Source organism: Loxodonta africana, chromosome 15 (assembly GCF_030014295.1).
Source record: "Loxodonta africana isolate mLoxAfr1 chromosome 15, mLoxAfr1.hap2, whole genome shotgun sequence".
In the NCBI taxonomy this organism is placed as follows: Eukaryota; Metazoa; Chordata; class Mammalia; order Proboscidea; family Elephantidae; genus Loxodonta; species Loxodonta africana.
In genome coordinates, this window is record NC_087356.1 from 10,307,507 (window position 1) to 10,451,685 (window position 144,179).

At 40.1% G+C, this 144,179-nt stretch overlaps 1 protein-coding gene across 2 annotated transcripts; it reads left to right on the forward strand.

The window, feature by feature from the left end:
* Positions 1-44,807: 44,807 nt before the first annotated feature.
* MRPS9 (mitochondrial ribosomal protein S9) lies at positions 44,808-110,145 on the forward strand. 2 transcript variants are annotated; one of them, XM_003413609.4, is made up of 11 exons: positions 44,809-44,985; positions 52,745-52,924; positions 75,814-75,876; positions 75,962-75,992; positions 87,233-87,312; positions 96,626-96,711; positions 97,543-97,618; positions 100,595-100,763; positions 101,599-101,707; positions 105,809-105,978; positions 108,975-110,124. In XM_003413609.4, exons 1-11 carry the CDS (start codon positions 44,851-44,853, stop codon positions 109,064-109,066), a joined length of 1,191 nt encoding a protein of 396 aa, XP_003413657.2. In that variant the 5' UTR covers positions 44,809-44,850; the 3' UTR covers positions 109,067-110,124. The 2 variants fall into 2 exon arrangements, with proteins under 2 accessions (XP_064124646.1, XP_003413657.2); XM_064268576.1 differs by lacking the exon at positions 105,809-105,978 and having other exon boundaries at positions 44,808-44,985; positions 108,975-110,145.
* The last annotated feature ends 34,034 nt before the right edge of the window (positions 110,146-144,179 follow it).

The window sequence follows — 144,179 nt, forward strand, 5'->3', positions numbered from 1 at the left end:
AACTCCATAACTGAAAATAAAAGCCAAGAAAAACGTAACGACTCAACAAACATAAAGTCAAATACTATGAAAATGAGGATCTCACAATTTACAAAGAAAAACGTCTCAGCACAAAAAAGTAAGTGGAAAAATGAAATTGTCAACAACACACATAAAAAGGCATCAAAATGACAACACTAAAGCTTATTTATCTGTAATTATGCTGAATGTAAATGGACTAAATGCATGAATAAAGAGACAGAGAGTCTCACACTGGATAAAGAAACACGATCCGTCTATATGCTGCCTACAAGAGACACACCTTAGACTTAGAGACACAAACAAACTAAAACTCAAAGGATGGAAAAAAATATATCAAGCAAACAACAAGCAAAACAGAGCAGGAGTAACAATATTAATTTCTGACAAAATAGACTTTAAACTTAAATCCACCACAAAAGATAAAGAAGGACACTACATAATGATAAAAGGGACAATTGATCAGGAAGATATAACCATATTAAATATTTATGCACCCAATGACAGGGCTGCAAGATACATAAATCAAGTATTAACAGAACTGAAAAGTGAGGTAGACACCTCCACAATTATAGTAGGAGACTTCAACACACCACTTTCGGAGAAGGACAGGACATCCAGTAAGAAGCTCAATAGAGACACAGAAGACCTAATTACAGCAATCAACCAACTTGACCTCATTGACTTATACAGAACTCTCCACCCAACTGCTACAAACTATACTTTTTTTTCTAGCGCACATGGAACATTCTCTAGAATAGACCACATATTAGGTCATAAAACAAACCTTTGCAGAATCCAAAGCATTGAAATATTACAAAGCATCTTCTCAGACCACAAGGCCATGAAAGTAGAAATCAGTAACAGAAAAACTAGGGAAAAGAAATCAAATACTTGGAAACTGAACAATACCCTCCTGAAAAAAGACTGGGTTATAGAAGACATTAAGGAGGGAATAAGGAAATTCATAGAATGCAAAGAGAATTAAAATACTTCCTATCAAAACCTCTGGGACAGAGCAAAAGCAGTGCTCAGAGGCCAATTTATATCGATAAATGCACACATACAAAAAGAAGAAAGAGCCAAAAGCAGAGAACTGTCCCTACAACTTAAACAAATAGAAAGTGAGCAACAAAAGAATCCATCAGGCACCAGAAGAAAACAAATAATAAAAATTAGAGCTGAACTAAATGAATTAGAGAACAGAAAAACAATTGAAAGAATTAACAAAGCCAAAAGCTGGTTCTTTGAAAAAAGTAACAAAATTGATAAACCATTGGCTAGACTGACTAAAGAAATACAGGAAAGGAAACCAATAACCCGAATAAGAAACGAGAAGGGCCACATCACAACAGACCCAACTGAAATTAAAAGGATCATATCAGATTATTACGAAAAATTGTACTCTAACAAATTTGCAAACCTAGAAGAAATGGATGAATTCCTGGAAAAACACTACGTACCTAAACTAACACAATCAGAAGTAGAACAACTAAATAGACCCATAACAAAAAAAGAGATTGAAATGGTAATCAAAAAACTCCCAACAAAAAAAAAGCCCTGGCCCGGATGGCTATACTGCAGAGTTCTACCAAACTTTCAGAGAAGAGACAGCACCACTACTACTAGAGGTATTTCAAAGCATAGAAAATGACGGAATACTACCTAACTCATTCTATGAAGCCACCATCTCCCTGATACCAAAACCAGGTAAAGACATCACAAAAAAAGAGAATGACAGACCTCTATCCCTCATGAACATAGATGCAAAAATCCTCAACAAAATTCTAGCCAACAGAATTCAACAACATATCAAAAAAATAATTCACCACGACCAAGTGGGATTTATACCAGGTGTGCAAGGCTGGTTTAATATTAGAAAAACCATTAATGTAATCCACCATATAAATAAAACAAAAGACAAAAACCACATGATCTTATCAATTGATGCAGAAAAGGCATTTGACAAAGTCCAACACCCATTTATGACAAAAACTCTCACCAAAATAGGAATTGAAGAAAAATTCCTCAACATAATAAAGGGCATCCATGCAAAGCCAACAGCCAACATCACTCTAAATGGAGTGAGCCTGAAAGCATTTCCCTTGAGAACGGGAACCAGACAAGGATGCCCTTTATCACCACTCTTATTCAACATTGTGCTAGAAGTCCTAGCCAGAGCAATTAGGCTAGACAAAGAAATAAAGGGCATCCGGATTGGCAAAGAGGAAGTAAAATTATCTCTATTTGCAGATGACATGATCTTATACACAGAAAACCCTAAGGAATCCTCCAGAAAACTACTGAAACTAACAGAAGAGTTTGGCAGAGTCTCAGGTTATAAGATAAACATACAAAACTCACTTGGATTCCTCTACATCAACAAAAAGAACATCGAAGAGGAAATAACCAAATCAATACCATTCACAGTAGCCCCCAAGAAGATAAAATACTTAGGAATAAATCTTAGCAAGGATGTAAAAGACCTATACAAAGAAAACTACAAAGCTCTACTACAAGAAATTCAAAAGGACATACTTAAGTGGAAAAACATACCTTGCTCATGGATAGGAAGACTTAACATAGTAAAAATGTCTATTCTACCAAAAGCCATCTATACATACAATGCACTTCCGATCCAAATTCCAATGTCATTTTTTAATGTGATGGAGAAACAAATCACCAACTTCATAGGGAAGGGAAAGAAGCCTCGGATAAGCAAAGGATTACTGAAAAAGAAGAAGAAAGTGGGAGGCCTCACTCTACCTGATTTCAGAACCTATTATACAGCCACAGTAGTCAAAACAGCCTGGTACTGGTACAACAACAGACACATAGACCAATGGAACAGAACTGAGAACCCAGATATAAATCCATCCACATATGAGCAGCTAATATTTGACAAAGGCCCAGTGTCAGTTAATTGGGGAAAAGATAGTCTTTTTAACAAATGGTGCTGGCATAACTGGATATCCATTTGCAAAAAAAATGAAGCAGGACCCATACCTCACACCATGCACAAAAACTAACTCCAAGTGGATCAAAGACCTAAACATAAAGACTAAAACAATAAAGACGGTGGAAGAAAAAATAGGGACAACCTTAGGAGCCCTAATACAAGGCATAAACAGAATACAAAGCATTACCAAAAATGACGAAGAGAAACCAGATAACTGGGACCTCCTAAAAATCAAACAGCTATGCTCGTCTAAAGACTTCACCAAAAGAGTAAAAAGACCACCTACAGACTGGGAAAGAATTTTCAGCTATGACATCTCTGACCAGCGCCTGATCTCTAAAATCTACATGATTCTGTCAAAACTCAACCACAAAAAGACAAACAACCCAATCAAGAAGTGGGCAAAGGATATGAACACACACTTCACTAAAGAAGATATTCAGGCAGCTAACAGATACATGAGAAAATGCTCTCGATCATTAGCCATTAGAGAAATGCAAATTAAAACTACAGTGAGATTCCATCTCACTCCAACAAGGCTGGCATTAATCCAAGAAACACAAAATAATAAATGTTGGAGAGGCTCTGGAGAGATTGGAAATCTTATACACTGCTGGTGGGAATGTAAAATGGTACAACCACTTTGGAAATCTATCTGGCGTTATCTTAAACAGTTAGAAATAGAACTACCATACAACACAGAAATCCCACTCCTCGGAATATACCCTAGAGAAATAAGAGCCTTCACACAAACAGATATATGCACATCCATGTTTATTGCAGCTCTGTTTACAATAGCAAAAAGCTGGAAGCAACCAAGGTGTCCATCAACGGATGAATGGTTAAATAAATTGTGGTATATCCACACAATGGAATACTACGCATCGTTAAAGAACAGTGACGAATCTGTGAAACATTTCATAACATGGAGGAACCTGGAAGGCATTATGCTGAGCGAAATCAGTCAGAGGCAAAAGGACAAATATTGTATAAGACCACTATGATAAGATCTTGAGAAATAGTATAAACTGAGAAGAACACATACTTTTGTGGTTACGAGAGGGGGAGGGAGGGAGAGTGGGAGAGGGTTTTTTACTGATTAATTAGTAGATAAGAACTGCTTTAGGTGAAGGGATGGACAATACTCAATACATGGAAGGTCAGTTCAACTGGACTGGACCAAAAGCAAAGAAGTTTCCGGGATAAACTGAATGCTTCAAAGGTCAGCGGAGCAAGGGTGGGGGTTTGGGGACCATGGTTTAAGGGGACTTCTATGTCAATTGGCAAAATAATTCTATTATGAAAACATTCTGCATCCCACTTAGAAATGTGGCATCTGGGGTCTTAAATGCTAACAAGCGGCCATCTAAGATGCATCAATTGGTCTCAACCCACCTGGATCAAAGGAGAATGAAGAACACCAAGGTCACACACGATAACTAAGAGCCCAAGAGACAGAAAGGGCCACATGAACCAGAGACCTACATCATCCTGAGACCAGAAGAACCAGTTGGTGCCCGGCCACAATCGATGACTGCCCTGACAGGGAGCACAACAGAGAACCCTTGAGGGAGCAGGAGATCAGTGGGATGCAGATCCCAAATTCTCACAAAAAGACCATACTTAATGGTCTGACTGAGACTAGAGGAATCCCGGCGGTCATGGTCCCCAAACCTTCTGTTGGCCCAGGACAGGAACCATTCCCGAAGACAACTCATCAGACATGAAAGGGACTGGACAGTGCGTAGGAGAGAGATGCTGATGAAGAGTGAGCTAATTATATCAGGTGGACACTTGAGACTGTGTTGGCATCTCCTGTCTGGAGGGGGTATGGGAGGATAGAGAGAGTTGGAAGCTGGCAAAATTGTCTCGAAAGGAGAGACTGGAAGGGCTGACTCATCAGGGGGAGAGCAAGTGGGAGTATGGAGTAAGGTGTATATAAACTTGTATGTGACAGTCTGACTTGATTTGTAAATGTTCACTTGAAGCTCAATAAAAGTTAATAAATAAATAAATAAATAAATAAACAGTCCTAGATAGTTAGGCTAATTTAAATTTTGCCCTGAAATGTTTGTTATCCTTATTGCTTTGCATTGAACTAATACAAATGAAAATTAGATTAAGTACATTTCATTATATTTGGAACTTGTATAAAAAGTCACTTACTGTGGCTACAAGGTCAGGAAAAGCTCAACTATCTCCTTTAGGTCTCAGGGTAAATCCCATTTCAGGGATATATAGTCATGTAACTGTTCTAAAACAAAACCCTTTGTTGTCAAGTGTATTCCAATTCATAGTAACCCTATAAGACGGAGTAGAACTGCTGTATAGGGTCTCCAAGGAGCAGCTGGTGGTTTCGAACTGCCGGCCTTTTGGATAGAAGCCAAACTCTTAACCACTGTGCCACCAGGGCTCCAGCTGTTTTAAAGTCACATAGAATAGTTACTGTTGATATGTTTATACTGAACACATGTTGTTCTGTTGTGCTGTTGAGTTGATTTTGACTCATGGCAATCCATAGGGACTTATTTGGTTGTAATCTTTACAGGAACAGATTGCCAGGCCTTTCCTTCCATGAAGCCAGCCGGTGGGTTCGAATTCCCAGACCTTTGGTTACCAAAACCAAAAAACCAAACCCAGTGCCGTCGAGTCGATTTCGACTCATAGCGACCCTATAGGACAGAGTAGAACTGCCCCATAGAGTTTCCAAGGAGCGCCTGGTGGATTCGAACTGCCGACCCTTTGGTTAGCAGCCATAGCACTTAACCACTACACCACCAGGGTTTCCCTTTGGTTACTAGCCAGGTGCAAACCATTTGTGCCACCCAGGGACTTTCTCAAATATCTTCTTAAACTCTTTAAGTACAATGAATTTGTGGCAATAGAGGAATTTGAAAGAGCATGGCTGGGAGGTGGTAATCATGCTACTTACACCTCCCCCACCCACAGTGTATGTTAGAAAAATGTGGACAAATAGATGGCCTCTGTGCTCAGTCCCTATCATCCATGGAATTGTCATGTGCGCTGTCATTGTGTCTATGTGTCTACTACTGTGAGATGGTCTTTGTAACAGCTTGGGTTGTTAGAGAAAGTCTGTTTCAGTTCTTCAGACCTCAGATGAAACAGTTTTAGAATGCGGTACTTGTAAAAGGAAACAAAAGGCCTACCTGCTTGATAGTGTGAGCCAAAAAGAAAAGATATAAGTGGCATTACTTGCCCATCTTTCTATTCTCACTCCTCTGGCACAAAGTAGCAGTGTCTTATTATCTAGACATTCTTCCTCGGGATGATCATAAACTGTCAAAGATGTGATGCTAATGACCTCTCCTGCAGACCAGCTTGGCTACTGCTAATTCCTTATTTTCTGTAGCTTGGCTTGCTCTTTTGGGAGAGTTGACAAGGAGGCACTTAGATCTTCAAGCACTGTGGTAGATTACTAAAAGCGGTTACAAATTATTTGTAGCTCCTCTTATCAAGAGGTAGGGTTGCTTTCCCCACCCCTTGAATCTGGGATGCCTTGTGACCTGCTTTGAATGATAGAATGCAGCAGAAGTGACATTGTCTGAGTACCAAGCCTAAGTCTTAGGAGACACTGTAGCTTCTTCTCTTGCTTCTGGGAGCCCATCTCTAACCGTATGAACAAGCCCAGGTTGGCCTCGGAACATCACTTAAAGAGAGGCCCTAACCATCACAGCTGTCTCAGCTTTCCCAGCTAAGGCCCCAGACATGTGAGCAAGCCTTGCCAAGAGGAGCCAAGTTGGGGACAGACAAGGATGACTCTGCTGAGCTCAGCCCAAATTGTAAGTTTGAGGTAGCTTGTTATTCAGCAATAGGTAACGATTATAACCACTCTCTGAACAAGCGTGGTAAATCCCATACTGGCCTTCTTATAGAGCTTCACTATCGTCTTTCCTTTCTGTTGAAGCAAGACTGCTTCTAATAGACCCTAATCTGCCAATGGTGATTATATCAGTGACTGCTTTATCTACCTTAAGCGACAAGCCTAATTGGGAAAATCAAGAGGCTTCCCCGTATAGGGTATGCTGACCAACACAGAATCAACTCTAGTCCATTGTACATATTAAACCAAAAGATATTCATTAGACTGAACTTTAAATATAGAGTGATAGTTGTTTCTCTTTCCAAAGATGAGAAAAACCATAACAACATGGGTTTTACTCCTTACATCCAAATCCCTATGGTTAGATAATAACAAAAGCTTTTGAAAGAATCTCCTATATATTTACAGAAAAAGCCACTGATCTCACAAAAATATAGTATGTCAAGGAGAAACAAGGCATGGTGGAAAAAACACCGTGTGGGCAGAAACTCAACTTCTCCCCTTAGTCATCAACCACTGTGGAGTAGTCTTGAGTCACTTTATCATTCTGGGTCTTAGTTCCTACATTTGCGTGATGGATGTTTGGATGAATGATGAACTTTGGGAAAGAAATCTTCATATCAAAAGATATAGACGTAAAGTTTCAGCTTGCCAGGCTGAATTGACCCCCTACAGCCCGCCCAGAGCTTGCAGACTGTGGAGGGAAAATTCGTTGTCCTGATTATTCAGTGAGGGAATGGCATTGGTAGACTACGGGAGATATGGTTACCATATACTGTTCTCCATCTGCCCTTCCACTTTCATTCTTCTTCATTTTCTGCCCTGCTTTGTGCAGGACTATATCTGCTGGGCTCCTTTTCTGGCTCCTTCTGCTTGGCTTTGGTCAGTAGGAGGCACCAGTTGGTGATTGACAGTCAGGGAGCAAGCGGGGCTGAGGTACGGCTTCAATGCCATGGTTTTCTCCGTGACTACAGCTCCTGCCACACTGACTATGGCTCCTCCTCGATGGTAGGATTTTGCTGGAACCTAGTGGATTCCTGAATTCCACAACCCCATATAAAAGAGTCAGGAGAGCCTGGTAAAGGAATTTGTGAAAAAGTTTTCTATAAGAAGAATTACACTGTATCACCCCCAATCCAAAAGAAGAAATAGCGGTGTGCTTCCCCTTTCATCTCAAGTCAAGAAAGGAGCTGCAATAGACCTTCTTTCCCTATAGTAACAGGGACTAAGTGAACAGGTACAACTTCCACTTGGGAAATCTAGAAAATGACAAATTGGTTGGCTAGCTGTTCTGGAAGCAAAGTGAAGGAGGATTGTTGGTGCACAGTAACCCCCCTGAATTCCCAAAGTTTGTTTAGGGATAAATTGTGGTGCTTCCCATGCACCCAATGGAAGTGATGCATGGACAGAGAGCCAGTATGGAGTTTGTTGAAGTTTTAGGTCCTATCCAGGGATACCTCCTGGAGGAGCAATGAGACACAGGCACACAGGAGCTGGGGGCAAAACACTGGATTATTAGAGGCTGTGGAGGGAGTAACTGATCAGCCGGAAGAGAAAGGCATTCTCCTGCAACGAAGGAACTGCAGACAAAAGATCACCAGTGATGAGAATCTCCAAAGAATCAACAGAAGTGTCCTATGAAATCAAGACTAAATTTTAAAACTTTCTCAGGACTAGAGATCACAAATTTCTCTTATGAAAGTACTAGGAAGATTTTTTCCCTCTCCTTAGCTCTCCTGTTTTCTGCTCCGCTCTGCTTTCACTTTTTCTAGAGTCAGAGCCATGGTAAGCAACATGGGGAGAAGAACAAAGAAGGGGAGAAAAAGGATCATATGCCACTTCCTTTTTTTTTAACTTCCTACCTGTAGAAGATACCAAATGGACATGGGGAGACGTTATAAATTAAATCAAGTTTGGAGATTTCATTATTACAGATAAGATGATACATTAAAAAAAAAATACATAAGAGGGGTTTAATCCTCAACTTGCAAATAAACCTCCATTTTCAGAGGGGTAGAATTAGCGTGGGTAACAGCTAGCTATCATTTTTGCATGGTATTCTACAAGAAAAATGGTGTGCAAACTGTTGTGACTAAACTTTTTCTTTTGCTACCCTAAAAAGTCAAGTTAAAAAGGATCAAAGAATCACCTGACTGAAAGATAGCTTGGTAGTCTCTAAAATGTTCCTAGAAGTTATTCTTTTCACATGTTACATGAATGCCATATGTCAGAGAAGCAGGCATTAGGGGGAAAGAGAAGATCCTATCTAAAACGTTCGATCTGTTTCACTAGCAGCAATAGTCTTGGGGTTGTATTGATAATATAACTTACGAGACACAATAGGCTTCACTCCATGCCAAATTTACTTACCTTTAAAAAAGGGTAAAAGGGAATCACAGACATAAATGTAAAACCTAAGACTACAACACTTTTAGAAAAACAAAACAGAAGAGAAAATCTTTTGGAATTAGGGCTAGGTGAAGAGTTTTTAGATTGCTACCAAAAAACAGGATCCATAAAAGTAAAAACTGATTAAAAATGGATTTGTGAAGTTTTCTCAACGGAATTAAAAACTTCTGCTCTGTGAAAGATCTAGTTAAGAGGATGAATAGACAAGTTACAAAATAGGATGAAATATTTGAAAAGCACATATCCAACGAAGGACTTGTATCTAGAACTATCTAAATACTAGTCTAGAACTGTCTAGACTTGAATCTCAAAACTCATTTAAAAAAATGATCCTATTAGAAAATAGGAAGAAGACATGAATGGACATTTTGCTGAAGAGGATATACAGATGGCAAATAATCACTGGAAAGTTGTTTAACATCATTTAGCATTAGGGAAATGCAAATTAAAACCAGAACGGCTATTTCACTATGAAGCTACAGTGCTCAAAACAGTGTAGTATCGATTAAAGAATAGACAAATTGCTCAGTGGAACAGAATAGAGAGCTCAGAAATAGACACACAAAAATATGTCAATTGATCTGTGACAAAGGAGGAAAAGCAACTCAATAAAGGATAGTCTTTTCAACAGACGGTGCTGGAATAACTGGATGTCCATAAGCAAAAAAAAAAAAAGAAGAAGAAGAAGAAACTAAACATAGAGCTCACATCTTTCACAAAAAAATAATGCAAAAATAGACCACAGACCTAAATGTAAGACCCAAAACTAAACAACTTCTAGATAACATAGGCGAATTCTAGGTGGCCTTCTGTTTGTTAATGCCTTTTTAGATACAACACCAAAAACATGATCCATAAAATAAAAATAGATAAGTTGGACTTCATTAAAATTAAAATATCTGCATTGTTCACAATAGCAAAAAGATGGAAACTATCTAGATGCCTATCAACAGATGAATAGATAAGCAAACTGTGGTACATACTCACAATGGAATACTCCACAACAATAAATCACAATGATGAACCTGCAAAGCATCTCACAACATGGATGAATCTGGAGGGCATTATGCTCAGTGAAATAAGTCAATCACGAAAGGACAAACACTGTATGAGACCACTACTATAAAAACTCATGAAAAGGTTTACACACAAAAAGAAACAATCTTTGATGGTTACGAGGGGGGGGGTGGGGATGGAAAAACACTAAAAAGGCAATAGGTAAATGATACCTTTGGTGAAGGGTAAGACAGTATACAATACCGGGGAAGCCAGCACAACTAGTCCAAGGCAAGGTCATGGAAGCTCCATAGACACATCCAAACTCTCTGAGGGACTGAATTGCTGGGCTGAGGGCTGTGGGGACAATAGTCTTGGGGAACACCTAGCTCAACTGGCGTAACATAGTTTATAAAGAAAACGTTTTACATTCTACCTTAAAAGCTACTTAGCAACCATCTAAGATAGTCCACTGGTCTCACCCTGTCTGGAGCAAGGGAGAATGAAGAAAATCAAAGACAGAAAGGAAAGATGAGTACAAATGACTGATGGACCACAAGTACTACAGCCTCCACCAGACCGAGTCCAGCAAAATTAGATGGTGCCTGGCCACCACTACCGACTGTTCTGATAGGGATCACAATAGAGGGTTCTAGATAGAGCTGGAGAAAAATGTAGAGCAAAATTCTAACTGAAAAAAAAAAAAAGACCAAACTTACTGGTTTGACAGACTGGAGAAACCCTGAGAGTATGGCCCCTGGACACCCTTTTTAGCTCAGTAATGATGTCACTCCTGAGGTTTACCTTTTAGCCAAAAATTGACAGGCCCATAAAACAGAACAAGACTAAAGGGGCACACCAGCCCAGGGCAAGGACAAGAAGGCAAGAGGGATCAGGAAAGCTGGTAATAGTGAACCCAAGGTTGAAAGGGGAGAGCGTTGACATGTCATGGGGTTGGTAACCAATGTCACAAAACATTATTTGTACTAATTGTTTAATGAGAAGCTAGTTCTGTGAACCTCCATCTAAGGTACACACACACACACACAAAAAAAAGGACAGAAAAAAAAATTAAAATATCTGCTCTGCAAAAGACATTGTTAAGAGCATTAAAAGACAAGCCACATGCCGGGAGGAAATATTTGCAAAACACATATCTGATAAAGAACTCATATAGAAATTATACAAAGAACTCTTGAAATTCAACAACAAGAAAACAAACAACCCAATAACAAAATGAGCAAAAGATCTGAACAGACACTTCTCCAAAGAATGTACACAGATGACAAGTAAGCATATAAAAAGATGTTCAACATCATATGTCATTAGAGAATTTCAATTTAAAACAACGAGACACCAGTACACACCTATCAGAATGGTTAAAATTCAAAACACTGACAACGCCAAATGCGGGCGAGGGTGTGGAGCAACTGGAGTTCTCATTCATTGCGGGTGGGAATGCTAAATGGTATGACCACTTTGGAAAACCGTTTGGCAGTTTCTTTTAAAGTTAAACATAGGCTTACCATAAGATCCAATAATCGCTCCTCTAGGTGTTTACCACCCCTTTTTTTTTTTAACCTGGTGTTACCCAAGTATTCGAAAACGTGTGCCCCCATGAAAATCTGCACACAAATGTTCATTGTAGCTTTATTCATAATTGCAAAAAAATGGAAGCATAACAAAATTTTCTCCAATAGGTGAATGGATAAACAAACTGCGGTAGAAAAAAAAATTTTTTTTTTTTTGTTTATATCCATACAAATGGAGTGTTATTTAGTGATAAAAAGAAATAAGCTATCAAGCCATAAAAAGACATGAAGCAGACTGGAGAAACCCTCAGAATATGGCCCCTGGACACCCTTTTAACTCAGTACTGAAGTCACTCCTGAGGTTCACCATTCAGCCAAAGATTAGAGAGGCCTATAAAACTAACAATAACACCCATAGTTCAACCATGTACATGAGACTAAATGGGCACACCACCCCAGGGGCAAGGATAAGAAGGCAGGAGGGGACAGAAAAGCAGAATGAATGGAAATGTGGAATCTGAGGTTGAGAAGGGGAGAGCGTTCACACGTTACGGGGTTGGCAACCAATGTCAGGAAACAATATGTGTATTAATTATTTACTGAGAAACTAATATGCTCTATAAACTTTCACCTAAAGCACAATTTAAATAATGATAATAATAAAGACATGAAGGAAACGTAAATGCACATTGCTAAATGAAAGTAGCCAGTCTGAATAGGTTATATAATGTATTATTTCTATACCACATTCTGGAAAAGGCAAAACTATAGAGACAGTAAAAAGATCAGTGGTTTCCAGGGTTTGATAGCAAAGGGAGAGGGACGAGTAGTTAGAGCACAGGGCATTTTAAGGTCAGTAAAATCACTCTGCATGATACTGTAATGGTGGGCACATGACATTATGCTTTTGTCAAAATCTGTAGGACTCTACAAATTCAAGAGTGAACCGTAATGTAAACTATGTCTCTGTTGCCATTGTTAGGTGCCGTCAAGTTGGTTCTGACTCATAGCGACCCCATGCACAACAGAACGAAAGACTGCCCAGTTCTGCACCATCCTTACAATCGTTGGTTATGCTTGAGCCCATTGTTGCAGTCACTGTGTTAATCCATCTCGTTGAGTGTTCTCCTCTTTTCCGCTGACCCTGTACTTTACCAAGCATGATGTCCTTCTCCAGAGACCGATCCCTCCTGAGAACATATCCAAAGTATGTAAGATGCAGTCTCACCATCCTTGCTTCTAAGAAGCATTCTGGTAGTGCTTCTTCAAAGACAGATTTGTTCGTTCTTTTGGCAGTCCATGGTATATTCAATATTCTTCGCCAACACCACAGTTCAAAGGCATCAATTCTTCTTCGGTTTTCCTTATTCATTGTCCAGCTTTCACATGCATATGATGCGAATGAAAATACTATGTCTTAGGTCAGGCGCACCTTAGTCTTCAGGGTGACATCTTTGCTTCTCAACACTTTAAAGAGGTCTTTTTGGGGCAGATTTGCCCAATGCAATGTGTCTTTTGATTTCCTGACTGCTGCTTCCATGGCTGTTGATTGTGGATCCAAGTAAAATGAAATCCTTGACAGCTTCAATCTTTTCTCCACTTATCATGATGTGGCTTATTGGTCCAGTTGTGAGAATTTTTGTTTTCTTTATGTTGAGGTGTAATCCATACTGAAGGCTGTGGTCTTTGATCTTCCTCATTAAGTCCTCTTCACTTTCAGCAAGCAAGGTTGTGTCATCTGCATACCACAGATTGTTAATGAGTCTTCCTGCAATGCTGACGCCCTGTTTTTCTTCATATAGTCCAGCTTCTCATATTATTTGCTGAGCATACAGATTGAATAGGTGTGGTGAAAGAATACAACCCTTACGCACACCCTTCCTGACTTTAAACCGCTCAGTATTCCCTTGTTCTGTCTGAACAACTGCCTCTCGATCTATGTACAGGTTCCTCATGAGCACGATTAAGTGTTCTGGAATCCCCATTCTTTGCAATGTTATCCATAATTTGTTATGATCCACACAGTTGAATGCCTTTGCACCTTAGTCTTCAATAAAACACAGGTAAATATCCTTCTGGTATTTTCCGCTTTCAGCCAGGATCCAGCCGACAGCAATGATATGCCTGGTTCCACGTCCTCTTCTGAACTGGCCTGCACTTCTGGCAGTTCCGGGTCGATATACTGCTGCAGCTGCTTTTGAATGATCTTCAGCAAAATCTTGCTTGCATGTGATATTAATGATATTGTTCTATAATTTCTGCAGTCAGTTGGACCATCTTTCTTGGGAACTGGCATAAATTGGATCTCTTCCTGTCAGTTGACTGGGAAGCTGTCTTCTATATTTCTTGGCATAGAAGAGTGAGCGCTTCCAGTGCTGCATCCATTTGTTGAAACATCTCAATTGATATTCCGTAATTCCTGGAACTTTGTTTTTTGTAGCTTGGACTTCTTCCTTCTGTACCATCGCTTCTTGATCATATGCTACCTCCTGGAATGGTTGAATGTCGACAAAATATTTTTGGTACAATGACTGTGTATTCCTTCCATCTTCTTTTGATCCTTCCTGCATTGTTCAATATTTTGCCCAAAGAACCCTTCACTATTGCAACTCGAGGCTTGAATTTTTCTTCAGTTCTTTCAGCTGAGAAATGCTGAGTGTGTTCTTTCTTTTTGGTTTTCTAACTTCAGGTCTTCGCATATTTCACTATAATACTTGTCTTCTCGAGCCGCCTTTGAAATCTTCTGTTCAGCTCTTTTACTTTCTCATTTCTTCCTTTCCCTTTAGCTGCTCTACATTCAAGAACAACTCTCAAAGTCTCTTCTGACTTCCATTTTGGTTTTTCTTTCTTTCCTGTCTTTTTAATGACTTCTTGCTTTCTTCATGTATGATGTCATTCCACAGCTCATTCTGGCCTTAGTCATAAGTGTTTGATGTGTCAAATCTATTCTTGAGGTGGTCTCTAAATTCATGTGGGATATACTCAAGATCATGTTTGGACTCTTGTGGACTTGTTTTAATTTTCTTCAGTTTCAGTTTGAACTTCCATATGAGTAATTGATGGTCTGTTCCACAGTCAGCCCCTGGCCTTGCTCTGACTGATGATATTGAGCTTTTCCATTGTCTCTTTCCATAGATGTAGTCAATTTCATTCCGGTGTATTCCACCTGTAAGGTCCATGTGCATAGCTGTCATTTACGTTGGTGAAAAGAGGTACTTGCAGTGAAGAAGTTGTTGATCTTGCAAAATTCTATCATGGGATCTCCAGCATCATTTCTATCACCAAGGCCATATTTTCAACTACCGATCCTTCTTTGTTTCTAACTTTTGCATTCCAACCACCAGTAATTATCAATTCATCCTGATTGAATGATCAATCAATTTTAGACTGCGGAAGCTGGTAAAAGTCTTCAATTTCTTCATCTTTGGCCTTAGTGGTTGGTGCAAAAATTTGAATAATAGTCATGTTAATTGGTCTTCTTTGTAGGAGTATGTATATTATCCTATCACTGACAGTATTGTACTTCAGGAAAGATCTTGAAATGTTCTTTTTCACGATGAACATGACGACATTCCTCCTCAATTTGTCATTCCCGGCATAGTAGACCACATGTTTGTCTGATTCAAAATATCCAATACCAGTCCATTTCAGCTGATTAATGCATAGGATATTGCTGTTTACACTCAGTTGCATTTTTGCTGACTTCCTATTTTCCTGGATTCATACTTCATACATTCCATGTTCCAATTATTAATGGATGTTTACAGCTGTTTCTTCTCATTTTGAGTCATGCTACATCAGCAAATAAAGGACCCAAAAGCTCGACTCTATCCACGTCATTAAGGTTGACTCTACTTTGAGGAGACAGCTCTTTCCCAGCAATATTTTGAGTGACTTCCAACCTGAGGCACTCATCTTCTGGCACTATATCAGACAATGTTCCACTGCTATTCGTAGGGTTTTCACAGGCTAATTTTTTCAGAAGTAGACTGCCAGGTCCTTCTTCCTAGCCAGTCTTAGTCTGGAAGCTTGGCTGGAACCTGTCCACCATGGGTGACCCTACTGGTATTTGAAATACCTGTGGCATAGCTTCCAGCATCACAGCAATACTCAAGCCACCACAGTATGACAAAGTGTGATAGTATTGGTATATAAAATTTTATCTTTGTCTTTGAGGTGCTTAAATTATACTATGCTGTATTTAGACATTTATTTTATTGTCTACTCTGTGAACTCTTTCAACTTGAGGTCTTTTGTGTTTCTTTAATTCTTGGAAATTCTCATTTTTTTCAAACGTTTCATTCCCTCCTCAACGACATAAGGGTAGATATTAGTAATAAGTAATTGTTTTTACAAAAGAAGAAACCATGTGGAAATACTGAATATGAAAACTATAACTGATGAAATAAAGAACTGAGCGGATGATATGAATATCAGAATGAATTCTGCCAAAAATTTTCATACACTGAAAGATCAGATCAAGAAATCCTCCCTAAAGCATGAGGAAGTAATAAAGGATCAGTGTCCATTTAATAGAAGTCCCATAGGAGGGGGGAAAAAACCCAGTTCTCCCTGAAACCTACTGCTAGCTCTTCCACACTGAGCAGCACAGCATTGGCAAGGAAGGTTCAGTTGATAACTATGCCTGTGGGCCCTACACCCTTGACAAGGAAATCACTGACCTGGTCTTGGACAGAATGTGCAAGGTAGATGACTAGTGCATGAATCTTCTTGGTTTGCCACAGCTTTGATAGCAGGACCAGTTCTGGATTCATGTCCCTGATGATGGATGGTCTCTCTGTTGATTTTAGCAAGAAAACCAAGTTAGAATTCTCCATTCATTCTTATCATTGGTTTCTACAAGTGTACTTAAGCCCTACAATGCTGTTCTTCCACCTGCATCACCCTGGAGCACTCTGATTGTGCTTCATGGTCCACAGCGAGACCATCTGTTATCTGTCATGGAAACCATGCTCTTAAGCACTCAATCTACATAAACATAGCGACCTTATTAGCTCGGATTGTGTCCTCCATCATTATTTCCCAAAGGTTTGATGATGCCTTAAATGTTGATCTGACAGAACTCCAAACCAACCTGGGTCCTATGCCTGTATTCATCTTTACCTTGCCTCATATGTCTTAAGAAAACCTATTTTGAACAGTTTCCTGCAGCAGAGTTTATAACGCTTTCTTTGATCCAGATCAAGAAATAAAGAATTCTAATTCTCTCCTTGGGAGACACATGGCCTACTGCCTGTTGTCCATGAGGATGTTAATGGTGTCATTCCATCAACAGAGCCAAGTGCAGCACCCAGTTTGTAGATCAGTGTCCTACCAGCTTCAAAAAACCAACCAAACCCGTGGCAATTTAGTCAATTCCTACTTACAGTGACCCTGTAGGATAGAGTAGAACGGCCCCATAGGGTTTCCAAGGAGCAGCTGGTGAATTTGAACTGCTGACATTTTGTTTACCAGCCAAAGCCTTAACCAGTGCGCCACCTGGGCTCCACTAACTTCAAAGTGAGCATTCATTACCAGCTTCACACAGTAGTCCCTGTTGGAGATTCAGTCAAGATCCAGAGAACTGGTGCATGCTGAGCAACTCCATAGCCTCCTCTGAGGCCTGGGCTTGCCTGGATCACAAGTTTGACATGACATAACCCTAGCATGTGTTTATTTATGATAAACGGGTGATTCATTGGAGGAGGAAGAGTTTTCAGAGGCATATGAGAACACAGTTTCTCTAGAGAAAGATTTTGAGCAGGTTGGTGAGGATCCTGTTGAGAAAGAGAGTAAAGAAGAAGGAAAAATTACTAGATACCTGTTTCTTTCAGTTCTCCAGCATATCACACCACACTAACTGGTGGACAAGAAAGCTGAATGGCTAGACTGCCTTCACTCCCAACTGTGATAATGTCAGAATTTTTCAAGTGTTCCTGCAAAACTCCCATCAGGTCTCTGAAATTAAAGGATTTAAGAAAAAATATATATGGCATGCTTTTTTTTATGGTAATAAGCATGAATCCACTGAGGTGCACAGACGTTCTCCTCACATTGAATAACAGATTTGCAGTGAGTAGCAGTCATTCCTTTGTTTACAGCAATATTTCCTTGAGTTTATGCCATGCAACATTAGTCCCAAGAGAGCATCCATGGGAAATGATTTTGTAACAATCGAGTTAGAAGATCGTGCAGGCGTTATCGTAATTCACATTAGCATAAAAAAGCTCTGAAGAATCCTGAAGTAAAGACACATCTTTTATTGTAGTTACACACACACACAATCTTTGCTATACATGTTGTTGTTAGTTGTTAGCTGCTGTCCAGTCGATTTCGACTCATTGCAACCCCGTGTGTGCAGAGGACAAGTGGTCCATAGGGTTTTCAAGGCTGTGACCTTCTGGAAGCAGATCGCCTGGCCTGTCTTCCAAGATGCCTCTGGATGGGTTCGAACCACCAACCTTTTCGCTGGTAGTCCAGCGCTTAAACCATTTGCCCTACCGAGTGACTCCTTTGCTGTGCATAACCAACTCTAATTGCCTTTTAGGGAGGGTAGAGCTTGCCACCTGCTGAGAATCTGTAGCTCAAGATATTAAGGGTACAATGTGTTACCTGGCTCTAGCCTAAGTGAGGCAAGTGCAGGTTTGTTTCTTTGCTCACATACCCTCTGCATTTCTCGGATTACTTTAAAAAGATCTGCCCAAATGCTCATTTTATATACTTTAAATTTTTGTCTGCTGCTGTAGTGGAAAGTCACATCATATTCACATAATATAACATATCCACATAAATACAACTATTAGTTTTTTTAAAAAGATAGAAAAATACTAATTAAAATGGCACAAGAAAGTCTGTCTGCCATTTTTCTCGATGACTACATGTCCCAAAGCAAATGTGAGATAAGAGATCTGAACTGGCCGTTTCCTCGGTTGTTCTCAGTTCCTGAAGGACTGTAACACTGAATGTGATTCTAATGTCTAAAAATACATAATTATCATAAAACATTGCTTGGTAATCCCAATAACGGCTCCCTGAAAATGTCCACATTTTAATCCTTGAAGCCTATGAATATGTTGCCTTGCGTGGTAAAAGGGATGTTGCAGATATAATTAATTTAAGAATCTTGAGATGGAGAGATTATCCTGGATTATTTGGGTGGGTCAAACGTAATCACAAGAGTTCTTCTACAAGGGAGGCAGGAAGGAGGAAGGCGGAGGCGGTGTGGTGACAGAAGCAGAAATCGAAGTGATGTGGCCACAAGCTAAGTCATGCTGGCAGCCTCTAGAAACCTCTAGAAGCAAGAAGCAGATTCTCCCCTGGAGTTTTTGGAAGGAATTATCCCTTCTGACACCTTAATTTTAGGGCTAAAGTATCACTTTGGACTTCTGACCTCCAGAATTATGAGAATAAATTTGCATTGTTTTAAGGCACAGGATTTGTCATGATTTGGCATAGCAGTAATAGGAAGCTAATACACAAGGCCTCTAAATACAAGCCAAAGAAGTTGGCTATGCTCCTATGCTGGAGGAAAACTTGATTATGATGGTCTTATGTGGGTATCCAAAAATGCCTCATTCCTAAGCAGCTGCTGTCAGTGCCCCATCTATACCCCTTTAGCACTGACTATTTCCTTGTATGGTACCCCTTCACTATTCTGTTCTTTTAGCAGCCACCTGACTAGAACTGAGTATGATTGTATACTGTTGTTGGGTGTCTAGCAGATTTCAACATATAGCGGCCCCATGTGACAGAGTAAAACTGCCACAAAGGGTTTTCTAGTATATAGTCTTTACAGGGAAATCCTGATGGTGGAGTGGTTAAGAGCTATGACTGGAGAAGATTGCCAGATCTTTATCCCATGAGCTGCTGGAGGGATTCAAACCATCAACCTTCCGGTTAGCAGCTAAGCTCTTCACCATTCCACCACCAGGGGTCCTTGATTGTATACTAAGCATGCCTAAATAAACAGATAAATAAATACATATATATAACATGTGTGGGTAGAAGAGACAGCTGATCTGTTTATTCACCAAGGGCCACTAGAATACCAGAAAGTGTCACTAGGGCTTCCATTTGTTGAGTACCTAATTGTTTTTCTGGAAGAAACTGTGAAAATGTATTAGAAGTGGAGTATGAGACAAAGGACTAAGATTAGAATGAAGAAGGGATAGCCCCACCTCTGGATGAATGCCCAGCAAGGGCAGGGAACTCAGAGGTAGGGACAACCAACACCTTGGTAACTTGTTTCACCTCCGGACATTGGTAACTTGTTAGTGCATAGCAACTTTCTGGGGGGAGAAAAACTATGTAATGCCACTCAAATTTCTTGTAGATGCAGCTCAAAGGAATTTCCAAGATCCGCAATCAATACCCATGGAACCAGCAGTCGAGAAATTAAACGACTCATTACAATGGGAAAATCTGCTGCACACAATCTCTTTAAAGTCTTAAAAACAAAGATGTCACTTTAAGGACTAAGGTGCACCTGACCCAAGCCATGTTGTTTTCAATTGCCTTATACGCACGCGAAAGCTGGGCAATGAATAAGAAGACCCAAGAATTGGTGCCTTTGAACAATGGTGTTGGTGAAGAATATTGAATATACCATGGACTGCCAGAAGAACAAACAAATGCATCTTGGAAAAAGTACAGTCAGAATGCTCCTTAGAAGTAGGGATGGCAGACTTCATCTCATATACTTTGGACATGTTATCGGGAAAGACTAGTCCTTGGAGAAGGACATCGTGCTTGGTAAAGTAGAGGATCAGTGAAAAAGAGAAAGACCCTCAACAAGGTGGATTCACGAAGTGGCTACAACAATGGGCTCAAGCATAACAACTATCATGAGGATGGCACAGGACCAAACAGGGTTTCATTCTGTTGTACACAGGATTACTATAAATTGGAAGCTATTCAATGGCACATAACAAAAACGACAACAAAGGACTTTGTCCCAAGTTCCTCAAAAGAGAACACAGAAACTAATAAGCGGAATGTTGCTAAAAACTGAGAATCCAAGGCTTTGCTGATACATCTGAGGGGAAAAGAGTCCCCCGAACATCCTGTCAAAAACCTGAATGCACAGAGAAACACTAAAAATTAGTGTAATAGAATATATTTCTTGTGAGTAGATATGACTTGAATCAGGCAGGGTCAACCCAGAAAGTATCTGAAAGGTGCTCCAAAGGAGGGATAATGAAAATGGGTTGTATAAGTCATTGTCATGCTAATTTCTAGGAGCCCTGGTGGTGCAGTGGCTTAAAAGCTGAGTTGGTTGGGAGTTCGAAGGCACCAGCTGCTCCTTAGAAACCCTATGGGGCAGTTACACTCTGTCCTATAGTATAGGGTCACTGTAAGTCGGAATTGAGTCGATGGCAATGAGTTTGTTCTTTGTGGTTAACAGAGTGTGGTGACTAAAATCCATTTTTGTTTCCTGAAAAGGATTTTTTAAGATTTATAAAGGTAATTAGGTGCCTAGGTTTATCCATAATTTATGTCAGGAGAATTACATTTGTTCAAATACAAGGGATATATTGGTGTGTTCTATCATTAAGAGATGTTCTATCATTAAGAGATAGCCATTACTCTCACATGAATGCCTATCTAGATAGATAAAGGACAAAAATTAAAGTAGTATTAGTTACAGACAGTATTTGATATTAACTTATTTAATAGTAGCTTTAGGAGCCCTGGTGGCACAGTGGTTAATGCACTCGGCTGCTGGCTGAAAGGTCAGCAGTTCAAACCCCAGCACTGTGCGAGAGAAAGATGTAACAGTCTGCTTCTCTAAAAATTACAGCTTTGGAAGCTCTATGGGGCAGTTCTACCCTGTCCAGTAGGGTCACTATGAGTCGGAATCAACCAAAGGCAACGAGTTAGGCTTTTGGTTTATATTAATATGCTCCCCTTAGGATCAGCTAATGGGTAGTGGGTGGAATGGAGAGTTAAGCATTAGCAAGTCCTCTTCTGAGACCTAAGAATCCTTGGCTTCCTGATAGTCAGTGTTTGGGTTGCAGAGGGCTTTCAACGGAAACGTGCATCTGATGAATGCTAATCACGTGGTTACCAATCTTCTTTAGCCGATCCATTTGCAGCTGTTACCCGAGTTATTTTATAAATGTCTGAAACAGCTGTCAATAGTCTGAGGGGGAAGCTCTTCAATCAATGAATTGACAGAAATGCAATGCTTAGACTTCCTGAGCAGAAGGCAAGAAAACATAATACATATCTATTTAGCGATGTCACCAGCAACGAGAAGGAACGATTGATACTACGGTTGTATTTTAAAGTGTTGAAGAATATTTTCATGCTCATAGGCACAGAAAAGGCATGAGAACAGCTCACTGCTTGGGTCGGAGAACCACAAAGTCAAAGGGAGTGTTTGAGTGTCCTAAGGAAACGAGCAGTAGCAATCTTATTTCCATTCAATAAGAATGCTTCTAGTGGTTTATGGCAACACAGTAAATCATATTTTAATTAAAATTTCAGTACTTGTTGATGTTATTTGTTTATTGTCTCAATAAAACATTTTTTAACAGATGACATCTGGACATTTTGCTTAATTTCTCTCTCTTTTTTTCCCTATAAAATTCCTTAGTAAATCTAATTCTTGAGAAAGGCATCAGACTGTCAGCTCCGCAAATGAAGCCTTTCCTTCAGCCGCAGAATCAGTGTGTTCAGAAAACTGCCTTCGGGCTGCTGTCGGTCTCAGTTCCGCACTAGGGAGACTACCTCTTCAAAGAAGGCTTGAGGTCACTTTAAACCTTGATCTAGCATTTTCTTCTTGGCTAAAGTTGCAGCCTCAGTTGACAAAACGAGCATCTGTTGTAGCAGAGCCTTCTTTTGGATCCTCGTGTGTCAGAAACTAGATTGAACTTGCTCTGTCTTTCCATCTGCAAATGATCCCCAAATGGTTCTTGAAATACCATGACTTACTTGAAGGTAACCCAATATTTTTCTTTCAAGACTGGAAGAACACCCAGTCTGCTGTAACTATTCATATAACCATGTCCCTGCATTGAGTTATAATTTGTCACACGCCAGTAACCAAAGAACATAATAAGGGTGTGTAAGTTTGGGAAAGTCTGCCCGGTTAAGTCATGCCTGCAGAATGTACATGTACTCATCTCTGCAAATTTGATACTGTGTTTCTGATGACCAACTACATGAAACATTTTGCTATTGTTGCTGTTCCCTCCTAGATGGAAACAGCAGTAATCATTGCACCATATTCCTGGGCAGTTTTCAAACACACACAAAATAATTTTTTGACTTTCAAATGAAGATTAAAATAGGAAGTCCTCTTTGTTGACTTTAAGATTTCTTTAAGCATGGCTGAATAACTCCCCTCCCCCCATCCCCACAATTTATGTTTCGTTCCTTATTTCTTTTTCTCCCTTAACTAACCTACTTCTAAGAGACCACCATGCTTGGGTTTCCCAGACACAGCTTGACAGGCAAAGACTTGTGTGTAAGTGACTTATTCAGGAAATGCTACCAGGGGAAAGCAGTAAGAGAAAAGGGGAAGCAGGGTAGGGAAGGGGAAGAAGCCAAGCAAGGAAGTGATCTCAGGCAAAGTTCCCTGAGAGCAGATTAAGCACGCTTTGGCAGAGGAATTCTGGAATAGAAGTTTTGCCTCAATTTATCCCAGCTGGGAACTAGAGAGCTGGAATTCCACTGGCCATACCAGTCAGCAATTGTAAGGGCTGTCCTGAGGGAGCGTAAACTCCCAGGCACTTGCTGCGTTCTGTGCTTATACAGAAAGTGGTGCCGGGAGACCTTGAGCAGACCTTCCAAGAAAGACACAGGTGTGGACAGTCAGAGACAAAAAACATACAGAAGCCAGGGAAGCGGTACATAGGAATAAAAGAGATCTGGCTGAATCTGGAACAGCTCCCAACAGTGTCCCATAGAGGTAGGAATGTCAGACAATATGCCTGGGCTTGTAGAATGATGACAGGTGCTCATGACAAAATCATGAGGTCTGTTCTAGAAGAACATAATACTTGTTTGAGCAGTCATGTTTTGTATAGCATGTTTACTGCAGTGAGAAAAAAAAAGGATAATGAGCAGATCATCAAGCTTAGCTGAACATTAGAGTCACCTGGGGAGCTTTTAAAAACTCCAATACTCAGGTCACACCTCAGACCATTGAATCAGAATCTCTGGGAGTAGGATCCAGACTTCAGTTGTAGTTGTTGTTACATGCCATTGAGTCAATTCTGACTCATAGCAACCTTAGCACAACAGAATGAAACACTGCCCGGTCCTGCGCCATCCTCACAACTGTTGCTATGCTTGAGCCCATAGTTGCAGCCACTGTGTCATTCCATCCTGTTCAGGGCCTTCCTCTTTCTCACTGACCCTCCATTTTTCCAAGCCTGATGTCCTTCCCCAAGGACTGATCCCTCCTGATAATGTGTCCAAAGCATGTGAGACGTAGGCTCGCCATCTTTGCTTTTAAAGAGCATTCTGGCTGCGCTTCTTCAAAGACAGTCTTCTTCGTTCTTTTAGCAGTCCATGGTATGTTCAATATTCTTCACCAGCACCACAATTCAAAGGCATCAGTTCTTCTTGGGTCTTCCTCATTCATTGTCCAGCTTTTGCATACTCATGAGGCGATTGAAAACAACATGGCTTCGGTCAGGCGGACCTTAGTCCTCAAGGTGACATCTTTGCTTTTCAACAATTTATAAAGAGGTCTTTTGCAGTCGATTTGCCCAATGTCATGCATCTTTTGATTTCTTGACTGCTGCTTCCATGGGTGCTTATTGTGGATCCAAGTAAAATGAAATCCATGACAATTTCAGTCTTTTCTCTGTTTACCATGATGTTACTTGTTGGTCCAGTTGTGAAGGTTTTTGTTTTCTTTGTGTTGAGGTGTAATTCATACTGAAGGCTGTGGTCTTTGATCTTCATCAGTAAGTGCTTCAAGTCTTCTTCACTTTCAGCAAGCAAGGGTATGTCATCTGCATAACGCAGGATGTTAATGAGTCTTCCATCAATCCTAATGTTCTTCTACATACAGTCCAGTTTCTCGGATTACTTCCTCAGCATACAGACTGAATAGGTATGAAAGGATACAACCCTGACGCACAACTTTCCTGACTTTAAACCATGCAGTATTTCTTTGTTCTGTTCAAACGGCTGCCTCTTGATCCATGTACAGATTCCTCATGAGCACAATTAAGTGTCCCAGAATTCCCATTCTCTGCAATTTTATCCATAATTTGTTACAATCCACACAGTTGAATGCCTTTGCATAGTCAATAAAACACAGGTAAATATAGTTCTGGTATTTTCTGCTTTCAGCCAGGATCCATCTGACATCAGCGATGATATCTCTGGCTCCATGTCTCTTCTAAATCTGGCTTGAATTTCTGGCCGTTCCCTGTTGATATACTACTGCAGCCGATTTTCAATGATCTTCAGTAAAATTTTGCTTGTGCGTGATATTTTTATTGTTTGACAATTTCTGTGTTCAGTTGGATCACCTTTGTTGGAAATAGACATAAATATGGATCTCTTCCAGTCAGATGGCCAGGTAGCTGTCTTCCAAATTTCTTGGCATAGATGAGTGAGCACTTCCAGTGCTGCACCTGTTTGTTGAAACATCTCAGATGATATCCCGTCAATTCCTGGAGCCTTGTTTTTCGCAAATGCCTTCAGTGCAGCTTGGACTTCTTCCTTCTGCACTGTTGGTTCCCGATCATGTTACCTCTTGAAATGGTTGAACGTCAACCAATTCTTTTTGGTATAGTTATTCTGTGTAGTCCTTCTATCTTCTTTTGATGCTTTCTGCATCATTTAATATTTTCCCCGTAGAATCCTATTGCAACTGAAGGCTTGAATTTTTTTCCTCAGTTCTTTCAGCTTGAGAAACCCCGAGTGCGTCATTCCCTTTCGGTTTTCTATCTCCAGGTCTTTGCACATGTCATCATAATACTTTACTTTGTCTTTTCGAGCTGCCCTTTGAAATCTTCTGTTCAGCTCTTTTACTTCATCAGTTTTTCCTTTTGCTTTAGCTACTTGACATTCAAGAGCAAGTTTCAGAGTCTCTTCTGACATTCAGTTAGGTCTTTTATTTCTTTCCTGTCTTTTTAATGACCTCTTGCTTTCTTCACATATGATGTCCTGGATGTTGTTCCACAACTTGTCTGGTCTTTGGTCATTAGTGTTCAGTGAGTCAAATCTATTCTGGAAATGGTCTCTAAATTCAAGTAGCATATACTCAAGGTTGTACTTTGGCTCTAATCTACTTGTTCTAATATTCTTCAGTTTCAGCTTGAGCTTGCATATGAGTAATTGATGATCTGATCTGAAGTTAGTCCCTGGACTTGTTCTATCTGATGATTTTGAGTTTTTCCATTGTCTCTTTACACAGGTGTACTCAATTTGATTCCTGTGTATTCCATCTGGCTAGGTCCATGTGTATAGTCACCATTTATGTTGGTGAAAAAAGATATTTGCAGTGAAGAAGTCATTGGTCTTGCAAAATTCAATCATGCAATCTTCGGGATCGTTTCTATCACCAAAGCCATATTTTCCAACTACTGATCCTTCTTGTTTCCAACTTTTGCTTTCCAATCACCAGTAATTATCAGTGCATCCTGATTGCATGTTTGATCAATTTTAGACCGCAGAAGTTGGTAAAAATCTACAATTTCTTCATCTTTGGCCTTAGTGGTTGGTGCATAAATTTGAATAATAGTCATATTAACTGGTCTTCCTTGTAGGTATATGGATTTTTCCTATCACTGACAGCATTGTACTTCAGGATAGATCTTGAAATGTTCTTTTTGAGAATGAATGCAATGCCATTCCTCTTCAAGTTGTTGTTCCCGGCATAATAGACCATATGAATGTCCAATCCAAAATGACCAATACCAGCCCACTTCAGCTCACTAACACCTAGGATATTGACATCAGTATATATATATATATATATATATATATATATATATATATATATATATATGGAAACCCTGATGAAGTAGTAGTTAAGGGCTATGCCTGCTAACCAAAAGGTCAGCAGTTTGAATCCACCAGACATTCCTTGCAAACTCTATGGGGAAGTTCTAGCCTACCCTATAGGGTCACTATGGGTAGGAATTGACTCAACAGCAATGGGTTTGGTTTTGGATATATATATATATATACATATACACATATTTAAGCTCCCCAGATAATTCCGACATGTAGCCAATGTTAAGAACCTTTGGCATACAGCATGGTCTCAATATTTATGGCACTTACAAAACAAGGGAGTTGTCTTTCTTAATGAAGTGACTTTTGCTCGTGATGTTTAACAAAATTTTCTGCTCCTCAACACCAAACCAAAACCAAACCGTTTGCTGTCCATTCGATTCCAACTCATAGCGACCCTATAATATATTAATGGAAAAAATGTCCTGATTTTGCAAAAACATCAGTCTTTTTTAAATTAATACATACTTTTTAATTATTTAAAAATTAACTGGTACACATCTAGCTCAAGTGGCATAACATAGCTTATAAAGAAAATGTCCTACATTCCACTTTGTTGAGTAGCATCTGTGGTCTTAAAAGCCTGTGAGTGGCCCTCTAGGATACTCCAATGGTCTCACCCCTTCGGGAACAAGGAAGGATGATGAAAACTGAAGATACAAAGGAAAGATTAGTCCAAAGGACTAACGGGCCACATCTTCTGTGGCCTCCACCAGACTGGGTCCAGTAAAACCAGATGGTGCCCAGCTACCACTGCTGACTGCTCTGACAGAGATCATGATAGAGGGACCCAGACAGAGCTGGAGAAAAATGTAGAACAAAATTCTGACTCAAAAAGAAAGACCAGACTTGCTGGCCTGACAGAGATTAGAGAAACCCTAAGAGTATGGACCCCAGACACCCTCTCAGTTCAGTATTGAGGTCACTCCTGGGGTTCACCCTTCAGCCAAAGATTGAACAGACCCACGGAACAAAACAAGACTAAAGGGGCACACCAGCCCTGGGGCAGGGACTGGAAGACAAGAGTGAACAGGAAAGCTCGTAATAGGGAACCCAGGGTTGAGAAGGGAGAGTGTTGACATGTCTTGTGGTTGTAAACCAATGTCATACAACATGTGTGTATTAACTGTTTGATGGGAAACTGGTTTGTTCTGTAAACCTTCATCTAAAGTACAATAAAAAAATAAATAAATAGAAATTAACTGGTGCAGGAAAAAGCTATAAAAAATTTTTAGAAATCAACATGAGAAACGTTATTGTTTTAAAACTAAAAAATATAGAGGACTAGTTCAAGAAATAATAAGGTGTTCTTTATCCTATTTAAAAATAAAATAAAGAGATCACTACCAAGGTAAGAGAGAAAAGGTTTATGTGGAGAGGATAATAAGTCAATCGAGGGAAATGGCAAGAAAATGATGAAAGAGATACCTTAGCCAATTGTTTTTCTAAATATTTATTTACTCAATCTTACTCTGAATTTGGAGACTAAGCTAGATCCCCCTGGCCAAGGGAGCATTTCATAAAATCTGGATATCAATATTTAATGCTGAAATTCTTTCAAAAACCATTAAAGGAGTTTTTTCTCATATTATTCAGGGTAATTTTGATTTTCTCTGTGTGTATATAAAGAAACTAAGAACATCTAAATAATTTAAAGGGTAATTCTATTTTCACAACCAATCTAGGTAACACTTTAATTTTTCTTTGAAGTATTTTATCTTCATAGCATTAATAGGTGGTTTTTTATGTTAAAAATGACATGTTTTCATTGTCAACGTGTGCTTTTAGCACTTAAAATATGCAAGCCAGTGTGCCTAAACTTGACATGGTTTCTGGTATTCTTAAAATCTAATGTGGTTGTTGTGAGAATCAAGTGAGTTAAAATATGTTTAAATGCTTTGAAAAGCACAAATTATTGACTAAACATAAGGGATGAATTTTGTTCTAAGTATGGTTATAAATCTAATTTCAAAAAGTCTTAACAAGTAGAAATGTAAACTAAAACACAGAGTTGTGTCTTACCTGCTATAAATTTACTTTAATTCTTGAAGGTGCTGAACTTTGGGTAATTCAATTAAATAATCATTACAATAATTCCTTATAGAAATACACAGATCCTAGGTCTGCACAAAAAACAAAGTGGAGGTTTCTACAAATATATGAACAAAATATGAAACACAAATGAATGTTGTAGGAAAGGAAAAAACCAGTTTTTCTTTATGAGGAATAAAAAATAGGCAGAAAAAAATCCCTATTATGAAAATGGTAGCAAGAAAGAAAGGCATTTACTAAATAACTGGCAGTTCTCGTTATCTTTCACCCCAAATCACCGACACAGAGCCACATCAAGGACATGCTGTTTGGAAACTGTCACAATAATCATAATTATCTGATTAATCATTGTCACATTTGCTTTGCATCAAGAGCTAAGATGCTGCTTTCTACTATTAAAAGAAAGGCATCTTACTGCAAATGTAAAAACCTTCAAGTGTGGTCTTAAGCTGAAGTACAATAGGAACAAAACATGCGTGAACCCTGTACTCGAGTTTGAAAGGACCTCGAGTTCAACTCATCTAACCAACTACTAGAGGTGTAAGCCCCCTATGCAATATCCCTGTGTGATGGTTAAGATTGTGCATCAACTTGGCTGGGCCATGATTCTCAGTGTTTATTATGTGATCACTCCCAAGATTGAATCTGCTGTGAGTAGCCAATCAGTTGAAAGGGAGTTACCTTGGGAGATGTGGCCTGCATCTGAATATAAGCAGACATTTTGGCTTTTCTGCTCACTCTGGATCCTGTGGCTGTCTCCTGTTTGTCTGACCTCCAGTCCTTGGGACTTGAGCTATCAGCTTATCTGCCGATTATGGGATTTGTCAATCTTCAAAGCCCGTGAGCAAGAGCCCTGCGCTCTGGCCTCAGGTTCACCAGCCCCTGTGGCTACATGAATCGAGAGAAGCCTCTATCCTGACCCACAGGTGTGGGGTGTTCCAACCTGTACAATCTCGTGAGCCATTTCCTTGATATAAATCTCTCTATATATATAAAAAGAAGTTTTTTTTAATATGTATATTTATACACTTTACTGGTTTTGCTTCTCTAGAGAACCCAGTCTAAGACATCCTGTTAAGTGGTTGTTGAAAAAACTGTGGATTAGCTTGCTCAACATCCATTCCAACTTCCTTCCTTCAATGAATATTTATGTTTCAGGTTTTGGGTACTATCTGGAAAAATGTTGGAAACAGAGTAGTGAGGAAACAGTCAAAAATTACTTTCTACCTAGTATAAACTGAGAAGAACACATACTTTTGTGGTTACGAGGGGTGGAGGGAGGAAGGGTGGGAGAGGGTTTTTTACTGATTAATTAGTAGATAACAACTGCTTTAGGTGAAGGGAAGGACAGTACTCAATACATGGAAGGTCAGCTCAACTGGACTGGACCAAAAGCAAAGAAGTTTCCGGGATAAACTGAATGCTTCAAAGGTCAGCGGAGCAAGGGTGGGGGTTTGGGGACCATGGTTTAAGGGGACTTCTAAGTCAATTGGCAAAGCAATTCTATTATGAAAACATTCTGCATCCCACTTTGAAATGTGGCGTCTGGGGTCTTAAATGCTAACAAGCGGCCATCTAAGATGCATCAATTGGTCTCAACCCACCTGGATCAAAGAAAATGGAGAACACCAAGGTCACACACGATAACTAAGAGCCCAAGAGACAGAAAGAGCCACATGAACCAGACACCTACATCATCCTGAGACCAGAAGAACTAGTTGGTGCCCGGCCACAATCAATGACTGCCCTGACAGGGAGCACAACAGAGAACCCCTGAGGGAGCAGGAGATCAGTGGGATGCAGACCCCAAATTCTCATAAAAAGACCAGACTTAATGGTCTGACTGAGACTAGAGGAATCCTGGCGGTCATGGTCCCCAAACCTTCTGTTGGCCCAGGACAGGAACCATTCCCGAAGACAACTCATCAGACATGAAAGGGACTGGACAGTGTGTAGGAGAGAGATGCTGATGAAGAGTGAGCTAATTATATCCGGTGGACACTTGAGACTGTGTTGGCATCTCCTGTCTGGAGGGGGGATGGGAGGATAGAGAGAGTTGGAAGCTGACAAAATTGTCACAAAAGGAGAGACTGGAAGGGCTGACTCATTAGGGGGAGAGCAAGTGGGAGTATGGAGTAAGGTGTATATAAACTTATATGTGACAGTCTGACTTGATTTGTAAACGTTCACTTGAAGCTCAATAAAAGTTAATAAAAAAAAAAATTACTTTCTACCTGCACTCCTAAGACTAGAAAGTTAAAAGTCTTTCCCAGACTCTCTTGCAGCTAGAGTTCCAGATATGATTTTGTTTTTTGCCAGTCAGAGGCACTCATGTAAGACTTGAGTTTGTAACTGAATTAGCAGGAATAGATTGGCAGAGCATGAAGCATACACTTGGCTGGTGCAAATCATGGCAGAGATGGTGTGGTCCTGTGCTTGGCACCTTCCTATAGCAGTCTTAGCAGCTTTCCTGTTCATGCCAGAGGAAGTCTAATTTCAAGAGCTGGAAGTTGTTACTACAAGTTCATCCACAGCCTGACCCACCTGCACTTTCAATGATTTGTAAGCTACTTAATATCTGGTAATAAATCTCTTTCTATTGAAACCAGTTGGAGTGGTTTCTTATGCTGGTAACTGAACACAAACTGAAACAATGTCATTAACCCAATGCTTGTACTTAATTGTTGAACAGGAATCCCAACAGGTGTGAATCTACAATATTGATTAATTGCATACAAGAGACAAAGGAGGATAAAAACTAAAATCCCATTGCTTTTCTCATATTCTCTCTTTCAAACAATAGGCCAGATGTGTTAAAAAAAAAAAAAAAAAAGAAGGAAGGAAGAAGACAGGAAAGTCATGCTAATTCTTACTATGGGTTTTATCTTCCCTGCTACAAACTGTACAAGTTTGTTGCATTACTAAGTTGAAATCTTGATTCTGATGACATAAAAAGGCACATTGCCTTGATCAGTTACGAAGTTATTTGACAAGTGCATGCACTGAGGTGAGCAACCTGTATCCAAAGACTGATGGAAATACAATTCAGATCACAAGAAATTATGAATTTACCATATTATTCTAAAAGTCAAAGGTCGTTAGGAACGTAACTCTAATAGCTTGGTTTGAAAAATGCTGTACTTATTTCAGGAATCTGTAATTCCCAAGATAAAAGTTTCCTTTGAATTTAAAGTCACAAAGTAACATCTTGCAAATGTTTACAATAAAAAAAAAAAATTATCGTGCATTTAGGTGAAAGTTTACACAGCAAATTAGTTTCCCATTTGATAGCTTGTACACAAAGTGTGCCACGACATTGGTTTCATTCCCCACAATGTGTCAGCACTCCCTCCATTTCTGTCCTGGGTTCCCCATTTCCTTTCATCTTGAATTGCTACCCCTTCCTACTTTTGGACAAATGTTGTCCTTTTGATCTCATATAATAGATTGTTCTCAGGATCATGTTCCTCTCAGGGGTTGTTGTTTATTTTATGGGTCTGTCTATGGTTTGGCTAAGGGGTGGTCTCTGGTGATGGCTTCAATTCCAGTTCAGAAGTGTGTCTTAGGGCCATAGTCTCGGGGGTTCCTCCAGTCTCTATCAGATCACTAAGTCTGGTCATTTTCATGATTTTGATTTTTTTTTTCTGCAGCTTTTCTCCCACTTTGTCCAGGACCTTCTCGCTTGTGATCCCAATCAGAGCAGTCAGTAGTGGTAGCTGGGCACCATTTAGTTCTTCTGGTTTCAGGTCACGTAAGCTGTGGTTCGTATTGTCTCTTAGTTCTTTGAACTAATTGCTGCTCTGGGTCTTCGGTTTTCTTAATTCTCTTTTGCTCTGGAATGGTAAGAGACTGATAGCTGTATCTTAGATGACCACTTGCAAGCTTTAAGACCCCAGATGCCACTCACCAAAGTAGGATGCATAACCTTGTCTTTGTGATTTATGTTGTGCCAATTGACATAGATGTCCTCCATCTATTTTTTTTAATCAGCATAATTTATTGCATACTCTAATATCATACACTAGTGGGCTTGACAGTCCACAAAGGAGTATTTGGTATAGGGAACCCAGGAGGTAGGGAGTGAGATGAACGCAGGTTGTTGAGGGACATTTTTCATGCCATTGCCTACTGGTGATCCGTTCTTGATCAGATAAGCCACCTTGGGCAGGGAAGACCTGAGGCAGGCCAAGAACCCGCAGTTCTCCTTTGTCCAGCCCACTTGAGCTTTCCAGTCCTTCCTTCTGCTTTCTCATTCATGGTCCTGTGGGCTGAGGAAAGTGTAGGGAGTTAAGAAGCTTGGTAGCTAGCTGCTAGGCTTATGGGCTCTGAAGCTGAGCATAGGGTCTCCAGTCTACTTCTGGGCGGGGAAAGACCTCCAAAGTCTTAAGCCTTATTCTTAAGCCTTCATTCTAGTATCTTCAGACAGGGTGGGATGAGGGACAAGGCTTTGCCCTTGGGGTTTTGCCCTTCCTTTGTGGCATCCAGGAGCTGCTGCATGTAACAGGCCCGAAGAGGGCCCAGCGAAGAGCTTCCTTCATGATACACTTGGTTCCATAGCAGTGCAGATCACAGGAATGGGAGTATGTGCCAGAGAGAGTTGCCTTTACTTTCAGGCAGCCAATAAAGTCCTGCGGGTTCTTCTTATACAAGTCAAAGGTCACACGGGCCACATCGATCTTCTTGGCAGGCTTATGGGAGAAGGAGAATTGGTACCTAGCTCCCTGCTCTGATGGGAACTGCCATTTCTGCCCATTCTGGAGCACCAAGAACACTGTGTCCTCTACTAACTCCTTCACCTTCAAATCTAGGAACTTTGTCCTGTGAGGTGTTTGGTTATATCTAAGGCCCTGTGACCCTTGTGTGCTCTATTGTCTATATTGATATATAAGTATCTCCCACAGTTATATATGTAGAAATATCCACCACCAGGCCTATATCTGCAGATAGGAGTGCAGATATACCCTCCCTTACCTCTCATCATATCTACCTAGCTATGCATCCATTTGTAAATTAATATTTGTTAATACTTTGCTGCGGGATTATCTATGCTATTGCATTCCTCTCAGTGTCCTCCTGTGCCTTGGTCATGTTGTACTGACTTCACCCATATTGTGTATTGCCTTTCCCTTCACCAAAATTAACACATGTCTTCTACCTATTGCGGGATAAAGATGCGGCAGTCTGCTTCTGGAAAGATTACAGCCTTGGAAACCCCATTATGGCAGTTCTACTCTGTCCTATAGGGTTACTATGAGTCGGGATTGACTTAACAGCAGTGGGTTTGGTTTGGGGTTTTCTTCTATTTGCTTATTCCCTCCTCCGCTTCCCATAGTCACCAAAGAAAGTTTTCTTTTTCCCCCAGTGTACAAACCTAGGTGTTTACAATTTAATCACAGCAAACTGTATTCATAAGCAGATGAGATAGTTTAATCGCACACTGGTTGTGATATACTGGCTAATGACACCAAGCAGAGCTAAAATTGGACACAACTTTAGATATTGGATATGGTTCTCAATTTTGGAAAACACTTGGAAAATGGACCAGGAATGTTTCTTTAGTGGCAATAAGAAAAATGGCATGCAAATGCTTAAGAATCATCTGAGGATATTGAGGAATTCTTCTTAATAGCATGATTTGATATATTGAGGTAGAAGAGTCTACTTTGTAGCTATTATAAGATAGGGTAGGTTCATCGCTTTCAGAGATGGTTCAAAAGTAAGTGGTTCCACATAAGAGTAAGGAAATGAATTAGATGGTTTGTTTATTTTGATTTGCAGCTCTATAAAATGTTTAGGAAATAAAACCATCTTGATCACTTGGCAGGAAGCAATGTTTTCTTTCTTGAACTTCCAAATCACTTTGTAATTCTTTCTAGAATTATGATATTTGTATAAATATCTTTTCTCCCATACAAGCTTATAAGCTCCTGAAAGGCAGGTACCATCTTAATATCCAGATGGTTCTTATCACAGAGCATTGCAAATCATGTACCAATAAAAATTGGTTAACAAAATAAAAATATTCATTTTTGTGCAGATTCAGTTCCTAACTCCTGTAGTACCAAAATTTCCATTTTCCAGCTGGTTAGCAAAGTCAGCACAGACGTTGAGCAAGACTGCCCATGTCTCTAGACCATGAAATCTCCAGGTGTGTGATGGTTGAAGTTGTATTCAAACTCCTCAGTAGTTTCACAGTTTTTAATAATGCAATCGCCTCCATGATGAGATCTGTTGTGAACAACTGATTAGCTGAAAGAGAGTTTCCTTGGGGGTGTTGCCTGATTCAATATAGGTGGACTTTCTGGCAAGGCTTTTAGGCTTTTGCTCACCGTGGATCCTGCAGCTGGCTCCTTGTCAGTTCTCGGGACTTGAGCTAGCAACATATCTCCTGTCTTACCTGCCTATCTTGGGATTTGTTGGCCTTCACAGCCTGTGAGCCAGAGGCCTCCTATCTGACCTTCTGATCTCAGATTTGCCAGCAACTGCAGCTATGTGAGCGAGGAGAAGCCTCCAGCCTGACCCCCACACTTGGGACTTTCCAGCCTCTACAACCTCATGAGCCATTTCCTTTACATAAATCTCTCTCTATATATATTTATATGCTGCACTGGTTTTGCTTCTCTAGAGATCCCAGCCTAAGACAAATTCCCTGGTTTGCCTATCTGGAAGGATCCTTTGGGTCCTGGAGCCTCTGCATTCCTAGCCTTCTTCGAGTAGCCAAAACCTGAAATAGTCTGGGGTTCATAGTCATCTCAGGAAGCGTTGATCAAGTGCCTCTGTGTAACTCTCATGGTAGGTACCAAAGAAAGCAGGGATGTAACATACATGTGGACATTGAGCCTGGTATAAATAAGACATCAAGAATAGTGGGAACTATGGTAAATAGACTGGTGTGTGACCAATCTAAATGTATCCACTTTTAAGTTTAGCATATGCCCACAACACTGTGGAGGCCAAAGAAAACACATCTGAAGGGCAGTCAGTTTTTGACCCCTGAAAAGCAATCTAGACAAATAGACATGTGCTTACTAGGAGATGGGATAGTTGATAACCATGAGACCAGTGAACAGTATCAACTGGTTTTGGGTGCTGAAGCAAGAGGACAATGAACTGGGTCCTGAAGAGAAAGATAACAGTGAGCAGATGGCATGGAAAATGTCGCAAAAAGGCAAGAGTGACAGCTCTGAAGACACACCTTGCTTAATCTGCAATTCTGCCCAGGACTGGGCATTATATAGAACAGTGGTTGAGTGTGGACACTCTGGTGCTACATTGCCCCGCTCTATCCCTTCCTAGTTAGTCTCAGTTCTCTAGGGGAGCAAAACCAGTGAAACATATACATAAATACATAGAGATTTATTTCAAGGAAAAGGCTCACTCAACTTTGGACGCTGGCAAGTCCCAAATCTGTGAGTCAGGCAGCAGGCTGGAGGCTTCTCCTGACTCACGTGGTTGCAGTGGATGATGAACCCAAAATCTGCAGGCCAGGTGACTGGTAGGAGTTCTCTGCTGGCTCACAGGGTTGCAGGGGTTGACAAATGCAAAATCTGCAGGCCAGGTGACTGGTAGGAGTTCTCTGCTGGCTCACAGGGTTGCAGGGGTTGACAAATGCAAAATCTGCAGGTCAAGTGAAAGGCTGGAGGTCCCTGCTTGTTTACATCCCAAGAACTGGAGTCAGATACCGAGAAGACTGCAGGATTGGAAAGAGTGAGCTTTGCCAGAACATTCTTTTATATCATGATGCAGGCCACATCCCCAAGGAAACTGCTCTGCCAACTGATGGGCTGCTCACATCAGATCACAAAATGGGCAGTGATACAGAGTATCTGCCAAACCACTGATAATTATAGCCTAACCAAGTTGATACATAGCATCAACCATAACAGTAGTCTCGAGACTTTGTATCTCTGTGCCTCAGCTTCCTTATGACTAATATGAGGATAATATTACGTCTCTCATGGGGTGTTGTTAGGATTAAATGAGATAAAGCTTTTAAGGTACTTAAAACAATGCTCGATTAATGCCATACTGGGCTGTATTATGCTTTTAATTTTTTATTTTATATATGTGTGTGTATTTATATATATTTATGTAACTGATATGGAAGTCCTTGGGTGGAGCAAACGGTTAAGTGCTTGACTACGAGGCAAAAGGTTGGTGGTTTGAACCCGCCTAGAGGTGCGCCGAAAAAAAGCCCTGGCGCCCTGCTTCCAAAGGTCACATCCATGGAAACGTTGCGGAGCAGTTATGCTCCGCACGCATGGGGTCGACATGAGTCAGAATTGACTTGACGGCAACTAACAACAACAACAATTCACATAATTCTCTTTTATATTTCTTAGAGTTGGCTCCCATGGTCCATCTGAATCCACACACTTTCTCTGATACACTAGAGATATGTTGCCCCTACCTTTGCTTCTTCAAAAGGTTAAGAATGAAAATGATACTTCAAACGTTTCTCATTTTTTTTGAGTTTGGATCACAATCTTCAACTCATTTATATTTACAGGCTGCACCAACATCTTAGGAGGAATGCATTTTATACGCTGCTTCCCTGCTGTGTAAAGTAGCGCTTCCTCTATTTGTCCTAAAATAGCCTCTTTTATGCCTCAAGGAGTTTCCCTTTGGAATTTGATTGCTGTGTTTCTTTTCACCTTGCCCTTTGTGATTTTATTGATTTAAATTTTTTAATTGATTTTAAAGAATATTTTATTGATTTAAGTATTCAGCTATATTGCTTCTTAGCATTCTTTGAAAAAAAAACTTAAAATCCTCATCTTTTGAATATAGTCATTTAGTTACCTTTATCTAGATCGTCTTCACCTCCACCCAACTCTCATCTCAGCAGAGTCATGTATTGAAGCCAGATCCATTCCCAGGACTTGGGTGAAAGAAATACCCATAGTCCCATGGCACATTTTCTACACATTAGTACTCTAAATAGGGGCACTACTCACCTCTCATCACCCTAGCAGAATAACTACTTCTATCACCCTGATGCACATTAAATGTGTGTGTGTGTGTGTATAAAACCCATTGCTGAAAAGTTGATTCTGACTCATAGTGACCGTATTGGACAGAGTGGCACTGCTCCACGGGGTTTCCAAAGAGTGGCTGATGGATTCAAACCGCCAACCTTTTGGTTAGCAGTCAAGCCCTAACCACTGCGCCCCCAGGGCTCGCTCTCTCTTATACATAAACACACACACACATACATATTTGTTGTTGTTAGGTGCCATTGAGTTGGTTACGAATCATAGCGACTCTATAGGACCGAGTAGAACTGCCCCATAGGGTTTCCAAGGAGTGGTTGGTGGATTTGAACTGCCGACCTTCAGGTTAGCATCTGAGCTCTTAACCACTACACCACCAGGGCTTCATACACACATACATGCATATGTATATGTATACCCACTGCCACTGAGTCGATTCCAACTCATAGGGATCTTACAGGACAGAATAGAACTGCCCCATAGAGTTTCCAAGGAGTGCTTGGTGGATTCGAATTGCCAAACTTTTGGTTAGCAGCCGTAGCTCTTAACCACTACGCCACCAGCATTTCCATGTGCGCACACACACACACAAAGTAATTACAGACATGACCAAGGAGACACGGGCCCTCTGCACGTTGCCCTGAACTTGTGCATATTTGAAGTCATTTTCAACTCACAGCAAACAGTGCAGTTAATCCCCCTTTATGTTCCATGTAAATTTGTTTTATTTTTGACAACTAAGCCTGCAGAAATGATGCTTGATGCATCACAACAGCTTTGACTGACAGCTCCCTAAGTGCTGTCTTTTTTATAGCAAACGTGATTGACAGCTGGTAGGCAAAGAGCATGTGTAGATGGATTTGGTCTATATTGAACACTGCGAGAAAAAAAAAAAAAACAACTCAAATATTTGTTCTATATGCTCTTTATTAAAATTCTATTAATATGGTAAAATATAAGTATCTTGGGAGAACAGATTTCCTTTGTAGGCTGAGACAAATTCAGTTTGTAAATTGCTATAGAAGCTTGATGTAAAGTAATTACAGCTAAAATTACCTCTATTATAAAATGTTTTAAAATTTTTAGTGAAAGTTATATTACTCATTTTCTTACCCAATATATAGTTTATTTAGTTAACAGTGGTCTAGATAATTAGGCTTTCCAAGCTGTAGATTTAAGTTCCGTTCAAGTTATCGTTTGTGCGCAACTGCCTGTGTGGGTTAAGTTAAAAATCTGGCTACATAGAAGCAAAACAAAACAAAAAACCACTTTCTGTTGAGTTGATTTCGACTCATAGCGACCCTATACAACAGAGTGGAACTGCCCCATAGGGTTTCCAAGGAGTGGCTGATGGATTCGAAATGCTGACCTTTTTGGTTAGCAGCCAGGCTCTTAACCACTGTACCACCAGGGCTCCCTACAGAGAAGCAAGAGCCCTAAGTTACCAGGAGGGTGTTTTGCTGGGCCTTACCCCCAGGTACAGCAGGTCCGGACTGTGACCCAGGAATTGCATTTCTAACAAATTCCCAGGTGTATTAGTTATCTACTGCTGTGTAACAAATTACCACACATTTTAGTGGTTTGAAACAACAAATATTTATTATCTCACAGTTTCTGTGGGTCAGGAGTCCAGGAGCAGTAGTTATGGCTCAGGATCTCTCAGAGGTTGTAGTCAAAGTCATCTGAAGACTTGGTTAGAGGATCCACTTTCAAGGTGGCTTACTCATGTAGCTGTTAGCAAGAAGCTTCAATATTTCACTCTGTGGATCTCTCCACAGGGCTGTCTCTCGGTAGGGCATCTGACTTCCCTCAGACTGGGTGCTCCAAGAAAGGGAGAGCAAGCAGGAAGCCACAGTATCATTTGTGACCCCGTCTCCAAAACCGCACACACCATGACTTCCACTTTATTCTATTCCTCAGAGGCAAGTCAGTAAGTCCAGCTTACATTCCACCAAAGGGAATTAGGCTCCACCTCTTAAAGAGAGAAGTATCGAGAATAACTGTGGACACGTTAAAATCAATACACAAGGCAATGCTGATGCTCCTGGTCTGAACTACACTTTTGAGAACCGTTGGTCTAATCCTAACCTCTGGTTATACTGATGGGAAACACAGGGTTTTCCATAAGCTAAACAACTCGTCAAGAGTCACCAAGTGAGTCTGTGGGAGGACAAGGATGAGAACTCTAATTTCTTGATCCACGTTAAATGCGCTTTTCATGAACCACATAGCATTTGGTCGTCTTTGATCAAAAGTTCTCTGAAGAGTTCAGTTATCTGTAGAATTTGTTAAACCTTTGCTTTTTTTCAAGGTTAGGGTTTTTGTTTTCTTCCTCCTAAATTTTATTTTGTTTTTGTTGTTGAAAATATATGCAGCAAAACAACACCACTACAGTTTCTACATGTATGATTTAGTGACATTGATTACAGTCTTTGAGTTGTGCAACCATTCTCACCCTTCTCTTCTGAGTTGTTCCTCCCTCATTAACATAAAGTCACTGCCCCCCTAAGGTTCCTATCTAATCTTTCGAGTTGCTGTTGTCAATTTGATCCCATGTAGATAGTCCTTAAAAGGGCATTTTCATGTTGGTCTACAGAACTCTATAGTTTCATGGACGCTTTCTATGAACACTTTAAAAGTGAGAGGGTGTTATGGATTGAATTGTGTCCCCCCAAAAATGTGTGTCAACTTGACTAGGCCATGTTTCCCAGTATGGTGTGGTTATCCACCATTTTGTGATCTGATGTGATTATCCTAAAAAAAAAAAAAATGTGTTGTAAATCCTAAATTCTGTGATGTTAATGAGGCAGGACTCAATTTACTGGATTATGTTGTATCTTGAGTCAATTTCTTTTGAGATATAAAAGACAGAATCAAGCAGAGAGAGGTGGGACCTTGTACCATAAGAATGAAATGTGGGAGCAAAGCACATTCTTTGGACCTGGGGTCCCTGTGCTGAGAAGTTCTTAGATCAGGGAGGTGAAGATTAGTGACAAGGACTTTCCCCCAGAAACAACAGAGAGAGAGAAAACCTTCGCCGGGAGCTAGCACCTGAATTCAGACTTCTAGCCTGCTATGCTGTGAGAGAATATATTTCTGTTTGCTAAAGTCATCTCCCTGTGGTATTTCTGTTACAGCAGCACTGGATAATTAAAACAGAGGAGGTCAACTTTCTGGGGATTACATCATTTGGTATTTTAAACTATACACACTGGGCAGGGAGAGAGAGAGTGAGAAACAAAGAGGAGATGATAAAGGAGAGAGGAATAATGAAATGAGGCATGAGAAAGAAAAAAGAAATAATTTAAGTAATGCATACTATAAGCCTGCCATCTTTCAGTGTGAGTCAGGGTGAGATGGGAGATGAAACTCTTCCTGTTATATGCATAAATAATATATACATAGATTATCCACCAGGCATCCAAAGATAAAGAACATTGCAATAGCATTGAAGTCCCGCAGTGGTGCCTGCTTATGGTATCCCTCTCCCTTCTCTTGGGGGTATTACTATGAATTTTGTGTTTATCATTATCCTCCTCTTCTTTAAGGTTTTACTATAGAGAAATAAAGGAGACGCTGGTGGTTTTGGTGGCTTAGTGGTTAAGAGCTATGGCTGCTAACAAAAAGGTCGGCAGTTTGAATCCACCAGGCATTCCTAGGAAACCCTATGGGGCAGTTCCACTCTGTCCTATAGGGTCGCTATGAGTTGGAATTGACTCGACAGCAACAGGTTTGGTTTTTGGTTTTATATAGAAATAAAACCTTCAACAATATCTTGCTTAGTTTTGTCTGTCTTGAAACTTTATGCAAATTGGATCATAAGGTATGATCATGTGACTTCCAATATTTTGCTCCACCTGAAGAGACTCATCCATATTCATACGTGTAGTCGTGCTTCACTCATTGTCATTGCTGTATGTTCTTTTTTATGCAGCCTTACTCCTATCAATTTTTTTTTTATTATTTTTGTTACAAAACATAATGCTGCCGTGAACGTTCTTATACATGTCTCCTGGTGCACGGTACAAGAACTTCAGCAGGGTACATACCCAGGAGGAGTCCCTGGGTGGTGCAAATGGCTAACGCGCTCTGTTGCTAACCCAAAGGTTGGAGGTCTGAGTCCACCTAGAGGTGCCTCGGAAGAAAAACCCGGCCATTTACTTCCGAAAAATCAGCCATTGAAAGCCTTTTGGAGCACAGTTCTGACACACATTGAATGGCCATGAGTGGAATTGCCTCATTGGCAACAGATACTGGTGTATACCTGGGGCCGGAACTGATTAATTGTAGGGTGCACTTATCTTATTGGATCATAGATTGGTAGTCAACTAGATGGTTGATTTCATGAGTCCTTACCAATCTACCCTCCTAGCAGCAGCATCAAACAGTTTCTATCCCCTATCTCAACAACCTTGGTGTTGTGAGTGCCAAATCTTGACTCTCCTGACTTTTACCTTACAAGGTGACTTTTGAACTAAACGCTTGGATTAATTGTGACTCCATCATATTGGACTTTGGGGACTTTATGTTCCTGGCACCTAGGATGCCTGATGCCCACAGCATAATCGGTGCTCAATAGAGAGAAATATGAAATGAATCTAAGCTTTGACTGTTTGATAGAGTTTTCTTTCATGTTTTAAATGCGTATCAGGACATTTCTGATTTCAGTCTCTCCTTCCATCTCCGAATTATATACCTAACATCAACCTGTAGCGGTATATTTATTTCCAAAACTAGGGGTTACACAGGAAATTTAATGCAGGAGTACAAGTGTTGCCATTAGAGTTGGGAAATATTTTTGCTTTATTGCAATCTGGTAAAAGGTTGTAAAATGAATTTCAGAAGAAAAAAAATAGAGAAGAACCTCCACAATTCCTAGCCCTAACTTTAGTATTTAGCTAAATCTTATTGCTCAGGATTAATGATTTTTAAAAATGATGTAAATTCTGCTTCTATACTTATCTGGCTGTTTTCTACTAGCTTAAATTGCCGCAGTTAAGTTTGTTTTGTTTTTTAAAATTTTACAATGTTTGAGAACCGCTGGAGGCATCTGTTTTAATGAACTATTAAGTCTTGATTCCCAGATGCTAGTTCATGGACCTCTGCCATTCCTGGTGACAGATTCACTAGTTTACATGGAAATGACAAAAAAAGAAACAGAGCGAGAGCCTCATAAAACTAAATGAAAGGATTGTGCTTTATTCTGAGGTTATGTCCTTCCTACCTTCTTGATGCTGAAATACATATTGTGCTTTATGAAATGATGGTGACTGTAGATGACATATATGTGCTTGACTGGACCTCAGATTTTTTGTATGTGTTTTAATTTTTCTGATCTGCCTAATCTAAATGTTTAGAAACCTTTTTAGAATGGTTTAATATATCATTTAATGTGTGTTTCATAGAATACACCCCAGGAGTTACCATCAGGAGCACACAAGTCTCTGGAGGCAAGACACACTCATCCCCACTCAACTGCAATATATTTAGTTCTGATCAGATTTCAAGTAAGGCTTAGTACTAACACTGTGGGGAGTGGAAAGGCATTGCATCCTTAGTGGTTTACCCTTTAGCTTGTGCATCCCGTAGTTAAGAAACAATGTAAAAGCCAGTGCCTGGACAAAAATAAGTGCCATTGTGGTAGCTAAATAGAAGCTGGTGTGGGTTAGCAGTTGCTAGAGTAAATCTTGGACCAGACCCTGAACAATGTAGGAAGGTCCATTGAACCTGTTGCCATCAAGTCAATTCCATCTTAGAGCAACCCTATCAGAGAAAGTAGAACTGGCCCATAGCGTCTCCAAGGAGTGGCTGGTGGATTCAAACTGCAGATCTTTTGGTTAACAGCCAAGATTTTAACCACTGTGCCACAAGGCCTCCATGTAGAAAGCTAGGGGACAGGAAAATTCGTGCTAGCAAGGCAGACAGGCACTTATTAGAGCATGAACGAGGACCAGATGGGTGGGGAAAGTTGGAGTATCGTGAAGACTGGAGGGGAAGGTGAGGGTAGGCTGTCAGGGGTGCAACCACCCCGCCAAGGCTCAGGGAGCAGCAGTGGGTATAAGAAGGAAGGACTGGCTAAACAGCCACATGGAAGGATTAAAAATAAAAAGTTCACAATATTAAATTTGTATATGAACTTATTAACTATTTTTCAGTTCATGAACCAGGGAACATCTGGTCTGGAAAAATCTCCAAAGACTCTTATACCCCACCCTATCAATACTGCCGCGGAAACAGGGCCAGAAAAGTGTTTTTACAACAACAATTTACCCCAAAACACAGCTTCCAGTCTGGCCCTGGAGTTTCTGTTTCCCGAAACTGACTGAATTCTTCAGAAGAGCACTACGTCTAAGGCAAAAACGACCTTACTAATCACCAAGACCTTGGCACAGTGGTTAAGTGCTCTGCTGCTAAGTGAAAGACTGGTGGTTTACACCCACCAGCTGCTCCACTGGAGAAAGATGTGGTAGCCTGCTTCATAAAGATCAGAGTCTTGGAAACCCTCTGTCCGAAAGGGACAACTCAATGGCTCCAGGTCTGTTTGTTTGATTTTTGTTCAACTAAAAGGTAATTTTAAGAGATCAGTTTCTTCAAGGTTCAAAAGGTCATCTAAGGGCAAATGGCCTGGGTGGGTCACCTCAACTCCGTGAACCCCAGAAATCTGGATTCCGGAGAATTAAAACCGTTTCTCAGATATCAGTACCAAAAAAGACTTAGAAAGTGACTAAATTCCTTGTTGTTGTCAGATGCCATTGAGCGGATTCCGACTCATAGCCACCCTAACCCACCCACCCACTGGTTTTTTTTTTAAGGTGCCCAACGTGCTCAGCAACGCAATCCCTTCAGAACCGGATCCCAGGCAGGGGTGGAGTCGGCCACGCCCCAAGGGCTGGCCCCTCCGCGCACCCAATCAGCGGCGAGCCGCCGGCACGCAAACACGCCTCCTACTCGAAACATCCGGGCAGCTTTTCCTCGGGCCGCCTCCTGCGCCCGGAGAGTCGGCGCCTGCGCAGTCCTCAGGCTCCGCCCCTTGCCCCTCCCTGACCCGGGTCTCCCTCAGCCAAGATGGCGGCTCCCTGTGTGTTCTGTGGTCCTGCAATCGCCTCCCGGTTCTTTCTGGGAGGTAGGGTTACTCTTGCCCAGGGGCAAGGCATCTGGAAACCAGCGGCAGCTGAGTTGCAGGCCGGTACCAGATCCCAGGTAAGGCCTCGGGGAACTGGAAGCAGTGGTCCCCGTAGCGCTAGGATTCGGAGCCGGAGAGGATTGGGAGAAATGGACGGACTAAGCCCCCCGCGAGCCGACCACCTTCTCCCGGCATCTCCTGTGTCCTTAGACGGGGACCCTAGGGTCTTAGCTATTTAGTAGATTGTAGGGTCTGAGGTTGGGGGGCCGGTGGGCATTGGCTTGCTGCGGCCACTCGGGAGGTCGTGGCTGGTTTTCGCGTGCAGACGGAATTGCAGCGACCCCTTTCCCGACTTGGCCGCCCGGCTAAGGGGATTCCCTGCCTCCGTGTGGTGTTGAGTCCTGAGCCTCGCGGGTGCATCGTGGACCAGAGGGAAGGAGAGGTGCTGCTAGGTACCTGCGGGAGATCGCGGCAGAGGCTGTGGGTGGGAACTAGCCTCCTGCGATGGAGAGGACTGCATGGAGAAAGTCAAACAGTGGTGAGGGTACCGACTTTTAAAGTGCCTTGCATCTGTGCGGTTTTTGTTTTCTTGAGTTTCCCTAAACTTTGTGGCGAGCTGGAGGCCACAACTTGTGCACTTCGCTTACTCCCGTTGGTGCTGGGAAGGCAAGTTTCCAGCTTCACGTCTGGTGGGATGATAGTGCCATTCTCTGATGTGGGAACTCAGAAGGAGGAACAGGACTTGAGAGGGAAGAACATGAGTTCAGTTTGGGATATATTATGTTTAGACATCTGTGGGATATTCACATTCCCAGTAGGCTCATAGATAGGCAGCTCAGGAAGAAAACGGATTGGAGATTTAGAAGCTCTTACATCGTAAATGGCAATTGAGGCCTTGGAAATGAATTGGATCACCTAGGGAGGGTGTTGGAGCACTGGTGGCACAGTGGTTAAGACCTCGGCTGCTAACCAAGAGGTCAGCAGTTCGAATGCACTAGCCGCTCCTTGGAAACCCAGTGGGACAGCTCCACTCTGTCGTGTAGGGTCGCTATGAGTCGGAGTCTACTCGATGACAACTTGTTTGGTTTGGTTTTTGTTTTGGGGAGGGTGTATGGAATGAAGAATAGGCGGTGGGACAGAACCCTGAAGGAGAAACAAGACAAGGAAAAAGAGCCTCCAAGAGATGGACAATGAGTTGCTAGAGGAATAGGGGGGAAACCAGACAGTGTGGTGTCATAGAAAACGAGAAGAGTGCTTCAAGGGAGGAGACTGATACAGTACCACATATTGCAGAGAAGTCAGGTAACTCTATGCTCTAAAAATTATATTGGAAAAGAATACCGTATTTTTCTCTTTTTTAAAAATAATTTAATTTAAGTCGACCATCCAGTCATTTATCATTTTTGTGTGTGTGTGCTTAATGCTTTTTTTTTTTTTTTTTTAAGTGTAGGTAACAGTGTCAGTGCAGCATTTTTCATGAATACAATTCTTAATGGGTAAATATCCTGGAAGTCTGATTATTTTTCCATGCATCTCTTTGAGTATCTCTCCATTGTATACACATATTTATCTATTAAAGCTACTATAGCATACAGAATGTTTTTGTTGATGCTTAATGTGCGTGTGTGGGGGGGGGGATTTTTTTGGCTAACTTTGTTTCTCTTCTCCCCACCCCTGACTTAATACATATCCTTCTATGTCATTCTCCGTGTTCTTGTAATCATATATAAATGTATGTGCCTATTCATACTTTTTTAAAAATATGGGGCCATATTGGATTCTTTTCTACTTTCTTATTTTCTTATTTACAGTATATAGTAGAAACCCCCAGTCTATCTAATCTGACTAGATATAAATTCTATCAATTTAAAGATACGGTTGCACGAAGAGCAAGGGATCAGATAGCAAGAGCAGTAGTCACCTGTTGTTGTTAGTTGCCGTTGGACTCATAAGTATGTGTCTAAAACTTTTTTTTTTAACTGCTGTGCACTGTTCTGCTGTATGGGTGTATTAAAGTTGATGTAAGAATTGATAGACGTTTGCTTTGTTTCCCTATCTTGCCTATAGTAAAGTGCTGACGTAAACATCCTTTTATAGGTCTTAGGTACTGATGCTTTTATTTCTGTGGGAGAGAGCTCCAGTTGTGAGGTTATTGGTGCAAAGGATGCATGCATCTTAAGTGTTAATAGATGTTGCCATAAAGCTTTCCAAAAAGTCTGTAGCGATTCCCATTCCATCACTGATGTAGGAGAGTGCCCCTTTTATTAGCCCCTTTTATTACCAGCATTAGGTAGTATCGCCTTTTTTTTTTTTTTTGACAGTAAATAGGTGGAAAATGATTTTGTTCTTGACTGATCTTGAAAAAACCTTTTTTTTTTTTTTCCTCTCTTTTTTCCTGATATGGCACACTGTTACTGAGCACTTTACCTTAGGCAGTGAAGTAGACGATTGTCAAGTGAACAATCACTAGACATTATCCATCCTTGGCACTCTCACAGGATAATCTGAGACTAGGGGATCCCCGAATTCAAGAGTACCACCAACAGCATATGTTTTGCCACAAGGAGTATAGTTAAGATGTAACTAAGACTTCACTGATTCCTTCAGACCCTTAATGATGCCATATAGGTGGCTAAAGACATTTATAAAGGGTTTTTTTTTTTTTTTCCTGGCACAGAGTTTGTCATTCTTAAATATTAATTTTTCTTATCACCTCTCTCTCCAACATTAGTAGTTATATTTCTCTTGAGGACTTATGTGTCATAAAACCATGACATTTTTAATCACTTCATGAGAGTGATTAAAACACCATGCCTATTTTATTCAAATCTGGGTCATAGTCTGTTTAGAGGTTACAGACAACATCAAAGAAGGGAAAGGGGAGAACAGAATAAAAGTGTGTCTCATACAGAGTGTTTTTGTATTTTATATGTGTAACTCTGTACAAAGTGATGATATAAACAGTAGATATTGTTGTGAGCCACAGTCAAAAAAGTTTAAAAAATACTGATGCAAGGAAAAAGAAGTTTGTTGAGCTGTGACTCCTCGGCGATCAGTTGGGCTTCCTCTCTAAAAGATTATTCTTCCTACATACCAATCTTGTGGTATGCATGTTTAAATTAATGCTCAATACAATTACAAATATCTGTGTCCCACTTTTAGGGCAGAGGAGGGAATATTACTTGTGAATGGCCAAACTTTTCAGCATATAAGCCCATGAATATCACAGATATAGTATATAGTAGAGATTTCTGAAAGTAAGCCAGTGAAAACCCTGTGGATCACAACTGACGGATCTGTATCTGATCATGGGGATGGCGCATGACCAGGCAGCATTTCATTCCGTCGTGCATGAGGTCGCCGTGAGTCAGGAGCCGAGTCAGGGCCCAACTCAGCAGCAGCTAACGACAACAGCACACTGAAGAGTACAGAATTGCAATAGCTAGTTTAGACTGGAGTTGTAGGGGGTAGCGTAGTGGTCACGGCCAGCTTCCTAGAAGAGGTGACAGTGAAGTGAAGTCAAGCTTCTAAGAGCAATTAGTTATATGAAAAAAGAGAAGTACTCTGTTCTAGGGAAATGTGATAGGTACACAAAGGTGCAGAGATGTACAGAGCAATAGTGGCTTTGGGCAACAATAAATAATTGGTTGTAGCCTAGGGTTTTAGTGAGAGAATGGTGAAAGATGGAGTTGGGAAGTTGGCAGAGGCCAGATTATGGTCTATTTTGCTATGCTAAGATACTTAAATTTTTTTTTTTTTGTCACACATAAAATAGTATTGGCATTATAAGCAGGCAGTTGGCAGTACCCTTTCATGGTATACTACAACGGTTACCTATGAATTCTAAAATTCTCTATAAATGTAACTTACTGTAGGAATGCTAATTTAGCTTTCTGTAATGTTTATGATCTTTATAATCAACAAAAAGCAGTAGAGCAATTTCTATTTGAAAAATATTGCTATGAAATATAAGTAGGATACCTGCTTCATTTTTATTTTCTCCAAAATGATTTTTGCTAAGCACTTTGTTAGTGCTTAAACTCTTAAGTTTTTATGGGGTTAATATGAATTTTCGTTTGGGCTGCCCTGCCACAAAAGAAAGATTAATGACATTTGGTGGCTTAGCCCTTGCCTTTTGGGGTAATTTCATTGGAAACACCTATCTGTTTTAAGTATCTGCTCCTTTTATCTCTGATCTTATGAGCTCCTGGAAGGTATAATATCCTATACTAGGTAGAATAAGGCGCTGTCTTTGAAGTTGTATCTTCTTTTTTTAAAGATTCGAACTGCTGACCTTTTCGGTTAGCAGTCTGAGCTCTTAACCACCGTACCACCAGGGCTTCTTTTTAAGAATAGAATGTAGTATTCTTCTCCTTGTTTTAATTATGGGAAATACCTCTACATTAAAATTTGTGTTTTCTTTATGTAACAATTTACAGATTTCTTATGCATAGACAGCTTGATAGATACTACCATCGTGTCCACCTCTCTTTTCTTTATAAAACAAGATAAACAAACTTCCATACTCCATTGTTGTGATTAGGATGATGAATGTATTAGTTGTCTATTGCTGTAAAACAAATTATCCCAAAACATAACAGCTTAAGACAGCAGACATTCAGTAACTCACAGCTTCCGTGGGTCAGGAATCAACGTGCAGCTTTAGCGTTGTTAGGTGCCATCGAGTCGGTTCTGACTCATAGCGACCCTTCGTACCACAGAACGAAACACTGCCCGGTCCTGAACCATCCTTACAGTCGTTATGCTTGAGCTCATTGTTGTAGCCACTGTGTCAGTCCATCTCGTTGAGGGCCTTCCTCTTTCCCGCTGACCCTGTACTCTGCCAAGCGTGATGTCCTTCTCCAGGGACTGATCCCTCCTGACAACATGTCCAAAGTAGGTAAGATGCAGTCTTGCCGTCCATGCCTCTAAGGAGCACTCTGGCTGTACTTCTTCTAAGACAGATTTGTTTGTTCTTTTGGCAGTCCACGGTATATTCGATGTTCTTCGCCAACACCGCAGTTCAAAGCTGTCAATTCTTCTTTGGTCTTCCTTATTCATTGTCCAGCTTTCACATGTATATGATGCGATTGAAAATACCATGGCTTGGGTCAGGCTTACCTTAGTCTTTAAGGTGACATCTTTGCTCTTCAACACTTTGAAGAGGTCCTTTGCAGCAGATTTGCCCAATGCAATGTGTCCTTTGATTCTTGACTGCTCCTTCCATGGCTGTTGATTGTGGATCCAAGTAAAATGAAATCCTTCACAACTTCAGTCTTTTCTCCATTTACCATAATGTGGCTTATTGGTCCAGTTGTGAGAATTTTCGTTTTCTTAACGTTGAGGTGTAATCCATACTGAAGGCTATGGTCTTTGATCTTCATTAGTAAGTGCTTCAAGTCCTCTTCACTTTCTGCAAGCAAGGTTGTGTCATCTGCATAACACAGGTTGTTAATGAGTCTTCCACCAGTCCTGATGCTCCGTTCTTCATATAGTCCAGCTTCTCAGATTACTTGCTCAGCATACAGACTGAATAGGTATGGTGAAAGAATACAACCCTGACGCACAGCTTTCCTGACTTTAAACCAATCAGTATCCCCTTGTTCTGTCTGAACAACTGCATCTTGATCTATGTACATGTTCCTCATGGACACACTTAAGTGCCCTGGAATTCCTATTTTGCTTTATTGGATCCTATAAAATGCAAGTAGTAGTAGTAGTATCATCAAAACCTGGCAAACTTCATGGGAATAATGAGAATCAAGATCAGGCCAAGGGTGATCTCTGTGAGTCGGCGGCCAGACATACCTCCACTCTTTAACCTTTTTCCCAGTTCTGACGCCAGTCTCCCCTCCCACGGCACTTTCTACTTCCCGTCTGGGTTTGGTAATCTGTTGCAGTGACCACATAGAACTCACAGACCACTAAGTTGCTTATTAAGGAACAGGTACATCTCGGGATCAGGATCAATAGGCTACAACTCAGGAATCAGGATCAGGAAGCATGGAGGCAAAGTCTGCCTTCTTCATTGCAGGACAGCTCTCTCAGCTCTTCTTGGCCCCTGGAGGATAGGCTTCTCCCAGCCCCATCAGGACAGACTCCTCCTGGTCCTCTCAGGACAGGCTCCTCTTGGCCCTGCCATCTGTTGCCACAGGCTCTTGCCCGGGCCCCTTTTGGGCCTGTAGCTGCTAGCTCTGCAGCTGGGCCTCTTCAGGGCCTCTTGGCATCTTCAGTCTTACAATCCTTGACCTTGACCAGTGTTACAGCTCTTTTATGAGGTTCCTTGCCTTCTCTCTCTCTGTTTCTGCTGCTGTCTGTCTGTCTTCTGTTTCTTCCTGCGGCTTCTCTTCTTGCTTCTTTCTGTCCGCCTAACCTCTGTGGGGTTGGGTGCATATCTGTACACAGCTCCTGGAAAGTTTCACGGCAGGCCCCTCCCAGCGGGGGGCAACAAACTGACCAATCCCCTCTCAGTAGGCCACAAACAATTCATTCCAAGACTGAATTGGAGGATTCTCTTCCTAGGTCACTGTTGTGGTTAGCAGGATTCAGTTCTTTGCCAGTTATTGGACTGAGGGCCCCAGTTCCTTGGTGGCTGTTAGCTGGAGCCCTCGCTCAGTTCTTGACATGGACGACCTCTCTGTAGGGCTGCTGACAACATGGCAGCTGGCTTCCATAATGAGCAAGAGAGCCTGAGCAAGATGGAGGACAGTCTTTTGGTAACCTAATCTTGGAAGTGGCATCTCATCTCTTCTGTATTCTGTGCATCAGAAGCAAGTCTTTAGGTCCAGCCTGCACTCAAGCGGAGGGAGTTGCACAAAGGCAGGAACACCAGGTGAAATATTACTGCCTCGGGCAGGGGGAGGGGTGGACTTCCGGTGCCACAACATAAAAGGACCAGCAGCAGCAAGTGTGATATAATTACTGATATTTTAAAAGTATGTGAATATTCTTGTTTCTAGAGTTAGCCTGTTGAACCAAATCAATAATAAGAAATGTTCTTAATGTTTAGTGAAGAAATTTCTTCCTCATATCTGTTTAATATAAGGACCATGGTCTAAAGTCTAAAGCTAAGCTAAACCTGTTATTGTAAGGCATTTCAAAATAGGCCATGTCTGTATCCTAAAACAAGGTTAATACCCACAGGCTAAGGTTACTATTCCCATGTACCTGCCCGTTTACTCAGTAATGTCTTCTGCTTCTTATATTGTATGTTTGCATGTGCGTTTGCCTCTTCTTTAAAGGAGTATCATTTTACTCTTAATTCCATGTGTGTCCAATGTCACAACTTACTTGACATTCACCAGTCAGTATCAAATGCGAACTTTTATAGTAGGTACAACCAAAACAACCAAACCACTTGCTGTGGAGTCGATTCTGACTCATAGCGACCCCATTTGTTACAGAGTGGAACTGCTCCATAGAGCTTTCTTGGTGTAATCTTTATGGAAGCAAATTACCAGGCCTTTTTTCTGCAGAGCAACTGGGTGGGTTTGAACTGCCAACCTTTAGTGGTTGTGTACAGCCCTTTGTGCCACCTAGACACCTTTTATAGCAGATAAGGAGGTGGCCTGTCGCTTACAGGTGTTTTTGTTTTTAATGTGTTGAAATGCTAATAGTTTAAAATACTTGATGAGCACAGGCGTTTAAGAAAGCGTTTGAGCAGAAGACAAGTTCTAACAACTTAGCAGGACTTTTACCTTGTTTCCGGACTTCTGTACACTGAGTGCCACCATTAAAAAAGACAACTGTTTGAATATTCTGGTTCAGTTAGAGAAGATGGCCTACAAGGTAGCTGTTCAATTAAAATCTTTTTTTTCCATTTATATTTTCTTTTAGATATTAAGGCTAAAACACCTCACAGTTGTAAAAACAAAGAAAAATGTTGCAGCCTCAAGACCGGAAAAGTACACAGTGGATTTCATTAAAAAGCAGATTGAAGAGTTCAACATAGGAAAGAGACATTTAGCCAACATGATGGGAGAAGATCCAGAAACTTTCACCCAAGAGGACATTGATGTGAGTATGGTCCCTCTGTTAGAAAAGTAATTACTGCAGAGTTTTAGATATTGAAAGCACTTTTCTTCAACATGAGCCTCTTATTCCCATGTAGATTTTAATCAAACTGTCAGAATGAGGAAAAGTGCCACTATACATTGTCACTTGGAACCGTGGTTTGTAAGAGAGATGCTAGTCTTACTTGAACCATGATAAAGAAAAAATGATACAATGTAGTAAATTGTAGAATTTAGCTAGAAATAGATACTTTCCTTGAGTTATGGTCCTAGGAGCCACTATACATGCTTATGTACTACTCAGAGACGTTTATCCTGTTCTGTAGTCTTAGACTCAGCTTCCTTGCGAAATGATAAAACAGATGGTAACGGACATTTAGTCACTTTTATAGGATATCCCATAAGTAAACCTTGGCCTAGTGTTTCAGTCCACTTTAGTGTATATTTGAATTTTCAGAGCGAGAGCACGTTCTGAGTGATTTGGGAATATCTGTACCTGTTCTACTCTTGAATTACACTTGGTAAGTGTAGTAATACTCAGCAGTACTTTTTTACTAGATCTCCCAAGGTAGCTGGTGAAGGAGTTTTAATTTAACAATAAGCTTTGAAGTGTCTTCTAATTTTTAAAAAAGATAAGATGTAACATCCTGTGTTGTTTTATGTTTAACTGAAGAATAATGTCTCCGTATAGATTTAACATTTTTGTATGATTTTAATAATATCATGATTTTATGCATTTTAGTTTAAGTCCTTTTTCAAGATATCTTTTTGTATACCTTTCCTAAATATTTGTAAATATTACTGAAGTATTCTTCAAGACCCCAGATCAACATTTTGGACTCTACCAGAATAACCTTTTAGGTGTTGGTAATATGGGGGTATGGCCTTCATGGCTGCTGACCTGTTTTTGAATCTTACGATAATATGGGGATGTTAAGAAAACTACTGTATTTTCCACAAGTAATGTACCCACGCAAATAACTCACCCACACATATAACACGCATAATGTGCCTAGGAAAATAACACGCGATAGAGTTGCGTGGTTGGCAGAAACGTATAATGTGTGTTATTTGTGTAAAAATATGGCATAGTGGTTAAGAGTTACAGCTGCTAACCAAAAGGTCTGCAGTTCTAATCTACCAGGTGCTCCTTGGAAACTCTTTGGAGCATTTCTACTCTGTCGTATAGGGTTGCCATGAGTTGGAATCTACTCGATGGCAACAGGTTTTTTTTTTTTTTGGTTTTATAGTTTTTTTTTTACCACATAATATCGGTTCAGGCAGCATACAACCGCATGTATGTCTGTGGTCCCACAAGGTTATAAAGTAGAGTTCAGAAATCCCAATTGGAGAATGGGACATAGTGGACGTAACTGGATGTAGCAAACACGACAGCTTCCCACATACAACACGTGTATCTCATGTCTCTTGTATAGAAAGTGATTGTGCTGCCAGGCATATAGTGGTGCAGTACACATATAACCTATGATATGTGCATCTTGATAGTCAAAATCTAAAACATATGTTACTGGCTTAAATGTATGTTCTGTACTGTGCTTTCTAAGCATCATGTTTAATTATGTAAGTATGGAAAAAAGGAGAAGTTCTAAGACTTTAAACTTTGAACCTATTGTTCTTTCTTTCTTCATATTTGCCTCATTTCATAGGTAATAGATACCTGGCAATATCCAGAATACATCATTTTTAGCTAGATGCACAGAACTAGATTCTGCATACTCAAAATGCTGGATTTTTTTTTTTAAGAAGACTTGCAGAAGAAGACTTTCTCCCTCCCCATTTTATAATGTGTGCTTTAGAAAGATAGAGAGCGTAGGAAGCATCTTGGCACAGTCATACTACAGTTTTTTTCTTTTCCAAATACAAATATAATGTCTGCTCCCCTAGTCTTCTCTCCTGAGACAGCTTCTTTTTCTTTTTGTAATAGCTTTATTGAGATAATTTGTATACTCTACAGTGCACCCATTTAAAGTGTACACTTCACTGGTTTTTAATCTTTTCACAGAATTGTACAACCATCATGGCGATCAACTTTAGAATATTTTCATCATCCCAGAAAGAAACCTAGTACCGTGTCTTAGTTACCTAGTGCTTCTATAGCACAAATGTCAAAAGTGGTGGCTTTAAGAAACAGAAATTTATTTTCTCACAATTCTGTACCTAAGAGTCCAAATCAGGACCTTGGCCATGTCTGTTCCTTCCTTGTCAATAGTTCTGAGAGTTCCTTGGTTCCTTGGTGTTCCTGAACTTATAGACCATCCTCACATGGCGTCTGTCTTCTGTGTGTATTGTATCTGTGTCTATTCTGATTTTTTTATAACTCAGAAGTGATTAGGTTTAGGACCCACCCTACAATGTTATGACCTTGTTAACATAAAAAAAAAATCCTGTTTCCAACAAGATCCCATCCACAGGTACAAGGGCCAGGAATTCAACACATGTTTTGGGGGGACACAGTTCAGTCCCTAACATACCCTTTAGCAGTCACTTCTGAAGCCCCCCTTTCCCTCCTGCGTGCTGCTCCCCAGGCCTAGGCAACCACTCATGCACTTTCAGCCTCTATAGATTGCCTATTCTAAGCATTTTCTATAATGGAATCATATAATATATGGTCTATTGTGACTGGCTTCTTTAATCTAGCGTAATGTTTTCAAGGTCCTTCCGTGTTGTAGCGTGGATCGGTACTTTATCCCACTTTACTGCTGAGTGATCTTTTATCTGTGGACCACATTTTCTTTGTTCATTCATCAGTTGATGGACATTTAGTTGTTTGCACCTGTCGTCGTCGTTACGTGCCATCGAGTTGCTTCTGAATCCTAATGACCACGTGTACAACAGAACGGAACACTGCCCAGTCCTGCCCCGTCGTCGTGATCATTGCTATACTTGAGCCCATTGTTGCAGCCACTGTGTCATCCATCTCATTGAGGGCCTTCCTCTCTTGCCGACACTCTGCTTTACCAAGCATCATGTCCTCCAGTGACTGGTCCCTCCTGACAACACATCCAGAGTGTGTGAGACAAAGTCTCACCGTCCTCACTTCTAAGGAGCATCCTGGCTGTACTTCTTCCAAGACAGATTTGTTTGTTCTTTTGACAGTCCGTGGTGTATTGTTAAAATTGATAATCTAAGGTTGATGCACTATTAGTAACTAGAGTCTGTAGTTTACATTAGGGTTCATTCTCTGCATCGAACAGTAGTGTGAGTTTTGACAAATGTATAATGTCATGTGTGTCCTCCATTACAGTATCATACAGAATAGTTTCACTGCCCTAAAAATTCCCCATGCTCCACCTATTTATCCTGCCTCTCTGTCTCCCCCGGAACCCCAACACCCACTGATCTATATGCTATAGTTTTTCCCTTATTCAGATTGTCGTGTAGTCCTGGAGTCATACATTATGTAGCCTTTTCCTACCGACTTCTTTCACCTAGAAATACGCATTTAAGGTTCCTCTGTGTCTTTTCATGACTTAATAGCTCTTTTTTTTTCCCTGCTGAATAATATTCCGTTATATTGATGCACCACAGTTTGTTGAGAGACACCTTGGTTGATTCTAGTTTTTGGCAGTTATAAATAAAGTTGCCAGAAACGTCTGTGTGCAGGCTTTCGCGTGAACATGCAATTCCATCTCATTTGGGTAAATGCCTAGAAGCATGATCACTGGGTTGTATGGTAAGACAATGTTTAGCTTTGTAACAGAGAATTCAGTCTTTCACCGTTGAGTGTGATGCTAGCCACTCATACATGCCCTCTGTCAGGTTGAGGAAGTTGCTTTCTATTCCTAGTTTGTTGAGTGTTTTTATCATGAGGGAGGGAGTACTAGGTTTTTTTAATTGCTTTTTCTGCTTCTACTGAGATGATTGTGTAGTTTTTGTCCTTTATCTTATTGATATGGTGTAGTACATTCACTGATGCTCATGTTGAGTCAGCCTTGCAATCCTGGGACATAGAATCCTTTTTATGTGTTTCTGGAGTCAACTTGCTAACATTTTGAAGAGGATTTTTGCATTTGTATTTATAATTGATACTGGTCTGTATCCAGTACTTATATATACATAAATATATATATATGGATACATATATATATATTTTCTGATTCTGGTATCAGGGTAATACAGGTCTCATACAATGAGTTGGGAAATGTTACCTCCGCGTCGAGTTTTGGGGGAAGAGTTTGTGAAGGGTTGGTATCACTCTTCTTCAAATATTTGGTAGAATTCACCAACAAAACCATCCGGACCTGGGCTTTTCTTTGTGGGTAGTTTTTTTTATTCATCTTTGCTTTTAGACATGATCCTTCCTGTCTTCCTGGGGCCTGTGTGTCTCTGCGTAACTGGTCTCAGCAGCAGGAGGATCCTGTTGACCAGCTGAGTTCACTAAGGCATTTCTGAGCAGTTCTTAACTACGTTTTTGGATGTAACTAGGGTATATTTAGCTTACTGAGAGAAATAGAATCATTCAACAGTTTTGTAATTCTCTCTGAAGTATGTTCACAAGACAGATGTATTAGAAACGAATTATGTTATTTGGAGTGGTTAGTTCATTGCTTGGGTCTTTAATCAGGATATTAGTTTGGGATGATTAAAGTTAATTTCATGAGGATAGAATTTATACAGAGTAGGCATGCTCTATAATTTAATTCAGCTACCTAGTTAAAAGTCTAGGCTCACAAGAGAATTTTCACATAGATAAGTTGGTGCCATTGTATTCAGATTAAACCATTAGTTATTTTATATATTTTAGAAACCAGCTTTTCCATACTGCTTATCCAATTGCTGAAATAAGTTTAGCTGAAACCATCTATGAAATGTATTTAAGCAAAAATTTTACAATTTAAAATTTTCTCTGCATTAAAATATCTTTAAAAATTTAAACAGTATATTTAACTTTAGTTCTCAAAATACAGAATTTTTCCAGAGAGGAGGTGTTTCACAGCACTGTGAATGTAAGTGACAGTCTTGTACTTTCAGAACTACATATTTGTATATACATGTGGGGAAAGTGATTTAATATCATTTTGTGACATTGAACAAATAGAGCTTAATAATAATCTCTGTTACATTTAGGCAGTAATGTATCAAAATCATAAAATAATGTGGAAAAAATCCAGTTGCTTACTTAAAACAGATAAAATCTAAGAGGAAGCTGAATTACCTGTGTTAGGAGGAATACAGATGCTGAACATGTAGAATTTGTTATTAAATTGATTTTTTTTTTTTATAAATTATAGTTTAAGTTACGTTGTGGAAAGACCTGGGTCTAGGAGATTCCTTGCAGTGTCACAAACCAGCATAATTTTGAGTTTAGTCACACTCTGTCATTCAATTTTCTCATCTCTAAAATAAAAATGATACCTGCTGCCTACCCCAGAATGTAACTAAGGAGTGTAAGATGAGGTCATGTGATGTGTTTTCATTCCTCTTAGTAATAAATAAAATCTACCATAACTTGAATCATTCACTAGTTCTCTGATTGCCTTTGTCATATAAATCTTCCATGCCACCTGAATGTTGGGATAAATAACCTGAAATACTGTTGAGTACATTGATTTATTGTTGGTTAATTTACACTGGAGATTGCATTAGGTCTCCTAGGTGGAAAGTTTGTCTCACCTAGCTTGCTATCTAACAGCTTATAGGGAAGCCAGTTAACATTCTCCTCGACACCGAAGATGTAGTTCTGCTGTGTTGGACTTCCTGCAAGTGATTGAGCTGCTTTACTGAGTCTCCCGTTTCCTATCAATGAACTCTTTGGGATTTTATTAAATTTAGCGGACCCCCCTTTGGCATATGAGGAGATGGAGAAGAAAAGGGGGCAGTGACGGCTGTTACCACCACATGAAGATGGTGTACCCATTACTGTTCCTGCTTTTGTTTATGTTTTGGAACTATTAGTTTTGAAAGGGGGTTGGCTGTCTATGGAAACTGGAAGAAAGACAATACAGCTGATAAGTCATATTTAGCATTTCCATACTGACAAAATTTCTTAGTTATTTCTGAAGATAAAAATACATAATTTGACAATCAAAATCAAGAAAATATTTTTAGCTTCCAAATAACTTTTGGAAGAATATTGTGATTGCTGTTATATACTTAGAAATTATAATGCTTTTTCTTACATATATAGATTTAAATACAATGATTAAAAACTTGGTATAGTTATTTTTCTGTCATTTAATATCAGGAAATTAGATATCCCATAAAACTGATTTTTCTAGATAAAGGAAACTTTTAATTACTGCTTACTAGAAACCTTCTGTGTATGTGTAAGGAAGTACCTAGGAGCCTGATATGTATTAGTGTGTTTAATCTTTATAAAAACCTATAGGGTAGGAATTATCTTTATTTTACTCTTGAGAAAACCAAGGCTGTACAAGATCTTTTTGAATCCAAAGTCTTTTCTTTCCACACTTTCAAAGATTAATTTTTTGTAACACTTTCAAAAATAAGTTACAGTTTTCCCAACTGTCTTAGTCATCTAGTGCTGCTATAACAGAAGTACCACAAGTGGATGGTTTTAACAAAAAGAGAAGTTTATTTTCTCACAGTAAAGCAGGCTGAAAGTCCAAAGTTAGGGTGTCAGCTCCAGGGGAAGACTTCGTCTCTCTGTTGGCCTTCTCATCAGTCTTTCTCCGGACTAGGAGCTTCTTTGCACAGGAACGCCGGGTTGAAAGGACGCGCTCTGCACCTGGCACTGCTTTCTTGGTGGTATGAGGTCCCCAGTTCTGCTTACTTCTCTTTTCTTTTATCTCTTGAGAGCTAAAAGGTGGAGCAGGCCATACCCCAGGAAAACTCTTTACGTTGGATCAGGGAGGTGACCTGAGTAAGGGTGGTGTTACAATCCCACCCTAATCCTCTCAACATGAAATTACAATCACAAAGTGGAGGACAACCATACAATACTGGGAATCAGGGCCTGACCAAGTTGACACATATTTTTGGGGGAACAGAATTCAATCCATGACACCAACCTTATAAATAAACCACTGCCATCGGCGTTGATTCCAACTCATGGCGACTGTGTAGGACAGAGTAGAACTGCCCCGTAGAGTTTCCTAGGAGTGCCTGGAAGATTTGAACTGCTGACCTCTTGGTTAGCAGCCGTAGCACTGAACCAGTATGCCATCAGGGTTTCCACACCTATAAATAGTGAGTAAAATTTAACCTTACAGTGCTTTCAGATTGATTTCTGGTGTGGTTATTTAACTGTGATATCCCTCTGACTATGTGGCTTATAATACATGTTTGTCCCTGTACTAAATGGTCTGGCTGCACTGATTCTTATCATCTCCTTTCCTGTCAAGATGTCTTAATATCTGTGTGTCCACCTCCAGCAGCTCTCACCTGCCTTCTGATCTGCTAACATAACTAAACTTGTTAGGCATGTGAATTAAAACTGAAAGCCATTGGATGCTGAATGAGGACCTATATGCCCTTCCTGCTAAGTAAAACCCATGAATTCATGTCATCTATGTCATCTCTTCATGGGTCTTTTTCCTTGATTTCTAGGTTTACAGTTTAATCAGAGGATTGAGCTGGAGTAGAAATTTATATGTAAAAATTGTATTTAGCTGATGTCATATTGCTAATGTTTGCTTCATTAATAAGGCTTTTTAAAAGAGTATAGATGTGGGTTGGTTTAAGGAAAAAAAAATACGACGGGTGAAGTTTTGTGAGTAATGAAGTCTTGCCGCTGTTGATATTTATCTTTATATTACATTATTTAGCAGGTCTGTTACTATTATTAAGGCTATAGTATTACATATCTCATAGAAATTGGATTTTTTTTTTTCAAAATTACTTTGCTATATATAATTCCCAATCTGTTCATTAAATTTATATGAAAGAATTAGTAGGTGAAGAAATAGCAAATTAATTAAAAAGATATTAGTCAGGGGCAAGTATAGATTTTCTCCATTTCAATTTTTTTTTTGCCTAATTATGTTGACAATAAATAAACTACCTATTGCTCATGTTTACCAAACTACCGTGGTGCTACTGGTGGTCCTCGAAAGATTTAACAGGAGAAAAAAACAGGTTGCTTCTAACAATCAGTAGTGTATAAAGTGTTGCACTGAAAATATTTTAAATACATGCTAATTGCAAACTGTGCCTTCTTTAATTTATATTGTAAAGATAAACTTTTTAGATCTAGCAGAATTGTCAGACTTTATGTATTTTTCTGTCTTTTCTGTTTAATAAGTTTATAAATATTTTTAAAATAAACCTTAATGCTATGGTTCACAACTTCTGTGCTGCAAACCCCTCACAGGTGACTGCAAAGCACTGATTAATGTGTGAAAAGTATTTTTGGTATATTTTTGTAACAATATACATTATGGTTATGAAAGCTCAACTGAAACACTGAGCTTGAATGGGTTGTGTTAGTCAGTGTGAAGCAGTTACATTGTGATCAAAAGAAGATTCTATGTGACTGGAAACTATTAAGAACTAACCCTCTGAGTGTCTAACCTAGGCAGGGCAGAAAAAGTTTTCCTCAGTTAGTGATAAACCAAAAAACCAAACCCAGTGCCATTGAGTTGATTCCGACTCATAGCGACCCTGTAGGATAGAGTAGAATTGCCCCATAGAGTTTCCAAGGAGCACCTGGTGGATTTGAACTGCCGACCCTTTGGTTAGCAGCTGTAGCACTTAACCGCTATGCCACCAGGGTTTCCCAGTTAGTGATACCAAGGCTAAAAGATGGCCAGGTGAACCCTGTGATCAGTGCCTGTGGAAATTTTGTAGACGTTGTGACACATTTTTGTGCCGGAGTAGATAACTGGGTTACAGATATTGCCAATCTGTTTAGTATTTTTAAGTCTTTTAATCCTTTCACATGTGCCATCAAAAATTCCTTTAAAATCATGCCGTAAACACACAAAAAAGGCAGAGACCACTGCTGGGTATTTTCTATGTTTATATTTTCCTTTTTGTTTTAGGCAGGTGTCAATTATGACGTTAGAAACATTTCAGTTACATTAAATATTATGAATTCACAATTACACTCACATTCACTAATGTCTTTGGGAATTAAAAGTAAAGTTTTACCTTACTGCAGGATTTCAGGAAGAAAGCCAGCAAATTGATATATAATACTGCTGAAGTCTACCAATTACTTTTTAATTGGTCTTGTAGACCTCATTCTGAAACCAGAATGTTTTATTCTCCTAAGTGTGAATATGCTGTATGAAGTTTCTCTAATTGATTTGCTGTGCCCATTCCATTTGATGTATCATTTTTCACAATATTTCATAATTTGTGCTCACTTCTAATGAACAGAGTCGTTAGGACAGGCATGTCTAAGTACAACCGACAGCTAACATTAGGTGCCAGATGCAGTTTATAAAGCGATGTAGAACTGTAGAGAACAGTTTAAATAAATTAGCACCTGTACATTAGTCTCACTTGCTGGTAATTTATAAGCGAATCAGTAGAGATGACATTTAGGTAAGTCATTGATCAAGTTAACAGCTGCGAACCCACTGCCCAGCTGGGATACCTAATTAATAGAGATTGCATTCCTGACCCAGTGCTTCTCCTGGGTTGAGTCTGCAATCCTTTTATACACGACTTGATTTAAGCCTAAGAATATAGTTAAATGCCTTGCCGTCACTTTGGAGAACCGTGGAATTACCAATACTCCAGTTAAAGCCTTAAAATATCAGAAGCATATTTATTAAGAGGATCATTTTACCCCATAACTTCATTTAGTTAATTTTTTTTGTTGTTCACTTTTTTTTTTGGCCAGCAATTTTTGTTTTGGATTTAGGGTAAGCTTTGGAGGCCTGCTGTAGTTTCCTAAATTTCTAAAGGCTTCTGTGCTTTTCATTAAATGTATGCTTTACCTTTTTTAGAAGCAGTTGTGTGTGTGTGTGTGTGTGTGTGTGTGTATGATCAACAAGCCTTCGAACCATATTTGATTTTTTTTAAATGTGATATTAGTTTAAAACACCCAAGAACTTTGCCTAGTTGAATTCCATATGAGTTCTGAAACTTGATATAGGAAATTTTAAGCTAGAACTTAATATAGGAAAATGTGCTTTGTTTTATATTCCTGTGACTCAGGTTTTCTTCTGAGTGGGTTTAAACCTGAAAGATCAAAGCGTTTACGATTTTATATTTCCACACTAGAGATGTGAGTGTTCTCTGTGTCCCCTATAAATTGTGAACCCCTAACTAATAATTTCAGTGGGGGTGGGGCATTAGAAGAGTCAGGTGATGCATGTTTATTTCTCAAGGACAAGGAGGAGAGATAAATAACTTCTGCAGTCACCAATAGATATTTGGTTTAAAGCTTTCATGAAGCTTAAACACCATAAGTCTGTTATTATTTGTTTGGTTTGGTTTTGATATTGCACATTTTATTTTCACTATGTAGGAGAATACTAGCAGTATGTATATGTGCGTGTGTATGTACACACATCTTTCCTAATGTTAGAAATTCTCCCTACCTTCCTTTAATTTAGCATATTCAAAGAAACACTCATATACTAATGGCTGAGACAAGCCAAAAGGCCTTCTTTAACAAATACATAAACAGAAAAGCCAGATTTGTTTCTTGGGGACTAAGCCTTAGAACTATGGTAAAGTAAGCTTATAAAAATCATCTAGGCCAACTCCTTTATTGCATACATACGTGACGAAAGTGACATCTTGAGGGTTTGATATCGACCAAAGGCCAACACAGCAAGTGGCGAAGCTGGTAATGGAAGGGGGAAGAGGTGGAGAAGTAGAGGGGAGAAAAAGGATCACATCCAAGTGGGAATATTTAGAATTTAGAAAGACATGAGCCCTGTTACATATTCTGTCCTACTTCTGAATTTTGGGCGTTATCTGAAAACAGGTATTATAATGATCATTTTTGACATGGCAGTATCAACAACCTTAAGAGAGTAAGGCACTGAGCAATGAGTTTGTATCTGTCTCAGATATAGATGCATGGATGTTGATGATGTTTGAATACCAGTGTGTTCACTACAGGCCATGTTCACAGTCTGGTTCTTAACCTGAGGAAAGACATCTTGAAACACAGATACTAAGCCTAAAGCAAACAAAAGACATGGGCTAGCTATATTGTTTTCAAGCTTCTTGAAGAATCAGTAATTGAGTCCCAACTGATATGCATATATGGTTTTTGTTTTTTTTTTTTTTTTTGAAGGGTTGGCTTTTTTCTTAATTTAAATACTAAGTTTCCACATAGGCTGTTTAAAAGTGAAAAAAGAACTTATTTCAGATAATGATGAAATTTTTGTTAATTTTGTCAAGGTTGATGAACTTTGTCCAAGTGGGCCAAACCACAATTCAGATGTGAAATGCCAGTTGTCCTCTAATTTTAAGATACTTGAGGGCCTAGGTCACTTGCTGCTGGAACTTTTTCTGTACTGCCTGGTAGGTGCCATACACAAAACAGGGAATCAAAAAACCTTAACAATTAATAGATACATTAAAATTAACAGATAACCAGGTATTTCACTCACCACCTTCAGTGGTTTTCTGGTTAACTTAATCTCACCTATAGTAATATTTAAATTTTGCATTCTTTATCATGCTAATATAGATATTTCTAAATAATATACCAGAAAAGCTACTTTAAAAAAAAAGGTATTTTAACATTTTCTCTGCCTTCTATTTCTCATTTCTAGTTGTAACTCTGAACCTTTCCCAACCAAATCTTTGGTGTAATTTAAAGTTTTATGTGAAATGGCTCGTCTTTTCCCCAGCCATTTTTGTTACTTATTCTTTATTATAATTATTGTATTTGAAATACTAGGGGCCCTGGTAGTGCAGTGGTTAAAGTGATTGACTAACTGAAAGTTCAGCTGTTTAAATTCGCCAGCAGCTTCACAGGAAAAAGACTTGGCAGTCTGCTTCCATAGAGATTTACAGCCTTGGAAATCCCCAGGGGGTCGCAGTGAGTCGGAGTGTAGGGGACGGCAGTGGAGTTTTTTTTTAAATTTGCGATACTATCCTTGTGTGAGTGTAAGAGAACATGCCGAAATTGGGATGCATCAGCTCTGTCAGACTCTGAATGGCTGCGCCAAATCTGCGTGGTTCTCACCAGTGATTCTTGATTTCTAGACAGCCAGGAGGCCATTAAAAAAGGGGAACTAAAAACTAATCTGGATTGCTCCGTAGACATCACCCCCTCCTGATCAGAGCCTGAACACACATTGGCACAAAATGGAAAGCAGTTCAATAAGTGGACAGCGTACAACAGGCGAGCATTCCCCTGGCTCAAAGGCTGTCCACATTACGAAGACGATTCTTCCACGCATACCCCACTTTGTGTCGTGGGTGAGGGACTTAAATGGAACAATTACAGGACCTCCCAATCCCCCCTGGCTTTTGGAAACTGCCCCAGTAGATATAAAGAGCTCTTGGACACAAGCCCCCTTCCTGGTTTCATGGGTGAGGGATACAACAGGAGCCTGCCTACTGCTGGTCTCCTGGCCAGGTAGGTCTACTTAGGTAGGCTGTAAGCTTAATACTACTTGTGCTACCCATTAACACCATACCTGAAAAGACAGAAAAATCCCTCTCCCAGCTATTTTTATATCCCTAGCATATGTGGCTAATTGTACAGTGAAACCTGTGAAAGGCAGAACTTGACGGGACTGCCTTGTTTCTCCCGGTCTTGCAAGTTTTCCACCTTTGACAGGGTGGTTTCCACTTTTCCATCACTGTCTATTAAGAATCCTGGTTGATAAACACCCAGTGAGTTTTCCTTCTCCAACAAGTTTCTGCCTTACACAGCTTCCGACTTCTACAGGTTTTACTGTATTTTTTTAACCCTGCTAACAGCCTACTGCATTATGTCTTCGTGACTTCCTGAGGGAAGGGGGTGGTTAGCCCAGAATTGTACCTTTTTAACCCTCTTATCAAATATCAGGCTTTACTAGGCTTACTAGGCGTGGTGGTTTTGTTCTGAGATCTAGAGCTGCCAGCAGGGGAAACAGAGAAAACCTGGCTTGTCCAAAAGACTGTCTCCTCTCAGTGGTTTTTATACACTAAGCTTAATGCCTTGTGTTGAATTGGAAAATTGGTCTAGGTGTTGTATATTTTGGAAATTCCCAAGAATTCAGGAGATCAGCCCCTGGAAGACTTTAGCTTCTGATGTTTAGCGTTTTCCCAGTATGAGGCAGAAGCTTTCAAGTTTAAAGAGGATGAATGAAGTTGTCTACCATCTGCGACGGGAGCTTAGAGAAGGCTTGAGAGAAAATCACTGAGGAAGCCAAGGGGATAAGGGTAGAGATGGAGAGTTATGTATCATGTCTGGAAGGGATTGAGCAAATGCCTTTCTACTAAAATAAAAGTCAAGTCACAGTGTCCCTAATAGACCAGATTAGGAGCGGGACAGACTAAATAGTAGGGTGTGCCTGCCACTGGCAGTGCTAGTTTTTCCTAGCCAGGCTTTGATTTGGGGCTATGTAATCCTGGTCGGTTTTTTTTTTTTTAATCCTGGTCAGAGGAGCCCAGGTGGCACAATGGTTAAGAGCTTGGCTGCTAACTGAAAGGTCAGTGGTTTAAACCAACCAGCTACTCTGTGGGAGAAATGACCTGGTAGTCTGCTCTGGTAAAGATTATAGCCTAGGGAACCCTATAGGGCAGTTCAGCTCTGTCCTGTAGGGTTGTTGTGAGTTGGAATCAATTCAGCACCACATAACAGTAGCAATAATCCTGGTCAAGGAAGGCTGTATCTTACCATTGGGGCTTGTAGGGTGGGAAGGCCATCTGAGGGGAAGCAAGCTAGAATACCGCTGTGCTCCCCGTATGGATCTTCTCCCACTATAGATATTATGTGGGATCAGCTTGCTGTCATAACTGAGGCAGAGCTGCCAATGACAAGACACAGCAGTAATTTCAGCAAGATAGTGCTGGTGAGATTGATGACTAGTGGTGAGACAGTGAACCGCAGCGGGTATTTTTTGATGCTGTACAACTGTGTACAGTTTCCAGTAGTGGCATCACGACCAGGAACAGATTTGGGAGAGAAAGAAGCCACTGCTCCCTCCCCTACTCCCCACCCGTTTTAGGAACTTTCATTTTATAACAGGTTAGTGAAGTTTTAAAACCTTGCTGAAATACAACTCAGTAGCTTTAGCTGCTGTTGTTAGGTGCTGTCGTCTTGGTTCTGACTCCTAGCGACCCTATGCACAGCAGAACAAAACACCACCTGGTCCTGCACCATCCTCACAATTGTTGCTATGCTTGAGCCCATTGTTGCAGCCACTGTGACAGCCCATCTCATCAAGGGTCATTTTCTTTTTCACTGACCCTCCACCAAGCATGATGTCTTCAAGGGACTGATCCCTTCTGTTAACATGTCCAAAGTATGTGAGACGTAGTCTCACTATCCTTGTTTCCAAGGAGCATTCTGGTTGTACTTCTTCCAAGACAGATTTGCTTTAGTGTGGTGCTGTATTGCTATGGCTGCTAACCAAAAGGTCGGCAGTTTGAATCTACCAGTTGCTGCTTGGAAACCCCATGGGGCATTTCTGCTCTGTCCTGTAGGTCACCATGAGTTGGGACTAACTCATCAGCAACAGGTTTGGTTTTTTTATATTGAGCAAAGACTTTGGTTACGACAGGCTAGAGCTATGTGTGGTTTTTTAGATTAAAATTAAATAAAATTAAAAGTTTAGGTCCTCAGTTGCACTAGCCATATGTCAAGTATACTGCAACCACACGGGCCCCCAGCTATCTTATTGGACAGCACAGACTATAGAATATTTCCATCATGACAGGAAGTTTCTATTGGACAGTGTGGGCTAGAGGATTGTTTCTTCATTCTCCCCCTAAATAAGCATTTGTATTTTTTGCCTTGTTTTATTTTGAAGAAAGAGAATGCTTTGGAACTGATAACATCTGTCTGCAGTTTTGTTTTTATGGTGTCTCTCATTGAAACAATCCCAGATACCTGCAGAATTGGTCTTGAAAACAGTTCACAAATACTGTAAAAGAGTAAATTGAAATTTAGAAGTGTAGAGAATGTTTGTTTCAGTAACTCCTGAGAAAGCAATTGTAGACTAGGAATTATGGTAGAAGCCAGATTGAAATCAGTGGGGGAAAGGATAGGGGTATTTCTGAAAGTAGGTGGGTGCTTCTGAGAATGGGAATGTGAGGGGGAATTAAGAGTTATTTTCTGGCCTGGATGGTACCCACAAATATAGCAGCAATTGGTATGAAAAGGAAAAAAGAACGTGAGCATCAGTGCTTTGTGATTACTGGGTAGTAGTTTGGAAGGAAGACAGGAGGGACAAGGATGAGGAGAGAATAAACCAGCCAGATGGTATGGGTCTTGAAAGAAGTCGTCCCGTTTTGTTTGAATGAGGTAGGAGAGCCGCAGTAAGGCAGGGAAAGTGCTGTAAGAGAGGTATAAACAAAGAGGGGCCCAGGGGAGTCAGAGGAGGCTTTGTGTGTGAGGTTACATTTGATCAAGGCCTTGAAAGACAAATAGGAAAGTGTTAAGTGGAGAAAGAGAGCAATGGGTATTCCAGGCAGGGAAAACAATATGCAAAGACACTTGTTAAGAAAGTGGCTGGCTCTTCACAGTCATCTATTAAGAGCCAGATGAAAAGCATCACTGAATAAAAGTACCTGTCCACTCGCCTTTGTGCCCTCAGCGTGGCCTACCTGTGTTTCTGTCTAGGACCTGTGTGTGTTGTTTTATTGTACCATCTTATTGCAGGTATAATACTGCCACAGCCCCTGTGTTTGAGGTTACTCATGCATCTGTCTCTACTGCTAGAAGAAGCCATATCTTACTCATCTTTCTAACTAGTAGAGTACCTGGAACATAGTAGGTGGGGTAAATATTTGTTGAATAAAATTTATGAAGATAAATGGTTGATTTCTTTTTCTTTAAGGACATTTGGGTTATTTTCCTAATTTTACTACTCCATAGGTGAGTATTCCTAGTATCCAAGAAGAGGAAAATCTGTTTTCTGAGAGAGCCACGTTGGTTACCTGGGATAGGCAAAGAAGAGCACATTTTAAACTAAATTTCCGAAGGTGTAAGTGCTACTTCTGCCATTTATTTCAATGGGATCTTGGGCTAGCTGCTTAGCTGGTGCTGCTTTCTGGAATAGAGCTAGTGAATGCAGGGCTGTTTTACAAGTCTTCAGACAACGTGGGGTGGTATTTTATACCAACTGATAATGTCTGTGAAGTTAACATTTATTGATTGCCTGCTGTGTGTGCTTCTTTTACAAATATCTTATTTAGTCCTCACAACAATCAGTTGAAGTTGATATACTTACGAATCAGAATCACTAGAATTGGTACTTGAAAAATATTCTTACGGCTATAATAAGACAAAATATGGACTATATATTATTTACACTTTCTTCCTGTTTTCATGTTCACTGCCTTCTTCTAAATTCTGAAATGCAGTGAAAATAAAGCCTTTACTGTAACACATTACTATAATGCTCTGCTCAAAACATATCTAGAGACTGCTCAACTTAATACTAAAACCCAAAATTCTCTTGTTCTTTCTAAGTAGTCACTGTTTATTTCAAAAAGGGTATTCACCTACTTGAGTTTGAACAACTGTGTGTGTTGACTGAGAGTTAAGCAGACACAGAAAGCAGCAAAGATACATTTTCATAAAATCAAGGTTAGCCCTTTGTTTGCTTCAGAATTTCTAAAGGAATCTGTTTAGAATGCCCCTAGGAGACAAACGGAATAGGTTAGGGTCATGTTAGTAGCATTCCGTGCATGCTAAACAGATGGCAGCGTGCTGGGAATGTTTCTGGTCTGTTATGTGTGTGTGTTTTGGTTTAAAAACAATTGGTTTGTTGTCCCTGCTATTCCACTTTTGTCCCTTTTCTTTCCATCCTTTGTTCTTCATTGTTTTTACTGATTTATGATTTTGCTTTTTATCTGACATGATGATTTTTGCTCTATGGCCCTTCTCCACAGTCTATAAAGTCACTATATATATATATATATATATATATATATATACACACACACATACATATTTATTTATATATATCTAGTAAATAGTGAGAGATGGTAAATTGATAAATGTGTTAATTTACTTTTAGCTCTGATTTTTTTTAAAAGTCACTTTTCCTAACCTTTTTGGTTTAATTTCAGAATACTTCCAGGAAATTCTTTCTTGTTAGCTTGTTTTTTTTTTTTTTTAAAGGAGAGATTGCCTGTAAGATTTAGATATCCTTTGCAGTAGATGGTTTATTTTCAGGTTCTACCAATTACCTTTTTCATGAATTTTCTAAGCTTTAGTTTTTGTGATTAATCCAACAGTGCAATAGGATTCTTCACGTTTTCCTCTCCCTCTAGGACTCATTCAGGGGTTGCCTAATAAGGGAATAGTAATTTTCGTACTTAAAAATGATGCCAACAACCTTTGATTCGTTTTTTTTCCTCCGTTGTGATTATGATGAATTCATCCTAAGTAGAAGAGTTGTACTTTCATATTTTTACACAGATAACGTGCACCATATATGTTTATTTGCCAGCCGTGCCCTCCCCCTTGCGAGGTATCTTTGTAAACATGCTATGCTAATTTTGTTTTTACAGCAACATGTAAAAAAAATTGGCATAGCAGCGCTTACGGAAATACCTCACGGGAGGCGGACATGGTTGGCAAGCAAACATAGAGGCGCATGTTATTTGTGTGAAAAATATGTCGTTCTTCCACGTTGTCTAATGTTCTAACCCAGGCCTTGGATTCATCAGCCCTTTGCTAAAATGGCCAGCCAGTCTTGGAGCCCTAGTTTTACACAGGGCTGCCATGTTCTGCTATGAGAATGAGGGCTGAAACCTAACAGGCCTCAGGTACCAGAGGGTAGTGTTAGCTCTGCTGAGGATGGGCTGGGATTGGGAAGATGTTATATTTTTATTTTTCAAATTCTAATATTTTATCCTCCCTTTTTTATTTTAAAATTTTTCAAATTTCCAGAAAAGTTCATAGTCAATAAACACACATGTATGTATTCGCAATATACTCTTCACCTAAATTCACTTAAGTTTGCCAAACATTTTGCCACATTTTGTCCATCTTTCTCTGTATATATAAATTTTTTGACTGAGTTGCGAAAATTTGCAGACATCATGACACTTCTCTTCTGAATCCATCAGCATACATCTCTTTCATACTATTATCTCCCACAATACCATTATCACATCTAATGGATTTCTAATTTATAATAGCATGTAATATACAGCCTATATTTAAATTTCCCTAATTGTCCCCCAAATGTCTTTATAGCTGGCCAGTTTTGTAGAATCCAGACTACTTGTCTTATATAATTGCCCCACATTCTGGCATTTCGATTGCATGCTCATGAGTGGATTCAAAATATGAACAGAATACTACTTACCTACATAGGTGATATTATGTCCTTCTCATATAGGGTCGCTATGAGTCAGAATCGACTCGATGGCAGTCGGTTTGTTTTTTTTGTTTGGTTTTGTTGCATCACGTCAGGAGGTGTATAATGTCAGTTTGTCCCACTATTGATGATGGTATGTCTGATCCCTTGGCTAAGACGGTGACTGCTAGACCTCTTCATTGTAAAAGTACCTTTTCCTCATTTAAGTTAGTAAGTAATCTGTAGGGTGATATTTTGGGTCCGTGTGAATTTTTTTTTTTCCAGCATCCTTTCAGTCAGTGGCTTTGCAATTCACCAGTGACCCTTGCCTGAATTGATGATTACATTGGGAATTCGAAAACAATGATTTTCTACCTCTGTCATTCCTTATACTTTTGTTAACTGGTATTGTTCTATAAAAGAAGCACTTTCCTTTTCTCCTTGCCTTCTCACTTTGAGTATGTGTATACACTCTTAAATATTTACACACAAACACACACAGACATTGAATGTGTTATAAGGCCTTGTCATTACTCTTTTTGATGTTCAAATTGTCCCAAGTTTGGCCAGTAACCTGTTACTCGTTGCCTTGGAGTCGATTCTGACTCATAGTGACCCTATAGGACAGAGTAGAACTGCCCCATATGGTTTCCAGGAAGTGCCTGGTGGATTCGAACCACTGACCTTTTGGTTAGTAGCCATAGCTCTTAACCACTGTGCTACCAGGGTTTCCTTGTATCTGGCGCCTGTGTCCTTTGGAGCACTTCCTTCTTTTCTGGCACAGGATGATGTCCTAGGCTCATCTCGTGCTTGCCTTACACCTGGGATCAGCCATTTATCTAAGGAACTCTCTTCCTTTTACTGGGAAACAGTATTTAGAAACCAAGGTCTGGGTGTTAGGGGCCCCCTGTCACTCCTGGGGTTCTGTTGCTTGTATGCTTTTTCAGGGGACAGATCTAAGAAATGATTATTTTTTAAAGATCATGAGTTTATATCAGTATGTCCAATTCAAACTGTTACGTTTTAGAATTTTTTTTTTAATTTTTATTCTTTAATATATAAAACATTTATGTGGTTCAAAATTGAACCGCATAAAAAGTTATACCCAGAGAATCCTTGCTCTCCTCCCTGTGCCTCTCTCCCTACTCCCACCCATCCCTTAATAGGTAACTTTTTCTTATTTCTGCTTTGTCCTTGCCATGTTTACATTTGGAAAAAGAAGTCTATTTACCTATATTCTTATATACCTGCTCCTCACTGACTGACTGTCTCGTTATCTGACATTTCACGTTTACGACAGTAGTAAAAGATCTCTCTGACTATGTTGCACGTTAACAATGTGCAGTAATGAACACCAAGGCATGAGGTGAGAGTAACGCTGGCTGTGATGGTTAAGGTTATGTGTCACCTTGGCTGGGCCATGATTCTCAGTCATTCTGCAGTTACGTAATGATGTAATTTGGCAGTTATGTAATGATGTAGCCATCTTCCATTTTGTGATCTGACGTGGTCATCATCCATTTTTGCATAACACCAGTTTTTGTGTAAACAACCTGGTCTTTGGAACCTAACCATGTTGATAAGTGAGAAGTGGGTGCATATATATTTTTTCATATTTCTATTTCTTATATCTAAGCTAGCATTCTACGTACACTGTTTTGCATATTGCTTTTCTCAGCAGTGTTTAAGAGCTACGACTGCTAACCAAAAGGTCAGCAGTTCAAATCCATCAGCTGCTCTTTGGAAACCTTGTGGGGCAATCCTGCTCTGTCCTGTAGGGTCGCTGTGAGTCAGAATTGAGGGCAATAGTTTTTTGTTTTTTTTTTAAATATAGTACTTGATTGTATAGGTGTACCATCATTTATTCAGCTAATGCCCATATGTGAGTGTTTTGGTTGTTTTGAACCTGAATTACCTTTGCTTATGTTGTTTTCTATTTGTAGGGGTGTATCTTCAGAGTAAATTTGTACAAGTGGGATCGCTGGTAAACATTTGTGTAGTTTTGTTAGATAGTGCCAAATTTCAGCCTAGAGGCTGTACCATTTTGCACTCGCACCAGCATTGTGCCACAACGTCTCTGTATAGCCTTACCAACAATAAGCTGTCAAGCTTTCAAATATTTGCCATTCCTGTTAGATGAAAAATGATATCTCAGTAGTTTTAATTGTACTTTTTTCTTATTTATTAGATGTGAGCCATATTTTCAAATGTTTAAGAGTCGTGTGTAAATCATTTTCTGTGAACTGTTTGTATCTTGCCCATTTTGTCTATTGAGCTTTTGATCTGTTTTTCTCTCCCTCGATTTTTAAGACCTTTCTTAGATATTATGAAGATTAACCCTTTGTCTGTAATATAAACTTGCATTATTCTCCCAGTCGGTCATTTATATTTTGACCTTGTTTATGGCATTTTTTGCCATTGAGAAGTTTTTGTTTTTTTTATGTAGCTTAACTGGTCAATCTTGTATTATTTCTGAGTTTTGAGTCATAGTTAAAGACTTCCTCACAGCTAGGTTATAAAGTAATCCACCCATGTTGTCTTCTGGCTCTTGTTTGGTTTCATTTTCTACGTTTAGATCTCTGATTCACTTGGCATTTATTTTAGTGCTTGGATCCAGTTTTATCTTTTTCCAAATGGTAATCCAGTTTTCTCAGCATCACTTATTAAAACGTCTACCTTTTTTCCTAGAGAGAAGGGAGAGGAGTTCCTGGTTTAAAAAAAAAGAAAAAGTTTATTAAATTAGCACTCTGTTTGGTCTCTTTTTTTTTTTTTAGTTTTAATTTGTTTGCCAAAAGGCTGAATGAGAGAGAGCATCTTGACCCAGAGTCACAACTGGGTTCCCTAATATAATTGAATTGCTCCCAAAATTATAAGCCTCTTCTTCCAGGGCAGAATCTGGTGCAGCACATTTACTGTAAGGGTGGTTAGAGAAGGCTGTGTCCTGAGAAAAGGGTCCCTAAAATAGCAGCACTGCGTTTTAATGAGCTACCAGTTCATTTAGAGTCCAGGAGGGTGCCAAGATTCAAGGCCACAGACTGCTAAGCTGACACTGCTTAAAAAGGATGAAAATGCACTTTTTAAATGGTGAGGAGGGGAATTGGAGAAGACACTGTAATGACTTAAGTTGTTCTCAAGGGCATGGAGGGCCAGTACTGCTCTCTAGGAGGTAACAAGCATTTAGAAATATGTGTGGGGTGGAATTTATCACAAGGAAAAGAATTTAGGGGTATTTCTGGCGTGTTTTGAAAAAAGGCCATCTATGTTATTTGACCTACAATATGGGGAAACGTCTGCAACAGGAGGTATCACACTAAAAATGCCAACAGCATCCCTATTGAGACACAAACGCTTAAGAGAACTTATTTGAAAAGAGTGGAGTTTAAAAATCTCTCACAACTTCTGGGAAGAGTCCAAAGAGCATTTAAAAACACCAGGGGTGTCATAGTAGATGAGAATTAGAGCCTGTTGTTTTCATTATCCCATCCTTTGAGTTAAATGATTGCTCTTGAACACAAAACCACAGAAGTTGTATAGAAATACCTCTAGTTTTCTCTTACAACAACCAAAAAAAAAAAGAGCTATCATTTGTGGTATCACATTCAAGGAGTGGTATGTTTTAAACTGACACTTGAAAATGGTCAATAGCCACTTTCGTGGTTACAATGTCTTTCTTTTTTTATGGGGATGTGTATTAGTTTCCGAGGGCTGCCGTAACAAAATACCACAAATTGGGTGGCTTGTAAGAACAGACGTTTATTGTCTCACAGTTCTGGAGGCTAGGAGTTGGAAATCAGGGTGTTGGCCATGTTTCTTTCTTCTGAGGGAGTATAGGATCCATGCCTGTCTCCTAGTTTCTGTACCAGCTGATGATTCTTGGCATTCTTTGGCTTAGAGATGAATCACTCATAATCTCTGCCTACATCTTCACATGGGTGTCTTCCCTGTTCGTCTCTGTGTTTCTCCACCTCTTTTATAAGACCACCGTTCGTATTGGATTAGGGCCCACACTACTTCAGTATGACCTCATTTTAACTTAACTGATAACATCTTCAAAGACCCTATTGCCAAGCAAGGCCACATTCATAGGTATGGGAGTTATGGCTTCAGTATATCTTTTGGGGGGATACGGTTTAATCCATAATACCGAAAAACACCAAACCTGTTGCTATCAGGTCAATTCTGATTCATAACAACCCTATAGGACAGAATAGAACTGCTCCATAGGGTTTTCAAGGCTGTAATTTTTATGGAAGCAAACTGCCGCATCCTTCTCCTGCAGAGCAGCTAGTGGGTTCAAACCTCAGACCTTGGAGTTAACAACTGAGCACTTAACCACTACTCCATCAGGGCTCGTCAGTTGGTAATTGGGCATGGTAATTTTATTATCCTATTTAAAAAATTATGAAATGAGATAAGCATATTAAAATCTTAGTTCAGTGTGTGGCACATAGTAAGCGCCTAATAACTGTTAGTTATAATGTTATCTTGTTTTAATGAGTTGCTAATTAACTTTTGTGTGTATTTTCAGAGAGCTATTGTTTACCTTTTTCCAAGTGGTTTGTTTGAGAAGCAAGCCCGGCCATCAATGAAGGTAGTATTGTACTTAATGTTTTTGAGATTTTTGCTTAATTTTAGATTACAGTAATTATCTAATGCACTTTTAATTTATTTTACAGCATCCTGACTACATTTTTCCAAAACAAAGTGGTAAGCTTGCTCAAGAATGAAATAAACATTTTCTTCTTTACTACAGTGTTGAGTTGTGAATCAGCAGCCTCTTCATATATGTATGGTAGAGACACACTTGCATGTTATGTTAGTCGTGAAGCAGGTAAAAAGTATTTTGTTACAAGATATCAATGATTAGAGTTTGCAAGCTATTTCTTTTGAATTACATAAAAGTAAAATTAGATTAGATTGGAGTTTATGCTTATACTAATGTCCCACTAATTTATTTGCATATTAATATGCCTTTTTGAGGAAGAGTTTGGTGCAGGTCTGCTGGCAATAAATTCTTTTCAGCATTCGTTTATGCAAAAAAATTTTAACTTCATTTTTGAAGGGTATCAGCACTGAATAGACTTTTTTCATTTTGTTCTTTCAGCACTTTAATGATGTCGTTCCATTGTCTTCTGACTTCCATTGTATCTGATGGGTAGTTAGCTGTCATTCTTATTGTGTTTCCTGCTTTCTCTGGCTTCTTTTAAGATTTCCTCTTTAGCTTTTAAAATGTGTTTGAAAAAAACATCCTGAAGAAAGCAAATAACAAGCTTTAAGTTTGCTAGGACACTGAACAATATATTTACTATACATTAGAAACCTCTTATCCAGTGTGAACTGATGGTATTTGTCAGTTAATTGAAAAAGTCTTTTAAAGCCAAAATCTTTTTTTTTAATGCCCAAAATGTAAACTTACACTTATTCTTCAGTCTTCTAATATAACCTTGTAGATTTTTTCCTTTGAGTATGTGTCTGTCCCTCCTTGACTCATTTGCACATGCCACTGTTTTGATTTTGAGTTTTGATTTCCTTACAGAGGAGCAAAGATCTTAAAGAAACTTTCTAAGAAATTTGAGTGCTAAATAACTTTAGGTTTTTATGAATTTTTCCCCTTACCCACAGTAAAGGTGAATGTAACTTTTTTTAGCAACTTGCATTTGAGTGTTTCTAAAGCATTCAACTTAGTTTTCATAGGAACAGCAGCTGTCTTTTCTGTTTGCATTTAAGTTTTATCTGTTTATGTAATGCTTAATTCATGTAATCATGGAAGGAAGTACAAATGTAATAAATAGATTTGGAGTAAACTAACTATTAGTAAGCATATAACTCAGCAGCAAAGATGTGTAGGTATGCTGTAGAATAGCCTGATGGCCACAAATGCTCAGTATGCTGGTAGCGTTAGTATGTTTTAGAGAGTTGATTAAATAGCGATTGGACAGAGAGCAGATATTTACACAGTCAAATTTATTTGGTTTGATTTATGTTTCTACTAAGTCTTGCTGTATTCAAAGCTAGGCATTCTATCATTCTACTTCCTCATCTCACTCTTGCAAATAGTGTTTTATTTTGATTCTTTCTGTAAATATTTTGAATCTTTTAATAAGTCTGTTCTTTCATATTTTGTTTTTCATATTTCATCAGTTCTTACACATGGCTAATTATAAAGTATACCATTGATTTAATAATAGCTTTGGGGGAAAATAAATAAAGATTTATTAAAAATACATATTTATTTTAAAGATGCAGCTCACTTTAATAGAAGTAAATCTGTATACACAAGGCACAGTAACTTGTACCTGGTGGCTTTTCCACGGGACTTCAAACCGGTTCAGTCTTGGCTGGCAAAGCAAAACTGGAACAGACACAGAGTTTTTAAAATTTGGGTGATGGGAACAGTAATCACAAGGGAGAAATTATGGTCGAAGCACTGGAATGAAAGACTCAAAAGAGGCAAAGTAAGCCCTTTCAGGAGCCTGATGTGTGAGATTGGATTATTGGCAGAACTGTAGAGAGCAACACACATTGAAAGCCGTGCAGTAGTCTGCCATCTTTGAGCAGGGCACCACTATTTCCGACTCTGCTCAAAATCTGACGGGCAAGACGGTTGCTACGCAATGCCTACACTGCCCTCGTTTTCTGAGAGGGAGATAAGTTTCCAGCAAAGCTTCCATCCGTAATTTTACTCATTCCAGTTCACCCAAATTTTGAAAATTCAGGTCTGTTTCAGTTTTCTTGCCTTGGCGGTGACTGAACCGGGAAGAACCAGTTTGAAGCCCTGTTTTTCTGTAAATGTCTGTAATGATGGTGATTTTTTTTTCTTTTTGACTGGCTCCTATATTTTTGAACCTCTCAGCTCGCCCACCTATGTGTTCTCTGTGTCTACTACTTGCATTTCTTATTATCTGCCACTCTGGTACTGGTTCTTTCCTTCAAATCATACTTCTACTATAAGAAGCTTATTATTACTACCAGCTGGAATGTCACAACCGAAACTCGTAATACCTCCCTGCAAAATGTCCTTGTGTTGTTTTGGAAGTATGTTGTATTGGTAGGATTATCGTAAATTGCATTTAAGTACGTTTAAACTGTATTCCTTTAGAATTAGCAAAATATTTTTTGTCCCCCCCCACCTACCTCCCAATTTTGCTGTACTTTGTAAATATAGGACAAACTGATTTTTTTTTTATCTTAAAAAATACCTGAAATTTTGATTTGCATACATTATGGCAATTACAGCATTCTACCATTTCCCTTATTAAAAGATAAATCCTTCCAGATCGTATTAGGTAAACAAAAAATCCTGCCTATACTTCATAAAGAGGTGAAAATATTGGGAAAAAAACAAACTTATACTGGGTAGGTGACAAAAGCCAGAATGCTATGAGTTGGAGTTGATGGCAACAGGTATGGTTTTAATATTAAGGAAGGAGCCCTGGTGGTGCGGTCGTTAAAGCACTCAGCTGCTGACAAAAGGTTGGTGATGGAAACCCCCCAGCCATTCTGTGGGAGAAAGACGTGGCGGCCCGCTTCCATAAAGATTTACAACCTTGGAAACCCTATGGGGCAGTCCCGCTCTGTCCTGTAGGGTCGCTATAAGTTAGAATCAACTCAGCGGCAACAGAATATTAGGGAAGAGGTTAAGTGAGGCAAAGATTGTTAATTTATATAGATAAAACCTAATCCCCATTAAGTGGAATAACCTTTTGTACCACACGTTTGTTTAAAAAAAAAAGCTGTTAACTAAGGCTATAGAGAATTTGAATAACACAGCATGCATGACTTTATAGATTCAAAGAAAACATTTTCTTTTCAGATGTCAATAGAACTTTAATAGAATTATAGGTCATAAAGAAATCCTAATAAATTCTAAAAAGTAGAAATCGTATAGATTAGATTTTCTAACTTAAAATTAATAGAACCATGCAACTCTTGGGTTAAAAGGAAACCAAAATTTAAACTGCAGGCTGATTTCCAAGGAGCGGCTGGTGGATTTGAACTGCCAACTTCGTAATAAGCAGCTGTAGCACTTAACCGCTGCACTGCCAGAGCGCCATATATTTATAAGAAATTAAGAAAAACTGAAATAAATGAACTAAGAATTCAAGAAGCCAGAAAAAGAAAAACTAAGTTAATGAATGAAGCAAAGAAATTTAAAAGTGGGATACGATAAATAACATTTAATTCTTTGAAAAAAAACAATGAAATCAATCAACATGTTATATGTCTGCTCAAGGAAAAAAGAAAATATAAGGGGACAATATTAAGAATTTTAATATTATTCAAAGAATATTTTATAAGTGTAAGATTGTTATAGGTAACTTTATTCTAATTAAATTAAAAAATCTCCTGGATAATAACAGTAGCTGTCATTTATTCAAACTTAGAGGGGCCCAAGCACAGCTCTGAGTGCTTTGCATATTTTAACTTATAATCTGCACAACAGTTTTAGTAAATAGGCCCTATTAGTCCCCCCATTTTACGTCTGTAGGAATTAAAAGACACAGGTAGGAAGCAACAGAGCCAGAATCCAGACCCAGGTAGTCGTGACTCCAGAGCATGTGTAACTAATCCTTGTTGCCGTCAAGTCAGTGCTGACTTAGAGCGACCCTATAGGATAGAGTAGAATTGTCCCATAGGGTTTCCAGGGAGCAGCTGGCGGATTATACTCTATTAACTCTTAGACAGTAGTTTAAAGAAAAATATAATTATCAAAATAATCTTGATTAGAAGAATATTGTTGTTGTTGTGTGCCGTTGAGGTAATTCAGACTCATAGTGACCTCGTGTGATGGAGTAGAACTGCCCATAGGGTTTTCTAGGCTGTAATCTTTATGGGAGCAGACCGCCAGGTCTTTTCTCCCATTGGATCGGCTGATGAGTTCGAACTGCCCCCGACCTTTTGGTTAGCAGCCGAGTGCTTAATGATTGCTCCACAAGGTAATCAAATATAATCAAGGTGGCACAAGGCCTAGATGCTTTTATTGGTGTGTTCTATCCTATGTTGAAAAGCTCTTAACTTTCGTATTATGTAAACTGTTGCAGAGCAGGAAAAAAAAAAAGACAGCTTCTGTATTCACTTTAAGGGCTCACACATTTATCAAATCTGAACACAAATTGTGTAGGAAAGACATCTATATATGTAGTCCCTGACTTAAGACAGGGTTCTGTTCCGATGACTGTCATAAGTCAGTTCTGAAGTAAGTCAGACATGGTTGGTTCTCACGTCGGTCAAATACAGTGTGATTCTGTCTTTAGATGCCTTGAAACCAGGCATCAACTCTGCCTCTTTGTGAATGTAGGTCCATTCTGGCATTCTTTTCCAAAGCAAACTTGTTTCATCAGTGTTGAAAATCTTATCATTAGTAATATGTACTACGTAGTGTTGTAGTGCATAATTTGCTGATGTTTAAAAAAAAAAAAACTGTCCTAAGTGTTTTTTGTTTTTATTTTTATAAGTGGATCGTCATAATTCCAATACGCAGTAAGTCAGGACTACCTGTAGTCTGTCCTTACTAAATAAAATGCTAACAAACCAATTAAAGCGTTATACTGTCATATTCCAAAGGACCTTTGTATACCTGGGAATATAAGGATGATTTAACATCAGGGATTTATTAATGTAATTCTCTATGTTAATTGAGTCAAGGAAAAAATAATAGTTTCCATAGGTGCAGAAAAATTATGTAATAAAATTTAGTATTCATTTTTTGATTTAAAAAAAGCCTGAATAAACTGGAAGTAGAGATTGTTTTAGATTGATAAAAAGACTATTATGAGAAACAGAAACACATAAAATTTAAAAAATGTGTCATTGGATGTCTTCCCATTAAGTTGAGGAACAAGATAGGTATGCCTGTGCTTGTTTTTTTTATTGAATATTGTTTTCAGAAGTCTTAATCAGTGTGATAAAAAAAAGGCAAAGAAATTCAGAATAAAGAAATGACTATTCATAGATGTTATGATCGTCTGTTTAGAAAATACAAAACCATAAACTAAAAACTGTGTTAGAATTTCAGTAGATTTCATTATTTGGGTATCTGCATACTGGAACATTCAAACTATGAATTATTCTGGGAGAATTTTTTTAATGGTACCTTTTATAAAAACATACCACAGTATAGCTGACGGGTGGAATGCTGATCTTGTAGAGGTGCCGTGAGCAGCGTGCCAGTTGACGACATCATGGCGGCCAAGCCCACACGATAAAACCAGTGTAGGGTGGACGATCTGAGTACCCATAATGGCCTTATTGATTATAAATGAATTGTGATCTTTCTCTGTCTTCATGTGTTTTGATAAGCAAGAATTGTTTTAAAAACATTGATTTCTAAGTCAGGGCAAAAAAAATGAAGCATTGACTTCCAGCTGTACAAATATATACATGTACACACATATAAATACAAATATACACACATGTATACGTATGCACACATATACATACATGTACGTGTGTACGTACATATGCATACATGTACATACACACGTACATGCTTGTACGTACATATACACCCACACACATACATGCACACACACATATACACATGTATATGTGTATTCCCTTTCTCTCAATCCATTTAATAAAATTTGTAACAAATTTGTACCTAGAAGATGACAGAATTGGTTCAAGCCTTTTTAAAAGTCATGTGTTTTTGGAATTAAGAAATTCAAACACTAGAACAAAATTAAATAAGGTAACTATGTAAACGAATGGTATGGTAAAGGACAAATATAGCACTGTCGTTACTTCTTATACAGTGAAACCTGTGAGAGCCAGAACTCTACAGGACTGCCTAGTTTTTCTGGGTCTTGCTAGTTTTCCGCCTTTCACAGGGTGCAGTCTTACCGCTGTTCTGTAGCTCGTTTTAGTGGAAAATATTTGAGATTTCCTTCTCTGATAGGTTTCTACTTTCCACAGTTTCCAGCTTTCGCAGGTTTTACTGTGTAACAAGTATTACACCCTTAGGTCACACCAAAAGCAAAGGACTAAGATTGATAAATTGCCTATTTCAAAATTTAACACTTCTTTTGGACAGAGAGGGAGTCCCTGGGTGGTGCAAACCATTAATGCGCTTAGCTGCTAACCGAAAGGCTGGAGGTTTTGTGTCCACCTAGAGGCCATTGAAACGTGACAGAGCACAGTTCTATTCTGACACATGAAGAGTCGCCAGGAGTCTGAATCAACTCAGTGGTAGCTGGTATAATAGAAAAATGGGCAAAGGAAAACAGGCAGTTCATAAAGAAGAAAATAAAAGTAGCCAATAAACATATGAAAGTATGCTGGACTATATGAAGAGGAACATGGCATCAGGATTGGTGGGAGACACATTAACAACCTGCGATACACAGATGACACAACCTTGCTTGCTGAAAGCGAAGAGGACTTGAGACACTGATGAAGGTCAAAGACTGCAGCCTTCAGTTATGGATTACACCTCAACATGAAGAAAAAACAAAAATCCTCACAACCGGACCAATGAGCAACATCATGATAAATGGAGAAAAGATTGAACTTGTCAAGGATTTCGTTTTATTGGGATCCACAGTCAACACCCCTGGAAGCAGCAGTTGAGAAATCAAATGACGTTTTGCATTGGGCACATCTGCTGCAAAAGACCTTTTTAAAGTGTTCAAAAGCAAAGACGTTACTTTGAGGACTAAGGTGCGCTTGACCCAACCATGATATTTTCAACCATCTCATATGCACGCGAAAGCCGAACAGTGAATAAGGAAGACCCAAGAAGAACTGATGCATTTGAATTATGGTGTCGGTGAAGAATATTGAGTATACCATGGACTGCCAGGAGAATGAACAAGTCTGTTTTGGAAGAGATACAGCCAGAGTGCTGCTTGGAAGCAAGGATGGCGAGACTTCTTCTCATGTACTTTGAAAACGTTATCAGGAGGGACCAGTCCCTGGAGAAGGACATCAATCTTTTAAGGTAGAGGGTTAGCGGAAAAAGAGGAAGACCCTCAATAAGATGGATTGACAATAGTGGTTGCAACAATGGGCTCAAACATGGCAACAATTGTGAGGTTGGCACAGGACTGGGCAGTGTTTCATTTTGTTGTAAATAGGGTCACTATGAGTCGGAACAGACTTAACGGCACCTAGTTACAACATCAACAATAAACAATAATGAGAGACTATTATCACATATCAGATTTGCAATTATAAATATTGTCAGCAAAAAATTAGAAACAATTTCAGTGTCCATCATAGGGTAGCTAAATAAACTGTCAGTCATACTATGGAATAATACACAGATGGTAAAAAGACTGAGAGAGAGCTAGGTGTATTAGCACAGGTAAGACATGTTGTTGGGTGGTAAAAAGACTGAGAGAGAGCTAGGTGTGTTAGCACAGGTAAGACATGTTGGGTGGTAAAAAGACTGAGAGAGAGCTAGGTGTATTAGCACAGGTAAGACATGTTGTTGGGTGGTAAAAAGACTGAGAGAGAGCTAGGTGTATTAGCACAGGTAAGACATGTTGTTGGGTGGAAAAGCAATGTAGTGTGTTATGTAAATGCAGTTTCATGCCATTGGTGTTTAAAAAAAATCTATATTTTACTTAGGTATTTATATGTAAATACACAGAGTCCAGAACAGTAAACTGTGAACTGATAACAATGGTTGCTTCTGGTGAGAGGATTGTAATATTTAATCTTTATAAGAAGAATGGATTACTTGTATAATTAAATTTCATTAAACAAAAAAAGAAGATAACTGAATGGGGGGAGGATGGAAAGCCCACTGTCAACAGCAACAAAAACTAAAATATCTACAACTAAAACTTGAAAAAAAAAAGTAACAGATTTGCACAGAAAAATCTAAAACATAGTTAAGGGTTATAAATAAAAATTTCAGTAGTTGGGCAAAAGATTCAGTGTTTCTGTATTGGAAGACTCAATACTGAAGAGTTACTACTCACAAAGTTCTTGGTAAATTTCATATAATTTCAAAGTTCTGACAGGGTTTTGGGAAGAAATGTGTCCAGTTTATTTGAAAGAGTGAATGTGTATGAAGCAGCAAGAAAGTTTAAAAAATACATGATAATGATGGCATTTACCCTACCACTTACTATAATACTTCTAAAAGCCCTGGTATTTAAAATGTTGGAAACGGTACGAGATAGGCAGACACCTAGACCCGTGGAACAGAATAGAGCATTCTGAATCAACATATGTTTATTTATGCCATTTTTTTTTTAATTCTAAGACAGTTTTTCAAATTTTAGCATCTTAGACAACATGCTGCATCTTACAACTAATGTAAACTCTGAGGAGTACCATAGTTTGACAGCTTTTTTTCTTTCTGTGTGGTATGTAAGTTATAGCACATGATGGTACATTGTAAAGACAGCTTGAGGGCAGTGTCTGACCTCCTGCTTCACAAGGGGAAAGGAGAATAAAGATCAACAGCCCAAGGCTGATTCCTGTGAGGCGGAGGTCAGACATGCACCCTGTCTCTGCCATTTTTGGTAATTCTGACATCAACCATCCCACCCCCAGTACTCTCTGTTAGGTTCAGTAATTCATTGCAGTGGCCACACAGAGCTCACAGACTATACTCAAAATGATGGGGTTTATTAGGAAATTAACGGTTACAATTCAGGCTCAAGAACACCTGGGATACCGTTCTTCCATCAGGATAGCCACTCCACAGCTGTGCCAGGCATGCCTCTCCCTTTCCCTCAGTCTCTGCCCAAAGGTACTCAGCTTTCTCTCTCCATGGGCCAGGAAGCCCACCACTCCCTCTCCTGCTGCCAGGTCTCTGCTGCTGGATCTCTCCTGCTGGTCTCTCCTTCCTTGGTGATGGGTGGGTTCCTCCCGTCTGTTCTGGTGTTGACCTCTTTAAGGCAAAACTGACCAGTCCTCTTGGTAGGCCACAGTTACCCTATCACACAGTCCCCTGGGTGGGAATTACAAGCCCATGGCTAGAAAGGCCACACATAAAGGCCACACCCTGTGGACATCGTCAGTCTGTGACATTTTAGATTCAGTAAAATCAAATATGTGTGTGTGTTTATATAAATTTAGCTCGGGAGATTCCTATCCCAGTAGTCACAGTTAATGAATTTTCAAAGGTGAATAAAAGTAGACACAACATAAAAGTGTTAACTAATGAACTGATCATTTGTGAAATGAGACCCAACTCAAATGTCCCTTCAAGCTTTATATAAGAGCCTTATCTCCATCCTTGACCTTGGTCTTTCTTTGTTACTGTCTTGCTGACCACCTTAACAGTACATTAAAATTGATTGCATACTGATGTTAATATTGGAAAATATGCAGGACTTCATGAAATCTGTGAAAATGTTGTAGAACTACTTAAGTCATGGACAAAGTCACTGGCAAATTAAGGATCTGGTTTTATTTTTCAAGCTAAACTCCCAATCAGATCTTTTTTTCGCTGTTTGTTACGAAGTTTTAGAATCTGTTTTAAGTGTGTTCACTTTAAGTGACCTGTATCTGTCATAGATGACCCTCAGGGAGGAAAGACATTCTGCATGCGTTACAGGTGGCATTTCAATAGGGGAAAGGGCATACTATTCAAAAAACTGTAATGGGGTGATGACTCTTTGCCGGACAAAATAATATTTACATCTCTTCCTCACAAAAATAAATTCCAGATAGATAAAGTACCTGCACATGAAAACATAAAAATTCCAGAAGAAAATATAGGGAAATAGTTTTGAAAGCCCAAAAGGCTTAGAGCGTGCATTATCAATGGGTGATATTGCCTCCAAGGGAGCGAAGATTGGTTCGTGGAAGGTGACAGAATCTTCGGTGTCACAAGGGTTTGTTGCCCTCACAGGACCACAGTACAGCGACAGATATCCTGTATATCTGTGGTATTAAAACTCCATTGGCCAGGGGCACAGGGGCGGGGGCATTTAGGGAAAAAAATGCCTAAAAACGCCCCTTAGTGGGGACAATAAAAAAAAAAAAAAAAAGTTTCAGAACACTGCCATAGAAGAACAGTGACAGATTTGACTTTATAAATATTTTGAACTTCCTGATGATGAAAGACACCATAAACAAAATTAAGACTAGTGACAACCTGGGAGAAAATAATTTACAACTTATTTAATGGACAAGGGAACATTCCGTTTATTATACAGGAGTTCCTAAAAATAGTTAACAGCCAAATAACCAAATAAGTTAAAGGACCTGAAGCTGGTGTTTGCTTTATTTACTGTGGTGACTCCATTTCTCCGACCATTTGGTGGTCGTGAGATGTCACTGACATCTGCACTTCAGAAGTAATTACACTTTTGGGGGGGCCCCATTTTTCTTCTGTTTTAGGAGGGTGACCTGAAGCCTCTGGGAAGTGTGTGGCCACAGGGTTGAGACAGATAATGTGGCATAAAAAAAATACGGTTTTTAATTTTTTTTCTTTGTCATGCCTGTTTTTACTATGTGTGTGTATTGTCTTTACAGCTGAATCTAATTTTTTGTTGTTGTTGTTGTTATTAAAGATGATTTTGGCTATTTCATATGCCTTTATTTAAAATGGAAACCCCGGAGGCATAGTGGTTAAGAGCTAAGGCTCCTAACCGAAAGGTCGGCAGTTCAAATCCACCAGGCGCTCCTTGGAAACCCTATGGGGTGGTTCTACTGTGTTCTATAGGGTTGCTATGAGTTGGAATCTACTAGATGGCAATGGGTTTGGTTTGGTTTAATTTTATTTAAAACAAATTGCAGGAATTTTCATGGTAAAATATTTGGGAATATTTTATTAAATATAAAGATTATTTTATGTTCATGGGTATAAATATGCTAAAGTAAGTATTAAAATTATGAATATTAATGATACTTGTTTTTTTGTTACTTTAAAAGTTCATCAGAATTGTAAATACGGCTTATAACTCTAATGAAACATAGCTGTTTAGTCTTTCCATATGCGTGTTTTATTTTTATTGACTTGTTTTCGTTTGGCTTTTTATTAGCAATCCAGTGGGGAGAAGATGGCCGTCCATTTCATTTCCTCTTTTATACTGGCAAACAGTCGTATTATTCATTAATGCATGTAAGTATGTTTCATTTATGATAAATAGCATGCACTGTAAGCTAAGTAACTAATTAGACTAGAGATTTTTCTCAAAAACATCAACGATTATTCAGTATTTTCGTAACGGACACAAATAAGGCTTCTAGAGGTAAGACAGTGTGTTGAAAGGCTTCATATATTATTAACATTTTGCTAAAGACAAACTGGAGTTTATGTCACAATGGTTTGTCCTTAAAATGCTTTTACTTAAAAATTGAAATCATGTTGGGAGATAGATGTCAACTCAATAGGCTTGCGTATATGTGCTTTCAGGGTAAGAAATGGGGCAGGGTAGAGGACAGACTATAGAGTGCTGCCAGGCGCAGCATTTACCCAAGGCATTTACCTTGGGAGAGGGTTGTATAGTTATCTGTACTTTGTTTTTGTTATTTATACACAATTTGTGTTTTTCATCAGTTAACGCAGTGTGTGAGTCTAGAATTTAGGCCCCCAAAAAACAACCTAAGAAATGATTTTATTACACTTTGACCCCCAACTGCATTTGAATATACCGCAAGCAGTTTTTCTTTTCAAAGCTGTGTTTGATAGTGTGCAGATTTGGGAGGGTCCCCCAGAATTATTATGGGGGGAGGGGAAAAGCTGGGTGCTAATATCCAGTTAAAAATGACAGAAGCCATTTTATTTTTAGACCACAATGTCAAGTTTTATTTCATTCTTTATGTAATGTTTTAAAGTTACAGAAATATTTATTGGGCTTCCCCCATCTGCGGTCAGGTATTGGGTGTTTAAATTCTGTGCAAACATTACTCTGCTTTTTTAGAATTATCTGGTGTTTATTTGTGCTCCACAAACCCAAAGGACAAAATCCCCACTTGTCAGGTACATTTATTTCTTGGGGAAGAAAAAAAAGGAAAACCTTTTCTTTTCTTTTTTTTTTTTTTTCCACTTTTTCTTGACCTTGGGCAAATGAGCTTCTTGCCCTGGCAGAAATGAAACGAATGATAAATGTGGAGTGTGTCTTTGCTGAGTAATGGAGCTGCGGCTCAGGCTTTCCACAGAGGTTTCTCCTGCGCGGCCTGAGGCTGCCCGAGGACCCCTGCTGTTCATTTAAATAGGTATGTCAAATCTGCCTCCAAACGCCGCTGGTTTGATCTGTGGTAATATTTGTGAAGGTTCCATATGGACTTGAGCCCCCTGCAGTGCTAAGAAATAATGTACAACGCTTCATGGTGCAGACGCAAATTTTCTCTGAAAAGGGATGCAGTGCTGCGTTTTAGCTGTCGGAGAGGATGATGGAGCTGACGCACTAGGCCTGTCAACTTGTTACACGGATGGGTTGCACGCAGCGAAGCTGTGGAAAATCTGTGCCTTTTAACTTTTCTACTTAATCACGGTTGTAGCATTGCCTTTAGACTGTACGCTACATTAATTCTCTTCCTGCCTTCTGCCTTTCATCCCCAGTTTCACAGAGAAAAGTAAAGCGTGCAGGTCTTGTCGAGGAGCCTTATCAAACAGCTGTCATCTGACAAGCCATTTGCATTTGTTTTGGCTGAAACTGAGCAACCCAAGGGCAAGATATGTTGTTGCACTCCATCATAATGAAGAAATTACACACTGGATAAGAGGCCTAACTTTATTTTTAGTTTGTTTATATATTTTAAGAGGTACTGTTCAAGAAACTGATCAGTTTCTCTGTAGATAAAATACGACCCTTCCTCTTGACTGAAGTATCAAATTATATCTAATTAATAAACATCCTTTTTTAAGTAGTATAGTTTTTGTTACATAGAAAAGAAACCCAGTAATTCCGGTTGCTTTATTGTGTTAAGTATCTTGACTCCACAGACAGTGTGGGGTTTAGCGTTTGTTTCATTGTTCCTCCGAGTAATTTACATGTATGAATTACAGATACTTTGGTTTAACTTCAGCATTATATTCAGATAATTAATAACCTTATATTTAAAAAAAATGCTTCTTATTGAATTTTGAAGTAATTATATGTAGTGAAAAACATAGGATAAGTGTTTTCCTGAATATGTGCCAATCACTTCAGTATCTGTATGGTAAATTTTATTAATTATAACTTTAGTCACACCAGCCTCATTTCCTAGATAATGCAAATCAGTATTATCCTAGATACTGTGACTCTGAAATAGTGACCAAATATCCACTATTCAACTTACAAAACTCGTTTAGTAGTTAAGTCTGGCATTGCATATAAAGTAAAACTATAAAACTTGAAAGTGCACTCTGTGTGTGTGTTCTCCTCTGTTCTGCCTTGTCTTGGTGGTGGTGATGGGGGCTCGGGACAGCATCCTACCCCCTATATGAGAGGATCATGACTGTGTTGCCAGTTCCCAGCGCAGCAAGGGAACTGGCCCCCTGAAGACTGTCCCAGTTTTAAATACTTGGAAGTGAATTGTTGATTTTACCCTTATTGTTTGCAGATATAATTTTCTTCCTATATGACATGGTAAAAAGACACTTAGACCAAACTCTGTTCATCCGTGTCGGTGACCATTTGTAATTGTATGAGGCTTGGCAGTCGTCGGCCAAGCTCTTTGACAAGAAAACAGATCTAGAGCATGTGTGCAGGTTGGCGAGGAGACTTCCCTGATGTTTGTTATTTATTAACCTTTCTTCTGTAATAATGTTAAATCTTTGTTTTAGTATTTAGTGACTATTTACATATTAAGCTTATAATATGCTTATTATAGCAACTAATAAAAGATAGTTCTGATGCAACTCACAGTTAACAGCTAAAAAGCCCGTGTCTAATGCTGTGGTGAATACAGTTTCCAGCTGAGCTGTATCTGGTCCATCCGGTTTTTGTGTAAAGGTGAGGAGGTTTGGGGGGGAAGATGAGGATGAGAAGAAAGGTACAGTTTACCCTTTCTGTCCAGAAGTGTAGTGTGATAGAAGAGTAGAAGGTGAAGGAAAATTTGCCAATTCAAGGAGTTCTCACACTTTTTAGATGTGTTACGTTCTAAAGGCTCATTAGCAGGTTAGTTGGGACTCCCGTTTTCTTATGGATGCCATGATGCGTATGTCTTTAGATTCTTGGGAAAGTCAGTAAAAACCCAATGTATTTTACAGTATAGCTAATATGATATGCAAACATAATGAAAAAAGTATAAAACAGCACTAACAAATATTTCTTAACAATAAAAAGTAGTTTTAATAGGAAGAAAGTAGAGACTTGAGTTTCTCATAGACTTTGAGTACTACAGAGGCGGCTCTGTGCTTGATGGCACTGGCTCATGTCTTTTTTTTTTTTTTTACTTCAAAATGGATGGCTTCCCCTTTCCTTCAAAGCTAAGTAATCAGTAGGACTTATATATTTTTTGGACATGATTTAGGGTTTCAGTTCAAATTTCAGAAGCAGAAGGACGAAATAGAGAAGGAGCGAAAGTTTTCAGAAAGAACTGAGCAAAAGCAGTCAGGAGAGAGAAGAATTTTGGAGGCGGCTGTATGTATCTGTGCAAGAAGGAAGATGATGCTACACACACAGTGCAATGACTGAGCCGTGAATAGCCTAGAGTTAGACCAGGGAGAAAAGCTGTGTGCAGTCAGTGGGGAGAAGAGAAGGGAGAAGCCAGAGGAGCGGTCTGACCTTTGGGTACACCAGCCTCCTGGCTACCCGTTGCCCACACCAGCTTGATCCTCTCCAGGACAGCCAAGCTGGTGGTGAGAGGAAGAGTGGATTGTATTCATGAGCAAGACATTTGTAGCCTAGGTTGTCACAGCTTGGTTTGCACAGGCCCTTTAATTTTAAGACGAATAATTGCTTCAGGGTTTACTTGTTTTATCAATAGATAGGTGTCTGAAAAACTCTTAAATTCACTCACTAAAAATGAGTTGAACATAACTTTAAACTCATTAAAGGAGATGATTATTCGACTCTGACGTGTGAGCCGTTTTATAAAATATGATTCATTACGTCAAAGCTTTTCCCAAAGTGCTTCCTGAGGAACACGGTATGAAATAGTCTTCAAAAAAGGGGCTGTGAAGTTTAGGTTTACTGCATAGTCCTAATACTGATAGACTCTAGTAAGGAGGCACTTGGCAGGATAAAAGCTCTGTGAAACCCTTCAGTAAAGACTCTTGTTGCTTTAATTCACTTCTGCTAAAACTTACTGGACCAGGGGACGCTTTCTACTCAATACCTTTAATATCCCCTGAAACTAGCGCTTGGGAAAGGCTGGAAAGAATACTGGAAACACTCTCTAGGTTGTAATTCCAGGCATTACTCATAGCAAATAACCAGATTTTCTCAAAGGAGGGGTTAATAAAGCCTCCTGAATTTTAGGATTAGGATCAGTCCAAACACTTTAAGCATTTATTAACGTTTTACATAAGCCTCCCCCCCAGTCTTTAAAATGAGGGTGGCTAAGCGTCTCTAAAAACCACACGGGGGATTTGGTGTCTTATAGAAGACTCATTTATATTTTAGGACTAGGCTATGAGTTGGAATCAACTTGACCACAGTCGGTTTGGTTTTTTAGTTTTTAATAGTAAACAACAGACTATTTCAATGGCGTATTCCTTTAGATCAAATTTATAACAAAAACAAAAATGTATAAAATAAAGGAATAACTAAATAACTAAAGTTATATACTTAAACTTTTTTGCTGAATTGAAAAAACAAGTTTAAAATATGAAAGAAAACCAAGTAATTCTAATCTTTATAACTTAGGTATAACCAAGGTTCATTTGCCCTTTGAAAGAAGCTCGTGACTTCCTTAGAAATTCTCCAGTTTATTTTAAATGACTTAAGTAACCTTCCAGTTCTTAGTGGATGAGAATAATAGCCCCAGGAGAAGTGCGTGGCTTCATTATATGAAGATTCCAGACTCCACAAGCAAGGTCCTAGGGACTGAGTATTAAAGAATCCTTACTTAGTTTAGGTGTTTTTAAATCCTCTTTGTGACCTTGTGAATATTTAAAGCTCTGGCAGGTAGTGCTCTTATCTCTGAAAATGGAATTAAAATAGTGACCCTTCTCACAGTGAGGTATTGTGAAATAACTACTTTACAGCTGTGTAAAGTGATTATTGTTAAAAAGCTACAGACTGGTGCTGAAATATATCTGCATGCTGTTTTAAGACTTTTCCTGACAGCAGGAGTTAATTCAGTAATTAATTCAGCAATAGAAATTGCTGTCCTAGAAGTATGTTTTAATATACATTTCCCTCACATAGGAATAATTACTATTGTATATCTTGTATGCTCCAAGTGTAACAATTAGGAAAATTAATTTTTTGAAAAACTGATTCAATCTATTATTGTTGTCTCTATGTTTTGATTTTAATCAGGTTACTTCTTTTGTAATGGTATAATTGGTATTTTAATATAGGATGGGGCTTTAATTTGAGTAGTAAAAATATATGGTACCTGAGTTATAAGAATTGCTGTGTAATTCTTTCTGGGTGTGTGCTTCCCCAAAGTACTTTTTTATATGTCCTATGGATGAGACCATTTCCTTTTTGTGTTGAATACCATTACATGATGTATAGACTGTGTAAGCATATTGTATTCACAGAGTGATAACAGGAGTCTACAGTAGAAGTATGTGACTTGGAACTTTGGATAGATAGCAGAAACCTGTCTTTAAGTTAATGATGAATGGATTGTTTTTATTTCATTAGGTTTTATGTATGTCAGTGGCCAAAAATAAAGATGATTGTTATTTATCATTGCATTTCTTTGAAATGAAATTGATTTTCTCTGATCCCTTTAACAAATACAAATTTTAACTTACTATTCTGTTACTGAACTATAGTATCTAAGATGATGAGTGCTATTATTGTGTTATTGTTTATTTTGTATATCAAAATGCAGTTGGCTTTTCCTATTCTCCTCTGCCATGAAATGTTACTTGTTTACCCTTTCCTAAAATTGGAATTTCCGTATGATTAATATACCCAAAACAGATTCCAGAAGGATACTAAAGATCATATTGCTCATGCTATTGGAAGGGTTTAGTTTAAGCATTTCCCTTCTGCAGCCAGAGCATCTGGTATGTTCAAATTAGGCACCTTCTAAATTTGACTCATACATTATGGAAACCTGATGACACGAGGGGTAGATAAGCTTGCTTTGATTTTATGAAATATTAATCATAGCTGTGATTAATGATTCAGCATTTCACATCTGGGTTATCGCTGTCATATTTGAAAATTACACTGTTAAATACAGTATATGAATGTAGTGTAGGTGGGGTCATACTAATTCTCTAGTGTCCCTAAAAAATTAAGTGGAAGCTTAACAATGTACGGAAAACTACCAGTGATAACGTGATGTTGACAGTTCCTGGCATATTTTATCCCCTCAAGGATTTTTTGATATAAATGAGTGCATACCTCTTTCGGGAGATGAAGCTATGGAATCCACTTTCCAGAGAACTGTTGTCTCCAACTAACTAAGTTAGAATCTCGACAGTGGTTTTACTATGTTGAAAAGAAAGAACAAATAGAATTGTTTAGGTTATTTGACTCTTGAATGTCATATCTCACCCTGCTATCATTTCTTAAACATACTAGAAGGCAGGCATTGTGCTAATACTTTATAGATATTTTCCTATTTAAAGACATGTATGGGCTGGCTTAATAAGTATTACCTAATTTGACGGATTCCAGCCATTACCTTGAAAGCATTTGTCTTAAATGAATAGGATTTACCATGTTTAACTTCTTATGAGCTATTTTCTCATATTCTAGTTATTTTACTTGCACGATTTAAAAATTATTATGGATCTAAATATAACACTAGAAGGTAATGACGTAGTGAAAAGTTTTTTTATTTTTTAATATAGACTTAAAGTAAAAATTGCTCAAAGGTTGGTGGAAAAGGATGGCGAATTTAGCAACCAAAAGTTGTCTTGAAACCTGTTCGTGATAACAGGCGAATTATTGTTACTGTCTCAGTTATTCTAGAAAATGAAATACAACCTTATAAGCAGGGAAGAATATTACCATTGTGGCTGTTCTCTTGGGTTCAAAATACCTTAAGTAGCCTTGAAAGACAGCATCTCTGACTTTTGTACTCTGAGAATCTCAAGATTCAGTACCAGGCCAACTGCGCACCTTATTCCGTTCCTTTCCCAGAGCACCCAATCTGGGTAGCAGCCTAGCTGGGGTTCCACTTGGGCAGTGAAATGCTGTCTGCACCGTGTCTGTCCACTTCGTACAAGTAGGGGAAGATTTATTTTGTAGGGTTCCGTTCTTCATCTTACTGGTTCATCTTGAGTACGGCCTTCTAGAAACAGAGATGCTGATATAATACTCAGTTGGTGTAATAATGCAGTATCTTAGTCTTTTAAAATGATTTAAAAGTACCCTAATCATAAATAAACCAGACTTGCCATTTCTTGGGAGACAAGTTGTAAAATTTTATTTTTTAATTGAATAATTTTTAACAGGAGTAGGTTCTGATACGGGGGATGGTTCACATTAGTTCTTGCTTTCTTTAGGGCAGTTTTGTTTTTCTTTTTTTAACGGTAAGATGTCTTCCTCCGCTGATGGCAGGTGATGGCTTTGTACCTTGGTTGTAGTTGTTACACTTAATGTGAACACTGAGGTGAATGAATTAATGTGTCCTGTTGCTGTTGTGTTGGACTGAACTCTCAGGGATTCTCAACCTTTAGTGTATGTCACTTGGAGGGATGCTTAGAACAGATTCCTGAGCCCTACCCCCAGAGGTTCCTTTTCAGAAAATTTGGTGTGGGGCCCAGAGTATACATTCCTGACCAGCTCTAGGCTTTCATGCTCTTCCTGCTGGTCTGGGGACAGCACCTTTAGAACGACTCAACTAGAGTGATTGATTCACTTTGAGCTTCAGATCCTTTTGGCCACCGTTAGAGTCTATATAGTTCACCCTCAGTTTTACAATTTCTCGTATTCAGTAAGTGCCACTTCTTTTTCTCTCTGCTTCTTTTCTTTCTTCTCTTCTGAAGCCATCAATTCTACCTCCCTTAGTGTAAAAAAAAAAAAAAAAAATTTTTTTAAGGTTCTTTTATGAGTCTCACCAGCCCAAAGAAATAATCTTCTACATGCGTATCTCACTGAGATGTCCTGACTCATTGAGTACAGTCTCAGCTTTCTCACCTACGTTTACGTTGTTGAAACTCAAAGGCTCAGTCTTCTCATCCTAAGCACCTTTTTTTCCTTTAGGAGGGAAATGGATTCCTGAAACACAGGGTTTATAGACTGAAAACACTAAAGCTCACGTACTGGTAAATACAAAGATGATGGGACACTTCTCCTGCTCTTAGAACAAAGTCTTTATCAGCAAGTTTATGATGTAATATGGCAGTCTAATCAGATCCAACAAGAAGTTGCCCCCCAAGCTTGCAATTATTAATAACTATTTGAGACATGGATTAGCATCTCCATCAGTAGCAAATTGTGTCTTCAGACATTAGCTAATGATCTTGGAAGCTGTCATGATTAGCCAGAAAAAAAATACCATTTATATCATCTTTAGCTCATCCTTTTAAAATTTCTATCCAGGGAATGTTTTATTAAGTTAATCAAGTTCAAATGGTGGTTATGTGCAAATTATAAGTGAATAAACATGCACGTATTGTGTATATGCGCTCCAAAAAAGTGAGTTTGCTCAGGCAAAAAAATGGGGAGATTGTCGTATTATTCTGCTTGCTGTAAACTCCTTTCCTGGAAAATGTCGCTTATTGATAAGCCTAACTACCCCTGTTGTTAGATTACTGCTGTTGACACGTTCTAACACAATGACAAACGTTCCCCTGCTTGCATTGCGGTTTAACAAGTGACATACATTCAGACAAATTATTAGAAAGTAAATTAATAGAAAGAAATTGAATAATGAAAAATAAACTTAAAACTTTTTAGGGTACAAGTTACGTGATGAGGACTTAAATATTACGTAAATAGTTCAGCTATAAATACCATAACCTTTATTGGTTAATTTTCCAGGTTTAACATGCATATTGCTATATAAGGTATGGTTTTTTAAGGAAAATATTTGGACCTGTTTGTTGAGCTCTAAGGTAAACAAGTAGTTACATAGTTTTTTTTTTTTTTTAATTAACCTCACTGAAGCGGAGTTGTAAAATTTTTATAGAGTTTATTTTTAAATCCGTTTAAGTGTGCTACTGTGTATGATAGTAAGTTCTCATTGATATTACTCTATTATCCTTTAGTTTGAATGAGAAATAGTATTATTAAAAAGCATTTTCAGTTTTATTTACTTTGTAGCTAAATGATCTGAGGCGGCCCCTTTAGAAATAAGAGAGATGTATTGCAGGTAGTGACGTACAGTCTTGTATTTTAGGATGTGTATTTTCTTTGCTGTAGGAAGCATATGGAAAGTTCCTAGACGCTGAAAAACGTCAAAATCAGTTGCAAGCCAAAGATCTACAGATGGAAAAAACTAAAACCAAGTAAGCTCTTTTTTTTTTGCAGTAAAATATTTGTAAAATTTGAACTAAAAACATGATACTTTTCATTAGTATTTTGTAGGTGTACAAGAAGTCTAAAATTTGTTCAGCATTAATCATTAAAGTTAGGGTTCAAAATAATAGGTATTTTTTATTTGGGAGGGAGCAAGTGTTGAAGTTATTTTTTTTTCTTCATCCTATATTTATGTATTAAATGAATATTCAGTTACTCTATTTGAATATGGTTTCCACAGAATTTTTATATGTATAACTGCACATTTGCTTAGCATTTGCAAGCTTTAATATTTTTGGAATTTCACTGTTTGGCTTCCGTTTGGCAATGATCAATCAGATCCATCACCCTAAGCAACCAGCTTTAAATTTTGGTGGTGTTCACGTTTTTCTTCTTGTGCAAAAATCACAAACCTTTGAGCTCACCTTGTTTGAAGTGTAAATACTGCCTTTAGCCCTTTATGTGGAGTGTACTACTGCTTCAGTTCACTGACAGGCTAACCTTGTGTCCATAACATCTCTTTGAGCTAAATTATGGAACATTTTTAGGAAATTGGGTGGGTTTTAATATCGAATGAGTTCCACAATGGCATATTTAACTCTTCAGACAAGATATTTGCTAAGCTGGATTTGTTTTCTAAAGTAGACTGAAGAGATGGAGTAGCGTCTCACAAAGATGAGTTTCTGTGGATTAAATGGTACTTTTATACTTTATATAAGTGTGTTTTCAAATCATGAATTGCTACTCTTTGTGGGATCTTTTGTGATATAACTCTAATTGCATGGTTAATTAAAAAGAGAATATATGTGATATTTTAACAGAGACCCGATTGTCAGCAGATGGCTGATTAAGGAGGAGCTAGAAGGAATGTTAGCGGAAAAACTGTCAGATCGAGATGTGAGTAATTAATCTTTTTAATTTAAGGGGACCTGTGCCATAAGAATACAGACAGTTGGTGTATTTAGGGTCCTGATAGTGATGTTCCTCAGAGGCAGGTGTTCCTAAGACAATTTTCCCTTTTAAAAAAAAAAAGATTTATCCTTGCCTTGATTTCCGCCATGGGAGGACCTTACCTCTGGTCCGGAAAGTGACGTGCCTATTCCCCAGACACGCCTTTTATAAGTGCTCTCGTGTCCTCTGCCAGTTGTTTCAGGGGAGTGCAGCAGATGTCTCCTTTCATCTCCTTCAGTAAAGCGTGTAGCTAATTTTATAAGCTAATGATCAGTCTAAGGAGCTGTTACAGGTTAAGGAGAAAAGGGATGAGGCACTTGGGTTACCATCCTGCGATTTGCTGCTTCCTGGCTTACCTCGTGTGCGTATCTGTAAGGTCATTGTTTTTCATCTTGGGATCTGCAAAGCCACCTGTATCAGAATCACTTGGAATGTTGATGGCAAAATGCCATTTCCTAAGCTTCTCCGAAGACCTAGCTGAGAATCTCTAGGAATTCTAGATACACTTTACCAAGCTTTCCAGGTGACTCTTACCCGTGAGTCTGTGACCCCCTGCTTTAGGTCTTAATTGTATTCCTGTTTTGTTAAATGTTCTAATATATCCCAGTATTATCAGAGGAAACTTGAGGTTTTAAATATCTTGATGTTCTAAATTTAGGTTACTTTCTGGAAGATTTGAGTGTAGATACAGTTTCCTAAATCGTTCCAAGCTTGCTTCTTCCATAGCAGTGGCTAACGTTGTTAGTACCTTGTCACCATGTAGGTGTTAAGTCATGCTTTTTCTTATTTAACATATTGGAGAAATGAATGATTTAGAAAAATTACACTTTGCTTAATCAAGGTATCAGGCATTTGATTAGCAGTAGATCCACAGTTAATTTCAAATAGCCTTGCTGCCAAGTCAGTGTCACTGCACTTGGATCTAACTGAAAAGTCTCTTCCCTTCTTCACTGGAAGCATCATTTCATTGTTTCCTCTTTTCTGGCTGCTTTGATCCTCATAATACAGGTATCTATTTGCACTTGGGAAGCATCTCAGGGAATTCAATACAGGTGTGAAGCTTTGAAAACAAAACATATATAAGATAATCTTCTGTACTTTTTGGGGTATTGGATATCAGAAGAAATGCTGAAGCTTATTATGGCGAGGATTAAGATGGAATGCAAGGGTGATCAGTGACTTCTTAAGCCTAGTTCACAAGCAAGGCTAGGAGTTACTGACCCCTTTGTAGGCTACAGGGGGTAGTTGTAGAGAGTGTGGGAGACAGGATTGAGAAAACAGCTGAGAACAAAGGAGACGGGCCTGTAGCTGGGAGGGAAGGTGAGAACGGAGCTATGTCAGGCCAGTGCATTAGGCAGTAAGCATTTCACCCTTACTTAGAAAATTACCTTTTATTTTATTGTAGCATCACAGGAAGTTGTATTTGAAGCAGTCTTTTTCATTTTAATCTTTGGTAGGATTTTTTTATATTTCAAAATTTCCCCCCCACGCCACAGGCCCAGGTCGGAGGGAGAGCTGGTGGCAGCCAGTCTTGTGTTTCATGTGTTGTTTTTTTTTTTAATAATATTTTATTGTGTTTTAGGTGAAAGTTGACACAGCAAATTAGGTTCCTCTTTAGCAGTTTTTATACAGATTGTTCCATGTCATTGGTTACAACTTTCACAATGTGCCAGCATTCTCATTATTTCCATTCTGTTCATTCAGTTTCCATTGATCTAGCTTGCCTTCCCTTTGCTGCCTTCTCATCTTTGTTTTTGGGTAAATGTTGACTGTTTGGTCTCATATACCTGATTGTTTAAGGGACACATTTCTCACAAGTGATATTGTTTATTTTACAAGCCAGTGGATTATTTGGCTAAAAGATGACCTCCACAAGTGGCTTCAGTGCCAAGCTCAAAGGGCATCTTAGGGCAGTAGTCTCAGGGCTTCCTCTAGTCTCTATCAGTCCAGTAGGTCTGGCCTTTTTTAGGAATTTGAGCTTTGTTCTGTATTTTTCTCCTATTCTATTCCGGACCTTCTATTGTGTCCCTGGTCAGAATGGTCAGTGGTGGTAGCCAGGCACTATATATTTCACGTTATTAATGGCACATGTTCACTACAAAGGCAGTGGTGACAAAGAAGAGCATGGTTTTTAGGGTTGGCAGAAACATAAATAAGGGTTTCACAATCCATGTTAACTAGGGATCTCAAGTATTAGTTGTTGCCTTCTGCATAAACACTTCAGGATGATTACTCTGGCTTCTAATTTTAAGGGGTTAATACCAAGTTGTTTACTTTCTAATCACATGTTCAAGAACTATTAAAAAAAAATGCACAGAGTAGCAAGGATAATTTATTTCAAGAGGTTGCCCTTTAAGTCAAGTGTCTCTTGAATTTTTAAATAGCTTGATTGTTCGGTTTTAAAGGAAATCATAAACATTAAAGTAACACAGCTTGAACAGCCAAAGATATATTTGCCAAATGTATTATGAAATATAATTTAAGAGGCACATTTTCTCAAAATCAAACTATTTCCATTTCACTATACATAAGTTACTGGAAATTATTTTTAGAGCTCCTTGATACAGTTCTAATACGAGAGTGGAAATTATACTTTGTGATCATCTAAATATTTTTTTAATGAATTTACATCTTAATTCCATATAACCATAATACAGAGGAATACAGAGAAATTGATTTTTTTTTTTCCCCCTTGAATGATAGATGTCTTTGTTCCTTGCAAGAAAAGATTTCATACTAAAGACACGCAGGGCAAGTGGTGGGTCCGCACGCTGTTCTAAAGCAGCGTGAGGATGCGGAAGTGTCATCCTGTCAAAATGCATCAAGAGAGGCAACACTGGAAAGATCAAGTGTATAAAAATAGAAAAAACTTAGCAAATGCAATTACACTTGCATCTTCTAATGAATTTTTATTGTCTCCAGTACACGCGCTTCATCCAGCTGGTAGAGAGGTTTTCGACACTGCAGTGCGGTGCTGCCGAAGAAGAGTTTCTGCGCAGGTTTCGCAGAAGTGTAACCATTCAATCCAAAAAGCAGCTGACTGAGCGTCTGCAATATGACGAGCAGGGAAGGGCCTTCAGCACGAGCGAAGGTAACGGCGTTCTGTGCAGAGAGAATAAATGCAGTCGAGTTTGAGGAACTACAGGCATGTTTATTTGCTGTTGTTCCCTGGGATTCGTTCGAATTTGTTTGTTCGTTTGCTTATTTTTGCCACCGTTCCCTTGGATTTCCTCATTTTTACTATTCTCTTGAAGTTTTTAAACACTGAACCTTACAGTGGCCCTGGAAAAAATGTGGGTACATACCTGTATGAACATTCTAACACTTTATTTTCACGTTTATAGTAAATCTTATTATTTTCACATTTTCAACTGATAGAATCAATAAATGCTTATAATAAAAGGTTCTTCTATAAAGTGAAGGTGGACAGTGCTTGTCAGATGTTAAAACCGTGGAACGTGTAAAAACCTTTCAGGTCATCAGCTCAGATTTTCCTTACACAGAGACATTTGATGTGGTGTAACTTGTAAGAATTGCCCTCCTGAATGACGTACCTGTGACTCTTAAAAAGTTTAACAGCATTTCTTTATCATTTTCAACTGTCTCTGTTTACTTATCATACTGTTCATATATATATCTTAATCATTATAATCATCTTGGCTACAAAAGAAGACGACCACGTAAATGTTTTTAAAGTAAATGTAAATAAATATGAATTACTTTGTTGGTTATTGAACCTAATTTAAAATCACGTGAATATCCCTAAAATGGAACTGAAGAGTAAAATCACGTCTTAACAAGGTTTATTACATCTATTATGGTAGTTTGCCTGTTTTTGTTTAACTCGTGATAGTTATAGAACTTTGATGTTGTTATTCTAGAAAAAAATGATAATTTTTAGGAATTTCATATTAAATTTTTTAAAGGTAAAAGAAAGAGTGCAAAAGCAGAAGTCGTTGTTTATGAACATGGAAATGGAAAAATCAAAGTCAACGGAGTTGATCATTTGCTTTACTTTCCAGTGACACAGGACAGGTTAGTTCTGATTTTTGCTTTTGCTTTTCATTTTTAAAGAAAATATACTTTATCATACATAATGCTCAATTAAAAAGTCTTGTGATTTTTTTTCATTGTATTTATCTGAATGATTATTTCTTTTTACCAATGTAATTTATCAAACTAGAGAGAGAGAAAGTATCTGTTTTTTTTACCTACTTTTCCAGATTTTTCATTTAAAAATTTCTAGGTAAAGCTACCGGCAGCGAGAGCAAAGAAGCCTCCTGTTTATGGGTTAAAATTTGCATAGTTTCCAGTGCCAAATATGGCAGTTTTTTTTTTTTAAAAAAACTTTGTATCCAGCGAGGAAATAGACAGTAAACATAAATATGTATTACAGTTTTCCTAATCCTCCAGTATGTTCATCTTAGATCCCTATGTGAGTTGCTGAGGAGTTATTATTTTTCTGTTAAGTAGCTCCTTCTTTCCTAATTCTTCTCCTGTTGCCTACAAGTGGCATGGTTTTGAAGGTCAAAAAACTAAAGCTCTCATCCTTATGCTTATATAAGGAAAAGAGAACCTTTCTAAGGTAATGTAAGCTTCTGGACAGAATAATTACTTCATGAAATATATATTTATTTTGTTTGTATAACTGTGTCAAGTCGTAGCCCACTTTAACTCCATTTAATATAAATTAAATTAATTCTGTCATCATCCTAAGAGGAAAGGGGATGGAAGAAGCTCTTATTTTCTTTATTAAAAGCCAGAGAGCAACCCATATCAGAGACTGTAACTTCAACATTTAGAACTGTTGGGAGCAATGGCACTTGACCTATTGTCTGTTAATTTGTTTTAATATACAACTCCTGATGACTTAACAGTAAGTCTTAACTATGGCTAGATCTCACAATTAAATTATATCCTTAGGTCTTATTCTTTTATTTGGATACAGCAAATGTTTACTAAGAATATTATATGTGCCTGATCTTACTCCAGGCATTATGAGCATATCAGAGCTGTTTAAGATATGATGCCCATTCTCAAGAAACTTCCTGTCCAGTTGGAAAGTCCAGTTGTAGGGCTTTAGGGCAACTATTCCAGCCCTGGACTGGCCTTTCCTCTTGCAGGAACAGCTCAGGAGCTTTCAGATTTAGCAGTGAAGTTACCATTGACCAGTAGGAAAACTACTGAACGAAGAATCAAGTGACCTTGGTTCTGTTTCTTAGCTGTGGGACTTTAGGCAAGGTGCTTAAAAGTTACTTTCCTAATTGGTGGGGGAGTTGAACTAAATCTCTAAGATGCTTACCTCATAGTCAATTGAACTGCTTACTTACCTTTCAGAATGTAGGCTGTTTCTAGACAAATATAACAAACAGGTCATTGGGAATGTTGACTATGCTGCCTTCCCAGAGTCATCAGAAATTTTTTATACAACAAGCATATATTGCCATGTGCCTGCTACTATGGGGGTACAAAGCTTAATACCCTTCTGATTGGGAAAGGCCAGTCAACCAGTAAACCAACTCTTAACTGATCATTTGTACAAAAGTAATGAGATCCCTTGCACAGCCATAACCCTGTGATAGAAAAGACAAGATTAGCATTTTAAGCAATTGTTATAAGGTGCTGTCAATTCCAACTCATAGCAACCCTCTGTACAACAGAACGAAACACTGCCCATTCCTGCACCATCCTTACAATCGTTGCTATGTTTGAGCCCATTGTTTTAGTCACTGTGTCAGTCCATCTTGTCAAGGGTCTTCCGCTCTTTCTCTGACCCTCTGCTTTACCAACCATGATGTCCTTCTCCAGGGACTGGTCCCTCCTGATAATATGTCCTGAGTATATGAGACCAAAAGCCTTGCCATCCTCACTTCTAAGGAGCATTCTGGCTGTACTTCTTTCAAGTCAGATTTATTCCTTCTGGCAGTCCATGGTATATTCGATATTCTTTACCAACACCATAATTCAAAGGCATCAGTTCTTCTTTGGTCTTCCTTATTCATTGTCCAGCTTTTGCATGCACATTTTAAGCAATTAGAGAAGAATAAATGAGAGGATGTAATTATGTATTAAATTACATGCTATAGAATTGGTGCTATAGAAGTGGAGTTCAGGGAGGATATGAATGAGGAAGTCATTTTTTTATTTTATATTTTTCAAAATAGTTTTGATTCATATAACAAAGAACAAAATAAATTTGGTTCTTTTAATTCAAAATTCATCTTAGATTCCTGAGAGGAGAGATGAATTGTGAAATATTTTTGTGCCATGTAATTATTCTTGCACAAACTAGTTTGCAGTCCAGATTAATTAAAGTTGATAGCTGTGTAATGACCATTTCAGTTGATATCTTTTGCATATATATTTTTTAATCTAGTTACAATTTTAGTACTGTGCAAGAGTTTTCCAACACCTTTCCTGCTGTCCAGAATGTTTTTAATGGTTCTTTCTTCCATTGGCCACTCTGTCTCCATTACTGTGACATATTTTTAGTAATTAAATTATAAAATCTATTTTCGTTTGTTTGTTTTAGCCTAAGTTTCTTTACTTATATAACCATGTTAAACATAGGGAATCATAAAAATTAGAAATTAAGACAGATAAGCACTTAAGCTGTCAAACAAATGGTTGTTCAGAAGCCTCTCAGTCACTTCTCTCGTTATCATAACCCACTTAACTATGTGTTACGAATGCCTGTAGATTCTGTCTTTTCTGATTTCTCACTGGAAAAATGAAATGATGGGATTAGATTATGAGTCTCTAAATTTTTCTTTATGCATTATAATATGGCTATTGCCACTATACTAACTTTATAACTTATTGCTATTTTTTATTTCCTTACTTTGAAGCATTTGCCTAAAAATGCAACATAGATTTATATACTATCATACTACTGCTCGTGTGGCTGTAGGAATTGTTTCACTTCTATATAGTTTTGTGACAAGTTCCAACCAGCTCTGCCCTTGGAGGCCCTCTGTCTGATCTGGTGTGATCATTTGCCAGTGCGGTGTGAAGAGTAGCACCGGAATGTGCTGTCCTTATCCGTCCTCACTATAAATGATAAGCTTTATTTGGGATCTAGAAAGCTACAGTGTCAGTCAAAGCAAGCAAATAAAATAAAAATTGACTTTTCTAAATAAAAATTCAGCGGCAATGTTAGGACAAAATAGCAGAATCAAAGTACATGACAGAGGTGGCTGTGAGCATTGTATCTGGCACGTAGATGGTGTTCAGTAAATATTAAATTGAGCTGAAGAAGGTCTAGGGTCGTGTTTTGTCTGATTCTCTGATGCCTGCCCAGAACCACATGGGTACTCACTGACTGCTGAGTGAAGCAAATCTCACTTGGGTTGTGCAGTTTGGCATTTGCCATCAGGGAGGTAACAACACTCTGCAATTTAGAGATTTATAATAGGAATGTGTGTTCCAGTGAGGGTGGGGGAGTTGAATGTGGTTTTAGAAACTTTAAACGCCAACCACATCAAAATGAGCATCATACATCGTGCAGGTACATCATAGTAGACTTTATTTAGTGAATCCAAATGACATTTGATAACTGCTTGGGAACACCTGGAAACCCTGGTGGCGTAGTGGTTAAGTGCTACAGCTCCTAACCAAAAAAGTCAGCAGTTCAAATCCACCAGGCGCTCCTTGGAAACTCTATGGGGCAGTTCTACTCTGTCCAGTAGGGTTGCTAAGAGTCAAAATCGACTTGACAGCCACGTGTTAGGTTTTTTTCTTTTGGGGGGTGGGGGACACCTATTAATACTGTATCTGTCATTGAATCCAGAGAGGTTAGATTCAGTTTATTAATGTAGTCTAACAAATGTAAGATTTCTTTATGTTATTTTCAAGCCTTGCTATGTTCTCATGAGATAAAGGGAATCAGCAAACAGTAAGATAAAGTGTACCACTCTACCTGAGTAAAAGGAACAAACCTTAAGACTCTGAGTGAAGCATTCTGAGTATCAGTAATACCAGTGTTCCTATATCCGGGTTTAATGGATTGATCAGGAAGCATGAAAGGTGTAACGGTGACATGCATAATATGGTTTTTATAAACATTCACAATGTCAACAGCTTGTAAAGTCATGCATCTTTGTAGTAAACCTGACTGTTTGCTTGTGATGTGCTTAGAGAACAGTTGATGTTCCCTTTTCACTTCCTTGACCGCCTTGGAAAGCATGATGTGAACTGCACAGTCTCGGGGGGCGGGAGATCAGCGCAGGCTGGAGCCATACGCTTGGCGACTGCAAGAGCCCTGTGCAGTTTTGTCACGGAGGACGAGGTCGAATGGATGCGGCAAGGTAGGAGTCTAAGTTGGGAAGGTGTGATTGTCCTGATATTATCTGTCAGTGTATCTGATTGTACTGTGCCATCACATAGCAACCCTATAGGGCAGGATAGAACTGCCCCATAGGCTTTCTGAGGCTATAATCTTTATAGGAGCAGATCGCCAGGTCTTTTCTTCTGCAGAGCTGCTGGTGGGTTCAAACAGCCCACCATTCAGTTGGCAGCTGAGCGCTTAACTGTGTACCACCAGGGTTTCTTCTTGTATGAGTCATCTGAAACTAGTGAGAAAATCTTTAGTTAAGAATTTAGTATTTCGGTTTTCTGGCACCTGTTCATGCCCAAGAACTGCAGCAGTACCTTTCAGCTTTGTTTTCCACGGAGTCAACTTGAATTAGAAAAAGCAAAGGGGATGGAATGGGCGCTCCCAGCGATGGTTGTTTTCACCCTGCTGAAATGCTCAGCCCAGAGGTTTGGGAAAGTTTATTTTGGTTTTAAGGTATAACCTTCCATCCAATTAGCAAGGAGCCCTGTGGTGCAGTGGTTAAGAGTTCAGCAGCTAACCAGAAGGTCAGCAGTTTGAATCCACCAGCCGCTCCTTGGAAACTGTGCGACAGTTCTGCCGTGTCCTGAAGGGTTGCTATGGGTCAGAATCAACTCAATAATGGGTAGTTTAGTAAACACTTCACTCTGTTGTGTTTAACAGATAAATTAGTTGTTTCTATTTTGTCATAGATAATTTTTAATAATTATTTGATTTACTGATAAAGCTATTAAAGTATTTCCACAATTCTCAGAAATTTTCAAATTGTATTTTTTTTACTCCATTCTGTTTGACTCTATCACCTCGTTATGAATACAAGATTTCCCGCACAGTGTGACAAAGAATATGCAATCTCTTCATTAGGGCGCTGCTTTAAAATTTATAATAAATCAGGATTCTAGCAGAAAGTTACCTTTGCAGTCTTTATGAGGGGAGGAAGAGCTGTGTGTGCTGCTAAACAGCCCTGTGAGCCTGGATGCATCACTTAGCACCTCTGGGTCTGTGTTTCCTCTCTGGGCAAGTAAGAGAGATGGAGCAGATGATCTCTGTGATGCCTCCTGGCGCTCACCTCTGGGATTCCAGCACTGTGGGAGAAGTAAGTGCTGCCTATTGTTTAGCCTAGTTAATTTTTTAAACCTCTTAAAATCCATTTGCATATCAACAATTCACCATTATGTGTGATTCATATCTAGTCATTAAAATAAATTGATAGGACCTTAACAGTTTGCTAGTTTGAGCTACTGTGCATAACTGAAAGTAATAAGGCATTATTATGTATAATTTAAACCAGAATTTAGACAGGTCATGTCTGCATTTTGTCCAAAATATTGTTGCTTTATTCTGTACTCTACAAGTAGCTCCGTAGGCTATACGTGTCTGAAGTTTTCATTTGCTACATGTCCATCAATAGATCCGTAGTAAAATACCTAAGCCTTGCATAAAATGAAATTAAGTGCTGTTAGAAGAGAAAAAAAGATAATGAAAAGATGCAGTTTACTTACATTTTTATAAAAGCAATTTAAGAGTTTTCTGATTACTGGTATTCCTGGAAATCTGTGGTCTTTCTAATATACTGGGACTCTTCTGTTTGGGTCATGTGCTAAGAATAACTTGTTAATTGGCTACAAATCATAATTGTTCCTGATGATTAAGAGAGTGGAAGCTTCCAGTTTAAACTGAATTTATTCTTCTAGAATAAACTACTTGTGTTAAAAACACAACTCAAAAAATTATTTTTTAGATTCTGAAACAAAATACCAAGGAATTTTATTATCATGCAAATTAAAATAGTAAAACAGTTTCTTTTCTCAAATATGCTTGACAGATCATTTTATGAGTGTGTGTATATTTGTCTATATGTTTAATATGTATCTGTGTACAGTCAGTTCTTGTTATTCATGGTAGTTAAGTTCTGTAAAGTCACCATGAACACTGAGTACTGGATACTGAATCATTGTTGCTAGGGGAAATACAGGGTTAGGCTCTTGTAAGCCTCTGGTCACAACATTTTTGTCAACCAGTCAATGCATAACCCTGTTTTATGTGTGTTTCTGTTTAAAGACACCTTATTTAGTATATACATTAACTCAGGAACGTTGATCTCACAGCCAGCAGCACTATGACTCATGCCTGAACAAAGCTTATCTAACACATGAATTTCTCCGTAAGGTACATCACAACCTTCTTGCACTTAGGTACCCTAGGCAGCACTTCAGCACTATGCTTGGGGGCCATTTTAAACAGTGAAGTCACCAATAAAAACCACAAAAATGCAAAAACATGGCATAAAATAGACCGTGAAAAGGATACTTATTTACCGTATGAAAGCTCAAACAAGAAGGCAGAGCATTGCCTTGTTCACCCTCAGCTGGGAATGTGCTCGTTGGCTGACTCAAATTTTTCACCATTTTCTGTGTGTCTGTGAATGACCACCAAGTGCCACGAGTATTATTTTGGGGTTACAAATAAATTTTGGTGAGTAGACAAGTTAGCAAATATGGAATCCACAAATAATGAGGATTAGCTATACTTCCTCAGACTTCACCATAGAGTGTTAAGGTTTTCTCTTCTACTTCTTGTCTCCATTAAAATGTCTGTGCCTACAATACTCAGCATGCGGGACAAGTTCCATTGCAATGAACAGTGACTGTCCACACGAGAGCAGCTTGATCTTAAGTGGACCAAATTTAAAAACCAAAAAAGGAGTCATAGTTTTTGTAAGATAAGGAGAGCAGACAATAATGTAGCCGTTGTTCATCTCAGAAATTGGAAAAATATCCTGATAAGAATGAAAGTAGACTGCTGTCATGCGTTTTATACCAGGCTGATAAGTTACTACGCTAGGTCTGGGTGTTCTTGAGTTTTTTTCTCTGACAGCAGTGCGAATAATCTTAGGCAGTTCACCAACTTTCCTGCTAGGCAAAATGCATTTTTCATGGTTCATAAATGTTTCTCTTTTTTATGATACAGCTGGGCTGCTTACTACAGATCCACGTGTCAGAGAACGGAAGAAGCCAGGGCAAGAGGGAGCCCGCAGGAAGTTCACGTGGAAAAAGCGCTAAGTGTTTTTTCACAGGAAAGGAAACGATAAGCTGTCTGTGTGGCCTGGCATGCGGCAGACACACAGCACGCATTTGTTGGCCAACGTGAGGGCAACACCATCAGATGGTTTTTTGAATTGTGAGATGATTTATTTTTAAATGCTACTTTGTCAAGATTACCTTAAATAATAATAATAATAAAATTTAGAAATGGTTTAGCTTCATTCTTCTTTATTTTGTAAACTTTTGCAGAAGATAAAAACATAATTCGTAGTGTCTTGGCATATTGGGCCTAAAAGGAACATGCAGCAAAACCTAATCAAGTTACCTCATTCAGCAGGTGAGAAGGCTCAGCCCCTCAAAGATAAGCAAACTACCAGAGCCATGTTGCTAACTCAGTGGTAGAACTGGACTGGAACTCGCTTCTCCTGGTTCCCGTATGGCGATTGTTACATCAGATTTTCAGAATTGAGAAGGGAGGGTGCTTGTTCAGGAGAATGGACTCAGTCGAGTGTCATAGCCAAGTGTTAAATTAAGGAGTTTGCTGGAGGACTCCTAAGGTCCCTTCAACTAAGAATCTTTGACATTTTAACTTTCATGCAATTTTGTAATAGATTTTTGAAGAGAAAAATGATAGAGACTGGGGTACTATAAATCCATTCAGTTGTTTTTAGTTAAGTAAAAATATGCTTCAGGAATTAGACCCTTAGTGCTTAATTTTCCTTTACCTAGAGAGTTCTAGACTACTGATTTCATAATTTGTTTTTTTAAAAAAACTTGGTTAAATTCTTAAATATTCCTGTTCACATCAAATCCTTACACAGTAAATAAATATGGTAATGAGAAATGGCAGTACGTATCCTCCATAGCACCCAGTGCATTTTTATCTCATGAGACGTCGTCTTAGACAGTGATTTCTGTGGTTTCTTCTGTGTAGCATTCTCTAGTAAAATCACCTGTGAGGGCTTTTGGTCGGAACGTTAACTTCTCTGTAGGAGCATACTTTTCACCACTGATGAGGGCAGTGAAAAACGTTTTTTTCTTGTGTGGGTATCCTGAGGGAGCACGTGTAGGGTGTGTGGGGCTATTAGCATTTATTGAGCTCTTGCCATATCTGGGTTCTCCTGGGGAAGTCTGATGAAGAGAGGAATGGAAGGAGGAGGGGAGTGCAGCTGGAAGCAGCAATGAGAAGGAGAGGAGGAAGAAAAGTGTAGGCCGTGTTCAGGAAACAGCACCCCGGCAGGCTGGGGTGTCACCAGTGAGGGGAGAGTGTGGTGTGGAGACCGGCTGGGAAAGGTGGTGGCCAAGGCCGATTTGTAGAGGGAGGGCTGGGGATGGCGTGGAGGTATTGCTGTGCTGCCAACAGGGACTTACTGAGTCTTGGTTTTCTCCCTCGAGGAAATAACGGTGAGGACTGAAATAAAAGCAGTGATTTTTTGATATTTCAAACTTCATTTTAGCAACTAGACCCTTTATTTTTATTTATTTTAAATTTTTAGTAGGATCTTGGGACATAACATAGCACAGTAAGATCTGAGCCTTGTTAAGTCCCACCCACGTCTTCCTCTCTTCCTGTGAGGGACCTCTCAGGAACTTAGAACTCAAGGAGAAACGGTTTGAAAATCTCCACTTAGGGACGATAACTGGGCAGTAGGCTTTGTTTGGAACAAAGAGTGACTAGAAGCAGGGAGGACTCTTAGGAGTCTATAATAGTAAAGAAATAGGCACTGAGAGCCTCGACTAGGACAGGTGTGGAAAATAGAGTGGAGGGGATGGGCAGGAAAAATGTCTCAGAGTTAGCACTGGCAAAATTTGATAACTGATTGTGGGAGAGTGGAGGCGGGAGGAGCTAAACTAGACCACTGGTGATGCACATAAGTGAGAACCCTGGAAGAAACGTTGATGGGAGAGGGACGGTCACACCTGAAGGTTTGCCGACTTTTAGGTGTTTGGGAACATCTGGTAGAGGTGCATGGCACACAGGAACTGAGGGACTGTACCTTGGAGGGTGAGTCAGGCTGGTGACAGGTTTGGGAGACCATTACTGGAAGGGGGTTTAAAACATGGACGGGATCAACCAGGAGGAATATACAGTGGAAAGAAGACTAAGCTTCAAATCTTGAGCAACAACCGTAAAATTTCAAGTCTGAGAATGAGAGAAAAGCCAGCAAAAAGAGGAATGATGGCAGAGGAAGAAGGAAGACCAGGCAAAGGTGGTCAAGGGGGTTGGGATGATGATCAAGATGAGGCCGTTGGGAGACAGGTTTGGAGAGAACACTAGCTTTGTGAACCTTGCAGGCTGCTCTACCCCTCTGAGGCTGAGCTTCTTTGTGTCATATTGGGGTAATCATACCTGCCCTTCCAACTCTACCTGCCTTTTTGTGAAGATCAAATAAGATAAAGTGTAAAAGCATTTGGCAGCCTGCTCTGTTCCAATGGTAACTTAGGTACCAGCTTGTAAAAAATATGCATGTGAGGCAGCTAAAGGACATAATAGCAGACTGAAGCTCTTCCTTGTTCTTTGTTCAGACTTGAGGCCAAAGGCTCTTTTGTAAGCAAGTGGTAACTGCAAGAGCAGGAAGCAGTTACCTTCTAGCCCCTGATTCTTGACCTTATCAAACAGCGCACCTACCTGTGTTGAAAATACCTGTTGGGAAATATTTTATGAATACCCACTATGTACATAGCCTTGGGAAGGGCTCTGTTGTGTGCCATCAATTCCAACTCATAGCGACACCACGTGACAGTAGAACTGCCCTGTAGGGTTTCCTAGGCCGTAATCTTTATGGGGGAAACCCTGGTGGCGTAGTGGTTAAGAACTACGCCTGCAAACCAAAAAGTCAGCAGTTCCAACCCACTAGGTGCTCTTTGGAGACTGTGTGGGGCAGTTCTACTCTGTCCTATAGGGTTTCCCACTAGGTGCTCTTTGGAAACCGTGTGGGGCAGTTCTACTCTGTCCTATAGGGTTGCTATGAGTCGGAGTCAACTTGATGGCAACGGGTTTGGTTTTTTATTTTGGAATTTTTATGGGGGCAGATCGCCAGGTCTTTTCTCCCATGGAGCCAGGGGTGGGTTTGAACTGTCAACCCTTCAGTTAGCAGCCAAGTGTTTAACTATTGCACCAGGGCATCTGGAAAGGATGGGAGGGGCTATAAAAAAAAAAAAAAAAACCTATTTTTTTAAAAAGGCATTTGATGAGATTATTGCCTCGAGATAACAGTAAGAGCTAATGCTTCTACAGTTTTTCCTTTGTACCAAATACCATTCTAAACACAAATAAGAACTCATTTAATCATTAGAACAACCCTATGAGGTAAATACTGAAAAAATTGGTGGCCAAACGGGTTAAGTAACTTGCCCAAAATCACATAGCTAGTGGGTGGCGGAACTAGATTCAAACATGGAATCCTGGCTCCAGAGTCTGCTCTTAACCACTATTCAATAGCTTCAGGCAGGATATGATAGCAGCAAGTAAACAGTTTATGCTAAAATGGATCTCTCTCTGAGATCACTTCATCTGGTACAGTCAGAAGACTTTATGGAGGAGGTGGGATTTCAGCTACATCCTAATGGATAGGTAAGGATTGATTAACCTTTTCATTATCCTTGACAACCAACCTAGGGCCCCTTGTTACATTCAGAAAGGGGATGTCATAAGCCACTCCGTCAAGATGGGAATGAAAGATGCTTATGAAGACAATGAGCCTTAGGAGTGAAACCTTGCAGTGGTTTCCAAAGTTTTAAGTACATATGCATTTTTTCTGGGGATAAGATGCCAAAGGGGCCCATTGTCATATTAATTCAGGGTAAGGTGGTGGGAACCTCTACAAGGGTCCAGAATTGGACTTAAAGTAAGGTGATTATACTACTAGTTTGTCCAGGACAGCCCCAGCTTACACCTGTAGTCCCAGTGTTACTATTCAGTGTTGTTGTTAGTTGACTGACTCATGGCGACCTTACCTATAACAGAAGGAAATGTTGCCTGTCCTGTGCCATCTTTATGAACTTTCATCTGTTTGAGCCCATTGTTGAGGCTATTATGTCCACCTGTCTCATTGAAGGTTTTCCTTGTTTTCACTCACCCTCTACTTTACCAAGCACGATGTCCTTTTCTAGCAATTGGCGATGTGTCCAAAGCAAGTAAGACAGTCTTGCTATCCTCACTTCTAAGGAGAATTCTGGTCGTATTTCTTCTAAGTCTGATTTCTTCATTCTGTTGGCAGTCCACAGTGTATTCAATATTCTTAGCCAACACCACAATTCAAATTAGTGCCCCTTTTTACTCCAGAATGTCCTGGTTTGCATGATAAATTATGTGGTCAGTCTTGTTTTAGGAGGTCTATAAAACCTTAAAATGAGTTCCAAAGTTTTATGGATGTGTGCATTTCTTCTGGGGATTATAAGATGGCCAGAGGGGTTGGTCCGTCATCATAGTAAGAACCACTGGTGCAAGTAGTCTTTTTTGTTGTTACCGTTGTTGTTTTATTGTTGTTGTTAAAGGAGAAATGATCCTGGCCTTTGAGTGCAGCACTGAATCCAGTGGGTGAGGTGGAGAAGACGTTGGTAAATAGGAAACAAGGTAGGAGGCTCTGGTGATAAGGGCCTGCAGTGGGTGGGAGTATAAGTTTGAGGCAAATACCAGGGCTTCACAGGTATTGGTAGTAATCCTTTTCTTAAGCTGAGAGGTAGATATATTAGTGTTCACTCCATTATACCTTCCAAATGTGATATACTTTTCATTAATAGACATAATGAAAACAAAAGACCACCCTGAGAGAACCACCTGTGAGAGGTTCAGAACACAGGCTTTGGAGTTCATGTGTGACCTTGGGCAAGGTGACCTCTGTAAACCCCAGACTGCTTGTTGTGAAGCAGGGCGAATAGTAGTACCTTCCTGAAGATTGCGAGGGTTAAATAAAATCCACATAAGCCAGTCAGCCCAAGGGAACCTGTTGCTGTCCAGTCGGTTCCGACTCATAGCAACCCTCTAGGACAGAGTAGAACTGCTCCCATAGCGTTTCTAAGGAGTGGCTGATGGATACAAACTGCCGACTTTTTGGTTAGCAGCTGTATCTCACTGTAGCTCTTAACCACCAGGGCTTCTAGCCCATAGGAAGTGCTCTATAAAAGTTGGTTATGGTTCTCATCAAAAAAATCCCTCGTTAATCTCTGTCAGTCAGTTAAACGAAAGTGTAGAGTGATCCAAGTAGACACATGAGACTACATGGACAGTTCCTGTGTGGAGGTGAGATGAAAAGGCAGTGGGGGACAGGAGCTGTTTGAGAGGACATGGGAAATACAGGGTGGAGAGGAGGAGTGTGCTATCACATTGTAGGGAGAGCAACTAGGGTCACATAACAATGTGTGTGTAAGTTTTTTATATTAGAAACTGACTTGAACTGTAAACTTTCACTTAAAAAAAATTCATGATAAAAAAAAATGGCGATACAAATGGTGAAGCATAAAAATGACGTGGCGGAGTCATCTGACCTCTGACTTCACAAGGGGGAAGGAGAATCAAGACCAACAGTCCAAGGCTCATTGCTGTGAGTCAGAGGTCAGACATACCTCTTCCCTGAACTTTTTGCTAATTCTGACACCAACCGTCCCTCCCAAGGCACTCTCTGCTTCTCAGCTGGGTTCAGTAATTCATTGTAATGGCCACACAGAACTCACAGACTATACTCCCAGTTATGGGGTTTATTAGGGAAATAACAGGTTACAATTCAGGTTCAGGAATGCTCAGGATACAGTTCTTTGATCAGGACAGCCTCTTCTCAGCGTGCCCGCAAGCACACCCCTCTCTGGCCCCTTGGCCCTCTCAGCCCTTCAGCCCAGCCTCTGCCCTGCTTGGGCAAGCGTTACAAAGCTCTTTTAGCTTTGCCAGTAAATATCCAGAGGCTCCCTACTCTGCCAGCAAGCCTCCTGACCAAAGGCACTCAGCTGTAGCTCTGTGAGCTGGGGAGGCTGCTGCACCATCTCCTGCTGGTCTTCTGCTGGTCTCCCGTCTCTGCTACCATTTCCCTGCCACTGCTTCTCAGTGTCTTCGCTGTCATGTCTGTCTCTCATTCTCCTGGTTCCAGGAGCTTGTCAGCACAGGGATCGTGGGTCCAAAAGACATGCTTCACTACTGGCTCTTTTTTGGTAGTGGTGAGATCCTCCCTTTCTGCCTCTGGGATGACTCATTTTAAGCCTAGTGGAATGGTAAAACTGATCAATCCTCCCCTTAGGGTTCCATACACCTCATTTGCATGGTCCCACCCCCACATGGATACCATGCACTTTATTTGCATTATTAGAAAGCTATACAGTCCCCTTGTTGGGCCACAATTACCTTACTTGCATAGTCCCATCCAGCCATTTGAGTGGGAAATTCAAAACCATGGCAAGAAAGGCCATATGAAAGCAATCCATCACACCACGTGGAGTAATTTGATGTTGTAGACCAGGGATCTCCTTTGTTCTGGTGTTGCTGTTAAAATAGCTAGGCTAGTCTCAGTTCAGGAAACCCTATGGTTTGGATTGAATTGTGTCCCCCAAAACTATGTGTTGTAAATCCTAACATCCTATATATGTGGGTGTAATCCCATTTGGGAGTAGGGTTTTCTTTGTTGTGTTAATGAGGCAGTATTTGTGTAGGGTATGTTTTAACTTTTGAGATATAAAAGGAGCAACTTAGGCACAGAGGCAAGCAACGACAAACTGACAAGATTGATGCTGTGTGGAGACCACCAAGGAGCTGAGGAACAGAAGCTGCAAAGAAGAGACAAAGGCCTTCCCCCAGAGCCACCAGGAAGACAGAAAGCCTTCCCCTAGAGCTGGTGCCTTGAATTTGGACTTCTAGCCTCCTAAACTGAAAAAATAAATTTCTGATCTTTAAAACCAGCCACTTGTATTTCTGTTACAGCAGCACTAAGAAACTAAGACACATACAGATATTGAATGTGTTCCGCAGCTCACAGAACCATCACAATTATATTGGGTAGCTCCTAGCGAAGGACTTTGAGATATTTGTGAGGGTCAGTATGCGTATTTTGCGAACATTTAGGTCAGGTGCCTTTAATAGAAAGGCTGTAGGACATTCACCAAGTTTAAGAGGCAAAAACGTGAAAAGGAAGCCTGGATAGAACTGAGCATTTTATTAGAGTTAGAAGAGAAGGAAAGATGATGGTTTTCACGCGTGAAGGCCGCCTCAGGCATTGTAACCACAGCAGAATAGAAACGTCACAGTGTAAGCTGTCCAGTATTACTGTCTTTTTGTGTCAACAAACGTGCATTTACCGAGCTTAAAAATATCAGCCTGAGATGTTCCTTCCAGGAATGTTTTAAAAGTAGGGGAAGAAACTCCTTTACTACGGTGGTAAGTTCACATTACATTTCATTAACTTGCTTCTTAAAGCTTTTACAAAAGTTAAGACCACTTTGGGATTGTCTATGAAAACTGCCCAGTAGAACACCAAATTTATTCCCTTTTCATTTTCCCAGGACTTGATTGCACTTCTCTTAGAAAAGATTGAAACCTCTCCAGCGAAGCCAGCCTCACAGTGTGAGGTCTTTCTCTCCATGTCAAGAGTGAAAGATTCATACTGAATTCTCCATAATTGTGTCTAATCTCACCGTAAACCCTCTCGACTGAGGAGGCCATCATTGCTTTTGTGAAGTAAACTATTCCCTCCAAGTGCCCCCATTATTAAGTTGAATTTTTCTTTTGTAATTTCAGAATCTTCTTTGCAGCGAGGGAAGGCAAGGGGGGGAGGCATTTTTTTCACAGTGGGACTTAATAGATAAAGGAAGGGAAGCTGAATATCCTGTTTCAGTCAGGACTCTCTTGGTTACAGGTTACAGAAGTCCAATTTGAACTGTCTTTAAAGTACAAGCGGTTTAGGGAAGCAGTCAGGTATCTGATGTACTTGAGAGAAGAATAGAACGGCCATCTTCGCAGGAAGGGCAGGAGTGTCTCAAGGTTCAAGGATACTGTCTTCTCTGCCCTTCTCTGTTTTGTTCTCTTTATGTAGAACTGCTTCTTCTGCGGCACAAGAAGCCCTCCCTGTCAGTTCCAGAGCCTGACGTCTCACGACTCTATACTGCTCTTCTCAGAGGTCCTCCAAAAATGCCAGGAAGTGACTCACTGATCTTCTAGGGAGCTGGAATCATGTTGGAATTAGGGCAGCACCCACCAAAGCACATGGTCGGAGTGGGAAAAGGATAGTTCCAAGAAGATTGTTGTTGTTGTCGGGTGCCCTCGAGTTGATTTTCAACTCAGTGTGACCCCATGTGACAGAGTAGAACTGCCCCATAGGGTTTTCTAGGTAGTAACAGATTGCCAGGACCTTCTCCTGTGGAGCTGCTGGGAGGTTTGAACCGCCAGACTTTCAGTTAGCTGAGCACTTAATATGACTCACCAGGGAGTCTTACTCTCAGAAGGGTGGTAGATTGTGCAGACCAAAGAACTGGGTACTCCAGGATTGTTCCCAGGCCATCTTTTAAAATAAAAGGTAATACTGTCGGCCTGTAGAAGGCTGGTCTGAATGCTGTCTGCCACAGTATTACTGGGGGCTCCTAATGAAATATTTTATTTCCTTGCCATTAAAAAATAGGGCTTCTACCCACCTTTCCATGCTTATTTCTCCTTGTCTTAGTTTTGTAGTTCTGCTATAATGGAAATACCGCAAGTGGATGTCTTTAACAACAGAAATTTATTCTCTCACAGTCTAGGAGGCTAGGTGTCTGAATTCAGGGTGCCAGCTCCAGGGGAAGGTCTTCTCTGTTGGTTCTGGGAGAAGGTCCTTGTCATTAAGCTTCCCCTGGTCTAGGAGCTTCTCAGCACAGGGACCCCAGGTCCAAAGGACACGGTCCGCTCCTGGTGGTTCTTTCTTGGTAGCATGAGGTCCCTCTCCCCTCTTCTCAATTCCCTCTTTTATATCTAAGAAGAGAATGACTCAAAATACAACCTAATCCTCTAGATTAAGTCCTACTTCGTTAACATAACTGTCTTTAGTCCTGCCTCATTAACATCGTTAGGACTTAAAACACGTAAGATTATCACATCTGACAAAATGGAGGACAACTATACAATACTGGGAATTATGGCCTAGCCAAGTTGACACACATTTTTGGGGGACACAGTTCAACCCATGATGCTCCTCTCTACAATACCCTCCACGCCAGCTGTCCCAGGTGACTGGTCCCCAAATATACCACCTGTTCCAACACCTCGTTGCCTTTGCTCCAGCTGCACTGCCACCTCAACTGCCCTTCTCCCCATGAACTTCACTGTACTTTTAAATCAAACCCCACTGGGAGGTGTAGCCCCACTTTTCCCCCGCCACCGCCACCCTCCGCCTCTCCTGTGTGCACCTGCACCACTCACTATGTGCATTTATTGTAGCCCTCGTCGCGTGTTACAGCGTTGCTGTGTCTTCCTCCCACAGACTGCAAGCTCAGCAAAGGCAAGGGCAGTGTTCTGCCCATCTTGATGCCCCAGTGCCTGGCACACAGCACAGACGTTGTTGCCAAGTAACATAGTTTATGAAGAAAATGTTCTACCTTCTACTTTGGTGAGTAGCGTCTGGGGTCTTAAAAGCCTCTGAACGGCCATCTAGGATACTCCACTGGTCTCGCTCCCTCGGAAGCAAGGAAGAATGAAGAACACAAAAGATACAAGGGAAAGATTAGTCCAAAGGACTAATGGACCACATCTACCATGGCCTCCACCCGACAGAGTCCAATAAAACTAGATGGTGCCCAGCTACCACCGCTGACTGCTCTGACAGGGATCACAGTAGAGGGTCCCGGACAGAGCTGGAGAAAAATGTAGAACAAAATTCTAACTCAAAAAGAAAGACCAGACTTGCTGGCCTGACAGAGACTGGAGAAACCCTGAGAGTATGGCCCCCAGACACTCTTTCAGCTCAGTAATGAAGCCGCTCCTGAGGTTCACCCTTCAGCCAAAGATTGGACAGGCCCATAAAACAAAATGAGACTCAAGGGGCAGACCAGCCCAGGGGCAAGGACCAGAAAGCAGGAGGAGACAGGAAAGCTGGTAATAGGAGACCCAAGTTTGAGAAGGGAGAGTGTTGACATATCGTGGCGTTGTTAACTAATGTCATAAAACAAAATGTGTACTAACTGTTTAATGAGAAACTAGTTTGTTCTGTAAACCTTCATCTAAAGTACAATAAAAAAATTGTTCCCAAGTAGTTCAAGGCTCTCATGTTGGTTCCTCACAATCTTCAGAGAATTCAGTGGGTGGCTATCTGCCTGCCTGCCTGTCTGTCGTGTGCTATCTGGATTCTTCTATCAGTTGACACATATTTACTGATAACTTCTTTGGGCCCAGTAGTAAGGGGGTTACAAAAAAGAGTAAAGTCAGAGTTTTTGTCCTTTGAGCTTAGAGACTAATTAGAGAAACACAACAAACACAGAGAAAACAATTAGAAGGCAATTAAGTGCTCAGCTGTGAAGTGTTGCCTGTGAGTGCAGTCATGATTGAGAGATGAGGGAGTCGGCCTCGGCTGTGCCGGGAGGGGCATTGCCTGATGCACATCCTCACGACGGTTAACTGACTTTGAACGGGTGACTTAACTTCTCTGAGCCTCGGCTTTCTCATCTCAGGGTTCTGTGAACTGGAAAAGGCGCATGTGTGACGTCTGACACATAATAGGTGCTCCTGAAGCCGCTGCTCTTGGTGTCTTCGCTGAAACTCAGCTTTCTTATCTGCAACATGGAGACAATATCCCTATTTTGCACGAGTAGGAGAATTTATGTGACTACCTAGCAGAGCGTCTGGGACACTATGCCAGGTTCTGGGGAAATAGGTGCGACTAATGTTGACTGAAAAAGTCAAAACTGCTTCAAGGAGAAGCTGAATCCTGAGAAGTGGGTAGCCTTAAAAAAAAAAATAAAAACAGTGCCGTTGACTCAATTCCGACTCATAGCGACCCTATAGGACGGAGTAGAACTGCCCCAAAGAGTTTCCAAGGAGTGCCTGGCGGATTTGAACTGCCGACCCTTTGGTTAGGGTAGCCTTAGATGGTCAAAGAACATATTTGTAGCCGGTTTTTTCTTTTCAGCTGCCCAACCTTCAGTTCTATCTGGGCCTTTTTCTGCCTGAGAAAATAATCAATAGGAAACCAATACTAACTTGATATTTTACTGCATCTCTGAGTACTAAGCCATGGTTATTTCTTCATCTGTAAGTTGGGTTAGTTTTAAGTGACTTGTTTAAAATTCATGGGTGTGTTCTCCCTTCTAGGGGTCCTTCTTGGTCACGTCTCTCTTCACGTTGAGTTATGTCACAGGATATGACAAGGGGTTTAATCAGCTGTGGCATCATGGGCAGTTATGGAGGCTTCCCCTTCGCAGACGAATACAGTCCAGACTAGAGGCCGTCATTCACACTCTCAGCACTTTTTTTTGTTTTCTTTCAGAATCGTAAGAATTTATAAAGGAAGTAAAGGTTTTATTACTCCATGTTGGGGTCATGGAATCAGATGGAAAGCAAAGACATCTTCACCCTGGAAAATTTCCTGTACAAGGAATATTGTACAGTAATGTTGAAAATTCACAGTATCCTGACGTTCATCCATGGTCTGGGGCTCTAAGATGTTGAGGGGTCATAGTATCCTGACGTCCATCCATGGTCTGGGGCTCTAAGATGTTGAGGGGTCACAGTATCCTGACGTCCATCCATGGTCTGGGGTTCTAAGATGTTGAGGGGTCACAGTATCCTGACGTCCATCCATGGTCTGGGGGCTCTAAGATGTTGAGGGGTCACAGTATCCTGACGTCCATCCATGGTCTGGGGCTCTAACATGTTGAGGGGTCACCATATGCTGACGTTCATTCATGGTCTGGGGCTCTAACATGTTGAGTGGTCACAGTATCCTGACGTTCATCCATGGTCTAGGGGTTCTAAGATGTTGAAGGATTTACAGTACCCTGACATCCATCCATGGTCTGGGGGTTCTAAGATGTTGAGGGGTTCACAGTACCCTGACATCCATCCATGGATGGCGTGGGGGCAGTGGTTAGGCACCACAGAGAAGTCCCTGGGTGGTGGTTGGCAGCCAACCAAAAGTTTGGCGGTTGAGTCCACTCCAAGGTGCCTACTTCTGAAAAATCAGCCATTGACAACCTGTGGAACACTGTTCTAATCACACACTTGGGGTCACCGTGAAGCAGAGTCAACTCGAAAGCAACTGGTGAGGCACCACAAAGTTTAGAATTTCTATACAATTCATTACTGTGGTTGAATAAATTCAGAGTTATTGTAGTCACATTTTATCACAACTTATTTAGTTTTTGATTTTGTCGTTGTTGTTGCCCCATCTTGAAAACACTAGTTTAAAAAACATAGTGGATTAATTTTGATCTTCATACATCATTTCCCTAATTGTAAGCCCAGAATGTACATGATCGTGTGGTATGTGAGAAGGGTTTCTAGCTGCCTGCGAGGCATCTCCATCTGAGGGCTCCACAGCCACCTCAGACTTCCGCTCTTCCAAAGTAATCACATTATCACCTCCACTTTTCTCCCACTCCCAGCAGAAACCCCCACCCAGCCACCTCCTGAATTTTTTTATCTGGTACAATGGGGAAAAGGGTGGCTTGCCTAGTCTCCCATGCTTCCTCTCTGAGACTGCCTTGCTAATTGGAAAAAATCGTGGGAAGCAGACATGGAGGGAGAACTGGAAGACCTACAATAACCACCTAAAGCCCCAAAGAGGTCTGTAAATTACAAGCTCAGTCTCCCCCTCAGAATGTAAACCACGCCTGTATGACAAGAGAATGGGAGCTGAGATGTCTTATTTGGGGAGCATGACAATATGCTTGCGGGTTTGAGGGGTACAGCGGGGACAGGTTACCCAGAAAGCCAGGTACGCACAGGCTTACTTATGCTTACTTACTAATCTGTAGTGCACAGTGAAATTGTGCACTACAAATTAGTAAGTAAATACTTATTAAGGACCTTGCTTACTGGTTAATTTGTTTCTCCTGCCCACCCCCCGCCCCGCCCCCAGGAACACAGGAGTTGCTTGGGAATAAATTGAAGAGAATTTTACATTTCTAGCACACCTGCTATATGGCTACTACCCACTTCATTATAGTAGTAAAGTCTTTTAGAATATTCCTGAACTATTTGGTTAACTTCTGAGCTCGCTAAGCAGAGCTACGGTAACTGGCTTCTTGCCCAGTAAATCTATTTTAATCTTTTAAAATGGAAAAATTAAAACATTTTCAGACATGAGTAATTTATATCATATTCTATATACTCTTAATCTAACCAGTAAAAAGAATCCCTACCCTTAATGTTAAGGTGTTGTGAGCCTCCAGAAGAGAACACAGCCCTGGAGACACTGTTATTTTAGCCCAGTGAGATGGTGTTGGACTTGTAACCTTCAGAATCGTAAGATAATAAATTTGTGTTTTTCAAGCCGTGGAGTTTGTGGTAGTTTGTCACAGCAGCCATAGAAAATCCAGCTGTTTATTGAGTAGTCGTGCGTGGCTTAACGTCCACAATACGTTCTGTGAAGTGGGACGTTGCGGGATTTGGACGTTGTACAAATAATAAACTTAGCAAAGCTATGTAGGATCCCCTTAGTTTCACTTCCAAGTCGTTGCTTCTCCTTTGCCTCTTGCTGCTGCTATCACTAGCACTGGTCTGGCTGTGTTTGGGAGCCACGATGCACTTCAAGGTAATATTTTCAAAAGAAAATTAAAGAGAAACAACGCTACAACACTCAAGAGATGTAGGATATGTGAGATTGGATGCTACTGCCCATGAGTCAAGCACGCGCTGTTTGTTATACAGTGAAGTTTTTATCTGTCAGGAGGGAAAGTTCACATTAAAATAATGACAGAAAGTACAGTACAGACATAAGCCAGTAACATAGGCGTTTATTATAACAAGGCATATGTGTTGTAGGTTATACACGTATCGTTATATTCCTCTTTGTATACAAGAGACATGAGGTAACACGTGTAGTGTGTGTGGCGCGCTGTTGCCTTCAATACATCTGGTTACCGAATCGGGATTTTCTGAACTCTATCATAAACTTGTTTTGTTTTGTTTTGTTTTGTTATCATAACCTAGGGAAACCTGGTGGCGTAGTGGTTAAGTGCTACGGCTGCTAACCAAAGGGTCGGCAGTTCGAATCCACCAGATGCTTCATGCAGACTCTACAGGGCAGTTCTGTTCTGTCCTATAGGGTCGCTATGAGTTGGAATTGACTCAACGGCAATATGTTTGGTTTTTTTTTTGTTTCATTATAACCTGTGGAACCACGGGCATACATGTGGTTGGATGTTGTCCAAACGACTGTTATGTGGTGCATGACTACATATTCTTGTTACTTTCGTACCAGAGAAAATGGAGCCTGGTGGTTTCCTGCTTCAGCAAAGATCTCAAAAAGGATGAGATCAAGCTGGCACAAAAACTCAAGATGCCTAGCAGTGGTGCCTGGGTGAATATGCCACATATATTGTAGGGTCATAATAAGGCAAAGCCTTTCTAGAAATGATTTGTACACTGAATTCCCAAACGAAACACAGTGAGGCAGCCTTCTCTCAGGGTGTTTCTGTGAACAGATGGCCTGAGTAAAGAGAGTATGTGGTTAATTTTACCCCTTCAGATGGCTCTACCATTAAAACTTATTTTCAAAAACAGATTCCAGGATGTGGGAATTTGACGTTAAAACAAAAAAAAATAATTAGTTTCGTTTTTTCACATTATTACTTTTATGAAGAATCCTTGGGTGGCGCAAATGCTTAAGCACTTGACTACTAGCCAAAAGGTTGGTAGTTTGAACCCACCCAGAGGTGCCTCGAAAGAAAGGCCTGGTGGCCTGCTTCTAGAAGGTCACAGACTTGAAAACCCTGTGGAACAGTTCTACTCTGCACACACGTGGCTGCCATGAGTCGGAACTGACTCCACGGCAAACAACAGTTCCACGAGCCTCTGTGTGGCTGGAAGCCGTAGGCATCACACGTGGCTGGGCCGACCGGTGGTGGCTGCCTGGAGCTCTGTACCGGGAGGATTCAGAGTCCCAGTTCTGGCTGACAGGAAAGAGCTATGCTGGGTTAGTGCTATCACCCCAGGTGGGCAGGGCTGTGATAGCATTTGCTGTCCCAATCTAGAGCAATCTTACCATTTACAGGGGCTAAAACTGGAGCTGAAGCAGGCCGGCCAGAACTCCCCCCACTACCCAGTGTGCGTGTTCCCCTAAATATCACCTGTCTTTCATTCATCCAACGAATGTTTATTGAGCACCTAATATGTTCTGTCCTGTGCTAAACCAGACACATTGCAGTAGAGTCGATTCTGACTCATAGCGACCCTATAGGACAGTGTAGGTTTCCAAGGAGTGGCTGGTGAATTCAAACTGCTGACGTTTGGGTTAGCTGCTGAGCTCTTAACCCCTGTGCCACCAGGGCTCCATCACTGTGCCAGGTGCCGAGAATATTCCAGTGAGCAAAAGCAGAATTCCAGCCCTCATGGGGCTCACATTCCAGCAGGGAAGACAATGGAACAAGACAAGTACTTAGTATTACAGATGGTGGAAAGTGCTATGAAGACAGGTACAGAAGGGCAGAGAGGAGAGTGTGAGGGTGGAGGGGTTGCAAGTTAAACAGGGAAGTCAGGGCAGCCTCACTACCAAGGCGGCGCCCGAGCAGTGAGGCAGCCAGCAGTTACGTATCTGAGGGGACAGAGCTCAGGCAAAGGAACCAGCTAATGGGAAGGCCCTGAGGTGGAGATAAACTGGGCACAATCAAGAAACAGGAAGTGAGAAATGAGACTGGAGCAGAGAGAGGAAAGGGGAGAACAGTGGGAGTCATAAACAGCAGGCCAACTGACGGCTTTAAAGCTGTGTAAACCCGCTGGCTCTTCTCAGAGCGAGAGGGAAGTGGTTGGAAGGTTCTGGGCAGAAGCTGGGTGCCATGTCAAGAAAAGGCTGCAGGGGGTACGGGTGGAAGCAGGGAGGGACGTAGGAGGCTACTGCACTAACAATGCAGGTGACAGATGACGGTGACGCGGACGACCAGAGCACCAGTAGCGGACGGACAGACAACGGGTTGGTCTCTGGATTTGAAAGCCAAGTCCAAAATCAAATGAAAGTGATTCCTGATTTACTTGACGTTGATGTACACTATCCTGTTACTTTATCAAGATTGCCAAGAAACGTCAATTCAGTTAATATTATAACCCATATTGTGTAATTGGTGTAGCCTAACACTGCGCTTGGAGAGAAAGTTCTGCAAATTAGTAATGAGATGAGAGTGAAAGCTAAGTGAATAAATAGGTTGTTTTCACTGATGTTCTAGATCAGTGGTTCCCAAACTTAGTGTGGTTCAAAATCATCCAGAAGCTTGTTAGGCGGTGTTGCAGGGCCCCACCCCTGTTTCTGATTCAGGCTCCAAGGTAAGGCCTGTCATTTGCATTTCTAACAAGTTCCCAGTGAAAGCCTTTGCTGTCGGTCCAGGGACCACACTTTGAGAACCCTGCTCTAGTTTACTGAGCTCTCAGGATAAGAACAAAATCATTAAATGTCTCAAGTGGAAAAAAAAAGAGAGACCTTAAAAAACAAACAAAAAACTAAACCCGTTGCCGTCGAGTTGATTCCGATTCATAGTGACCCTATAGGACAGAGTAGAACTGCCCCATACAGTTTCCAAGGTGCGGCTGGTGGATTCAAACCGCTGACCTTCTGGTTAGCAGCCGAGCTCTTAACCACTACACAAGAAGGATCATTTAATCCAACTACTGAAAACCAAAATTTCCCCAGGCAGGCAACATAAATGTGTGGAGCAGGTAAGACAATGGCAGCATGAAGGTCAAAGTGTGAGGACTGGAGTCAGGGAGCAGCCACAGGTGTGCAATCTCTGACACCTACCTGTTCTGGGTTCTGGTGACTGCAATTGCCATGAAAATACTATTTTATTTCAGTATGCTATTGTGATCAAATATTGACTAGCTCTCCTTCCTGAATTGTGTTAAGGGGGTAAATTGTTTGAAGTGGAAAAGGCAAATGAATAACTATTTGTCTTAAAAAAAAAAAAAAAATGCCTGTATTGTGACCATATTTGACTTTTAAAATACATGTGTCTAGCTAGAAAAATTCTGAAAGAATATTTTCCAAACCATTGTGGCTATGGATAAGTATTACTTTCTTCATTACTCCTTTACGTGTCGTCTGAGTTTTTATAAAGCTCATTCATAACTTTTATAACCAAGGAGAGAAGGCAGAAATTTTCACTGGCAAAGGAAGAGCATCCAAATTTCTAAACGATTAGTACCACTGTTTAACCACAAGATGGAGGCGTTTACAACGGAATAAGCAACGGAAAGCAAAGTCTAAAAAGAAGGGGGTGGGATTCCTGCCCCCTTCCTGAATTTAATCTAGGCGATTCATGTGCATTTTAATGCCTCTTGAAAACATCAAGCATACTAATTATATTTTTAAATCTATCTATTGCAGATGAATAATCTCTAAATTCTGATGTATGATATTTCTTAAACTTACATTTGAACTTATAATTATCTCACCTATTAAATTTATTCCGTTTAATGAAAGAGGTAAATTGTTATAAAAGCCTAGAAACTAAAGTTGTAGTACTTATCAGCGGTTTCTTTTAATGAAGGAAAATTCTTGCACACAGAAGTCCTGTACACCCTGCTCCCACCTCCAGCTGCCCTTCCTCCAAACGAGCACGGCTGCCATGTTACTGGGAGCTGCCGATTCAAAGTATGTATTCACATCAGTGTTTGGAACCATTAACGAGCTCCTTAAACATTAGTGTACAAATAAGAGAAAAGTAGAGAGAGTTTAACTCGAAATAGAGGAAAACCGATATGAAAAGACGGACTCAAAAACCACAAGCCTTAGACTGTGGTCCATTCTGAGACTTGGGTGACTAGATGAGGGAATCCAATTGCTGGATGTGGGTGTGCTCTGCCCGAGCCCCTGGGTGGTACAGATGTTAATGTGCTTGGCTGCTAACCAGAAGTTGGAGGCTCAAGGCCACCAGGGGCACCTTAGAAGAAAACCTTGGTGATTTGCTTCAGGAAAACCAGCACTGAAAACCCCATGGAGCACAGTTCTATTCGAACACTCATGAGGTCTCCATGAGTCAGAATCGACTTCGTGGCAATTGGGTGTTCTGTTTGTTTTTATTTTGGTACTCCCTGCCAGGAGCTTACCCTGGTAGAACGAAAGCTATGTTACCAGGTGTGCGGGATACAGAACTGGAAAGAATGCCTCTCTCCTTGCCTCCCACCTAGGACGTTAAAAGTTTGTTGTTGTTGCTGTTGTTTGTTGCTGTGTGCCATCCAGTTGATTTCGGCTCATAGCGATCCCATGTGACAGAGTAGAACTGCCCCACAGGGTTTGCTAAACTGTATTCCTTATGGGAGCAGATCACCAGGTCTTTTGTCCTACAGAACCGCTAGTAGGTTCAGAACCACTGACCTTTCAGCTAACAGCTGCATGCTTAACCATTGCACCACCAGGACTCTTTAGGGTGTACATAAAACCAAAAACCAAACCCGTTGCCATCGAGTTGATGCCAATTCATAGCGACCCTAAAGGACAGAGTAGAACTGCCCCATATGGTTTCCAAGGAGCGCCTGGTGGATTTGAACTGCCAACCTTTTGGTTAGCAGCCGTAGCTCTTAACCACTTTGCCACCAGCGTTTCCAGAGTATACGTACGCCTTTTAAATGAACTTTCTATTTACTATCATAACCATTCTATGTAGCTATAAGCTTCACAATTATAATTTTAATGACCTCATAATATTCTATCCAGAAGTCGTTTGCCATTTCCAATGTGAGTGTACCAGCTTCACTGTGTCAAGATCAGCACTGAGCATGTTTATCTTTAAAAATGCTGCAGCTTCCAACAGCTGTAGTTACCTTTGAGTTTCAATAATATATTTGTGAGTTTCATGTTCGTTGTTATTGTGTTAAGTCTATTCCGACTCATAGTGACCCCATGTGACAGTCTAGAACTGCCCCATGGGGTTTTTTGGGCTGTAATCTCTACAGGAGCAGATCGCCAGGTCCTTCTCCCGCGGAGTTGCTGAGTGGGTTCAAACCTTTCGGTTAGCAGCTGAATGCTTAACGAAGCTTCGTATTAGCACATCTCTATTACTTATATACTAAAAAAAAAAATGCTCCAGCTTCTTTAATGTGGGTGCCTCTCCTCTTCTCTGTCCCCAGGGTGGCCCTCCTTGTTTAAGACCAAGATATCTCCCTAGTGCACAATATGCCACCACCCCATTCTCTGAACTCCTGGGCCTGGTCCCACTGGTCATCCTTCTGCACCAGGTTTTACCCCGCAGTCTGTGTGCACGCTCAAGATTCTCCAGCAGGCCAGAGCTCCTGCTAGCTACTGCCCTTTTCCTCTTCTCCCCAGGTGCCTTCTCCAGACTTCCACTCCATCGGCACCCCACACCCCTCTCCACCTCTCTCCCGTGCCTCAGCCCACTGCAGTCTGGCTCCTGCTTCTCCACCAGAATGGCTCTTTCCAAAGTCTCCACTGATGTTAACTGCACAATACAGTGGGCACCTGTCAGCCCCGTTTCATTTGATCACTGTGATGTATTTGACACCAGACGTCCTGAAACTTTTTCCTATCTTGCCTTCCATGTCCTATCCCTCTAACTTTTCCCTCGAAATGTCTGCTGTCTTATCTTTACTCACTCAGCAGTGACATCATTAGAGGGGTGCAGGGGGTCAGAGGGGGTGACACCAAAATGACTGTAAAATTGTTGCGCACTGTTTCAGGAGAAACATATTATTTTTTATAAAAATATCCCTGTAGGTGGTTATAACAACAAAAACATTTTCCGTAAGGCCAGCTTACATATAGCAACTTACGTACAAGGCTAAAACTCTATGCTAATTTCCTGTTTGAACCTTCTAACAGGCTCCAGCCAGAGCTGTCATTATTACCCAATTACCCGTGGTTTCAGGTCTGCATGTGCTACAAGCAGGCGCTGTTGTTTTCATTGCTGCAGGTGTTTTTATAGTCACAGATTTCGTCAGTATGGTGGTAATTAGTATTTGTGAACCTGTATCAGTAACTTTCTGGAGGATGGAGTAGTAATTAAAGGAAAAGAAGGAGTGATATGTGGGAATTACAATTTACGAGTAATATTAGTACAAAAAACATTACTAACGATTCCGTATGGCCTGGTATGGGAGGAGGTCCATGTGGGAGGGGGGTGACACCGGGAGTAACCTCACTGCGTGACACCAACCCTAGTGATGCCACTGTCACTCAGCCCGTAATCACTGCTGTGCCCTGGAGCAGGAGCACAAGGAGGGTGACTGACATGTGGGACTGAGCAGTAAGCCTTCAGCCCTCTCCACACTGTCATGTCAGCTCTAAAATTTACAAACACCAGGAGCCCTGGTGGCACAGCGGTTAAGAGCTTGGCTGCTAACCAAAAGGTCGGTAGTTTGAATTCACCAGCTGCTACTCGGAAACCCTATGGGGCAGTTCTACTCTGTCCTGTAGGATCCCAATGAGTTGGAATTGACTCGAAGGCAACAGGTTTGTTTTTTTGTTTGTTTTTAGTGTGCCCTCCAGCCCTGGATTTCAGCTTTTCATTCTACACACATGCTCCCTTGACAATCTCATCCACTTCCAAGATTCTGACTCTCCCATATTTATACTCATGACTTCCAAATCTCTGTCTCCAGCAAGATCTTTCTCACTGCCTATCGGACACCTCTATCTGAGTGTCTTGTCAGCATCTCCAGTTCAGCAGGTGTAAACAGAATCTTTATTTTCTCCATCCCACCCTACCTGCCAGTTCACCTGTGTTCTTTTAGTGAATGACACCGTTGTCCACCTACTTGGTCAAGTTAAAAAACCAAGTGTTATTCCAGACACCTCCCCTTCCTTATATCTGAGTTTACTCATTGGAAGCTTGTACGTCCTATGGCATAAAGATCTCTCAAGTCTGTCCCTTTATGTACATTCTTTGGGGCCCCTGGGTGGTTCAAATAGTTAAGGTTCTCCATTGCTGACTGAAAGGTTGGACGTTCGAGTTCACCTGGAGGTGCCTTGGAAGAAAGATCTGGCAGTCTACTTCTGAAAAATCAGCCACTGAGAACCCTATAGGGTAGAGTTCTACGCCGCCGCATACGGGGTCGCCATGATTCAGAAACGACTTGACAGCAACTGGTTAGCGGTTATGTCCCTTGTTTACTGATCACTGAGCAGTTTACAGTGCTCTTCTCAGCTCCTGCCTGGATTATTCCAGCTGCCCAGCACAAGGTCTCCATTCTTGAAGCCATTCTCCCCCAGAACATCATGAGAGGCAGTATGCAGGGGTTAAATGTGGAGGCTCTGGAGGCAGGATTTTGAGTTTCAATTCTTGACTTTGTTTTTTGCTATCTGTGTAATTTTGGGCAAGTTCTTTAACTTCTCTATGCTTCCATTTGCTCATATGTGAGGTGGAGATAATAGCATACACCTCGAAGGAATAAATACGAGGATGGCGTGACCACGTCTTTATCATGAGGAGCAGCTGGTGGGTTCAAACTGCCAACTTTCAGTTAACAGCCCAGCAGTGCTTAACCACTGTGCCACCAGGGCTCCTTGGCACGTATTAAACACCTGTTAATGTTGGTTGCTATCATCATCATCGTCATATGCCACATCACCAGTGAGTTCTTGCTGTCTTAGTTTCTTAGTGCTGCTGTAACAGAAATACCACAACGGGTGGCTTTAACGAACAGAAATTTACTTTCACACAGTTAGGAGGCTGGAGGTCTGAACTCAGGGCCCCGGCTCTAAGGGAAGTCTTTGTCAGCTCAGGGGAAGGTCCTTTGTCTCTTTTCAGCTTCTGTTCCTTGTTTGGCTCTTTGGTGATTTTCCTGTGGTCCAGGATCCATCTTCCCCCATCTCTGGTTGCTCCCTTCTACGCCTAATCTGCTTTTGTACATCAGAAGTGATTGGCTTAAGACGTGGCCTTATTAATATAACAAAGAAAACCCTATTCCCAAATGGGATTACACCCACAGGTACGGTGGTTAGTATTCTAACATATATTAAAAAAAAAAAAAAATGCCACTGAGTTGATTCTGATTCATACTGACCCTATAGGACAGAGTAGAACTGCCCTATAGGGTCCCCAAGGAGAAGCTGGGGAATTCAAGCTGCTGACCTTTTGGTTAGTAGCCAAGCTCTTAACCACTGTGGCACCACGGCTCCAACACATGTTTGGGGAGGACACAGTTCAATCCGTAACACTTTCTAAAGGGAAAATCTGATTCAACCAATATTCTGCTCAAAATCCTTCAGTATGCCCCCCTCACCTATAGAGTAGAAATGCCACCTCATGTAACCCAAACCCTCTCAGTTGATCTTTTCAGGCCTCATCCTGCCTCTCCCTGAGCACTACTTTAGTCTCTAGGGCCATGGATTTTTACAGTGCTCAGGGTCCAAACAACCTCCCCCTTCTGCCCCGAGAGCCTTTCCCCCCATGTCTATGAGACTTGATTGGTAACATCCTTCAGGAAGCTTTAGCTTTAGCAAAACCTGGTTTGGCAATAGCCCAACCCAGCCACATTTATTGTGCATTTTCACACCATGTGCATTTGTGTACTGTCCCTGTCTCCTTAGGGGATTGTGAGTGGTTCCTCTCCGCCCCAGCACGATCTGTGATATAAGATAGGAAATCAGTACGTAGTTGGCAAATAGGGAAAGAAATAAACGAATCTTTTCTCTGGGCCAGAGCTGTAAGCAGAGGACAGTTTTGGTCCCTTGTCTTGCTATGTTCTATAGCTGTGGCATACATGCAGTTTTTTGTTTCCCTAAACGTTATGGCTATAATCATCCTCTGGTTCATCTACTTGAGCTTACTTTTGGGATGATAATGTTTTACTGTGACATTGTTTTTGACAACGAGGGCAGGCCTACAAGACCGTCTCAGCTGCGTCCTCATCAGAAAGGCTGGTCTAGTTAAAGTTATCTCCAGAGAAAACTGGTCAAAAGTCAGAATTGCAAGATAATGTGATTTTTTTCCCCAGTATATTATCTCTCCAGAACTGGTATATATTTGAAACAATTAGAGCCATCACAGGGCCCTGGTTGCACAGTGGTTAAAGCGCTCGGTTGCTAACCGAAAAGTCGGCTGTTGGAACCCACCAGCTGTTCTGCCGGAGAAAGATGTGGCAATCTGTGCCCTTAAAGATTACAGCCTTGGAAAACCTATGGGGCAGTTCTTGGAAACCCTACAGACAGGGTCACTATGAGTCGGAATACACTCGACAGCACCTAACCACAACAACACAGCCATTACATGAAACAGCTTGTAAGCAGAGAAAATGAAGAGCTACTCACGAGACAATTGCAAAAGTTATTTCTTATTTGGGCAGCGTACTCTGTGGCGCACCCCAAGTGTTCACATAACCTGAACCCAGTAGAGCAGGTAACAGTAGGCAGAAGAGGCACTGGACATCTGTATTTCTTTCTACCCCTATTGGCTGATAAAAAGGGCTAACTTCTCTCTTCTTCAACTTTAATCATTTGTAGAGTGGCAAGCAAAACTTTTGTACCAGAAAATGTAAAGCCAAATTGGATGAGCTTTGGGGAAAAGCCATTTGTAGCTGAGAGATCTACTTCATTGTTGGCACCAGGACCACCAGAATCTTGGCCCAGATCTCTGAAGCCAGCAGAGATGGTGGAAAGTCCTCTATGGATGCTATTGTAGACGAAGAGCAATGAAATCCTGGCTGTAAATTTTGTCTTCAGAAGATGAACCACGCTTTCTGTTGGGCTTTCTTGGAATTTTGGAGATATATTTCTCCATTCCTTTGTACAGCACCTTGCTCCAGCTCTAAAGAGGGCAACTGTCTTGCTAAACATTAGCTATTGCTGTTAGTTGTTAATTGCCATCCAGCCAGATCCTTCTTTTCTTAAACTCTAAATGATCAACAATACAGAGCCATATAAGGTCATTGTATATGTCTACAGTGCATATATTATAACTTGCCAATACCAAACCAGTTAGTAGGGACCACTTAGAGGACTGAAGATTGTGCATTTCCTAGATGGGGGTTAGGACAGTCTGAAATATCAGTCTCAAACCAAAGCTATACTTCTGGTCTTGACAGTGGTCTTTCACTTGGAAAAGTCAAAACATGGAGTTGAGGGTTAGAGGAAACCTGGTGGCACAAAGTTTAAGCACTCAGCTGCTAACTGAAAAGCCGGTGGTTCTAACCCACCCAGTGGCTCCGTAGGAAAAAGACCTGGCAATCTGCTTCCATAACAATCACAGCCTAGAAAACCCTATGGAGGAAGTTCTACTCTGTCACATGGGCTCCCTATCAGTTGCAATCAACTCGACAGCACCTAACAACAACAACAGAAATTATCCTAGTTGAGTGCTCTAATTTACAGATGAGGAAGTAGACACAGATATGCATGTCACCGATTTCCTGAGGACACATAGCAGGTTGGTGGTACAGCCAAAATAAGAACCCAGGTTTCCTGCCTCCCAACTGTACTCCTGATATTACATTTCTGCAACTGTGGCTTATGGAAAAGCAAATCCTGGGCCAAGAACCAGGCTAGATGCTGGCATGCAGAGGCCACACACAGGTCTCGTGTGTGGAGCTCCCATGTTAATGGGGGATCCTGACTCACCTTAGGGCCACATAAGACACACTCATTCATTCATTCAATTATTAATGCATCTACCCATCTACTCTCATTCAACTGGGAGCCGGTCTCTGACTCTGGCTCCGAACTGCTTGGTTTGAATCCTGGCTATGCCACTGACTATTTGTGTGAATTTGGGAAAGTTATTTGCCTCCCTGCACCTCACGTTCTTCATCTGTAAACTGGGGTTGACAATAGTATCTACTTCATAAGCTTGTTATAAGAAATAAATTAATATATGTAAGACACTTAGAATAATGCCTGGCATATAGCACGTTGTTTAGAAGGCTTCGATTCAGTGTAAAACATCGGGAGAAATACCATACCTTCAATTCTGGAAGGCCCTTCTCCCACAATCTTGGGCACAGCAGAGGGTAATGTTGATGACGGTGTCGATGTGTCAGTTGGAGAGGCCCAAGTTGACGGAAGTGGAGAAAGTTTTGGGGTAACAGAACTTTAGCTCATCTCAGTGCTCATGCATCTCTGAGCTTCGAATTAACCAAGATGAATGAATGTAAGATTGCAAATAATATTTTGATATTATGCAAATAAGATAGCAATGTTTGTTTAAAAACATTAGCATAAATAAAATGTAAGGTTTATGGGCTTTTCTAATGAGACAGGCAAGAAAGAAAGCCGAGCGGTAATTTCTGACAATTCATCTAAATGAGAAGAAGCGTCTGGATGCTGTCAGTGAGAAAGCACACCGCTCTTGGCAAAAAGAGATACCAGAAAAAAGGAATGATGGAGGGTTTCCCCCAAAACAATGATGCTGACCTTGATTAAGTTTCATCTTTTTTTTTTAATTATTTTTAAATTATTACGATAAGTATAGACTCCGAAGTCCTTGTAAGAAATAATATGGAGATTCTATGCACCCTTCGCTCAGTTTACCCCATAATTATCTTGCATAATTATAGTACAACATCACAACCAGGAAATTGACATTGATATAATCCATTGACTTTATTCAGATCTCACCAGTTCTATATGCACTCGTGTGTATGTGTGCGTGTGTGTGTGTTTAGTTCAGTATAACTTTATCACATGTGTAGATTTGTGTAACCACCACCACAGTTAGGATACAGATCACTTCTATAACCACAAGGATCCCTCCTGGTACCCTTTTATAGGAGCCCTGGTGATGCAATGGTTAAGTGCTCGGCTGCTAATCAAAAGGTCAATAGTTCAAACCCACCAAGAAAATCGAGGGAGAAAGACTTGTAAATATGCTTCTGTAGAGTGGCAGACGACAACACCCATTTAATGTCAAACTCACCTCACCCCCATCCCTAACCCTAATAACCGCTCATCTATTCTCCACATCTGTAATTTTGTTGTTTCAAGGATGGCCTCTTTTTCAGAGCTGTTACTGTCGAGCGTTGGTGGTTCAGTGGTAGAATTCTCACTGCCATGCAGGAGGCCTGGTTTTGATTCCCAGCCAATGCAAGGTTTCACTTTGGAGCCCTGGTGGCTCAGTGGCTAAGCCCCTGACTACTACCCAAAAGGTCAGCAGTTTGAATCCACCAGCTGCTCCTTGGAAACCCTACAGGGCAGCTCTATTCTGTCCTATAGGGTCACTATGAGTTGGCATTGACTCAACGACAACGGGAATCCTACATTATGTAACCTTTTGAGATTGACTTTTTCTCACAGCATGATTCCCTTGAAAGCCATCCAAGCACCTGTGCATATCAATAGTTTGTTCCTTTTTACTGCTGAATAGTACTCTATGGTATAGGTGTACCACAGTTTGTTGAACTATTCACTCTTTGAATGGTTCTTTTCATTTGAGCTCTTTTCAGGTTGGGGCTGTGATGAATAAAACTGCTATGAACAACCATGTATATGTTTTTGTGTGAACATAAGTCTTCATTTGTTGGGGGAAAATGTGCAAGAGTGCAATTTCTGAAATGTCCAGCAAGCAAATGTTTGTTTTTATAAGAAACTGCCACACGATTTTCTAGAGTGGCTATACAACTTTACTTTGCCCCTAGCAATGTATGAGAAATACAGTTTCTCTGAGTACTCGCCATCATTTGGTGTCATCATTACTTTTTATTTTAGTCATTCTCATAGGTGTGCAGTGATTTCTTCTTGTGCTTTTGTTATGAATTTTCCTAGTGGCTAAAGATGTCGAGCATCTTCTCATGCCCCTATTTGCCATCTCCATATCTTACCATGTGAAAGCTGGATGATGAATAAGGAAGACCAAAGAAGAATCGACACCTTTGAATTGTGGTGTTGGAGAAGAATATTGAATATATCATGGACTGCCAAAAGAATGAACAAATCTATCTTGGAAGAAGTAGAACCAGAATGCTCCCTAGAGGCAAGGGCGAGACTACATCTCACATACTTTGGACATGTTATCAGGAGGGATCAGTCCCTGGAGAGGGACATCATGCTTGGTAAAGTAGAGGGTCAGGAAAAAGAGGAAGACCCTCAATGAGATTGATTGACACAGTGGCTGCAACAATGGGCTTAAGCATAACAACGATTGTGAGGATGGCACAGGACTAGGCAGTGTTTCGTTCTGTTGTACGTAGGGTCGCTATGAGTTGGAACCAACATATCTTATCTGGTGAGATGTTCATTCATGTCTTTTGCCTATTTTCTAATTGAGATTGAAGAGTCCTTTATATGCCCTTTATCAGGTATGTGGTTTACACGTATTTATCGAGATCTGTAAGCTTGTCCTTTCATCCTCTTTTGCAGAACAAAATTTTTAATTTTGATGTGGCCAGTTTTTCCTCCTATAGATTATGATTTTGGTATCACATATGAGGCCTAGGTCCTGAAGATTTTCTCCTATTTTTTTGCTAAAAGTTTTATAGCTTTACATTTTACAATTTTTAAGTCTGTGATCAGTTTCAAGTTAATTTGAGCTATATAAGGTATGATACTTAAGTCAAAGTTGATTTTTTCCCCTGTGGATGTTCAATTGTTCCAGCATCATTTGTTGAAAAGACTATTACAATAAATGAATTACTTAATATAGCCCTTATAGCCACAGTCTTTGTTTCTCACACATCATGATTGAGTAGAAGTATGCACATAAGGTGGGTGGAACCTGTGATGGTTGGCTTGTGTATTGGCTTGGCTGAGCCCTGATTCCAGTATTGTGTGTCTGTCCTCCGTTTCGTGATCTGATGTCGTTATCCTAATTATCCTCCATTTTATGTATTGCAAATCCTAATCTTTATATGTTAATGAGGCAGGATTAGTGTGAGGTGTATCTTGAGTCACAGCCTTGCAGGAAGGCATGACTTGTGTCCCACACTTAAGTCATGCCCTTCCCTGGGGTGTGGCCTACATCCAATGTATGCGTGTGGGTGCTCTGGCAGGGCTCTCTCTCTGCATCTGGATACTGCATCTGGGTCATTACTGTCTCACCTCTGGCTCTTGGGACTTGAGCCAGCAGTCTGCTATCTTACTTACTGATTTTGGGATTTACCAGCTTCTGCAGCCCTGTGAGCCAGCAGCCTTGTCTTCTGGCCTGCTTAGTTATTTAGTGCTGCTATAACAGAAATACCACAAGTGGACAGCTTTAACAAACAGAAATGTATTCTCATGGTCTAGGAGGCTAGAAGTTCAAATTCAAGGCGTCAGCTCCAGGGGAAGGATTTCTCTCTCTGTCAGCTCTGGAGGAAGGTCCTTGTCATCAATCTTCCCCTGGACTAGGAGCTTCTCAGCTCAGGAACCTTGGGTCCAAAGGACATACTCTGCTCCTGGTGTTGCTTTCTTCACGGTAGGAGGTCCCCTGTCTCTGTCCTCACTTCTCTCTTTTATATCTCTAAAGAGATTGACTTAAGATACAACCACATCTTGTAGATTGAGTCCTCCTCATTGACATAATTATTGATAGTCCCACCTCATTACCATCCTAAAGGTAGGATTTATAACACATAGGAAAATCATATCAGATGAAAAAATGGTGGATAATCACACAATACTGGGTATCACGGACTAGCCAAATTGACACACATTTTTGGGGGGACACAATTCAATCCATGACACCTGCCAATTTGGGTTCATTGGCTCCTGTGGCCCCATGAGTCAGGAAAGCCTCTGCCTGACCCACAGAAATGACAGAACCGTATCACCGATACAGCTAGTGCGTTCCGTGAGACATTGCAATGAATTATGGAACGCAAGGACGGGAGGGAGAGCAAGTTCTGAGAGAGGGAGTGGTTGATGTTAGAGGTGACGGAATGGTGCAGAAGTTCGGAAAATTTGGACATTTGGGGTATCTTTAACCTCATAGGAAACAGCTTTGTGCTGATCCTTCTAAAAGAAATTACCCATTCAACTATCCTTCTTCCATTGAATTGCCTTTGGCAATAGACATCCACAGCAGTATTTGTTTCTGAGACAGGGTGTAAGATGAACTGAGTTCATTCTTGTATGTTTTCCTTTGGTTCTCTCCTCTTTATCAACCCAAAAGTTTAACATGAGGCGTTGAGGTGGTTTGGAGAGTTTATTGAATAAGGAATGCAATAGGACAAATCTCTATGTATGCTATTACAGTTTTAACAAACCTGAAGCTACATACCCAAATGTGTGCTGGACCCTTGTAGGCAGTTGCCATTTCTCAAACCTTGAACCCCTCTGAACTTCCTGTCAGAGCCAGGACAACTAAAGAAAATCTGTCTCACTATTTATTTATAACATTGTCTTGATTTTGTTTTACATCATAGATAGTATGTCCTCTCCTGACTGCGCTCCCCTCTCCGTTCTCGCCTTTATTCACGAGCCTCCTTTTTGCATGTCACCCATGTCACGTAGTGGTTAAGAGCACCGGGTTTCAGAGTGAAGGCTTTACCCAACTTGGCTACTTAAGAGCCAGGTGATTTGGTATGAGTCACTTACCACGCTAAGCCTCAGTTGCTTAACCGTAAAATGAAGTCAGGGAGATTGCGAAGACTAAGAGTGCACAGTGCAGTAGATGGCTTTACACTGTTTCTAAAAATTGTTTTGAGATTTAAGTAAGTGAAGATATTTAAAGAATATGCCTAAATGAGGCATAAGTGAAGCTATCCAAAGATTTACACCTAAGGCTCCTAGGTAATTGCATAAGGGAGAACCCAAATGTCTTGAGCAGGGCGAGATGACTTCAGAGAACACTCATTTGTTATGTAATGTCTGTCATGTCTATTGACAAAGTACTTAATTGATAAACACAAAATTCCAGAGAGTGCCCTCCTCTAGGGGAGGGCAGTGGGGTGGGATGGGCCAGGAGAAGATGTGAAGCTGGATGGAAATGGGAATGATCAGTCAAGTGGGCAGTGAGTTGACAAATCCTTGTTTATTAATATAAATTGTAAGCATTATTTTGCATAAATCAGATATTGCATGATAAATTTCCTTAAAAACTAATCTCACTGACTTGTAGCCATACCTGATGTAAGTATGCATAATATTCACATGTAAATGTAAAACACAAAGATCAATTTTAGTTTAACAAATTTCTACCAAACTCCTACTATTCCAAATGAATAAATAAATAGTAAGTATTATACACACATGATGAGAAGGGTTAATAAACACTGGAGGACAAGGTGAGTTTCAAAATGTAGTTAATATTATTAATCAGGGATGGTTTCTTGGAAGAAGTAAATCCTTAATTTAGGGGAAATATGATTTAGTGATGGAATAAGCCAAGTAAATATTTGGCATTCTTGAGGAATTTCTATACATTCCTCATCTCAAAAAACCCCACTACATACTGCGGACGCAGTACATGTCAAGTAGTGTGCTGGGTGACTTCACATACAAGGTAGGCTTTAATACTCATTGGAGATGAGAAAATCAAAACTTAAGGTCACATTGTATGTTAATTAAAGCAAGATTTTGAATCTGAACCTCAAATTCATTTCACTCTACCACAGCACCCAGAGCCACTGATGTAATGTCTTAGGCTGGGCTCTCTAGGGAAGTAAAACCAATAAAATGTGTAAGTATATGTATATAAAAGAAACCTGTTGCTGTTGAGTCTATTCCGATTCATAGCAACCTTATAGGACAGAGTAGAACTGCCCCATAAGGTTTCCAAGGAGCACCTGGTGGAGTCAAACTACTGACCGTTTGGTTAGCAGCCGAACTCTTCACCACTGCGCCTATACAGAGAGACTTGTATCAAGGAAATGGCTCAGGTGGTTGTAGAGGCTGGAATGTCCCAAGTCCGTGGATCAGTATAGAGGCTTCTCTTGATTGATGTAGCCGCAGAGGCTAGAGAATCCAAGATCGGCAGATCAGAGAGAAGGGCTTCTTGCTCACAGGCTATGAAGATAGATGAATTTCAAGATCTGCAGGCAAGACGGCAGGTAAGCTGCTAGCTCAAGTCTCAAGAACCGGAGGTCAGATGAACACGAGCCAGCTGCAGGATCTAGAATGAGCAAAAGCCCGTGAGCCTTGCCAGAATGCCCATTTACGTTAGATGCAGGCCACATGCCCAAAGAAATTCCCTTTCAACTGATTGGCTACTCATGGCAGATCCCATCATGGAGGTGACCACATTACATCAAATCTCATCATGGAAGTGATCACAACATCATATGACTGCCAAATCACTGAGATTTATGGCCCAGCCAAGTTGACAAGTTGACACACAACATTAACCATCGCATGTAGTGTCCACTGGATTTAACAAAAATGAAGCCATTGGTGACCTTGGTGAGAACAATTGCAGTGGAGTTGTGGGAAGAGAAGCCACACTGTAGTGAGTTGAGGCAGTGAGCGGAGGAGAAGTGAAGAAGCAAGAGAGAAGGAAGATGTGTGTCCGCAGGAACGTTTTGTTTTGTTTTGAAATGGGAGGACTTGAGTATGCTTAAATGAAGATGTTGGAGGAGGAGGAGATGACTATGCTAGGGGAGGTGAAGATGCTGGATAGAAGCCCCGGGAAGACAAGATAGGAGAGTACAGGAGGAGGAAACAGCCTTGGCAGGAGAAGGTTCAATGCTTCTGTTGTAACAGGAGAGAAGGAGGAAGGGTTGGTGTAGACGCAGATCACTTGCAGGATCATTAGCTGATAGGAAGTTGTATAGAATAGTGGCTCTTAACTGGGACACACCTCCTGTACCGGAAATTTGTTATGTGTGTGGTTTTCATCATAATTGGGGGATGATACTGGCATTCATTGAACAAAGCCCAGCGAAGCCAGATGTCCTGTAATAGTGGGATAGTTCTGCACAAGGAAGTCCCATGTTGAATACAACTTTGAAAGTCTCCAGAAATTCCTGTAGGTGAGAAACCTGTTTATAATCATCCTAGACTAGACCTTTACTTTGATTCATGTAGAATCACAGAGTATTGTTAATATACACTAGGTTTTCCAGGAATGCAAATTGAGAGTAGATCAAATTTTGTATTGTAAAGAATTCTATTGAGAATGATTCACCATTTCAGAGAATTACCTCAACAGTAACAGTGCTGCCAACGCAGCACGTTGCCAGTGGCAATGAGCACACCTAGCACCCAGGCCCTGATTTCTAATACTGCTCTTTACTAAAAAGAAATCAGGGCTCTTTGGAGAACTGGCTGATTTTTCTGGGGCAGAGAATGTACAAGATGAACTCGGGTCATCAAAACTATTCAGTGATGACAGAAAGCAGATGGTAGTGCCAGGGCTGGGGACTGAATGAAAAGGAGCCCAAAAGAACTTTGTGGGATGATGATGTCTTGATTGTGGTGGTGGTTACACAGGTGTATACCTTTCATTCAAGTTTATTGGCTGAACTCCACAATTAGAACAGGTACACCTTATTTTATGCAAGTAATATCTCAGTGAAGTTGGTTAAAAAAAAAAAGACTAAAGGAAGAAGTCAAAAGGACACAGGAGCCACCTTGAAGGGCTTCTCATCAAATTGGGACAATTTGAACATCAAAAAAATGTCAGTGAAGTAAAGAATAAATAAAAAGCCAGAGCCCCATAGTGACAGGGAGAAAGAGATGGATGAACGGATGGACGGATGGACAGATGGATGGATGGATGGATGGACGGACGGACGGACGAATGGGTAGACGGGTCTATGGATCCATATCTAGGAAGTAAAAATACAAAGAAATGATTATCACAGAAGACAGGAATTTTGCGTGAGGGAGTAAAAGAGGGTGGATTTTTAGGATGCTGATAAGGTTCGATTTCTTGATCTAGGTAGTGATTATATCTAGTGTTCACTTTAGAATTCTTTATTAAGCTACATATGTTATATTTTACGTTAAACGTGCACACCCTGTGTGCAGAGAAGCAAAAATCCAAGAAACCCATTTTAAAATACTATTTCAATCCATTGATTCCATTTCTCTATTCAAAGCGGCTATTTGACAAGGGGTGATATATAAGTAATTAAAAATAGAACTAATTCTTATATAAATGCTATAAAGAGAACTATTTTTTTTTTTTAATACTGATAGGACTTCTTAGGTAATCCAAGAGGAGAAATAGCAAATAGTTAGAAGAGAAATAACTTTATAACAAATGGTCCCTTCTCAGTTTAGAAGCCTTCAAAAATTCCTCAAGCTATACAATTTTTATATACAATGTTGACTCTTCTAAAAATGGAAAGAATGAACTAAATGGAGACCCTTCTTAATTTGAATTAACACCCAGAGAATTTAGGGTCTTAAGTGGGCTGCTTTCTCAGTCTCCTTCTGAAAATATTAAATAAGTTATCAAAAGAAATTTGATTTTCATAAAAAGGGAATTTGATTAGGACCTTGAGGAGAATTGATTAGAGTCTAATGCATTCAGAGGTCATGTCAAGGGCTCCAGCAGTGCCTGCTTGGGGCTAATTGATGAGCATTGTTCGTTCATTTTGGCTTCCTTTCTTCCACTCCATAATACTCTGTACTCCTCTATCATTACTTTGATAATAAAAGGCTGGATGATAAAAATTTAAAATAACTGGCAGATTCCATCTCTCCTAGCTGAAAATCTTGGTAAAACCTTTTCATCTTCAAAGTTTTTTTTTTTTTAATTCATTTTAACACATTTATTCCACTTTGCCCAGAAAATTATTTTGGTCTCAGAAAACTCTTATTTATTCATTCTCATGGATGAAAGCAGAAGCCCAAGTAATGCAAAATAATACAAATCCAGAAACATTTTAGATTTGACTTTCAAATGTGGGCTTGTACTTACATTTGATTATGGGTATGTTTAATATTCTGGGGATTCAATTCAGACAAAATCACAGAGCTGCAGGGTAAGCGTCTAGTGGGAAAAAGTCTGAGACCCTATCCTGGGTCCTGAGCCCCACTCCCTGGCCGGCCGACATCTAGGCCCAGGGAGCTGGTAGCATGGTTCCTGAGACAGATGCAAAACTCCCTGCCTTGCCTGCTGACTTCTCATTTGTTTCCTAAGGCAAGGGAAGCCAGAGCTTCCCAGGGCACCCTGGGTGCTCTGTGCTCCCCAAATTCTGCTCACCTGTTAGATGTAAGATTACTATGTGCAGCTCGTACTTGGGAAGGGAGCTTCACCATCAAGAAGATCATTTCTCAAAGGCCCAAGGAATTAGCTTGTCTAGTCTTTCCTTCCTGGTCAATTCTGAGTTTCAGTTGTTAGGTTTTGGTTTTGACTTTTGCTATGTTGGGCTTCTTTGTAGTTTTTGTTAACAACTAAGTAAATGGGCTCGATTTGGGTAATAGAATTTGGGATTTGGAGTCAGGTAGCACCATTCTCCACTGGAGTCTGAGAACATTATGTTCTATTTGAAAGGATTGCCTCCCTCTGTATAGTAAATTAAACCCTGGTATCGTAGTGGCTAAGTGCAACGGCTGCTAAAGAAAAGGTCAGCAGTTCAAATCCACCAGGTGCTCCTTGGAAACTCTACTCTGCCTATAGTGTTGCTATGAGTTGGATTTGACTGATGGCAAAGGGCTTGTTTTTTTTTTTTTTTTTTTTTTGACACATAGTAAATTAAAAAAAATTTTTTTTTCTACTGACTCTGGAAAATATGCAATGTAATTAAATATACACGATGTGGCAGAAAACATAGCCTTTGAGATTACAAATTTCAGTTTAACTTGTACTCTATTTTATTACCCCTTCACTAGCCACATGACTCTCTGGACCACCATGTTCCTCTCTGTGGACTTTGGATAACGACATCTGCCACACAGGCTATGGTGAGACTGAAGTGAGATTAAATACGCAGAAGTGCTTTGCAGACTGTAAAACTCTACATCTTATTACTACTACTAATGAGTTTGCTCATTGAATCATTTCAGAATCTCACAAGTCAAAATTCCTCATTTGAAGGTAGTCTATTGACAAAGCATCTTTCTAAGGAACTACCTGGTGTAGTCCAGGGTTTCTCAACCTCAGCACCATTGACTTGGGAGTCCAGACAACTCTTTGTTGTCACGGCTGCCCTGTGCAATGCAGGATCCTGGCCTCTAGCCACTCAATGTCAATGGCAACCCCCTCTCCAAGCTGCGGCAACAACACTGTCTCC

Excerpts from the sequence above, each read along its gene's own strand:
- MRPS9 (XM_003413609.4), top strand. The coding sequence starts at position 44,851 with ATGGCGGCTCCCTGTGTGTTCTGTGGTCCTGCAATCGCCTCCCGGTTC. Across the intron at positions 44,986-52,744 it reads AGGCCGGTACCAGATCCCAG|ATATTAAGGCTAAAACACCT; the intron begins GTAAGGCCTCGG and ends ATTTTCTTTTAG. Across the intron at positions 101,708-105,808 it reads TTTCCAGTGACACAGGACAG|AGAACAGTTGATGTTCCCTT; the intron begins GTTAGTTCTGAT and ends TGATGTGCTTAG.